The sequence below is a fragment of the Pteronotus mesoamericanus genome, unplaced genomic scaffold (genome assembly GCF_021234165.1).
Source record: "Pteronotus mesoamericanus isolate MK-2021 breed Mesoamerican mustached bat unplaced genomic scaffold, CSHL_Meso_final scaffold_118, whole genome shotgun sequence".
Classification (NCBI taxonomy): Eukaryota; Metazoa; Chordata; class Mammalia; order Chiroptera; family Mormoopidae; genus Pteronotus; species Pteronotus mesoamericanus.
In genome coordinates, this window is record NW_026555301.1 from 11622189 (window position 1) to 11744532 (window position 122344).

Genomic DNA, 122344 nt, shown 5'->3' on the forward strand with positions numbered 1-122344 from the left:
GAGCGCTCCTCCTGAGGGTCAGTAGCATCAGAGAACCCAGTAACCCCACCCCCAGGTGGGATTCCACTCCACCCTGTGCTGTCTAAGGTGCCTGCTGAGTGCAGAGTGGCAGCCACAGATAATAGATCCCTGGATAAAGGGGGTGCAGAGTGGTCTGGACACACTTGAGGAGAGACTGGGGACAGAGGCTTTGGAGAGAGAACTGAAAGAGTAGCCGGCGGGATCCCAGTGCTGACTCCTCCCCCATACAGCAGCAGCCACCTTGCTTAGGCAGAGACCACTCCGCTGAGTCGCAGCAGCGTGAGAGGACCCAATAATATCACCCCCAGGACTGACTCAGCCCTACTCGGTGGTGTCTAAGCTGGCCTGCTGAGTGCAGAGTGACTAGATTAACAGCTGAAGGAGACAGCCACAGACAGTGGATTCCTGGAAGTCTCAAACAGACTGCCTAAGATCAGACAGGGACAATATCTGACATTATCAGAGGCAGACCCAGAAAGTAAAAACAGCAGTCTCCTACCATAGAAGTACACAAAACAAAGTCAGGAAAACAAGACAGATCAATTTAAGAAGCAGAGCAAAAAAGAAGAGTCTCATAAATAATGGGAAGACAAAGAAATACCCACCACTTGAAGGGAAAAGAGGAATCCCCAGAAAGAGAACTAAATGAAATAGAGGCAAGTAAACCATCAGATACTGAGTCCCAAATAACGGTTCTAGGGAAGCTCAATGAGCTCAGAGAGAATTACAAAAAACTACAGAGAAACTACAGGAACTTACTGCAAACTACATTAGCATGAAAAAGGACATAGAAACTATCACTAAGAGACAAGAGGAAATGAAGAATACAATTTCTGAATTGAAGAACACAGTGGAAGGAATCAAAAGCAGGCTAGATGAAGCCGAGGATCGAATCAGCGAGCTGGAGGACAAGGTAGGAAAAAGCTCCCAGAAAGAGCAAGAAAATGAAGAAAGACTAAAAAAGAATGAAGAAGTGTTTAGGGAAATGCAGGACAATCTGAAACGTAATAATATCCATATCATAGGGATACCAGAAAAGGAAGAGGATGAGGAAGAGAACCCGTTTGAGAAAGTAATGATAGAAAACTTCCCTAACTGGAGGAGAGAAAAAGTCACACAAGTTCAGGAAGCACAGAGGGTCCCATTCAAGAGGAACCCAATGAAGTTCACTCCAAGACACATCATAATTAAAATGGTATATATCAAAGACAAAGAGAGAATCCTAAAGACAGCAAGGGAGAAAGAGGAAGTAACACACAAGGAAGCCCCGATATGGCTAGCAGCTAACTTCTCAACAGAAACACTACAAGCCAGCAGGGGATGACAAGAAGTATTTCAAGTTATGAAAAGCAAAGGCCAGCAATGAATACTTCTCTATCTGGCAAGACTCTCAATTAAAATGGAAGGTGAAATGAGGAATTTCCCAGACAAAAGAAAGCTAAAAGAATACACCTCCACCAAACTAGCACTGCAAATTATGCTAAAGGGACTGCTTTAAGAAGATGAAGAAAAGAGTGAGAGAGAGAGGAACACAGGTACAAAGGGGAGAAAATGAATAAGTATCTATCAATAATAACTTTAAATGTAAATGGATTAAATATTGCAATCAGGAGACAAGGTAACGGAATGGATTAGAAAACATGACCTACCCATATGGTGCCTACAAGAGACCCATCTCAGAACAAAGGACCTACACAGACTGAATGTAAAGGGATGGAAAAAAATATTCCATGCAAATGGACAAGAAAAAAAGCCGGGGTTGCAACACTTACATCAGACAAAGTAGATTTCAAAACAAAGGCCATAGAAAGAAACACAGAAGGACACTTCATAATACTCAAGGGAAGAATCCATCTAGAAGACATAAACATTGTAAACTTATATGCTCCCAACATAAGAGCACCCAAATATAGAAGGAAAATCTTGGAGGATTTCAAGAAAGATATAGACAGCAACATACTGATAGTAGGGGATTTTAACACCCCACTGTCAAAAATGGATAGATCTTCCAAACAAAACATCAACAAGGATATTGTGGAACTGAACAACGCATGAGGTCAAATGGATTTAACTGATACATATACAACCTTTCATCCCAAAGAAGCAAAATACACATTCTTTTCAAATGCACATGGAACATTTTTAAAGATAGACTACATGATAGGACACAAAACAAGCCTCATAAACTTGAGAAAATTGAAATCATATCAAGCATGTTCTCAGACCACAAGGCCTTGAATCTAGAAACCAACCTAAAGGAAAAAACAAAAATATTCAAACTCTTGGAGACTGAATAGCATGCTATTAAACAATGAATGGGTCAACAATAAGATCAAAGAAGAAATCAAAAAGTTTTTGGAAAGAAATGAAAATGAACACAAAACAGTCCAAAACCTATGGGATACAGTGAATGAAGTCCTGAAAGGGAAGTTCATAGCAATACAGGCCTACCTAAAAAAGATAGAAACATTTCAAATAAACAACCTAACCCTACATCTACAAAAACTGGAGAAACAACAACAAACAAAGCCCAGAGTAGAAGGGAGGAAATAATCAAGATCAGAGCAGAATTGAAAGACATAGAGTCTAAAAGAACAATCAAAAGATCAACAAACCCAGGAGCTGGTTCTTTGGAAAGATAAACAAAATCAACAAGCCTTTAAGCAGAGTCATCAAAAAAAAAAAATAATAAGGTGAGGACCCAAATAAATAATATCAGAAATGAAAGAGGAGAAATAACAAATGATACCACATAAATTCAAAGGATTTTAAGAAATTACTATGGACAATTTTATGCCAAGAAATTTGAAAACCTGGATGAAATGGACAAATTTCTAGAAAAATATAAACTTCCAACAGTGAATGAAGAAGAAGCAGAAAGCCTGAATAGATCAATAACAGCTGGTGAAATTGAAGCAGTAATCAAAAAACTCCCAGCACACAAAAGCCCAGGACCAGACAGTTTCACAGGAAAATTTTACAGAACATTTAAGGAAGAGCTAACACCTGTCTTCCTGAGACTATTGCAAAAAATTGAAGAAGAAGGAAGACTCCCAAACTCTTTATGAGGCCAGCATCATCCTAATCCCAAAACCAGATAAAGACCCTACAAAGAAAGAAAACTACAGGACAATATCGGTGATGAACGTAGAGGCTAAAATCCTCAACAAAATATTGGCAAACCTCATCCAGCAATATATTAAAAGGATCATCTACCATGATCAAGTGGGATTCATTCCAGTGATGCAAGGATGGTTCAATATTTGCAAATCAATAAATGCAATACATCACATAAACAAATGAAAAGACAAGAATCACGTGATCATATCAATAGATGCAGAAAAAGCATTTGATAAGGTACAACACCCATTTATCATAAAAACATTCAGCAAAGTGGAAGCAGAGGGAGCATATCTCAACATAATAAAAGCCATATACGATAAACCCAAAGCCAAAATCATACTCAAGGGGTAAAAACTAAAATCTTTCCTAGTAATATCAGAAACAAGACAAGGTTGTCCGCTTTCACCACTTCTATTCAACATAATACTGGAAGTCCTAGCCACAGTGATCAGACAAGAAAAAGAAATAAAAGGCATCTAAATTGGAAAGGAGGAAGTAAAACTGTCATTGTTTGCAGATTACATCATGGTGTACATAGAAAACCCTATAGACTCCACCAAAAAACTACTCAACCTAATAAGTGAATTTGGGAAAACAGTGGGATATGAAATCAATATTAAGAAATCAAAGGCATTTTTGTACACCAATAATGGAATATCAGAAATCAGGAAAAAAATACCCTTTGCTATAGCAACAGGAAAAATTAACTACCTAGGAATAAACTTAACCAAGGAGGTAAAACACCTTTACTCAGAAAACTTCACAACACTGAAGAAAGAAATGAAGTAAGACACAAATAAATGGAAGCATATATCGTGTTCATGGTATGGAAGCATTAGCATCATGAAAATGTCCATACTATTCAAGTCAATTTATAGATTCAATGCAATCCCTATTAAAATACCAATGATGTATTTCACAGATATAGAACAAACACTCCAAAAATTTATATGGAACCATAAATGGCCCTGAATAGCTGCAGTAATTTGGAGAAAGAAGAACAAAGTAGGAGGGACCACAATACCTGACATCAAACTATATGTATGACATAGCCACTGTAATCAAAATAGTCTGGTATTGACATAAGAACAGACACATTGATTGATGGAACAGAATAGAGAGCCTAGAAATAAACGCATGTCTCTATGGTCAATTAATATTTGCCAAAGGGGCAGGAGAATAAAATGGAGTAAAAATAGCCTCTTCAACAAATCATGTTGGGAGAGCTGAACAGTTACATGCAAAAAAAATGAAATTTGACTGCCAACTTACACAATACACAAAAATAAACTCAAGATGGATAAAAGATTAAAATATAAGTTGTGACATCATGCACCATGAAAGTCCTAGAGGAGAACATAGTCAGGAAACTCTCAGATATTCCACGCAGCAAGATTTTCACCAATAAGTCCCCTAGAGCAAGGCACATAAAGGAAAGAAAAAGCAAATGGGATTTCATCAAAATATGGAGCTTCTGCATGGCTAAAGAAAACATCAGCAAAATGAAAACAGAACCAACTGTATGGGAAAATATATCTGCCAATGAAACCTCGGACAAGGGTTTGATCTCCAAAAACTATAAAGAACTCACATGACTCCACTCCAGGAAGACAAACAATCCAATTAAAAAAAGGATAAAGGACCAAAACAGACACTTATCCAAGGAGGACATACACAGGGCCCAGAGACATATGAAAGGATGCTCAGCATCACTAGCCATTTGAGAAATACAAATTAAAACCACAAGGAGATACCACTTCACACCAGTCAGAATGGCCATCATTAATAAATCAACAAACAACAAGTGCTGGTGAGGTTGTGGAGAAAAGGGGACCCTAGTACATTGTTGGTGAGAATGCAGACTGGTGGAGCCACTGTGGAAACAGTTTGTAATTTCCTCAAAAATCTAAAAATGGAACTGCCATTTGACCCAGTGATTCCACTGCTGGGATTATACCCTAAGAATGCTCCAACAGCTTTTCAAAAGAACCTATGCCCCCCAATGTTCATAGCAGCACAATTTACTATAGCCAAGTGCTAGAAGCAACCTAAGTGCCCATCAATAAATGAGTTGATCAAAAAACTATGGTACAGTTACACAATGGAATACTATGCAGCAGAAAGGAAGAAAGAGCTACTATCCTTCGAGACAGCATGGATGGAATTGGAGAGCATTATGCTAAATTAAATAAGCCAGGCGGTGAAAGACATACCATATGACCTCACCTCTAAGTGGAACTTAATGAACAAAACAAACAAGCAAGAAAAATATAACTTGCAAAATTGAAAGAAAAAAACAAACAGAGTAACGAGAGGGAAGGAGGAAAGGGGGTAACAGGGAAAAGAAGGGTAAGGGTCAAATCAAGGACATGTATAAAGGACCTATGGACAAAGCCAAGGTAGGGGAGGATTGAGTGTGGGAGAAGGGGATGGGTGGGGCAGGGGAAAGTGGTGGCGGGAAAATGGAGAAAAATGTATTTGAATAATAAAGAAATAATTTAAAAAATAAACCTATATAATTTATAACTTTATTAACCAATATCACCCCAATAAATTTAATGTTTACAAAAAGCAGAAAGAAAAACCAGATGAGATGTCTACAGGATGAAGTGAATTGAGGTGAATGTATAGACATTGCATCGTAACATTAAGCTGCTATTGACTTGTGACGGTAATAACAAGTACTTTATGGCTTCTCTTTGGCACAAATGGCCAGCATTATCCTCTTGTGCTTAGGGGCATTATTAAGTAAAATAAAGGTTACTTGAACACAAGCACTGCAATACCTCAATAGTTGATCAGATAACTGAGGGGGCTACTCAGTGACTAACAGATGGGGAGCACATACAGTGTAAAGATGAGTCTTTTCCAAGAAGGGACGGAGTCAGACTCTTGTGATTTCATCATACCACTCAGAGTGGCATGTAATTTAAAACTTATGAATTGTTTATTTCTGAAACTTTCCATTTCATATTTTTAAACCATGGTTGATAATGGGTAACTGAAACTACAGAAAGTGAAACCAGGAATAAGGGGGAGACTATGGTAGTTCTTCTAAGGTAGGCACTGTTTAGTCTTAAAAAAAAAAAGATTTTGGAAGATGGTGGCATAGGTAAATATGGTTTGCCTCCTTGTACAACCACATCAAAATTACAACCTAACTATAGAACAAACATCACTCAGAACCATCATTAATCGAGTTGACAAAAAGTCTGACAACTATGGACTTAAAGTAACTGCATCCATCCAGGCTGGTAGCAGGGACGGAAAAGCAGAAACGCTGCCCCACATCCACAGGTGGTGGATAAAAATTCAGGAGGGATATCTTAAGAGCCAGGATTCCCAGCCCCACACCAGAACCACCAGCCCAGAGTTCCAGTACTAGGAAGATAAGTCCCCATAACTTCCTGCTATAAAAACCAGAAGGTATTGAGTCAGTGCAGGAAACTTCTGGAGTTCCAAGCCATTCCTCTTAAAGAACCCACACACAAACTTATTCAGACTCACTCTGAGCTCCAGCACTGGGGTAACAGCTTGAAAGGAATCAGTGGCATACAGGATGGAACTGAAGTGTCTGGCAACAAGGCAAGAAGACAGCTTTTTCCCAGAGAGAAAGGCTGGCAGAGGCCATTGTCCCTTTTCTGAACCGTCTCCCTGCAGATGGGTGCCATATCTGAGACTCCATCATCTTGGCTGACACTGACTGCCCAGGCCTAGAAATCCCCTGAGACTCCGTTACACCCAACTTACAGGCCCATTGAAGCTGTTAACAGTAACATTTTTATATGAATGGCTGGTCTTGGCTCATATTTCAAAACTTTCTAAGTCCTCTCAAACAAGCAAGAGGCAGCCTCAGTGAGCCCCCAGCACCCGTACCAGTTGCTACGTAGCCCCAGGCCCAGCATTAGCAGCAGCCAGCCTAGGTTCACAACTTGGCTTCACTTGAATCTCCAAGTTCAGCACAAGTAACAGCCATCTCAGATTGCTTTATAGCTCAGGTAGGGTGGCCCTGGGCAAAACACAGGTAAAGACTGACCTTGGCCTGTACCACCCAGGAAACCCCAGAGCCTGCACTCCCAGGGGACAGCTACAGACCATGTTGAAGTGCCACCACCATGCCCCTGTACAGCTGATCCTTCACAGAGGGCAAAGGTTGGTGGTCAGGGGTCCTAGCCAGTCCTTGCAACTGACTGGCCTGGGTAAATCCCTGCCATTGACCTGTCAACAGCAATCAAGGCTCAACTACAAGAGGAGAGAGTACTCAGCACACATGAAGGGTGCACTTCAAGTACCTAGCTTGGGTGATAGGAGAGGCCATGCCACTGGACTTCAGAGGACACCTACTACATTAGGGCACACAACCAAGACACAGAGTCATAGCAGCTCTATGTAATACATAGAAACAATACACAGAATACACATAGAATACACAGGGTGGCTGCCAAAATAAGGAGACAAAGAAACATGGCCCAAATGAAAGAACAGGTCAACACTCCAGAAAAAGAAATAAACAAAATGAAGACAAGCAACATACGACATGCAGAGTTTGAAACATTGGTTATAAGGATCCTCAAGGGATTCAGTGAAGACCTCAACAGCATAAAAAAGATCCAGTGAGAAATGAAGGTTACACTAACTGAAATAAAGAACAATTTTTAGGGGGAAAATAGTGGCGTGGTTGAAGCTGAGAATCAAATCAATTATTTGGAATATAAGGAAGCAAAAAACAACCAATGAGAACAACAAGAAGAAAAAAGAATGAAAAAAAACAAGGATAGTAGAAGGAGCCTCTGGGACAACTTCAAGCATTCCAACATTCACATTGTAGTGGTGTCTGAAGAAATGAAAGAGCAAGATTAGAAATCTATTTGAAAAAATAAGGAAAGAAAACTTTCCTAATTTGGTGAAGGAAATAGACATACAAATCCAGAAACAGAGAGTCCCAAAAAAGATGGTCACAAAGAGATCCACACAAAGACACATCCTAATCAAAATGTCAAGGTTAATGACCAAAAGACAATCTTAAAAGCAGCAAGAGAAAAGCACTTAGTTACCTACTTGGGAGTTCCCATAAACCTGTCAGTTGATATCTCAAAATAAACTTTGCAGGATAGAAGGGATTGGCAAGAAATATTCAAAGTCGTGAAAAGCAGAAACCTACAACCTAGATCACACTACCCAGCAAAGCTATCATTTAGAATCGAAGGGCAGATAAAAACTAAAGGAGTTCATCATCACCAAACCATTACTCCTTAATGGTTTCTTAATTAATTACTCTTTAATTACTCCTTAAAAGGACCTATTTAAGAAAAAGATCTAAATCTAAAAAGCAAACTAAGCAAACAAGCAGAACGGAGACAGAATTACGGATACGGAGACCATTTTGATAGTTGCTAGATGGGAAGGGGTGTGGGAGAATGGGTGAAGAAGTGAGGGGATTAAGGAGCACAAATAAGTAGTTACAGAATAGCCATGGGGGTCTAAAGTACAGTATAGGAAATGGAGTAGCCAAAGAACTCATACAAATTACCCATAAACATGAACAATGGTGTGGGGATTGACTGAGGGAGTCGGGGGGGGGCCTGGGTGGAGGGGGGAAATGGTGGGAAAATTGGGACAACTGTAATAGCATAATCAACAAAATATAATTTAAAAAGAGATTTCTTCTAAGAAATTAGCATCCAAATAGATAGACTGGCTCATGTGTCATTGATGGCACCTCCGGTAAGAGTAGTCATATTGGACCATATACTGAGCTCAATGTAGTTCAATTAATATTTGTGGCTTGACTGATCCTGCAGCTGCCTAAAGATGGAGGTGACTCACTAAGTTTTTAAAGTACCCATTTTGCATCACTCTATCTTGTCCATACATAAAATGTAAGAACTAGTAGGGCCCTTAGCACTAATTTAGTCAAGCCCTGGGAGGTGAGAGAATTGAGATCAGGGAGGTCAAGCTGGTGGTGGAAAAGGAATTAGAATCTGGTTCTCATGCATCTAGCACTCTGTCCACTGTATCTCCGATATTCTTCCCCAGCCTGTTGTGTTGGAGCTCATTGTACCTGTGTTATATCCATCAGCATTACCGGTAATTGAGGGCAGACACTGTGTGCTCTTAAATGTGCCCTTGGAGAAAGAATACTTACGGTGTTTGATGGAGCAGCCAATAGCGTGTTTTACATATCACAGCTGGCTATAGAAAATTCTTCCCAGGGTTCAAGACATTCTCAAACAGCCCCCTTCCAGCCAAGGTCCCGCAATGGACTCTTCTCTCTGCTCACTGCATGCAGCCACCTTAAGCTTAGAATGTGTTTGTGCATCACTCCCTTACATCCTATAGTTTATGTGCTCCTCTTCTTTCAGGTGAATATTTGTTACCTTGGTATTAGGTAAAAGAAAATGAGATTCAGACACCCTCATTGACTAGCCCAAGGCCATGTAGTCAGTGAGGGGCAAAGCTGGGGTTTCAGTGATAGCGTGTGGCCCCCAGCCTAGTGTTCCATGTTCAAATCACAACTGGTTAAAATATAAAACTGGGTAAATGTCCCTATTTAATGAGAATGTATAAAACTTGACCACTGTTTTGGAAGCCCATGAACACAGTCTGTTTGTTTGCTCTGGCACTAATTTTAATTTAATAATTTTGGAAAGGGCATTTCCGGCAGGGGTCAAACTGGGTGTGTAGGGAATTTAAAAAGTTTATATTTCTGGAGCATGAAACGGGGGATCAGGCAGCAGTGAGAGTGGAAGCTAGAGAGGGACCACAGCTTCTACACCATGAAGAACTTGAATTTTATCCTTTAAGTAGCAGATGAGAAATGAGGATTTTAAGCAAGGAGTAATATGGAAATATTTGCACTTCACAGAGATCATTTGGGGGGGCCATGAGGATGATGGATCGAAGATGCCAGGACCAGAAACAGAAAGACCAGTTGGCAGGCTACCCTTCAGCATAATGAGAGATGGGAGAGGTAGAGGTGGGAGGAAAGGAACACGTGGCCCCAAGGCCCAAAGCAGAGAGCCCATGAGAAAGGCTAATTTATTTGCACTGTCTCCTAATGTTATAATGCAAAATGTGGCATTGTTCTATGGTTTAATTTTTCTTTTTTTCCCCCCAATAGCATTGACTTTTATTCATTCATGTTAAGTCACCTGAAATAATATCTGTTGCACTTTTTAAAGTATATTTTATTGATTATGCTGTTACAGTTGTCCCATTTTTTCTCCCCTTTATTCTCCTCTGCCCTGCAACTCTCCATCCCACCAGTATCCCTCCCTCCTTAGTTCATGTCCATGGGTCGTACATATAAGTTCTTTGATTTCTCCATTTCCTATACTATTCTTAACCTCTCCCTGTCTGTTTTGTACCTACCATTTATGCTTCTTATTCCCTGTACCTTTCCCCCCATTCTCCTCCCTCTTGAACCCAGCTGATAACCCACCATGTGATCTCCATTTCTGTGATTCCGTTTCTGTTCTAGCTGTTTGCTTAGTTTGTTTTTGTTTTTGTTTTTTTAGGTTCAGTTGTTGATAGTTGTTTGTTGTCATTTTACAGTTCATAGTTTTGATCTTCTTTTTCTTAGATAAGTCCCTTTAACATTTCATATAATAAGGGCCTGGTGACGATGAACTCCTTTAACTTTACTTTATCTGCCCTCTATTATAAATGATAGCTTTGCTTGATAGAACAGTCTCGGTTGTAGGTCCTTGCTTTTCATCATTTTGAAGACTTCTTGCCAGCCCCTTCTTCCTTGCAGTCTGTTTTAGGAAATCAGCTGACAGTCTTATGGGAACTCCTTTGTAGGTAACTGTCCCCTTTTCTCTTGCTGCTTTTAAGATTCTGCCCTTATCTTTAATCTTAGGTAATGTAATTTTGATGTCCCTTGATGTATGTTCCCTTGGATCCAACTTCTTTGGAACTCTCTGAGCTTCTTGGACTTCCTGGAAGTCTATTTCCTTTGCCAGATTGGGGAAGTTCTCTTTCATTATTTTTTCAGACAGATGAGATCGAGCACGTTCAGTGGAGTATGGCCGTAGACGATTTTTTTCAAATAAATTTTCAATTTCTTGTTCTTCCTCTTTTCCTTCTGGCACCCCTATGATTCAGCTGTTGGGATATTTAAAGTTGTACCAGAAGTTCCTAAGCCCCTCCTCATTTTTTTGAATTCTTGTTTCTTCATTCTATTCTGGTTGAATGTTTATTTATCCCTTTTGCTCCAAATCGTTGATTTGAGTCTTGGCATCCTTCCCTTTACTGTTGGTTCCCTGTGTATTTTTCTTTATTTCACTTTGCATAGTCTTCACTTTTTCCCTCTATTTTGTGACCATACTCAATTATTTCTGTGAGTATCCTGATTACAGTGTTTTGAACTGTGCATCTGATCGGTTGGCTATATGTTTATCGTTTAGTTGTATTTTTTCTGGAGCTTTGATCTGTTTTTTCATTTGGGCCATATTTCTTTGTCTCAGCATGCCTGTTATGTTGTAAGGGGCAGAACTTTAGGTTCTGCGGGGCAACCCTTGCGCTGCATTGTGATGCTGTATTTGGGGGAGAGGTCCAGGAAGGAACAATGTCGCTTGCTTGGCTCTCAGCCTGCTTTCAGTCACTTCCCCTGCTCCCCACAAGTTAATTGGGCCTGTCTAGTGCTGATTCCTGGGTGGGTGGGTTTGTGTACATTCTGGGACTCTGTGGGTCTCTCCAACCACCTCTCCTGTCAGACTGGGAGTTTCTCCTGTCTTTGCAACCCCCACAGGTTTTCCCCACTACTGTGCTGGAACCCTGGGTCACGCAGTCTGTCTCACTGCCCAGTTGTTGTTCCTGGTTTATCCACACATGACTGTGGTACTGCCCGATCCACCAGCCACCACCTACCCCACCTGGTCCACCTGATGCCACCTTGCCCCATGTCCTCTCCACCTCAGTGTAGACGAAGGTTTCTTCAACTCCTTGGTTGTTGGACTTCCATACAGTTCAATTTTCTGGAAGATCTGGTTGTTTTTTGTTTTAAAATTGGTGGTTGTCCTCTTTTTCGGTTGTGCAAAGAGGCAAAGTGTATCTACCTATGTCTCCATTTTGGCCAGATGTCCTATCTGTTGCATTTAAATGCTCATTAATGTAAATGGCTGTACAAGTCCATTTCAATGGGTACTCAATATCCCACATCGTTAAAAGTGACTTCAACACAGCCTCATGACACTCCCACACCAAAACAGTACTTTATTTTGTAAATTTAAACGTGTTATTTCTCCCATATTATGGATTTTTTAGCTGTTAAGTGTACAAGGTAAAGAAAAATTTAATTAGATGGGGGTTGCACCTGGAAAATAAGTTTTCTAAACTCCATACACGTTTCAAAACTGCTGGACCCCAAGTGCGTCTATGAACTCCAGGGTTGCTGGTATCATGGGCAGAATTTTAAAGCTACACTATCCAAATAACTTACTAATTCTGCATAAGTCAGGTCAATCAATGTGTCAACCTTTAACAGACTGGGCACTTTGAACTGAACACGGCAAAATATTCAGTCTTTTGAACTTTACGGCATCATTTGATGTTAATCAATGAAGCAAGTCCCAACAGTATATAAAAAAACAGCTTTGCACTTACAAAAGATTGTTTCCCATACTGATTAATCCAGGCATCTAACTCATTGGTTTATGCAAATCTATTGAAGAAAAATAAATCAATTACTAGCAGATATATTAGTTCATCACTCATCCATTGACAAACTGCATCGTTTATTCAGTGCTATATTAAACAGTGTATTGGAAGATAGACTGATTAATAGCTTCAAGCCTCCTAACAATTTAAATGAAAATTACAAAATGTCTGAGACCCTATTTTGGAATACAAAGGTGTTTGACTTCCAATTTCCCTTCTCTGTAGAACAAGAATAGGTCATTCCTTTACTGACATGCATAAAATACATCATATTTCTTGTTCTGCTGATGCTATAAATTCAATACCAGTTTTCCAGCCACCTCAGTAACGAGCATAAAATGTATCATGTAACCTCAGACCTCTAACCGTGGGAGGCTTAAACAAGAATAGATGCTGCTACAACAATGCTGCTTCCTTTGATGCGAAGATTGAGCATCTGTCTCTCTCCGCGTCAGATGATTTCTTCAGCATGTTAGAGCAGTGAGGAATGGTTTTAATGCCATAACCAACTACGGGTAATAACACTGGCCACATAATACACATGCTCTATTTTTTTTTTTAAATTCTGAATCTTGGGCAACTGTTCTCTTATAACTACTTTACAGTTTCTAAAAATAATTATTGTCCAAAGCTGGAAGAACTTACGTCTTCTCAGATGAGCATATGAATGAACAGAGGGAGGTAAACAAAAAATAAAATTAAAAAAGATGAGGCCTGATAGGGGAGCAGCTGGCTAAGAAAATCAAAAAAGGAACAGTAATTTAAAGTTTATGCTAGCTATAATGCAGGTTATTCTGACTTAAAGGTAGTATCACAAGGCATACTTTTGAGTCCATCCCTGAGATGTTCTGTTGTACTTCTCTCTGTCTGTTTTATAGATCTGTGCAACCTCTAGTACTAGGGGGTCATCTTTGTTTGGATTACATAGCAGTGAAAAAAATGGATAAAAGAACTTTATAAATAGTTAAAGCAGGAGACCACTGTGATCTTAGAATATTGAGACAAATGCTGCCATTACTATTGATATTTGGATGATAAATTCTTGTAAATGCAATCTTAAGTAGTTTTAATGGGGGAGTCAGTGGGAAAATTAATTGTGAAAAAGAATACACCCTTGATATTGGCTGTCATTAGGTGCCAGACCTGGCTTGCCAATGAAACATATCATACCCAACTGGGCCTATAGAACACTGTGCTGGAAGGTCATGGGCCAAATCACTAAATTCCTTATTAATCTGTTTCAGTGCCATAGTCTGTGCTTTGCATCTGGCTCCTCCCTATCTCGGTGTGTGCTCAAAGGTCCAGCTTACACTATTGATTATCCCAGCAGCAGGGAAGGATCGTCTCTTTGTCTCACACTGGCTTTGCCAGACATGAGTGCTAAGAGGCCAGGGCCTCCCTCAGGCTGAGGCTCTGGCCTCCTCCCCACAAAGCAGCTGGTGCTTTCATGGCCCTATGGGGCTCACACACATGACATGGCCACAGATCTGGTTTAATTTTTTTTTTAAATTTAAGACATAATGAACACATGACAAAATGCATAGGTGTTAGCGTTCAGCCTGGTAAGTTTTGACAACTGTATAACCTGTGTGACCATCAGGTAACTCCAGGTGCAGACACTGTGAGGAGTGAGCAGCAGTTAAAACATTTTTTCCTGCCAGTCATCTAAGACACATAGCCTTGGAATAATACCAGCATTATAGCCTTCTGATTTATTTATTTTCTCCAATCTTCTAGATGACCCAGGAGAAAATATGAAGGGGGAGGGACAGGAACAAACATCAGTTGAGAACCAGAGTAAAGTGCATGCCCGGTGGTGACAGCATCAGGGCACAGAAATTTCCCCATAACATAGCCTCACAACCAAACCATGAGGCAGGAATGATTGAAAAGTTATATTCAGAGGCTGTGTGTGTTCTTAGACAAAGCAAATGAAGGAGGCTCCTGGCAACCAAGAGTGAGCAGCTAGAGGTCAAGTACAATGGACATGTCTTAGAAACTCCCTGTTTGGTGTTCAACCGTTAGAGCTCCTAGAAAGGCCCTCTAAAACAGTGATGGAGCAGTGTTCATCACATCCCTATAGCATAGAGATCAGGATGGCCGAGGTCAGCAATGGCCACCATGCAGCTTGTGCAAGGAACAAGCCAAGGAGGGATTGAGGGACAGACGATGCTTCCACAAGATGTGAAAGGTCCTAGGACTCCCTGCATTAGGGTCTTTAGGTCCAAAGCTGCAGAGACACTGTGTCTCCTGGCTGCACCTGCTGTTGAGACCTGTACTCAGACAATTATAAGACACTGAAGAAAAAAATTGAAGAAGATACAAATAAGTGGAAGCATATACATGTTCATGGATAGGAAGAATTAATGTCATTAAAATGTCCCTACAACCCAAAGCAATCTGTAGATTCAACACAATCCCTACCAAGGTTACAATGACGTATTTCACAGAACTAAAACAAATATATCAAAAATTTATGTGGAACCACAAAAGGCCCACATAGCTATAGCCATCCTCAGAAAGAAGAACAGATTTCGAGGAACACCACACTACTTAATATCAAACTATATTATAAGGTCATAGTAATCAAAACAACATGGTACTGGCATAAAAACAGACACATAGATCAAAGGAACAAAATAGAGAGCCCAGAAATAAAGCCACAACTTTATAGTCAATTAATATTTGACAGACAAAGCGAGCACATATAATGAACTAAAGATAGTTTATTCAATAAATAGTGTTGGGAAAATTGGACAGATATGTACAGAAAATTGAAACTAGACCACTTTATTACACCACAGAGAAGAATAAATTCAAAATGGATCAAAGACTTAAATGTTAGATCTGAAACAATAAAAATCCTAGAAGAAAACATAGGCAGTAAAATCTTGGACAATGCTTGTAGTAATAATTAATTGGATATATCTGCCATGAGAGGGAAACAAAAGAAAAAAAATAAATAAATGGGACTACATCAAACTAAAAAGTTTTTGCACAGAAAAAGGAAATCATCGACAAAATAAAAGGACAACCCACAGAATGGGAGAACATATTTGCCAATACACATGACAAGGGGTTAATATCCAAAATTTATAAAGTAATTACAAAACTCAACATGAAAAAAAAATTAAAAAATGGGCAAAGGACCTGAAGAGACACTTCTCCAAAGAGGACATACAGATGGCCAATACACATATGAAAAGACACTCAATGTCACTACTCATCAGAGAAATGCAAATTACAAGTGCAATGAGATACCATCTCACAACTATCAGAATAGCTATCATCAATAAATCAGAAAACAAGTACTGATGAGGATGTGGAGAAAGGGGAACCATTCTGCATGTTGGTGGGAATGCAGATTGGTGCAGCCACTGTGGAAAGCAGTATGGAGTTAAATCAAAAAATTAAAAATGGGTCTGCCTTTCAATCCAGCAATCCCAAAGAAAGAAAGGAAGGAAGGGAGGGAGGGAGGGAGGGAGGGAGGGAGGAAGGAAGGAAGGAAGGAAGGAAGGAAGGAAGGAAGGAAGGAAGGAAGGAAGGAAGGAAGGAAGAGAAAGAAAGAGAAAGGAAAGAGAGGAACTTCAAGAGTAGATGTTTAAAGCCTGAAAGTTGTAGGCAGAAGGTGACTAAATGTTTTCTGAAAGGCCTGTTTTTTCTGACATTCCTATGAGATTGTTCAGTTGCCTGGTCATCTTCACTGGAGTTATACCAGAGTGCTCAGAGTTTTTGTTTCATTTTTTTTTGTCTTGATGACAGATTTGCTATATTTAAAATGTCATAGAACAAATAGAACTGTAAGTTATGCTGCTTCGTACTTTTTTGAGCTTGTTCTATGTTCTTTCTTGACAGTTCTGATATGTTTCTGCTATTAAAAAATTGGTTTTGGACTGAGAAAATGAGAACAGTTGTTAGAGCTCACTGGGCACCTACCGGAAGGGCAATAACCCAAGTACCCAAAGGCTGGAGGTGGAGGGGCCCCAAAGAAGGCAGACCTGGAAAGAATTTCGCACAATTTTGTGGTGGGTTTCTGTGGTCGATGATATCTTTTTAGTACGATGGCAGCAAATTGGACTTTATTTGTGATGACAGTTATTCAGAAGTTTGGGTACCTTGCAAGGAAATTCTACAAAGTGTTAGTGATATATTGGAGAATCCTCATAATGCATTGTCAAGTTAAAAAAATGGCATTTTGGCCTGATCTAGTTTCATGAGAAAAAGTACATAAATTTGTTTAGAGAAAAGAAGACTAGCAGAACATTTTATTACTTAGGATTCAGGGCTATACAAAACAGAGACTAAAATTTCTCAAGATAAAAATAGAGATTTGTTTCAGAGAAACACCTACACAAGGATACAGGAACCATCAGGATTGATGATTATTCTGGAATCAAGACAGGTCTGGAGGCCTAGCAAGTAGGAGGAGCCTACCTACTGAGGGTTCCCTCTGTCATTGTGATGCACCAGCTTCCTCATACTACCCCCTCTGTCTTCTCTCTGTCACAGCTGCTACTTAGATTTTCTGCCCCTTCACAACTTCGACTTGCACAGGACCCATCAGGGCTGTGCTGTTCCTCCTAATGTGATTCTTTCAGCAAAGTCCCCACTGCTGGCCACCAGTCAGCAACTTCTAGTTCTAATACCTAGTAGACAATATCCATGGCCTGTCTTGTGTGCATCCAGCCTCATTATTAGCCCAGCTGATTAAAATTAGGCTGCTTTGGCATTCCTGTGCCCCATGATCCAACTAGCAAGGTGTCATGGGTTACTGTGACTTAGTCCCTCAGTGCTGTGGCCAGCAGGGCAATTTAAGGTGTAATCAACCTGAGTAACACACACATGGTCAATAAAGTGTTAACCTAACTAAAATGAGAATGATAAAGTATGTGGTTCCACACTGGTGATGTGGCACCACCCTGGAGCACAGCCATAGGTGACAAGCTCCAGATGGTGGAGGTGCCTGCTCACATCTGGCAAAACCTGCAATGACGCCGCTTCCACTGCTGTCTCTCCACTTCAAGTTTGGGCTTGAAACATGCAGAGAAGAACCCCAGGCCTGACCTGCCAGGCCTGTCTGCTCAGTACTCTTGCTTCCCAGCATAAAAATCTTAATTTAAAAGTGATTCAATGATGGGTTGTTATTTTTTTTTGAAGTTTTATGAACCCATTATTATCAGGAAAATTGGGCATTAAATGAAAAATAACTCTCTCTTTTCCCCTACTTTCAGTGAATATTTATTTTTCTTTTTATCTAGATACAAAAGAGGGAAAAAGAATGGCAGAGTCTTTGACAAAAAGACATGGATGTTTGGTGACCGGAGGACAGAGTGCCTGAGTGACAGCCCCTCATGTCACTGACAAGCACCTCTCTCCAGTGACAGGGGAAGGTAGCTGCTGTTTAATTCCATCTCCATAATTACCGAACTCCTGTACCTCTCAAATTTCAATAAAAATTCCTAATCAGTAAGAGACTATGTTCTTTTGAGAGGGCAGATTCACTTCTGAAGTGTAAGCAGCCTAGAATCCTGCCACCATCCAAGGAATCACTTGAGAGTTTGTGCTCTGGATCCTTCTGGGACAAACTCTTTATTTTGAGTTCTGGTCTTGTGCAAAAAGATCCCTCAGAGGAAACCTGGTGTGTCTCTTCAGAACAATTTACAAAAGATGAGACTTGTAAACACTCTGATAGACAAGGCTCACTTTTGTAAATTAACAATTACCTTAAAATGATTATACTCTCATGTTCCTCTTCCTCACCCAGGGAGCACTGGGTCCTGCCAAATGGACTAAGTTCTTTATAAAACTGCTAATAGCAAGGAAATTCCATGTCAAGAATGTAAAGAGGCCCCATTATTGGTACAGGAGGAAAAGGGGAGGTAGAAAGCTGTGGAAGGCAATAGTTTCAAAGATTACAAATGCAACCAACAGATGAGACTGTTGGTTAATGTGTTTTAAGTGATCCTATATGCATTCTTCTTAAAGGTCTTTTGTGTGGAATTTTAAAATCAAAGTTTAGAGTTTCTTTCTTTCTTTCTTTTTTTTAACTAGGGAGTGAGCAAATGCAGTCCCACGCTACCACAAATTATGCAGTCAGGTTTCCCACATTTGTGGAAATCGCAGGGGCCAGCACATCCGGAATGCAATGGATAAGCCTCGCTCTGGGAAAACTGCCTTCATGATTATGGTATTTTCCCTGCCAGGTAAGTATAAGGTTTGGAGTTTCTTGCTGGTGATTTTGATTGGCGCTGGTTAGTTTAAGGAAGTGGAATGCAGCTGTCTCAATAAATGTTATGAATTGAATTTATACTCTTGAACTCTATAATGACAAAAAGGTAAATTCCATGGTAGTACAAGCCAGTACAATAAAAAATGATTATTTATTTATTTTGTTTTTTAAAAAGATTTTATATATTTATTTTTTAGAGAGGGGAAGGGGAAGAAAGAGGAAGAGAAACATCAATGTGCAGTTGTCTCTAGTTCGTTCCCTACTGGGGACCTGGCATGCAACCCAGGCATGTGCCTTGACTGGGAATCGAACCAGTGACCCTTTGGTTTGCAGGCCAGTGCTCAATCCACTGAGCCACACCAGCCATGGCTAAATTGATTTTTAAAAAAGTATTTCTGTTCATGTCTTTTTAAAATTTAAATTTTAAATTAAAATTTTAGTTATTTGTTTGTATTTGTTTTTGAAAAGTAATGCATTCTCACAGCTCACAATTCAAAGATAAAAAAGGATATAGAGTGGAAGTCTACTTGCTATCTTCTCTCTCAGCCTCTGGGTTCCCCTCTCTGGAGGCAACCAGTGTTTTCATTTTCTTGTGAATCTTCCCAGATATTTTGTTTGTACACAAGCAAATATGTACATGACTTTGTCTCTGTTTTAAACAAATTATAGATGATTATACATAGTTGTACACCTTATTTTCTTCTGTTAATAATACATCTTATATAAGGACTCCTGGTCAAATGGGAAGGGGGGTAGACACACTTTGTCTCTTTGCACAAGAAAGCAATACAACTAAATCTCAAAACAAATCACTCTCAGAACTGTCAGAAAATCAAATTGTATGGAAATATGACAACCAAGGATTTAAAGAAGCCACATTCATCCAGATGGGCAGGAGGGGTGGAGACACAGGGAGAGGGCAGAGAGATGAGATGTCGTGTGGCATAGAGCAATGTTGGTGGAATGAGTACAGGCAGTGGATAAAATTTGGGAGGGATATCTTGAGAGTGAACAATCCCAGCTTCAGGCCAGACCACACAGCTCAAGGTCCCAGCATCAGGAAGATAAATCCTCAACTTCTGGCTGTAAAAACCAGTGAGGGTTGGAGCAGCAGCCTAAACAGCTGGATTTTCAGGAAATTTAGCTTAAAGGGACCTCAGAGTCATAAAACGTACATAAACTCCCTACTCTGGGATTCAACACCAAGGCAACAGCTGGTCTGGTGCCTATCACTTATGGAGAGTGGGTGAAGTGACTGGAAATGGGGCGAGTCTCAGGTAAATCCCCAGACCCAGGCAGTGCCGCAGTACCCTCTCAAAGCCCTTCCCCAACACAGAGCCACAGAAAGGTGAAGCAGGCTGCCCCTCCTTGACGATTACCTAAGGCTCCACCTCACACAATTTACAGGTGCCTTTTACAGGGGAGTCAGGGCAGCTCTACCTAATACACAGAAACGAACGCAGGGAGGCTGCCAAATTGAGGAGACAAAGAAATATGGCCCAAATGAAAGAACAGAACAAAACCCGAGAAAAACGAAATGAAGATAGCCAACCTATCAGATGCATCAAAACACTGGTGATCAGGGTGCTCAAAGAGCTCATTGAGTACAGCAACAGCATAAAGGAAGAAATGAAGGTGACACTAAGTGAAATAAAGAAAAATCTATAGGGAACCAACAGTGAAGGGAAGAAAGCTGGGATTCAAATCAATGATTTGGAACATGAGGATAAAATAAGATTTCAACCAGAACAAAAAATAAATAAACAAGAATTAAAAAGAAACAGGGATAGTATAAGAAGACTCTGGGACATCTCCAGACATGTGAACATCCAAATCATAGAGGTGCCAGAAGGAGAAGAAGAAGAGCATCAAATTGAAAACTTATTTGAAAAAATAATGAAAGAAAACTTCCCTAATTAGGCAAAGGAAATAAACATACAAGTCCAGGGAGCACAGAGAGTTCCAAACAAGTTGGACCCAAGGAGAACCACACCAAGACACATCATAATTAAAATGCCTAAAGTTAAAGATGAGGAAAGAATCTTAAAAGCAGCAAGAGAAATAAGAGAGTTACCTACAAAGGAGTACCCATAAAACTATCAGCTGATTTCTCAAAAGACACTTTGCAGGCAAGAAGGAACTGGCAAAAAGTATTCAAAGTGATGAAAAGCAAGGACCTACAATGAAGATGACTCTATCCAGCAAAGCTATCATTTAGAATGGAAGGGCAGAAAAAGTGCTTCCCAGACAAGGTAAAGCTAAAGGAATTCATCATCACCAATCCCTTATTATATGAAATGTTGAAGGGATTTATTTAAGAAAAAGATCAAAACTATGAACAGTAAAATGACAACAAACTCGCAACTATCAACAACTGAGTCTACAAAAACAAACAAAAACAAACTAAGCAAACAAGCAGAACAGGAAGAGAATCATAGTTATGGAAATCATTTGGAGGGTTATCAGCTGGGCCAGGGAAGGGGGAGATTGGGCAAAAAGGTGCAGGGATTAAAATGCATATTGGTAGACACAAAATAGACAAGGAGGCATTAAGAAATAATACAGGAAATGGAGAAGCCAAAGAACCAATATGCACCACCCGTGGGCATGAACTAAGGGGGTGAGGATTGCTGGAAGGAAGGGAGATACTGGGAAGAAGGGGCAACTCTAATAAATAATAAAATATACTTAAAAAATTATATCTTAAGAGGTCATCATTCTTCATAGTATTGCATTATAAGGATGTACCATAATTCATCAGCTACTACTGTTGGACACGTAGGTCCAGAATTTTACATTACAAACAATGCTGAGTGGATGCCCTTGTATCACATGTGTGAGTTCTATCTTAGGATAAACTCCTAGACATGCAATAGCTGGATCAATGCCTATGTGTCAAATGGATCCCTCCCCTCTAAAGATGTTGTGAAAAATTGCATTCCCATAAATGATGTATGACTGGCTCCCCACAACCTCTTCAATATTAAGTGTTGTATGGCTTTTAAACACTGTTACAAAAAATGATATAAATGGAGCCACTTTAAAATGGAGTCAGAGCTGGTATCCTAGAACTATATTGCATACATTTGGAATGTTAAAACTGGGCAAAATAAACTTTGGACTGGCCCTAACACAACACTATTCCACATTACGCTATGCAAAGATAGCAAAAAAGCAGATACTATGAGTAATAGGCTCAAAATTAAAAACATTAATACATTTTTGTTTTAGGTACTCCCTGCGTTCGTTTCTGTGTATTACACTTCTCTGTCTGTCAAGAGAGGGGTGACACTTTCCTCTAGTGGAGAAGGCCCCAAGTCCTTCTCTTGAAGTGGCTTTTATTGAGAATATGTGCAGGGGTGTACAACAAAGCTCATCAATCAATGTCAAAAGGTTATATTTACAGAAAACAGAGATCATGGATAATAACTGAAGGAACACAAGAGATTTTCCTCAGGTCAGGGTCTGTGAATAAAGTAAATTTCCTTCCCAGTGTGAGCTGGTTATCACAGCTTTTGAGGGAAGAACAAAGCATGCTTCAAGGAACTTACTTCTAGGCCTGATTTCTCCCCAGGAACCACTTGATCCAGTTTAGGGCTGTACCTGCCTTTAGTATTGTTTGAAGCCTGAGCCAGGTGGGTGAGGCAGAGCTGCCAAGAGATAAGGAGACTTCTTTCAGATAGAATGACGACTCTGGCCACATCAAAGCCGGGGGATGAGGGTCTTTTGTCCTTTATCCGTGTCCCCCAAGTTCTTCCCTGATGCTCATGTGGCTGTGTCTATCTTAGGCTGCCCCTGCCATCTTGGGGTCTTTCCTGTCATTGACTAACCAGCTATCTTCCGGGGCCAAGCAGGGTGATGTGAGGGAGGCAGGGCGGACAGCTTTTGTCTCCTCAGTGGCCTGTTTTCCCATGGCCTCCTTGCTTAGCTCCAGCCTTGGGGCCCTTTTGCCTATTGGCGAGGCTACAGTTCCTGAAACCAGGCGGGACGTTTCTCAACATTGAACAGTCCATCTATATACTTTCAACTATTTTTTTAAAATCAAGTCGTTTTTCTTTTACTTACCAAAAAATCCTCCCATTTTATCATATCTTTTGTTTATGATGTCTTTTAAAAAATTTTCCAAATTCAAATTTTGGCTTTGTAGTAAAATGTTTCAATCTTCACTGGCTTTAAAATTTTTAAATTGTAATTAGAAAGACCTCCTTCCCCTACACTAAGATTAAACATTAACTCTACTGGAAGAAATTTGTAGCTTAAATTTTTTTGTATTTAAATATTTGATTGATGTGGGATTGCTTTGGTATAAAATGTGAGGTATTAATCTAGTTTTTTCTTTTTTAGATGGTTAATACTATGGACTGAATATTTGTGTTCTCCCCGAAGTCCGTATGTTGAGGCCCTAATCCTCAATTTGATAATCTTTGGAGAAAGAACCTTTGGGAGGTAATTGGGTTTATATGAGGTCATGTGAGTAGAGTTCCCATGAAACTGCTAAGAGAAACCAAACCCATACACTAAAAGGGTTGTGTGTTTGATTCCTGGTCAGGGAACATACCTAGGTTAAGGGTTTGATCCCCAGTTGGGGCATGTGCGGGAGGGAACCGATGGATGTTTCTCACGTTGATGTTTCTCTCTCTCTCTGTCTTCCTCTCTCTAAAATCAATAAACATATCCTTGGGTAAGGATTAAAAAAAAGGACAGAAAACCTCTTCCTCTGTGTGTACATACAAAGCAAAGACCATATGAGCACTTAATCAGGAAGAGGGCCCTCGCCAAAAACTTGGCCATACTGACATCCTGATCTCAGACTTTCCAACCTCTAGAACTGTTAGAAAATAACTTTGTTGTTTGTGCCATCCAATCTATGGTATTTGCTATAGCAGCCCAAACTGACTAAGACAATCAGTTATCCAATTGCTTCCACATTTAACAATTCCTCACTGGCATGTAAGACCACCTTATACTTCACATTTTATGCATTTGGAACAATTTTTGGACTTACTTGTACCATAGTTATGTCTGTTAATATGTCAGAACCACACTGTTTTAATTACTGTATCACTTATAATGTGTTAATATCAAAAACTTGATTTTAAATGTACTAATAAAATTTAGTGCTGGTGTACCAGAAATAATTTTACAGAAAGATCAAGCATTTAACTGGAAGGTAGTTGGGGTAACTCCCTAAATCAGAGGTATTAAATTGGGAAGGGCTGTAAGTATGTCAACTCTAGAAAAATCCATTGGTAGAACTTCTCTCCAGAGTGGTGTCATTAATGTGACTGGGTTTCTGGGTCACTATCAACTTGTAAATTCTTGAGCTAGAGGTAGGCTGTCCTCCCTTAGGTCATATGTCTTGACTGCAGGAACAATCGGTCAGCTGTGACTGGAATGCCTCATGATTATGAGAAAGAAGAGGCCACTGAGTGGTCATAGTGAGAAAGAAGTTACCCCAGTTAATGTCTACTACAAATTTGAGCTCTTAACACTATCCTTCTTTGAATCCTCAACCTTACTAATATATACATCTTTATATTGAAAAGTAAGTGTTCACACCTCTATCCCCAATAATTTGCAGCCTGGAAAAAAATGCCAGATAAAAAATGATATGAAATGCTGATAAAACATAACCAATCTTTTAAAAAAATGTACAGCTAAATTTATGAAAATTAAGGCAGTTCTCCAGATCAAAAAATAAAAACATGATGCTGAAGCTAAGTCAGATTGGCACAGTTGTTACTCCTGTCCTGGGGGTGTTAGCTGACTCAGTAAGAAAACCTTTATGGGCAAGAGGAGAGAGGATGAGGTATAGGCCCACACAAGGTAAGATTATAGGTGAGAGGCTCTCCCCGCTGGCCCTGCTCTGCCCAGGAAGCTGAGGCCTTTTCAAGTCTTCAAAAATTATGGACTGGAAAAAATTCTCCCTCTGACAAGGGAGAACAAAGGACAAAAATACCACTGTCTATGTTGTTCTGGGCTCTGGAGGGGGCAAATGTCTCCTGAGAGTTCATGGTCATGAGCAAACGTTCATGCTGCTGTGTAGTTTCAAATGTCTTCTACTGATGTATATACTTAACTCCTATAAACCAAGAAATTCACATCAAGGGTTTCTGGGTTAGTAATCCCCTGGAGTAGCTATAGATGCAAATAAAAATCTTCCTGGAGAGTACATATCCACAATCCAGGCTTCTTAGGAATGGCACAAAGTCATGCTGAACACAAGCTTACGCTCCAAAAGTGTAAAACATGCAAAATAGACCACCATTAGTGAGGTGGGCATAAAAGTTTAACCACAGAAATTTTAAACACATCAGAATGCTACTCTGGAAAAATCTTTAGCTAGAGAAAGAACTCAAAGTTGAATCACTAGTCAGTCCAAGTCATCTTGAGAAAAAGCAAATTCTAAAAGTTTTATGATCTTTGGCCCTGGCCCAGTGGTTGGAGTGTCATCTCATATACCAAAAGATGGCGAGTTTGATCCCCTGCTGGGACGTGTACAGGAGGCAACTGATTGATGTTTCTCTCACATTGATGCTTCTCTCTCTTCTCCCTATCTCTCTAAAATCAATAAGCATCTCCTCATGTGAGGAACATGAAAAGATTCAAGATTCCATCAGGTTCAAAGTTCTTGAGAGTTTCTCCTAAAGACATTTCCATATTTGAGGATTTCATCAAAGAGTACCTAAAGGAAAAGACAAAAAATATCTTAATATCCAGAGATATGCAAAGTCCAATTTTCTTATTAACCTCAGTGGGATGTGCAGACTTTTCTGAAAACTTGGGAAGAAGTAGGTAATGTGTATAATTTGGACCTGAAGGACCTGGGTTATGAGGCTACTTGTTGAGAACACTTTTTTCTTGACCCCGATGTTTCCTTCCTGGATAGAAAATAATTCAGTGTACCGCCAGGCTTTTCTCTGCCCTATATATTTATTACCACTATCCCCTCCCCTCATCCCCTGGGTGGGGGATAGAGTTACAACCTGATTGGCAAACTTGGGAAGAAGACTGGGCATACTTTTCCTCTTGGTAGCCAGTTATCCATAAAGAATACATATTTTGTCCTCCAGAGACAGGCCTTGCATTAGGCCATGTGTGGGAGTTTTTTGTTGTTGTTGTGGTTGTTGTTTTTTGTTTTTTTGGTTTTTTGGTTTTTTTTGGTGTGGAGGCATGGCTGGCTAAATCTTGGCTCAAGTCTTGTTATCTAATCTGGCCTGTTTTCAATTGGTGTCATCGGTTCTCTGGTATCCATTTTTACTGAGGTCAAAAGAAATCAGTTAACTTAATAGAAACCTGTTTTTCAACCTTGGAATGATTTGGAGGATCTAAAATAATGAAGGCTAAGCTGAGACCCGTGTGAGTGAGTCAATGAAAGGGGTGAGGGGAGGGTGCAGAGGGAAGTGTCCCAGGCTGATGAAACAGCATTTACAGGGGGACCGATGCAGCTCATTGGGGGACTGCAACCGGACTGTGAAACAAAGAGGTCTTAGGCAGGCCTGGCAGGCTCGGCAGGACCAGATGGTGGGGCCCTAACAGGTCTGCTGAGGAGGTGCAGAAGTACAACATGATGTGCTATCATTCATTCATCCATAAAACAGTTTGTGCCTGCCATTTTAGGATGCTGAGGAACTGTGTTTAAGGCAATGATAAACAGGAAAAACAGGGTTCCTACCTTTATGCTAGTAGAGAAGAGATGATAAATAAGTAACCGATAAACACTTTTGGAAACTTACCTGCTGTTAAACAAATAAAACAGGGGAATAGAATTGGGGTAATGATGAAGGAACGGGCTGCTATTTTAGAAATGTCAATGGAAATATTTGAGCTGAGACCTGAACAAGAACAAGAAACCAAAATCTGCATAAGAAAGACATAGCAAAGGAAACAACTCATGCAAAAGTCAAGGGTGGAATGAACTGAGTGCCGCAAGGGCACAGTAAGGGGACTGGAGGGAGCGAGAGAGAGAATGCCGTGGCGGCCCCGGCTGATGAAACTGGGAATAAAATGGTCAATGCCACACGCCCAGAGTGCATCATTTTATACCTCATTATTTTCTTTAAATCTAGTAACATCTGACCTAAGCCCCATCCCATCCAATGTCTGCCATGAGAGTCTCTGTCACCTATAGTCTCTGTCACCTATCTTGCTTGGGTCTCACATAATTCTAGAGGCAAGTCTGGGAGGTCTTTGACGATAAGGACTGAGCTGAGTTGCTAATATTCATAATTTGAAACCTCTAGGAAAAGGCAACTGCAGGCTCAGGAACCAGGGCTTGTTGTGAGCTGCCAAGCAAGAGACTTCTAGCCTCTTATAAGGCATGTTGAGGCTGGTGCAGTCTGTAGGTCACAGGCACTGTCCTCTGCCCCCTGCCAAATCCCCTAGGACGAGGGAGACTATCAGAAAACAAAAGGCAGACTGTGTTGCTCCTACTTCCTACTGGGTAACTCAAATCCTCTGAGGCAAAGGAGCAAAAAGGCCTTGCTATTTGCTCAAACTGAAAGTGGGGTTGGGCAGTAATTGCCTGCATGCGTATTTTAGAACAGTCCCACTTTGCTGCAGCATGGAGTACAGAAATTAGGAGGGTTGGAAACACAATTTTCCCCTTAAAGTTCAGTGGAGACTATGTCTAATTTCAGTGGCTACCAGTCTCTGGGGAGTCTCTGAGCCCATGACTGCACTTATCCAGCTTCTGAGTCACAGTACTAGTGTGGGAGGGCAGAAATCTTTTTTCTCTTTGCTTCTGCTCTGAGAATTCTCATGTCAAAAGAATTATTGCTGACTCCATCCTTGCAGCACAGACTTCAAAGTAAAAGAATGTGAAATAAATTAATTTTTTATTGGTTAGGAAAAATCTAAAAGGCCCGAGTCATAACTCCTAATGCTCACAGCTAAAGGCATGTCTGCTGGCTTAGGAAACTAAAACACGCTGGGTGTGGGGCAGCCTGATGTGGCCAGTGCACCTGAGCTGGCAGCTGTCTGGTTCCTGCTGACTTTTCAAGCTTAGAGATAGTCCCTATCAATTCTGCATCTCCAGGTTAACCCTCTCTGCCTCTCAGGTAGGTCCACATGACAAACTGCCATGGACAGCTTCAGAAAAAAAAAAACAATAACAAAAAAACCCTTTCTAATCAAATGTACTCTTTCTTGGAACTATTTCTACATCCCCAAATTTGTCAGATCTGTCATTCCCTTAAGTCAATCAAGCTAGTAAGCTGCCATTTTTAATTTTCTGCTCTCTAGATCCCCATCTATTAGGCTGTCAAAATATAGATTCTGTAAAATAACGCTGATTTTTACCATGAGTGTACAGCCTATAGAACTCAATTCTAGTAATACCATCCTGCGAGAATTACTACAGGAGGGACGAGTTATTTTCCTACCCTGATCTTTCTGTAATTCTGTCCAATCATCAGATCGTTCTTGTGAGGCTGCTTGGCATCACAAGATCCTTGAAGCAAGGAGAATAGTTAATTATTTCATTTCAAAGCTTCCCCCATATTGGAATAAAACATATTTTGAAAAAGCAGAGAACTGTTATAGATCACTTTGTTTCAACAGAATCTGTAGGGGAATCGGGAGAGAAGGGAACATGCTTTTACCGATCCTTTAAATATTAACTTTAGCTCTGGCTGGTGTGACGCAGTGGATTGAGTGCTGGCCTCCAAGCCAAAAGGCCGCTGGTTCAATCCCCGATCAGGAGAAATGCCTGGGTTGTGGGCCAGGTCCCCCGTTTGGGGTGTGCAACTGGTCAATGAGAGGAAACAGATCAATGTATCTCTCCAACTTTGCTGTTTCCCTCCCTCTCTGTCTCCCTCACTTCCCCTTTCTCTAAAAGTAAATTAAAAAATCTTAAAAAAAAACTAACCCAGTAACTTAACTAGACAGGAATGTCAAACCTATTTTGATGTTCTATGCTAAAGTTACCAAAAACATAACACACTCATTTCTTTTGTTACAGTTGTCCCCATTTTCCCATTACTCTCCCCCACCCCACCCACTGCCAACCTCCCACATTCAATCCTCCCCTCACCCTAGTTCTTTTCCATGGGTCCCTTATACATGTTCCTTGACAACCCTTCACCTTCTTTGCCCTGTTATCCCCCTACCCCGCTACTCTCGTTACTGTAAGTATGTTCTTTATTTCCATGTCTCTGGTTCTATTTGCTTGCTTGTTTTGTTGAGTAGGTTCCACTTATAGGTGAGATCATACAGTATTTGTCTTTCACCCCCTGGCTTATTTCACTTAGCATAATGCTCTCCAGTTCCATCTATGCTGTTGAAAAAGGTAGGAGTTCTTCTTTCTTTCTTCTCCATAGTATTCCATTGTATAAGTGTACCACAGTCTTTTGATCCACTCATTTACTGACGGACACTTAGGCTGTTTCCAACTCTTGGCTATTGTAAATTGTGCTGCTATGAACATTAAGGTACATAGATTCTTTTGAATTGGTTAAAATACCAATGACATTTCATAGAGATAGAACAAATATTTGAAAAATTCATATGGAACCCAAAATGACCCTGAAAAACTGCAGTAAACAAGAACAAAGTAGGAGGGATCACAGTACCTGACATCAAACTATATTACAAAGCCACTGTAATCAAAACAGCATGGTACTGGCATAAGAACAGACACATAAATCAATGTAACAGAATAGAAAGCCCAGAAATAAAACTGTATCTCTATGGTTAATTAATATTCGACAAAGGGAGAAGCATATAATGGAATAAAAATATCCTCTTCAACAAATAATGTTGGAAGAAGTGGACAGCTACATGCAAAAAAAATGAAACTCGAGGTCCTGGCTGGTGTGGCTTAGTTGGACTGAGGGCCAGCCTGTGAACCAAAGGGTTGCTGGTTCGATTCCCAGTCAGGGCACATGCCTGGGTTGTGGGCCAGGTCCCAAGTAGGGGTGCTCAAGAGGCAACCACACACTGGTGTTTTTCTCCCTCTCTTTTTCCCTTCCTTCCCCTCTCTAAAAATAAATAAATAAAATCTTTAAAAAAAAGAATGAAACTTGACCACCAACATACTCCATGCAAAAAAATAAACTCAAGACGGATAGAAGACTTAAATATAAATTGCACAACACCATAAAAGTCCTAGAGAACACAAGCAGGAAAATCTCAGATAATCCACACAGCAATATTTTCACTGATATGTCCCCTAGAGCAAGGCACATAAAGGAAAGAATAAACAAACGGGACGTCATCAAAATAAGAAGCTTCTGCATGGCTAAAGACAACATCAGCAAAATTAAAGGGGAACCAACCACATGGGAAAATATATTTGCCAATGATACCTCAGACAAGGGTTTGATCTCCAAAATCGATAAAGAACCCACACGACTACACACAGGAAGAGAAACAATCCAATTAAAAAAAGGGCAAAGGATCATTTCGATTTTTTATTAAAATACTTTTTTGTTTACAGGGACAACCAAAGAAAAAATACATAATTTTATATGTTATAGATCATGTAAAATATAACAAACACAGGCTCATGGGAATGCATAATAGATTTAAAAATATTCAAAGAAGATTCCATAAAAACAAACTTTAAATATGTTTATTTATATATTTACCTCATTTTTCAGAAGTTTCTTTTCTCCATTTTAATGCTACTGTGATTTATAAATAATTGTTCAAATATTCTAACATCTATTCAATTTTGTTTTTCTGAAACCTTAGAAATCATATTTCTAAATGAAGAATGCTCTTTATAGCATTCTATATAAACAAAGACATTTTATTAGAGTTACTACTTGATTTGGTGCCACTGTAGTTTCAGTGATAATTAGATATTATTGGGAGGACTGGAGGGGAGAGAAAAAACTGCTAGCGAGGACATGTTTTACTATAGGAAAGAACTTTTTATGTACTGTTCTTTACAATACTTACTGATGTAAAATTTAGTGCTTTTTTAATCTAGTTATAAAAAAGGTAAGAACCTAACTTTTGATTAAACAATTTTTTTTTTTTTAAACCAGACCTTCTATGTAGAAGTGAATTGCGGTTAGCATGGTAATAAAAGGTCTAAATTTTAGCGGAGCTACCAGCATCCCAAATGTTATACTTTTATTTTGAAAATATATTTATAGTCAAAATCTGAAATGGAATCTTTCAGGTGAACTCCATCTTTCAACACCTTCATAACCCAGTAAAATTAAGCATTACATTTATGGATAATTTCCAGTGGAAGAAAGAGAAGTAAGAAAAATCAGTTAAAACATAATATGGTTCAAGAAATTATCCTCCCAATGTAGGGGGAAGAAAATATATTACATTTTAAAATTTAATAATGAAGACCAAAAAAAGACAATAAATGTAGTTTTAAAAAATTTGTTGTTGTATTTAAGGAAACATTAAGCATGTTGCCAATACACACAAATATTCCTCTATTCATAGGTAATTATAACATTACTTTGAAAAACCACAAAGTCGAAATGAACCAGCTGGCTACAGATTTCTTTAAAACTTATATTCAAGAAAACCTTCACCTTCATTGGTATTAATGAATAACAGGAGCTATAATGTTTTCAAGGCACTTTTAAACAGAGGCATTCTAGGTAAAAGTTAAGAAAAGGTTATCCCAATGTTTTCCTATTAAAAAAATACATCCATAAGCTAAATTTCAACTTTAGAAAAAACTAAAGTACCTTGAGTATTCATTAGATTTATCTGAAAGAGCAGAAAAGGTGTTAAGGCTTCAAACTTTATGATAGTTAATCATAATATTACATATGATCTTGTAACTACTGTTCAGATAATGAATACAAAGTGTCTAAGAGCATTATCTATTTTTATGTACTAAACATACAAAGAAGTATTCCTAAAAAGTTACATGTAATTCAAATGTGTCCTGTTTGACAAGTTAATAATTTTATAAAGTTAGGAGTCTGTAATATAAATGTTTAGATGCTTGAGGATTTTAATTTTATTACTATGAAGGGCACATAGTATCTAAGCTTATTTTTATTGAAATATTATATAAAAAGCTGACAAATACTCTGTAGTGTATTTGAAGTTAACATCTTGAAAAAAGTTTTTTTTTGTTTGTTTCATAATCTTAACCTAATACTGTATGACTACACTTGTTTAATAAGAACATCTAATGTAGATATAGACCTAAAAGAAAGATTACAAAATAACAAAATAATTAATGTAAATATTTTTAAGTTTGTTTCCCATTAGAATTCCCAGCATTTTCAACCTTCCCAGTCCGTACCCGTAAATTCTCTTCTTTAGCCTCTCCGGCATCACTCATGCAGCGCAGAACACGGCTGTGCGCGCTGAGGCTGAGTGGGCTCTATCTTCGCTTGAGCACAGCTTCACTTTACAGCTTCACCATTTCTGTATAAGGGACAAACTGTTTCCTTGCTGTCTACATGGAGTCTGACCTAACAGTAGTTTGCCATTCCTAGTGCTCTTTAAGCTGGTACCTTAAGTCAGAGAAATGCTTTAACTTCCTAACTATTTATGATAGCAGTATATTTAACACAGTCTCATAGGAATGCCCTGAAATTCTTGATGCAGACTCTTCATTATTATCTGTATCAGCACTCTGGGCAGGGGGATAGAAGAGAAGAGGCAACTTTTCCTAAAGTATGCGTATTATAGGATGGATTCTACTAATTTTAAACTGTAAAACGTAATAAGCACTTACTTTCTAAAATCAACATTAAAAGGTTTGAAATTAAGCTTTTTATGATGATTTTAATGAGTCTGCAGGGTAATATATTTGGGTATCTACCCTATTTATAAAACAGATAAACAATATAAGGCACAGTGGAGAATGGTATACAACTATAAAAACTCAAGTGTCCTAGGAGTAGTACATGAAGAAATCATAATTTATGTTAGCATGCTCTAACAATTCCAAAACAAAAGGCTTTGGGGATGTTACGAAAAATGACATCAGGCTTTATGTTAGAAACCTCAGGACTTTCAGGGTATTCTTTGTGCAATTGCTTCTCATATAACCAAAGCTGTACGTGTATATAGAGGAAAGGGCTTATTGCTAGTGGACAGTAAAATCACTATGACCAGTTATCATAATTTATCACACTGCTGGATTTGACAAACTTTAAAAGTAACTCAGTCCAAATTCTTTACATCTTCTTACCTGCTGGCACTCTGATTCAACCAGCAGACCTCAGTGGATAGCTTTTCATACCTTTCTTTTGACTCAATTGCTCTGGTTTCTATTTCTTTGCCTTCTTTAAAACATGCAATTCATACATTTGACAGTTTTACTACCATAGTCAATACATTCTGGACCAATACATTCGCAGCAGGCATTATGGAACCATCGGTATTTGGATGCCCCCATGGACTCACAGGATATTTTACACTGATGTATGGACATGCAGTCATCGAAATAAACCACAGTACACATGTGTTCTGAAAAATAAAAAATTAAGATTTCAAAGCAAGTAATAAGAAAAGTATGAAATATTTTAGTACTTAGCTGAATATTATTAACAGTTATTTTATCTTAGTCCTCTTATTGCTAGTCTGCACAGAACAACAGATGAAGTATAGGGAAAAAGATCACATTTGTTAAGTAGAGAAGGAAGCCAGAGTCTCCCACTCCAGCTAAAAAATGCAAAGGGCTTACTCAGTCTCTTACAGATTTCAGACTTTGATCAGAAAATCAGACTGGGCTTAACAACATTTGTCATGTGTCAGAGTTGTGCTTTTTAAACTGGGCATTTCTGATAAGATGTCCTATGAAGAGAGAATTTTCCAGCTAAAAGAAGTTTGAAAAATACTATTCTGAAGTTATTTAGAGAATTTACAATATAATAAAATAAACTTAAGTAATTCAAATGATGCTAAATGTCTAGCAATCTTGGCACAACTCAACATTAGCTATTAGGAAATACTCATTATTATTAATAACAATTTCTAGTCCTGATTTCCAAGCAACCACATTTGATTGTTTCAATTTTAATTTCTCCTGGTGGTTAACCCCATATGACTACCAAGCTAGGAGAATACGGTACCTGAAATAAAGGACAATAAAAACCATTAATAGAGAGTATATGATTAAAGGCTAAGCTATTTTACAGAACCATTTATAGAACTGATAATCACCAGGGGTCTGACTAGTAAGGGAAAGCTTAGTGGAAAAAATTTTGACTTGTTTTAGGAAGAATTAAAAGCAAAACTACCAGGTAAGAAAATACAAAATGTCACAAGGAGACAGGTATAGTGTGCACAGGAATGGAGCAGAGGCAAGCGTGACTGCAGAGAATGGTTGGCATCAGAAGACACTAGAAACATCACTGGGTATAGAAGATGGGATCTGGTTAAAGAGGAAAACTGAGGAGGCTAGCAGAGCACTACACCAGGCAGACCACCGCGGTTAACAGTGAACAGGACATGGGGAGCATTTAAATCTCCAAGTGACTGGTACCTATCAAACTTACTTCATTATTTATTTAACTATAGTATTTATTAAACATCTATTAAGGAATAGGGACTCAAAGAACTAAGGAACTGAAGGAACTAAGTAGAAAATGGCAGAAATGTAAGTTAGCAGACAACAAATCAAACTGTGAATGTGGGAGGAGTAGGAAGTGGCTACCTCTGCCTGGGGGAAGGGACTCCTCGGGAAGGTGTTACGGAGGAGAACCTTTAGTTATGTCTTGAAGGATAGTTTCTTTTCCAGGAATTACCTTCCTAATTATAAATTCATGAATTTAAATAATTTTTGAGAAAATTTTGTGAATTATTATTTAATATCTATCATCTTGATTATTTACATCACAGGGAAAATGGTAGCAAGACACATTCTATTCACTTATGATGTTTTCCAAGATTTAGAATTTGTCTTATAAAGTACTTCAACTTAAAAGGAAGTAAGAATTCTTACTTTGAATATGATTAACAACAGCTATTTTGCTTTTTCTATTGATGGCCAAAGTTCATACTATTTTAGATAGGTGGGATCGAAATGGAGATGACAACAAAAAGCCAATTTTTAAAAAAGCCCAAATTATACTGTTTACGCATTTCTCTCATATTTTATTTTTATTATTTTTTAAATTTTATTTTATTTTTTCAAATACATTTGTCTCTGCCTTCCCCCCACCACTTTCCCTTGTCCCCTCCCTCCTTCCCTCCCTCAGCTGCTTCCCCTTAGGTTTTGTCCATGAGTCCTTGCTATATGTTCCCTGACTTTCCCCTTCCCTTCCTTTTCCCCGCCCCCCCTTCCCTCCTTCCCTCTTGTCTCTGTTGATTCTTTTCCTTTCACTGTTGCTAGTCTTATTTTGCTTGCATCTTTGTATTGTACCTTAGGTTCCACTTATAGGTGAGATCATACGATATTTGTCTTTCGCCACCTGGCTTATTTCGCTTAGCATAATGCTCTCCAGTTCCATTCAGGCTGTTGCGAAGTTTAGTAGTTCTTTTTTTCTTTCTGCTGCGTAGTATTCCATTGTGTATATGTACCATTACTTTTTGATCCAATCATCTACTGATGGGCATTTAGGTTGCTTCCAACACTTGGCTATTGTAAATTGTGCTGCTATGAACATTGCGGTGCATAGGTTCTTCTGTATTGGCGTTTTGGTATTCTTAGGGTATAGTCCCAGCAGGGGAATCACTGGATCAAAAGGCAGTTCCATTTTCAGCTTTTTGAGGAAATTCCACACTTGCTTTCCACAGTGGCTGCACCAGTCTGCATTCCCACCAACAGTGGACTAGGGTTCCCTTTTCTCCACAGCCTCGCCAGTACCTGCTGTTTGTTGATCCGTTCATAATGGCCATTCTGACCGGTGTGAGGTGGCATCTCATTGTGGTTTTGATCTGCATTTCTCTGATGGCTAGTGATGCCGAGCATCCTTTCAAATGTCCCTGGGCCCTCTGTATCTTGTCCTTGGAAAAGCATCTGCCCAGGTCCTTTGCCCATTTTTTGTTTGGATCGTTTGTCTTCTTGGAGTGGAGTCGAGTGAGTTCTTTATGTATCTTGGAGATCAAACCTCTACCTGATGTATGAAAATATATTTGCTATCATTAGCGAATATATTTTCCCATAGGATTGGCTGCCTTTTCATTTTGCTGATGTTTTCTTTAGCCGTGCAGAAGCTTCATATTTTGATGAGGTCCCACTTGTTTATTCTTTCCTTTACGTCCCTTGCTTTAGGAGACATATCAGTGAAAAAATTGCAGCGTGGTATACCTGAGAGTTTCCTGCCAATGTTCTTCTCGAGGACTTTGATGGTGTTCCGACTTATATTTAAGTCTTTTATCCATCTTGAGTTTGTTTTTGTGTATGGTGTCAGCTGATGATCCAATTTCAATTTTTTGCATGTAGCGGTCCAGCTCTCCCAACACCATTTGTTGAAGAGGCTATTATTGCTCCATTTTATGCTTCTGCCCCCCCCCCTGTCAAATATTAGATGTCCTTATAGACCTGGGCTTATTTCTGGGCTTTCTATTCTGTTCCACTGGTCGATGGGTCTGTTCTTGTGCCAGTACCAGATTGTTTTGAGTATAGTGGCTTTGTAGTAGAGTTTGATGCCCGGTATTGTGATTCCTCCTACTTTGTGTTTCTTTCTCAAAATTGCCGTAGCTATTCGGGGTTGTTTATGGTTCGATATAAATTTTTGAAATGTCTGTTCTATTTCTGTGAAATACATCATTGGTATCTTAATAGGGATTGTGTTGAATCTATAAGTTGCTTTGGGTAGTATGGACATTTTGAAGATATTAATTCTTCCAATCCATGAGCACGGTATATGCTTCCATTTATTTGTGTCTTCCTGAATTTCTTTTTTCAATGTTGTATAGTTTTCTGTGTACAAGTCTTTTACCTCTTTGGTTAAATTTATGCTTAGGTACTTTATTTATCTTCATGCTATATCGAATGGTATTTTTTTCCTGATTTCTTCTTCTTCTATTTCATTGTTGGTGTACAAAAACGCCTTTGATTTCTGAATGTTGACTTTGTATCCTGCTGTTTTGCCAAATTCACTTATTAGGCTGAGGAGTTTTTTGGTAGAGTCTACAGAGTTCTCTATGTACACTATCAGGTCATCTGCAAACAATGATAGCTTTACTTCCTCCTTTCCTATTTGGATGCCTTTTATCTCTTTCTCTTGTCTGACTGCTGTGGCTAGGACTTCCAATACGATGTTGAAAAGAAGCGGTGAGAGCGGACATCCTTGTCGTGTTCCCGAACTTAGTGGGAAAGCCTTCAGTTTTTGTCCATTGAGTATGATATTGGCTGTAGATTTTTCATATATAGCCTTTATTACATTGAGGAATGCCCCATTTATTCCCATTTCGCTTAGAGTTTTGATCATAAATGGGTGCTGTACCTTATCGAATGCTTTTTCTGCATCTATTGAGATGATCATGTGGTTTTTGTCTTTTCTTCTATTTATGTGATGTATCACGTTTACTGATTTGCGTATATTAAACCATCCCTGCATGCCTGGGATGAATCCCACTTGATCGTGGTGGATAATCTTTTGAATGTATTGCTGGATGCGGTTTGCCAATATTTTGTTGAAGATTTTACCATCTATGTTCATCAGCGAAATTGGCCTGTAGTTTTCTTTCTTTGTAGGGTCTTTATCTGGTTTTGGGATCAGGGTGATGCTGGCCTCATAGAAAGAGTCTGGGAGTCTTCCCTCCTCTTGGATTTTTTGGAATAGTCTGAGAAGGAGAGGAGTTAGCTCCTCCTTAAATGTTTTGTAAAATTCTCCTGTGAAACTGTCCGGCCCTGGGCTTTTGTGTGCCAGGACTTTCTTGATGACTGCTTCAATTTCCCCAGCTGTTATCGGTCTGTTCATGCTTTCTGTTTCTTCCTCCTTCAGTGTTGGAAGATTATACTTTTCTAAAAATTTGTCCATTTCATCAAGATTTTCAAATTTCTTGGCATATAATTGTTCACAGTAGTTTCTGACGATCCTTTGTATTTCTGTGGTATCAGTTGTTATTTCTCCTCTTTCATTTCTGATATTATTAATTTGGATCCTCTCCCTTTTTTCTCTTGATGAGTCTGCTAAAGGCTTGTCAATTTTATCTTTTCAAAGAACCAGCTTCTGGATTGGTTTATCCTCTGAACTGTTCTTTTCGTCTCTATGTCGTTCAGTTCTGCTCTAATCTTGACTATTTCCTTCCTTCTACTTGCTCTGGGATTTATTTGTTGTTGTTTCTCCAGTTCTTGACGTTGTGGTGTTAGGTCTTTCATTTGAAATGTCTCTATCTTTTTTAAGTAACCCTGTATTGCTATGAACTTCCCTCTCAGGACCGCCTTTGCTGTGTCCCATAGGTTTTGGACTGTTGTATGTTCATTTTCATTTGTTTCCAGAAATTGTTTGATTTCTTCTCTTATCTCATTATTGACCCATTCATTGTTTAATAGTGTACTGTTCAGTCTCCATGAGTTTGCAAGTTTTTGAAGTTTCTCTTTGAGGTTGATTTCCAGTTTCAAGGCCTTGTGGTCTGAGAAAAAGTTTGGTGTTATTTCAATTTTCCTGAATTTGCTGAGGCTTGCTTTGTGTCCTATCATGTGGTCTATCTCTGAAAAACTGCCATGAGCATTTAAAAAGAATGTGTATTTTTCTTCTTTGGGATGTAAGGTTCTATATATGTCAGTTAAGTCTCTTTCATTCAGTGTGTCATTCAGCGCCACGATATTTTTATTAATGTTTTGTTTGGAAGATCTGTCCATTTTTGACAGTGGGATGTTGAAATCCTCTACTATCAGTGTGTTGCTGTCTATATCTTTTATGAAGTCATCCAACAATTTCCTTATAAACTTGGGGGCTCCTATATTGGGAGCATATAAGTTTACAATGTTGATGTCTTCTTGATAGATTCTTCCTTTAAGTATTATAAAGTGCCCCTCTGGGTCTCTTTTTATGGCCTCTGTTTTGAAGTCTACTTTGTCTGATATAAGAATTGCTACCCCTGCATTTTTTCTCTTGCCCATTTGCTTGGAATATATTTTTTACATCCCTTTACTTTCAATCTGTGTAGGTTCTTGCTCTGAGGTGGGTCTCTTGTAGGCAGCATATGTGTGGGTCATGTTTTCTTATCCATTCAGCTAACCTGTGTCTTTTGATTGGGGCATTTAGTCCACTTACATTGAGAGATATACTGATAGAAAGTTATTCATCTTTTCTCTTTGTACCTGTGTTCTTCTCTCTCTCATTCTTTTCCTTCATTTGCTTAAACCCGTCCCCTTAGCATATCTTGGCGTGCTGGTTTGGTAGAGATGTATCCTTTTCGCCTGCTCTTGTCTGGGAAACTCCTTATTTCCCCTTCTATTTTAATTGAGAGCCTTGCTGGGTAGAGCAGCCTTGGCTGTAGGCCCTTGCTTTTCATGACTTGGAATATTTCTTGCCATTCCCTTCTGGCTTGTAGTGTTTCTGTTGAGAAGTGAGCTCCTAGCCTTATCAGGGCCCCCTTGTATGTTACTTTCTCCTTCTCCCTTGCTGTCTTGAGGATTCTTTCTTTGTCTTTGATAGTTGCCATTTTAATGATGATGTGTCTTGGAGTGGACCTCCTTGGGTCCCTCTTGAGTGGGGTCCTCTGTGCCTCCTGGATCCATAAGAGCCTTTCTCTCCTCAAATTAGGGAAATTTTCCATCATTACTTTTTCGAGGAGGTTCTCTATCTCTTGCTCCTCCTCTTCTCCTTCTGGTATCCCTATTATACGGATAGTATTGCATTTCAGGTTGTCCTGCATTTCCCTCAATGCCTCTTCATTCTTTGTGAGTCTTTTTTCCATTTCTTGTTCTTTCTGGGAGTTTCTTTCTTCCTTATCCTCCATCTCACGGATTCGATCCTTGGCTTCATCCAGCCTGCTTTGGATTCCTTCTACTGTGTTATTCAATTCAGAAATGGTATTCTTCATATCCTCTTGTGTCTTCTTGCTAGCTTCTATGTCCTTTTCCAGGCTGATATAGTTTGCTGTAAGATCCTGATAGTTTTTCTGCAGTTTCTCAGTTACCTTTGAGCTGGTTGAGCTCATCGAGCTTCCTTAGAACCATTGTTTTGAATTCAGTATCTGATAGTTCCCTTGTCTCTATTTCATTTAGCTCTCTCTGTGGGGAGTCCCCTTTTCCACTCATTTGGGGAGAACTTCTTTTTCTTCCCAATTTGTGAGAGTCTGTTAAGTATTTTTGTCCTGTCCTTTTCTTTCTGGGCCTGCCTCTGATGACATCAGTTGTTGACCCTATATGACCTTGGTTTGTTTGTTTGAGCCTTCCAGGAGTCTACTGTCTGTGTCTGACTCCTGCTTGGGGCAGCTCTGTGACCCCTTCGGTCAGGGCTGGGCTATTTTTGGGGATCTCTCTGCACTGTCTCCCCGGCTCCTTGAGCGCGCTCCCGGTGCGCCAGGATCCCCTGCCTGCCTGGGCTCGCATGTGCTTGCCCCAGACCAGGGGGCTTATTCACAGCCTCGCGTACTCATCTGGCCCCCCTGGCCAGCAAGCGCCACGGCACTGGTCAGTTTAGGGTCTTCTATTGTGTTTTCTCCCCACTTTTGGCTCTTTGGGTGCATTGCTTGCCGTCGCCAAATGGGGACTACGGAAATGGGAGGAAGTCAGCTCCAGGACTCTCCGGTTAATCCTGTCTCCGGTCTCTCCTCCAGGGACTCTGGGCAGCTCTGTGACCCCTTCGACTGGGATCTACTAATTTTGTGGGCCGCTCCGCAATCGCGTGTGGGTCAATTTACGCCTTCCCTTGCCGCTCTGTGCACTCCCTCGCAGGTTATGGGTGCCAATCTGTGGGACGCCTTGCCGGCCGGTGCAAGCGTTCATCAGCCCGTGCAGGTCACACACACACTCGCCAACCCTCACCGGTCACTCGGTGCAAGTGTGCGCGCCTGCACTGGCTGTTTTTGGTGTGTCTATGTGTGCTTTTCAGCTTTTGGCTCTTTGGGGGTGTGGCCTCTTCCCGCGCAATGGAGACTACGGCAAGGAGAAGGAGTCGGGACTCCCTGGTTCCTCCTCCCCTTCTTTCCCCAACGCCTCCGTTTCCAGACTCTCCTCAGGGGGTGTCTGGGCAGTTCTGTGACCTCTTCGGCCAAGGATCCACCACCTGTGTGGTCTGCGTTTCAATCGCAGGTAGTCTGGTTCCTGCGCGCCCCACTTCTGCCTCTTCGAGGGTGCGCCTTTCCAGCCCACAATGGAGACTACAGAACAGGGAGGGAGTAGGGATTCCCGAGTTCGTCCTCCCGTTCTTTCCCCAACACCTCCGTCTCCAGTCTCTCCTCAAGGTTCTCCCAGCCAGTCTGCACTCAGTCTCTCAGCTCCCATGCACAAGCTGTGTGCGGAGCGCACAAGAGGCAGGTTAATTGATTCCCTTATGCCTGAGCGAGATGGTAGCTGCAGAGAGGGAGATGCGTTATCACCCGGGCTCCACCGGCCGCTGTGTCAGTTCTCTTTACAAAGTTTTCCTCACCAGTCTTTTCCCAGGCACCAGCCCACTCTGCCGCTGCCTCTACCCAGAGATCAAGGAGGGTGGCTGCCACTGCAATTTTTGCGTTGGCCCTTTAAATGTCTCTCTGCATCCCCAACCACCTGTCTCTGGCAGAGAGCGCCCCTAAGCTTTTCAGGGTTGCGTTTTGTCTATTTTCTTGGTTTTAGCTGCTGTAGTTTAGGGGTCCCTGTTTATGACTCAGACCCCGTTCTTCTTGGAGGGAGCTAACTGGCTGTTTCAATGTCCCTCTGGTGCTAGTGCCCATGGGCACCCAGCTCACCCTTTCGAGCCTCCACTGCACTTCTCACCCATTGGGATGTGTGAGAGTCGAAACTGTCTGTCTGTGGCTCCAAGGCTCCTCTCCCACTATTGTTCCATTGTTTTCCAGGTGACTGCTCCACTATTTAGTCGCAATTCCAGTTTGGTCTTGGGAGGAGGTCAACGTGGCTCCCATTCACTTTCCCGCCATCTTCTCTCCTCTCTCTCTCATATTTTAATAACCGTAATTTTTATAATTGCCTTACTCTTCCACAGTAAAACTGTATAGAGCCTTTTATTTAAAAAAATCAGACTTTCAAAGTTACATGTCTTTTATATTCCAAAATTACAGTATGACCTATCCTCACTAATAAATGCTCTCTAACAGGTTTCTCAAAGTTGTATATGTTCTTCTCTCATTTGGTTTCCCTTCTGACCAACAGTACTCATTTGCCGGGAACTGAGTGCAGTTAGTTTATACCAGGAAATTAGACGTCTGTAATACTGACTTGCTTATAAGGAAATTTAGCTAATAACCTGGCATCATTTGTGATACCACAGGTATTTTAAAAACCCGAATTCCAAGGATACTTTGAATGATACCTGATGGTGAGCAGTACTAATGCTATATTATGTACGCAGTACTGTTGCTATCTTATGAAAAGAATAATTAAAGTCTAACACAAATATTGGGACCATATATCTATCTTCCAGTATAGCTTTTATCACTGAGAATATGAAGGAGTTGTGACAACATGCTTGACATGCCTCCTTATCTACTCAGGGATTTGGGGTTATTCTAGAATTTACTTAAGGCTATACAAACTCAAAACAAAAAACCTGCCCTTAAGAAGATCAACATAATATAGGTTTCAGAGACCACAAAGAATGGGAGGGGGCAGGATAGAAAAAGTCCATTTTTGGCAATTACCTTTGTCACTGGAATAAGGTGCATGAACATTATTGCTGGGAACAGACACATTTTGGTGGTGTGGTTGGCTTACAGTCTCCAAAAATGAAACCAGATTCTCATGATGTGAAAGTTCTTCTGCAACAGGGAAGGAAACGATGTTCCAGTTCAACTGAGTGTCTCCTTCTGTGAGTGCCCGGAAGAGAGATGGGATTGGCTCATGAAGCTCCTCCACCGTACTCTTTGAAGTTGGAGGTGTGTCACTATAATTTCGAGGATTACACATACCTGGGGATTGGAGGAGCAAAGAGAGTAAGTTTATTTTTCTCACTAATTGTAATGCCGTAAGCTATTGTTAATTACTGCCCTCTAATCAACACTCCAGCATATTAAAATTATGTGACATCTAGCATTATATCTATTTCTCTAGCTTTTTCTTTCTCCTAGTGGGCCTAGAAGTGATGACACCTCAGTAGCATCAAGCACACTGAGCACCCATATTTTGTACCTCAGCTCCATTAAGAGGAACGAGAGCTCCTTGGAGAAAAGAGTGATTCTACGGACCAATTGGGAAAAGTACAAAATCACCCTTTATATGCCAGAAAGTAAAGAATGATGGGACATGTTGAGAAAACACAGGAGCCAAACTGAAGGGGATCCCCCGCTGGCCAAATTGATAATTTAACACTAAAATAAATGACAGAAATGGATTACCACCTTGTGAATAAAATAGAAATTGGTAAGTCCTTTTATTATAAATTAATGAATTAGTACATGGAGGAGAATGGAAAAGCTCTTCCTTTTACTAGAGTGCCAACTGATAAATGTAGAAGAAATGAAGGAAATAGAAAATCACCATTTGGCACCCATGATAGAGGTGTGTGATTTAGATGAAAGTTGTCAATGGATGCTAGGGCTAATGGGTGAGGTTTGATGAGTAACATATTGATGTACTCCTGGAAAACCCTCTACAAAATACTAATGTGAAAAAGTTTGGCAGACACCAGAGTGACCACAAGATCAAGGTTAACACTGCCAGTGATGTACTGCATAGATTCATTTCAGTGATGTTGTTGCCAAGAATGTATGGCTTAAGTATGATCATCAATCAACATGAGGTGGATCAAAATTGAGTGTCATCCTACATAAAGTAAGGCTTGTAGTTATTAAACTGTCAAGGGAAAGACTAAGAGACTGTTTCAGATTGAACGAGCCTGAACAGACAGGGTAACTAAATTGAAAGGATCCTAGACCAGAAAGAAACAAGAGATACTGTTGAGTTGGCAAAATACAAATCGGGTTTGTGGATTGGGTGGCAATGCTGTTGGCTTTCTGATTTGGAGGGCTATATGCTCCTTACGTAGGAGAATGTCCTTGTTGTTGGAAAATCCAGACTGGGGTATTTAGTAGTGATGGGACATCACCTGTAAAGCCTGCCTTCTGAATGTTCAAAAGAGTCTACGGCCATACCACTCTGAACACGCCTGATCTTGTCCAAATGTTCAAAACAGATGAATGATTACGGGGGCGGGGGGGCGGTGTGCCCATACATGTGTGAGTGTGTGAGTGAGTGTGTGTGTGTGCAGGGAAAGGGAAAGAGCCTGGGTTACTGAGCAATGGAACAAATTCATTAATGTTAAGAACGGGGGAATCGGGGTGAGAGGATAAGGGGGTCTTTTTACCCTTCTGGCAAATTTTCTCCACATTTGAAATTATTTCAAAATGAATTCTTTTAAAATACATTTTTAAAAGGAGAAAATGGCAGAAAAGAATTAGAGATACTGACCACAGAAAACTTTTTCAGGGAGTTTAAAAAGGAGCTATAAAAAGAAGAGCTGAGAAAATGTTTAATTAGCCCCAGCTTTTGAGTTGTCTTAGCTGCCACTATGTAGGGAAAAGAACTACCCCAAAGAAACATGCTCAAAATGTAGACTTGTGAGCTAATTAAATGATTATTATGGTTTTAAACCACTATGTTTTGGGGTAGGTTGTTTAATAGCAGTAACAACTGCAACAGAGTTCTCTGGATTCCCTTTTGTGAATATTATACTTTTAAAAAATTGATCCGAGAGAGAGAGAGAGGAGATGTGAGCGAGAAACAATGACTGGTTGCCTCCCATATGCGCCCCAACCAGGGACTGAACTTGCAACCTAGGTATGTGCCCTGAGCAGGGACTGAACCCACGACCTAGGTATGAGCCCTGACTAGGAATCAAACCTATAACCTTTTGGTGTATGGGATGATGTCCCAACCAACTAAGCCACTTGGCCACGGCAAGAACATTATACTTTTAAAGGCTAAATAATTCTTTTATTTTACTTTTTAAAAAAAGATTTTATTTATTTATTTTTAGAGAGAGGCAAAGGGAAAAAGAGAGGGAGGGAAAAAGAGAGGGAGGGAAACATTGATGTGCGAGACAAACGTAGATTGGTTGCCTCTTGGACACCCCCAACTGGGGACCTGACCTGCAACTCAGGCACAGGACCCACCTGGCAATTGAACCAGTGACCCTCCGGTTCACAGGCCCGTGCTCAATCCATTGAGCCACACCAGCCAGGGCTAAACTATACTTTTAAAGGCTACTGAGTATAAGGTGAAGTTTTTCTTCTTTTTCAAGGTTAAAAGTTTGAAAAATTAGATGAAATTTATGAATTCCTCTATTTTATAAATTTAGGGAGACAGAAAAACCATCTCATGTGTTTTCCACAATTTTTTATTTTAAGGAACATGACCAGAGCTGAGAATAACAAGGTTGTCCATGATCTTTGTAAAATCTTTCAATATAGCTGAACTTTTATGATTTAGATTGCATGATGAAGTCATGGATTAAATGATCAAATATGACTCCTTTGTTCACAAAAGAGGAAACAGGCCCAGATAAGTGAAATGATCTGTCCAATGTTATATAATCTAGGATTAGAGCCAAGATTATGATTCAGTCTGATTTCATGTCTACTTCTCTAATAATAATTCTAATAATACTTAGAATATTTGTTTATACAAATGTGCATAATATATTCTTCTATCAGATTCTATAATGAATGAAAATTAGTAAACAGAGATGAAAAACTAAACAACTGAGTTCAACAGTTCAAAAAGCTAAAAGAAACTCCAGAACTCATTACAGGAAATTTCATTAAAAATCTCTTTTGGAGTTCTGTACATTTAATAACCTTAGGTAAAAAACATTTCTAATTTAAATCTCAACACACTTCATTAAAACCAGTAAGCATGAAGTAAATGCTTGCTAGACAATATTTTTCTATAGAACCATTAAAAAGTATTCATCTATCTTCTGTGCTTAATTAGCATTATAGTCAAAGAAATAATCACAAAAGGCTCTTTCTAGGCAATGCTGATTTTGACACTTCATTTCCTGCCTGAAGCACTCTTCTAATTGTGTATTCTTTCAAGCTTGGTAAACTATGAAATCTTCCAATGATGTGGGGGGCTGTCCTGTTGAGGGGAGGAGTAGCCTTTTGAAATTTATGTAAATTCTTTAGCTGTCCATATTCATTATGTACAACAGATTAATTTCTGTGGACAGTTACTAACCACCCACAGTTTAAGTCAGTTAATAAAACCTTTCTGGGAAGCATCTCATATTGTCTTGAAGTTTGTCATTGTTGGAGAGCTTTTCTTTAGTTGGGTACACAGTTCATTTTTCGAGCTCTCCTTTCTCTTCGTGATCATTTTCTTAAGATAGCGTGGTACTATAACGGGGTGCTGAGCTAGAGGTCTCCAAAACCCCCATTAACCTGGTTTCTGGGAAGGGGAAGCAGAGGAGGGCCATTGAAGAGTTATCTGTACATCTAAAGAACTTGGCCAGTGTTTTAGTAATGCTAATAGCTGTGTGTGCCTCCTGTGCCCTCACCCTGGGAGCCAGGGAGATGGGTGTGACTCTAACTGGTGATGCAGCTGGGATGCAGTCCCCCAGCTACAGTGCCTGCTGGAGAAAGGCTTGGAGGAGGTTGTCCTACAGGTTCTCCTATGTCAGGGGTCATGCCTACCCAGACTAACAATGGCGGCCAAGGAAGGCAGAAGAGACCAGAGTACTGGCAGGTGTAACCCTTTGTGGGAGGAACTAGAGACAGGGTTTTGGAGGAAGATCCACCCAGGGTTTAAACCCAAGTGCGGGGCAGCTATGCTGTCTTGGCAGTGTGGTTTGAAAGGATGCAGAAGGACCCCATCAGCACACCATGAGGAGGGCCAGGCATAGTTTTGGATTAAGAGCAGGAGTGGAGCCTAGCCTAGCAGAGACGACTGGGAGAAGCTGGAATGTTGAAATAGGAATCTGCCTAGCTAAGCTACAGACTTCTATTTCTTTTCCTGAGAGATTATACCTCTGACTGGCCTGGTCTTGCCAGGGGAGGCAGGACTGTGTGTGATTGTGGGTGTTTCTTTTGTTTTTAAGGGAGTGGGATTTAATGGCAGAATTCCACCATTGTTCTAAATGTCTAACTTTAGAATAAGTAGTTCCTTTCCATTTTATAGAACTCTTGACTATGGGGAGATCATGGTTTTATTGGTGGTGGACAGCAGAACCCAGAGTGGTTCTATTTCACTTTGTGGCACTACATCAAAATTTAAATACTAATTATACTAAAAAATTTCAAAGTTTGTTACTTTGTGGCATTCTCTCACTACATCAAAATTTAAATACTAATTATACTAAACATTTTAAAGAAACTGATTCTGTACATGACAGGGAAGCCAAAAATCAGGAACCAAGTGGCAACAATTGAAAAGGAAACCATTTCAAATCCTTTCAGCGCATACAATTCTGATACTATTCTTTCACAAAGCCAGAATTCACTATCATGCTTTTGATCTACAAATACTAAACACAAATAATTTTTCTGTTTATGTTTAATTATTTTGTTTATGTTTATGTTTAATTCTTTTATGTTTATGTTTAATTCTTTTGTATATATGACCTGCTGTCATCATACATTTGAAAACCAAGAATATGTTAAAGTATTAAATAGAATTTACTCAATGAAACCATATTTTAGTGTAGAAATTAAGACTAAGGGGTGAAAGTTACTATTTTCTCAAATGAATGTGCATGGTTAAACAACAAATAGTCCACAAGATCTTATAATGAAAAGCAACATTCCTTTTCACTCCTCCCAACACCCTGCCCCAATTCCACTCCCCACACACAGCCACTTTAAAATAAATAAAATCTTTAAAAAATATAAATGAAAGTCTGTTTGTAAGTTTCTCTGGTGGTTACCTTTACAAGAATTTAAATAAAAAGAACTGATTTACAAGTAGCAGTAAAAACATCTTTATATATTAGGAAAAAAATGAAGACTAAGTTCATTTATACTAACCCTCTCACCTATATTTCTAATATCTAATAACTGTATTACTCTAATATTATAAATTGTTTCCTTTATAATTTTAAATAAACTTCTAATTTTTATTCCACTCCTCTTAATTCTCACAGCAGATAAAGATTGTGGCATCTTTCCAACTTCCTTCCCTCATCATCCACTTCTCCTAACTTTTACATCGACAAACTTGATAACTACATTCTGTTGCCTATACACAATGAAATCTTATTGTCTTACTATATGGTAATTCTAAAAGTTGAAACCAGTGAATAGCAGTTACCTAATATGACACTGTGAATATTGTTTCCTACAGAACGGATATATGATAGAATTTCCCTGTCCAATGTCATTACCAGGGGAAAATGTTTCTAATTTCAATATAAAATGAACTTTTCCTTGAACATCACAAAATATTGAAAACCATACTGCATTTCATACAGCATTGAAGATGAGGTCTTCTTGCCCAAAAATATTAAACCTGGATTAAACTTTTACAATTAGCTTCAAATTACTAGAAACACAGAGGGATAGAGGGGCAAGTTAAATGATATCTCAAGGAAGCAGTCAAATCCTTAATGTGAGATGTTCTGTAGAAAAACTGATACTGTTTCTTCAACATATCAAATTACATGAAAAAAGAGCGGGTTAAAGGAAGAATAAAAGACACAAAAACCAGATACAATACAAGGACCTTATTTGGACCAACTTTAATAAATCAACTATAAAAACACATTTTGGAGATATCTAGAAAAACATGATCATAAACTGAATGTTAGATTATGCCAAGAAACTATTGTTAATTTTGTTACATGTTAATAATGGCATTATGTTTAAAAAAGTAAATGTCTGCCCTGGCCGGGTGGCTCAGTTGATTGGAGTCCACCCTGTACACCAAGAGCCTGCTGGTTCAATTCTTGGATGGGGCACATACAGGAGGCAACTAATGGATGTTTCTTTCTCACATGGATGTTTTTCGTCCTCCCCCTTCCTCTCTCTCTAAAATCAACTTAAAAAAAAATATCCTCAGGTCATGATTTTAGAAGAAGTAAATATTTTCTTTAGAGATTGATATTAAAGAATGTAGGGGTAAAAGTATATTTACTATCTGTAATTTGCTTTTAAGTACTTCTGCACAGACAAGGGAAAACAAGGGGATGGATGAAACAACTGTGGCATATCCTTAATAATTACTGAATCCAGTGATGGGTGTATATGAATTCATTATGCTATTCTCTCCACTTCTTTGTATATGTGAAAATTTTCCCAATAGCAAGTCAACTGCCATATTTAATTCCATATTTATAGACTAATATTTCTTGGAAATTTTTTTCTTGTGGACCACAGACAAGCTTATAGCAGATCTTGAAAACTCACTCTCTTTCTTAGTTAGGGGCTTGATATCCTATGGAACATATTTTCTTCTCAGAGATCTCACTTACTGTTTAGTCAGACTAGTTGTCTCCTAGGTCTATTATTTATATTTTTATTTTTCTATATATTATGTTGTTTTGTCATCTTGGAAAAACCTTTGTGCATGGGGCAAGGTTGCTTCTCCTGGGGTCAGACAATTCTTGGAGCTAGGAAAGGGCTCATTTGGTAGCAAACTAATTAATCCAGACCCATACCTCTTCTATCAGACCATACACCCCAGAAGGTAATATTCTTCTGCCTTAATTATCCCAAGACCAGATACAAGGCAACTAGAAACCACCCCTACAGGCCCAAAGCCCATGGGAATTATTCAAACTAGCCAGTTCTAAACTGTTTGCCCTTCCGGCCTCATTTTTCCTGTAGAAACCCCATTGAAGGCTTCGGCCTAGATTTTCCTCTTGCTCCTATCTTCTGCTACTTAACCAAAACCTGGTCCTTCCCTGTGACCCTGTGACAGCAAATACTTAAGGCTCTGCGCTTTACAATGTAACAGGAGTGCAGAGAGAAAGAAATATGGCCCAAATGAAAGAACAGATCAAAGCTCCAAAAACAGAACTAAGCAATGAACACACAGCCAATCTATCAGGTGCACAGTTCAAAACACTGGTAATCAGGATGCTCACAGGAATGGCTGAATATGGTCGCAAAATGGAGGAAAAAGTGAAGGCTATGAAAAATGAAATGAAGAAAAATATACAGGGAACCAATAGTGAAGGGAAGGACCAGGACTGAAATCAATGATTGGGAGCAAAAGGAAGAGATGGACATTCAACCAGAACAGAATGAAGAAACAGGGATTCAAAAAAGTGAGGAGAGGCTTAGGAACCTCTGGGACAACTTTAAACTTTCCAACATCTGAATCATAGGGGTGCCAGAAGGAGAAGAGAAAGAGCAAGAAATTGAAATTTTGTTTGAAAAAATAATGGAGAACTTCCCCAATCTGGCAAAGGAAATAGACTTCCAGGAGATCCAGGATGCCAGAGAATCCCAAAGAAGTTGAACCCAAGGAACAACACATCAATGTACATCATAATTTCATTACCTAAGATTAAAGATAAGGACAGAATCTTAAAAGCTGCAGGAGAAAATGATACAGTCACCTACAAAGGAGTTCCAATAAAACTATCAGCTGATTTCTCAAAAGAAACCTTGCAGGCAAGAAGGGGCTGGCAAGAAGTATTCAAAGTCATGAAAAGGCAAAAAGTATTCAAAGTCATGAAAGGCAAGGACCTACATCCAAGATTACTTTATCCAGCAAAGCTATTATTTAGAATGGAAGGGCAGATAAAGTGCTTCCCAGATAGGGTCAAGTTAAAGGGGTTCATCATCACCAAGCCCTTATTATTGTGAAATGTTAAAGGGATTTATCTAAGAAAAAGAAGATCAAACTCACAACTCTCAACAACTGAACCAAAAAAAAAAGAAAAAAGAAAAAAAGAACAAAAACTAAGCAAACAACTAGAACAGGAAGAGAATCACAAGAAATGGAGATCAGAGGGGAGCAGGCAGGGGGAGAATGGGGAAAAAGGTACAGGGAATAAGAAGCATCAATAGTAGGTACAAAATAGACAGGGGGAGGTTAAGAATTGTATAGAAAATGGAGAAGCCAAAGAACTTATATGTACGACCCATGGATGTGAACTAAGGGTCGGGGGGCAATGCTGGTGGAGGGGAGGGTGCAAGGCAGAGGGAAATAAAGGGGAGAAAAAAATGGGGGCAACTATAATAACATAATCAATAACATATATATTAAAAAAGAAATAAAATATGATGGTGAGAAGTACACTTTGAGTTCTTGCTATCTAAAAATGTTTTCATTTTACACATTCTTGATCAATAACTTGTTAGGTCAGAGTAATTTTCCCACTGACCACTTAATACACTGGCCCGGCAACACTGGTAAGAAAGAAGTCTGATGGCAGAGATTCTTTTTTTCCTTCACATCACATATCTACGCAGTCACCATGTTTTACAGTTTTTTATCACCTTATTATTTCTCCTTTCCATTTCTACTGTTTTTACCTTAGTTTAGGACCTGTTTTTTTAAATTTATTTTTCAATTACAATTCACATTCAATAATATTCTGTATCAGTTTCAGATGTACAGCATAATGGTTAAACTATAGTGTACTTTACAGAGTGGCCCCCAATATTTCAAGTATTTTCAAGTACCAACCTGGCCTCATACATAGTTATTATGATATTATTGACTATATTGACTATGCTGTAATTTACATCTCTGTGACTCTTCTGTAACTACCAGTTTGTACGTCTTATTCCCGTCTCCTTTTTTACTCCATCCCCCAACCCCTCTCTTCATCTATCAACTATCAGTCTGTTTTCTGTATCTGAGTGTTTCTATTTTGTTTTTTTAGATTCCACATATAAGTGAAATCATATGGTCTTTGTCTTTCTCTGTCTGACTTATTTCATTTAACATAATACCCCCTAGGTCCATGCATGCTGTCATAAAAGGTAAGATTTCAGTCTTTTTTTAATAGGTGAGTAGTATTCCACTGTGTAAATGTACCACAATTCTTTTATCCACTCATCTGTTGATGGGTACTGGGGTTGCTTCCATTTCTTGGCCACTGTAAATAACCCTGTAATGAACATGGGGGGTGCATATATTTTTTTGAATTAGTGTTTTGGGTTTCTTTGGCTATATTCCCAGAAGTGGAATTGCTGGGTCGTAAGGCAATTCCATTTTTAATTATTTAAGGAACTTCGACACTGTTTTCCACAGTGGCTGCTCGAATCAGCATTCCCACCAACAGTGTACTAGGATTTGGTCCCCTTTCCTCCACATCCTCGCCAGCACATGTGGTTTGTAATTTATTGATGACAGCCATTCTGACAGGTGTGATGTGGTATGTCACCGTGGTTTTGATTTGCATTTCTCTGATGATTACTGATGTTGAACAATTTTTCATTCTGTTACTGGCCATCTGTATGTCTTCCTGGGAGAAGTGTCTATTCAGGTTTTCTGCCCACTTTTTAATTGGGTTGTTTGGTTTTTTTAGTGTTGTCTGAGTTCTTTAAAAATTTTAGATATTAATCCCTCACGGCAATTTGATTCTTATTCTTTGCACATGAACTCTGAGGTTCTTTCTGAAATCATTTAGAATATTTTTTAGCAAGGCAATTGTAAAATTTTGTGAGGATATGACTAGACTCTGTAGTCTAGTAGTCTTTGTAGACTCCTGGTTTTTCTCTTGGCTTTGGATAATTTTCTTCCTTTTTTTTCCTTTGATAATTTCTTTCCTCCTTTTTTATTCTTTTCTGGAATATCTATTTTTTTCTGTTATATTTTACATCTATCTGTTTGCTCTATATGCTATGACATTCCAAAGTTATTTTTAGCCCCTCTTGATCATTTTTCCAACCAAAATTTAAATTTACAAATGCATTCTTGCTGTTTTTCATAATATAGGTAAAATATTTTCTCAAATTTCTCTAAAATATAACAGTTTTCTTAAAGATTTATTTCCTAGAGATTTCCTCCATGACTTTTTACTTTGTTTTTTCTTTCTAGGTACTGTGTTTTCCTTGCATGACTGGGGACACCTCCCTCCCCTGCAATACCGGAATAAGGAGCCCTTCACTCAGGTACTAACAACACACAAATGGGGTTCTAGTTCTTTCCAGCTAATTCCTTCAATTCCTCTAGATAGAATCTCTCCATTCCCCCATCCCCCAGATTAATTGGGAACTTTTCCTGAAGACTGAGGGAGGTGGTACGGTAACAAGTCATGCAGCTATTATATAGACAGGCCTTCAAATCATCTTGCTATTTTCAGATCTATTTCTTACTCCTACACCCCAAAAAAGGCAAGGATGAGCATGAAGACACTTTGGGGTTTAGTTGGAAAGGCCACTCCTAATCCTACCATAACCGCCCCCTTTTTTGCAAATTATTTTGGTGTTTCTTCTAACCTGTTTACTAAATAGCAAGCTTCTCCAGCTTTCTTTTTAGATATTTCTCCGATTATAACTCTTCCCTTTCTTTCTCTTTGTTGTTAGAGTTTACTTCCAGTTGTATTCCTTTATTTCATTTTACTGAAGTCTGAAGTGCAAGGAAGAAAATGTATGAACTTAAACTACGTTGAACCAGAAGTCAGTTACTTTAAGAAGTTGGAAAACGTAATGAATTCCTCTCCACCCCCCAATCTTTTTCCCCCAGATTCTTGTATCAGACGACTTCCTACAGGATGTCTCCACCTGAAAACCTTATACGCCCCTCCAAGTCAACTATCCCAATCATCTTCCGCAGCACACACAGGCGTTTTAACTGCATTCTATATCTTGGTTCCAAAGTGTCATCATGTCTGGTCAAGTTTAACCTTCTAATTATTTTTCAAATGAAGCCACATTTCTTCATCTCTGCTCCCCAGGCAAATTTTCATAAAGTATTGACCACACCGAGAAATACTATACTGTATTTTGGTGGATTTTAAACTGTATCTTTCATCAACTCCAGCTACTTTAAAATACATGTTACTGAATTTTACCATCTCTTATCCCTCCTTTTGGCTATTATTTTTGTGGGTTCAGTCACTTCCCCCTCACTTACTAATAACTTCAATACCTGGACCATTTCATTCCCATCACTATACCCACTGTCATTCTTGACAAAATCAATATTTACAGTGAAGATCCACTCTGGCCTTTGTTCCTTGACCTCTTTAGTGATAACGATTTTAAAATCTACCCCACTTCAGTCCCCCAACTCATATGTCAATTATTAATTCCCTTCTTTTCTCATATCCTACATACAATTCAAACCAAACTTGGACAATTTACCTCCAAAATATTTCCGAATATGAGTTGCACCATTCTACTGCTATCATAATCCTAGTCTAACATATCATCATGTTTTAAATTGAACTACTGCAACTGCCTAACTGATCCCCATCTCGTCTTTTCATATCCTGAAGTCCACCTTCCACATAGTAGCCAGAATTACCATTTAAATATGTAATTCAAGTTATCACCACTATCCAATGGGTTTCCATTACACTTAGGATACAATCCAAACTCCTTCCCATGGCCTCCAAGACCTGGTCCTTGCCGACCTCTCTCATTTATCTCTCCATTCCCCTTATTTACTAACATCTGGCCGCACTGATCTTTCCATGCTTCAAACCTGGACCATCAGCCATTGTATTTAAAACACTAATATTCTGATATTAAGTGGTTTGCATCAATTTCTTCTTGTTGTTTGCTAAAGTTACTAAATTCTAGAGCTTGTTGAGATAAACTCTTGCTAATTCTTCAAAAAGTTAGAACTTCCCAGTGCTGACAAAAGAAACAAAAACTCTTTAACATGTGTGATTCACATGTGTTTTTTCTAAGTGAAAAAAAAAAAAGACCAAATGTTATTAAAGGATACCTATGATCTAAGTAACAATAATATTACTGTAAAGGTATCTTGGAGTTCATTATACTTCTTATACCACAAAAAGTGTGAAAAATATGAACTCCTTTACTGGAAGGTATGAGAAACCTTTAGGGAGAGGGACTGGGGGCACAAGAAAAGGAGACATTTCATTATATATACCTTCCTGTATTATGTGAATTTACTGTATATAATAATTTGTTTTTAAATTATACTTTAAAATATATGTGTTAATAGTAGTAGATACTGCAGATACTTTTCTATATTTTTCTAAAATTCAACACAATACTCTCACCTAAATAGCCTACTTAGATGTGCAAAATTATTAGTTTTCTTTAAAATATTGAATATATTAATACCCTAGATACTTAAAAAAAAAAAGAATCCATTTGAATAGCAGTTTCTAAAGTATAGTCTATGAACTCATTGGAGTCTCCAAGATTGTTATAGGGGATCTTACAAAGAGTCAAAATAATTTTCATAAGATTTTTTTTGTTGTTTTACAGTTCTAACATTTGCACTGATGGTTTAAAAGCAATGATGGGTAAAATACTTGGTGCCTTAGCTCAATTCAAGGCAGTGCCACCAAACTGTTACTAGTAGTCATTGTCTTCTTCTTCACCACCAAATACCATTTTTAAAAATGGGGGGACCAGTTTCACCTAAGAAAATGCTTAATGAAGCATTAACAATCATTAGTTGCATTACAGGCGGACTGTGGAACACACGACTTTTTAGTATCTGTGTGATGGGCTGGGAAGTATGCAGAAAAAACCTGCTAAATACTTAAGTACAATGCTTGTACCAAAGAAATCATTTACTGAGTTGTAAGCTGAACTAGCCACTTTTTCCTTAGAACAGTATTTTTACTTAAAATAGCTACCAAACTATTACTATGAAGAGTTATTTATCTGATAGACATTTTATTGAAAATTAATGAAGTGAGCATGTTACTTCAAGGATGCGCCTCAGTATTTGTTACTGATAATAAAATGTAAGTTTTCAAGCAAAAATTATAATTTTGGAAAACATATCAGCCACCATGACTTGACAGTTTCCTAATACTTAAGTACTCTTCTGATGAGATGAGTGGTAAAGTTAATTAATGTGACTTTTGGGATATTATATAATGAATGTGTCAATATTTGGAAGATTTGCATAATTCAGAGAAATCATAATTTCCAATGACCAATGCATGATGTTATAAAATTATGCATGGGTGAAAGTTATTCCAAAGTTCAGGACAATCCAAGGGATTCTGATATAGCAGAGTTCTGAAGAGTTTCAGAATCTGCTTCTATATTCTACTTTGCAACTCACATTTAAGAAATTACCATTTGTCCAGTGTGGGTGCAGTATCAAAGAAGAATATTCATACTATCTGAAAGGCTATTAAAAATTCTCTTGTCTTTCTAATTACTAAACAGCTATGTGAGGCTGGAATTTCTCTGTATACTTCAAACACAGCAACAGATCACTAAAGATTGAATTTTTCAGGTCTTGAGATTAAAAGAAAAGTTTGAAAATATCTGCATTAGAAGAGACTGTAGCCGTTGTAGCTAGATCCCTAAAGTAACGTACCCTACAATTATCCAGAAAAGGCAGAGGGATGCAGAGCATGCAATCAAACAGACGTCATTTTAAGAGTGGTATTAAGAGTAGGCAGATAAATACAGGAGATAAATCAGAACTTCCAGGGGGTACATATAGTTTTTAAAGGAACTAAATTAATACTATTGTTTTTTTTCTGGAAAAAGAACGATTCCTATTGTTTTTAAACTACATATTAATCAAAAAAAGAAAGAAGGAAGGGAGGGAGGGAGGGAGGAAGGGAGAGCAAAAAGGAAAGAAGGGAGGTAGAAAGGTAGGAAGGAAGGAAGGAAGAAAGAAAGGAAGGAAGGAAGGAAGGAAGGAAGGAAGGAAGGAAGGAAGGAAGGAAGGATTGATTTGGCTGCTGCTATGTAAAAGAGTGAAGCAAAGAGGAAAACACTAAGACAAATAAATAATGCCTGAAACTGAGAAATGAGAACATGCCATTATCTAGAGCAGTTTTCCTTAATATTTTAAAACCCATGCTCTCTTTCCATAAACATAAAAAATCTTACTACCATCTATCCTCTCGTGAGTTGCCACAGTTATACAATGCCGCTAAATGCAGACTCAATGTTAATGCCAAGTACTGTAGGAGAGAGGCAGTTTTTATGAAGGATCTTAACAATGTAGTCTAAGTATGCAGTTCTCAGATGGTCTGGCTAAATCCAAAGAGAAAAAATTTAGAATTCACAGAATACAGCTTTGTCCCCAATCCCAATTATCTTTATATAGATCATGCATCATCAGTTGTAAATATCTATTTATTAAATCCAATATCATTTACTAGCTTAAGAGTGATAATTGTAACGACTACAAATGAAAGCTACTGTGTTGTACAATTTTAAAATGACACCATCTTCACCTTAATCTTCACAAGAAGCTGAGTAATATATGACATATATCATAGAAGAAGCCATAAAATGTAATGGGTCACAGAGCATGAATTGGAAAGCCAGTCTACCTGGCTTGAATCCTAGCTTTCCTCCAGTTTAGCTGCCTGACCTTAGGGAGATCATTTAAACTTTCTGGTTTCAGTTTCTTCGGAAAACAGATGAGGAATAATAACACCCTTCCATACCTTAGGTTTGTTAAAAGTATTAAATGAATTAACATATGAAAAGTGTTTGAAACATAAAAGATGTTATGTAAGCATTAGTATTATTTTCACAAAATATTCCTTGACTAGATTAATCTAATTTGGAAATTATTACACTGAGGTTTTAAAGAACTGAAAATTGTTTCACTACACAAAATTCTGTAGTGAGTCACAGAGTATACATGGAATGCACGACCTAAGAGGTTATGATTAATTTCTCCTTTTCTTAAAGGTTTTATTTATTTATTTTTAGAGAGAAGAGAAGGGAAGGAGAAAGAGGGAGAGAAACATCAATGTGTGGTTGCTTCTCAAGCACCCTCACCTGGTGACCTGGCCCGCAACCCAGGTGTGTGACTTGACTGGGAATCGAACTGGCGACCCTTTGGTTTGCAGGCCAGCACTCAATCCACTGAGCCACACCAGCCAAGGCTGATCTAAGAAGATATTCTTTTTTGTCAAGAGATCTTCAAAGAAGCCTCAAGATACAAATGCCTACAATTAATTCATTCAACAGTAGAGTCTCATCTGATTTCCTACTTTTATAGTACCACTACTACCGCATTGACAGACAAAACTTCATTTCTTTGTTTTGACAATGATGAATCTTTATTGAAAGACATAAGGGACATAGATATTAGAAAGTGATACCCTGCTTATGTGTAGAAAAATTCAATATTAAAACTATCTCAGCTTTCCACAAATTTACCTGTACATTTAGTGCACTTCCAATAAAAATCCTTAGAAAGTTTCCTTCAAATAAATGTCTTTATTTTGACAATAAGATACTTGGATAGATATTTCTTTCATATAGGTCATATTGTCCATGCTATTTTCCCCTCTAATCTATTTTTAATAGACTTTGTAATAACAGTTTTACAGAAAAATTAAAACGATAATACAGTTCTCCTACACCCCCTCACCTAGGTTCCCCTATTATTAACATCTTATATAGTATGGTACACTTGTTACAATTAATGAACCATCATTATTATTATTAACTAAATCTCTATAGTATATACCTACTGTCCTTTTCCAGGATCCCATACAGGATGCCACAGTGCATTTAGTCATCATGTCTCTTTAGGCTCCTCTTGGCCGTTGCAATTTCTCAAGCTTCCTAGTTTTGGATGACGTTGACAGTTTTGAGTAGTACTGGTCAGGTATTTTGTAGGCTACCCCGCTTTCAGAATCTGTCTGTTTTTCTCATTATGAGATATGCGTTATTGGGAGGAAGACCACAGAAGTGAAGTGATGTTTTCATCATACCACATAAGGGGTACATTCTATCAACAAGATTTATGACTGCTGATATTGACTTTGAACACCTGGCCAAAATAGTATATGTCAGATTTCTTCATTGCAAAGTTACTCTTTTTTCCCCCTTTCCATACTGTACCCTTTGAAGGGAGCCCTGGCTAGTGTGGCTCAGTGGATTGAGTGCCAGCCTATGAACCAAAGGATCGCTGGTTTGATTCCCAGTCAGAGCACATGCCTGGGTTGGGGGTCAGATCCCCAGGAGAGGGCACTCAAAAGGCAACCACACACTGATGTTTTTCTCCTTCTTTCTCCCACCCTTCTGCTCTCTTTAAAAAAAATAATAATAAGGAAGCCACTATGAGCAACCCATACTTAAGGAGTATGGAGATGGAGTTCTGCTTCCCCTCCTTGAGGATAGAGTATCTACAAAAATTATTTCTAATTCTGCATGGGAGATTTGTCTCTTCTCCTCTACAAATTAATTCACTTAATCACTTATATGTATATGGACTCGTGAATATTCTGTACTCTGCGTTATAATCTAATACTACTTTATTTTGTTTTTTAATTTTCCCAGCTTTGGCCACTGGGAGCTCTTTCAGTCAGCTCCTGTGTAAATCTCTCTCTCACACACACATCCCCCCCCCCCCCAATATGAGTAATTTTTGTTTCTTATCAATATACCAGTTTTAAAAGTAAACTCTGAATAAGCAATGTGACCAGTCTTCAGAGTCCTTAGTACTTCTTGGGTTACAATTATAAACATCTGAACCCAATGAAACATCTTTAGGAAGATAAAACCCACTACAACCACCATCAATAAAAAAGCATATATCCTTTGGCATATCAATGTGGCACGTACATTCAATCAAATGTAACACTTAGAATGGCTGAATCTGGGGGAGACCATAATGTATCTAAATAATCTACAAAGTTTTCTTAAAGGAAGAGCAGTATTTTAAAAGCAAAAGGAGGAAAAACTGTATTTGGCATTATGTATTAAAAAATAAACATTACCACACCAGTAGTTTAGTTGAACTTGTAGCACATATTTTTTCTTTAACATTATAAAGTAACAATGTGTTGGTGTGAAGAAAAACTGAAATCTATTCTCTATGGGAGCCAATGAATATACCTGGATCTGATCTGGGATACAAGCGGCAGAGTCGTAACAAAAACCCTGGATGTCCCAAAAGGAAGATGTCAAGACCCAGTCAAGTTAGTACTAGAACTGTAGCCATGGACTGAAAGTCAGAATTCAAGGAATTTGCAAGGCAAATAAAGGAACAGGTTTACAGAAGAAACATTTGATCACCCAGGTGGCAGAGCCTACCAAAGGTTCGGGGTTGTGTCCCAAGTATAAGTGCAAAGCTATCTGATCTTGTTTTCCTGGGGTTTGTAGGTACTGCCCCAAACCTGACAACTCCCACTTTCTTCGGCTTTTTTCATAAGCCCCTTTTATTCACTCACCAGGGTAAGGTCTGGGATCTGCAAGGGGTGTGGCGAAATGGGTTAACAAGGTGTTGCTGTTAAGCAGGTTTTCAGCAAGCTTCCCAGCCTAGTCTTGGAGCCTTATATTTCCTTTAGTACTGGAAGTGACCTTAATCTCAGGAAAGATCTAGTATTTCCACAGTAACATTATTCAAACAGTGCACCACTGAATTTTAGTGTTCCATAAGATAGTGTTCCAAGATGAAAAAGTTGATGGTTGCTATGTTTCTTCTTCATTGGTGTAAGTTATTCATTTTTTCTTACAATTTAACTTCTGCCATTAATTCATTATATAAATGAACATTAAACATGGGTCAAGTTTATTTCTTAAATTAGTGCATTATTAAATCATGCATCATTTCATGTTTTTCTAAAATGCATTTAAGTCACTGTGTGGTACTACGTTATTCCATTTATATGACATTATAGAACAGATAAAATTAACCTAAGGAGTTAAAATCAGAATAGACATAAACCAAAAATTAAAAAACATAAACTATAAAGCAGGCAAATAAATAATAGAAGTCAAAACAGAAAACCATTTCAGTTTAGGATAGATTTAGTTTAAGTAGACCAAACTGCTGTTCTGACTCATGGCTCCTTTTACAAGATCAGACCTAACTGTTATTGTTGCACATTATCCTAAAGTCCAGTCTAATGCTAAACACAAAATTTAAAAAAAATGAGCATTTCAGTTACACAATAACTTGTGTCCAGTGGTCTGTTTCCGTACTGTAGAGCAGAAAATCTCAGGAAAAAAAACAGTTTTAAAAAAATGAAGTCAGCCTCTGCCCAAGATGGAGGTGTAGGTAGATATGCTTTGCTTCATTGCACAACCAAAAGGGTAACAACACATTTAAAAACAAAAAACAACTAGAACTGCCAGAAAATTGAACTGTATGGAAGTCTAACAACCAAGGAGTTAAAGAAGAAACATTCATCCACACTGGTAGGAGGGGCAGAGATGGGCAGCTCAGAGGTGGAGGGGACATGGGGCAAGGCACCAGCTGGTGGACCAGGAGGGGGAGGTCATGGCTGGGGGACCAGGCAGTGCCACATTCATGTGTGGATAAACCAGGAAGAACAACTGGGGAGTGAGAAAGGCCGTACAATTCAGGGTTTCAGCATGGGGGAATAAAGCCTCAAAACCTCTGGCTATAAAAATCTGTGAGGGTTGCAGCTGCAGAAGAGACTGCCAGTCTCACAAGAGAGTCTGTTTAGGGGCCCACGGGGTCCTAGAACAAGCCCATCCATCTGGGAATCAGCATCAGAAATGTGCAACTAACTTGTGGGTAGCGGGGGAAGTGACTGAAAGTGCGGTAAGAGCCAATCAAGTGGAATTATTCCATCTCTGACCTCTCCCCCGCATATACCACCACAATGCAGTGAAGTGGGTTGCTCTGCACTGGCAAATACCTAAGGCTCTGCCCCTTACAATGTAACAAGTGTGTCAAAATGATAAAATATGGCCCAAATGAAAGAACAGATCAAAACTTCCAAAAAAAAAAAAAAAAAAGAACTAAGCAATGAGGAGATAGCCAACCTATCAGATGCAGAGTTCATAACACTAGTAATCAGGATGCTCACAGAAATGGCTGAGTACAGATGCAAAATAAAGGAATAAGTGAAGGCCATACACAGTGAAATAAAGAAAAATATACAGGGACACAACAGTAAAGGGAAGGAAACTGGGACTCAAATCAATGATTTGGAGCAGAGGAAGAAATAAACATTCAACTGGAAGAGAATGGAGAAATAAGATTTGAAAAAAATGAGGAGAGGTTTGGGAACCTCTGGGACAACTTTAAATGTTCCAACATCCGAATCATAGGGGTGCCAGAAGAAGAAGGAGAGTAAGAAATTGAAAACTTATTTGAAAAAATAATGGGAAAACTTCCCCAACCTGGTGAAGGAAATAAACATGCAACTCTAGGAAGCCCAGAGAGTCCCAAAAAAGTTGAACCCAAGGAACAACACACCAAGACACATCATAATTAAATTACCCAAGATTAAAGATAAGGACGGAATCTTAAAAGCTGCAAGAGAAAATGATACAGTCACCTACATAGGAGTTCCCATAAGACTATCAGCTGATTTCTCAAAAGAAACCTTGCAGGCAAGAAGTATCCAAAGTCATAAAAGACAAGGCCCTATATCCAAGATTACTCTACCCAGCAAAGCTATCATTTAGAATGGAAGGGCAGATAAAGTGCTTCCCAGATAAGGTCAAGTTAAAGGAGTTCATTATCACCAAGCCCTTATTATTATGAAATGTTAAAGGGACTTATCTAGGAAAAAGAAGATCAGAAACTATTAACAGTAAAATGACAACAAACTCACAACTATCAACAACTGCACCTAAAAAACAAAAACAAAGACAAACTAGGTAAACAACTAGAACAAGAAGAGAATCACAGAAATGGAGATCACATGTTGGGTTATCAGTGGGGAGGGGGAGGAGGGAGAATGGGGAAAAAAGTACAGGGAATAAGAAGCATAATTGGTAGGTACAAAATAGATGGGGGAGGTTTATAGGAAATGGAGACACCAAAGAACTTACATGCACAACCCATGGACATGTACAAAGCAGGGGAATGCTGGAGGGGGGATGCAAGGTGCAGGGGGATAAAGGGAGAAAAAAAATGGGACAACTGTAATAGCATAATCAATAAAATATACTTGAGAAAATAAAGTCAGTGTTCTTTTTGTTTACTATATTAATAATTTTTTTGATTATCAGTTTCCAAGAACTAAGCCTGGTTGGGAAGTACTTTATAAAGGACACATACATACCCACAGGGAGGAAAAAGAATCCTCTTACTGACCCTAGTATGTGTGTATGTATATTTGAAATCAATACACTCCAGTAGAAGAATTGGGGAAAGGGCTGTAGCCCTAATACATATTAAAACAGCATGTTATTGCCCTGGCTGGGTGGCTCAGTTGTTTGGAGCTTTGTTCCACACGCCAAAATGCTGCAGGTTCAATTTCCAGTCAGGGCAAATATCTAGGTTGTGGGTTCCATCCTGGGTTGGAGTGCATAAGGAAGGCAATGGATCCCTGTTGAGCTCACTCTCTTTCTGTCTCCCTCTCTCTCTAAAATCAATAAACATATCCTTGGGTGAGGGTTTAAAAAATGCTCCTATGTGTTCAATAATAAGTAAATAAATAATAAAAGTATGCTATTAATGCATGGATCGACACAGAGACGAATTGAATAACCAGATATAAAGCAAAGTGCATATGATAAAGGTGTGGTGTATCACGTGTCGGGGAAAAATAGGCTTTTGAATAAATCATTTTAGGACTTTATAAATAATATTTAAATAAATGGTGGCAGTTGTTTGAAAAATAAAAAATTGGATACAGAGTTTACACATAAACTAGAATAAATTTCAAAGGTATTAGAGAGCTATAAGTAAAACAAACAAATCCATACAAGTACTATCTAGGGGTGAAGGAGACAATGATTCAAAATCTATTAAGTAATAAAAGAAAACACCAATAAAGTTGAGTACATCAAATAAAAAACTTTCCAGGATCAAAAAAACAAAGCAAGGTTAAAATACAAATGATTAACTGAGAAAAATATGTAATTAATAATACAGATATTGGGGTTATATCCCTAATACATATTTTTAAACTTCTAAATAATGAATAAAACAATAATCCAGTAGAAAAATGGACAAGATATGACCAAACAATTCCCAAAAAAGTAAATATAAATAGTAGTCCTTAAACCTACAAATGGAGTCATAGTCTCACTAGTAGCAAGAGAAATGAAAATTAAAACTGCCATTTCTAACCTATTAGATTAACAAACCCCCAAAGTTTGGTAATAACAAGTTTGGCAACGTAATTTCTTGGTAATGTTGCTGGGATGAGGCACTCTGATACACTGTATTGGTGGGAATGCAAAATGACACAACTCTTCTGAAGGAGAATTTGACAATATCTACATATATTACACAGAACTATCTACACAAGATTTTTCGTTATAGTATTATTTGTAATAGTAAAAGACTGGAAATAGAGTCGATGCGCAGGAGCCGGGCGAACTCCTGAACCACCTGGGCGATGAACGCCGGGCCATTGTCACTACCAATGATTGGTCCTGGGAGAAGGTTCTCTTCTACAATGTGACTTTGCCACTCCAATCTCAGAAGGTAGAAGCTAATTCCCCTCCTGTTAAAGGTCAGGTGCTATCATATTGTTCATCCAAATAGACCGAAGGGGTCACAGAGCTGCTCCAAGCAGGAGTCAGACACAGGCATTAGACTCCTGAAAGACTCAAACAAACAACCCAAAGCTGTATAGGGTCAACAACTGACATCATCGGAGGCAAGCCCAGAAAGAAAAGTAAAGGACAAAAATACTTAACAGACTCTCACAAAAATGGGAAGAAAAAGAAGTTCTCCCCAAATGAGTGGAAAAGGGGACTCCCCACAGAGAGCGCTAAATGAAATAGAGGCAAGGGAATTATCAGATATGGAATTCAAACAATGGTTCTAAGGAAGCTCAATGAGCTCAGCCAGCTCAAAGAGAACTATGAGAAACTGCAGAGAAACTATCAGGATCTCACAGCAAACTATATCACCCTGGAAAAGGACATAGAAACTATCAAGAAGACACAAGAGGATATGAAGAATACCATTTCTGAATTGAAGAACACAGTAGAAGGAATCCAAAGCAGGCTGGATGAAGCTGAGGATCGAATCAGTGAGATGGAGGACAAGGTAGAAAAAAGTTCCCAGAAAGAGCAAGAAATGGAAAAACGACTCAAAAAGAATGAAGAAGCATTTAGGGAAATGCAGGACAACCTGAAACGCAATAATATCCGTATAATAGGGATACGAGAAGGAGAAGAGGAGCAAGGAATAGAGAACCTCCTCGAAAAAGTAATGATGGAAAATTTCCCTAATTTGAGGAGAGAAAGGCTCTAATAGATCCAGGAGGCACAGAGGACCGCACTCAAGAGGGACCCAAGGAGGTCCACTCCAAGACACATCATCATTAAAATGGCAAATGTCAAAGACAAAGAGAGAATCCTGAAGGCAGCAAGGGAGAAGGAGAAAGTAACATACAAGGGGGCCCCGATACGCCTAGCAGCCGACTTCTCAACAGAAACACTACAAGCCAGAAGGGAATGGCAACAAATATTCCAAGCCATGAAAAGCAAGGGCCTACAGCCAAGGCTGCTCTACCCAGCAAGGCTCTCCATTAAAATAGAAGGAGAAATAAGGAGTTTCCCAGACAAAAGAAAGCTAAAGGAATACATCTCTACCAAACCAGCACTCCAAGAAATGCTAAGGGGACTGGTTTAGGCAGATGAAGGAAAAGAATGAGACAGAGAGGAACACAAGTACAAACAGAAAAGATGAGTAAGTTTCTATCAGTAATATCTCTCAATGTGAATGGACTCAATGCCCCAATCAAAAGACACAGGGTAGCTGAATGGATAAGAAAAGATGACCCACACATATGCTGCCTACAAGAGACCCACCTCAGAGCAAGAGACCTACACAGATTGAAAGTAAAGGGATGGAAAATAATATTCCAAGCAAATGGACATGAGAAAAAGCCTGGCGTTGCCATACTTGTATCAGACAAAGTAGATTTCAAAGCAAAGGCCATAAAGAGAGACCCAGAGGGGCACTTTATCATACTTAAAGGAAGAATCTATCAAGAAGACATCAACATTGTAAACTTATATGCTCCCAATAGAGGAGCCCCCAAGTTTATAAGGAAATTGTTGGATGACTTCAAAAAAGATATAGACAGCAACACACTGATAGTAGGGGATTTCAACATCCCACTGTCAAAAATGGACAGATCTTCCAAACAAAACATTAATAAACATATCGTGGCGCTGAATGACACACTGAATCAAAGAGACTTAACTGACATATATAGAACCTTACATCCCAAAGAAGAAAAATACACATTCTTTTCAAATGCTCATGGCAGTTTTTCAGAGATAGACCACATGATAGGACACAAAGCAAGCCTCAGCAAATTCAGGAAAATTGAAATAACACCAAACTTTTTCTCGGACCACAAGGCCTTGAAACTGGAAATCAACCTCAAAGAGAAACTTCAAAAACTTGCAAACTCATGGAGACTGAACAGTACACTATTAAACAATGAATGGGTCAATAATGAGATAAGAGAAGAAATCAAACAATTTCTGGAAACAAATGAAAATGAACATACAACAGTCCAAAACCTATGGGACACAGCAAAGGCGGTCCTGAGAGAGAAGTTCATAGCAATACAGGCTTACCTTAAAAAGATAGAAACATTTCAAATAAAAGACCTAACACTACAACTTCAAGAACTGGAGAAACAACAACAAATAAATCCCAGAGCAAGTAGAAGGAAGGAAATAGTCAAGATTAGAGCAGAACTCAATGACATAGAGACAAAAAGAACAATTCAGAGGATCAACCAATCCAGAAGCTGGTTCTTTGAAAAGATTAAGAAAATTGACAAGCCATTAAGCAGACTCATCAAGACAAAAAGGGAGAGGACCCAAACTAATAATATCAGAAATGAAAGTGGAGAAAAAACAACTGATACCACAGAAATACAAATGATCATCAGAAACTATTATGAACAATTATATGCCAAGAAACTTGAAAATCTTGATGAAATGGACAAATTTTTAGAAAAGTATAATCTTCCAACACTGAAGGAGGAAGAAACAGAAAGCATGAACAGACCGGTAACAGCTGGGAAAATTGAAGCAGTCATCAAGAAACTCCCAGCACACAAAAGCCCAGGGCCAGACGGTTTCCCAGGAGAATTTTACAAAACATTTAAGGAAGAGCTAACCCCTGTCCTTCTCAGACTATTCCAAAAAATCCAAGAGGAGGGAAGACTCCCAGACTCTTTCTATGAGGCCAGCATCACCCTGATCCCAAAACCAGATAAAGACCCTACAAAGAAAGAAAACTACAGGCCAATTTCGCTGATGAACATAGATGCTAAAATCCTCAACAAAATATTGGCAAACCGCATCCAGCAATACATTCAAAAGATTATCCACCACGATCAAGTGGGATTCATTCCAGGGATGCAGGGATGGTTCAACATACGCAAATCAGTAAACGTGATACAGCACATCAATAAAAGCCAAGACAAAAACCACATGATCATCTCGATAGATGCAGAAAAAGCATTTGACAAGGTACAGCACCCATTTATGATCAAAACACTCAGCAAAAAGGGAATAAATGGGGCATTCCTCAACGTAATAAAGGCCATATATGAAAAACCTACAGCTAACATCATACTCAACGGGCAAAAACTGAAAGCTTTCCCACTAAGATCGGGAACACGACAAGGATGTCCGCTCTCACCGCTTCTTTTCAACATCGTATTGGAAGTCCTAGCCACAGCGGTCAGACAAGAGAAAGAGATAAAAGGCATCCAAATAGGAAAGGAGGAAGTAAAACTATCATTGTTTGCAGATGACATGATAGTGTACATAGAGAACCCTGTAGACTCTACCAAAAAACTCCTCAGCCTAATAAGTGAATTTGGCAAAACAGCAGGATACAAAGTCAACATTCAGAAATCAAAGGCGTTTTTGTACACCAGCAATGCAATAGAAGAAGAAGAAATCAGAAAAAATATACCATTCGATATAGCACGAAAAAAGATAAAGTACCTAGGGATAAATTTAACCAAAGACACAAAAGACCTGTATGCAGAAAACTATACAACATTGAAAAAAGAAATTAAGGAAGACACAAATAAATGGAAGCATATACCGTGCTCATGGATTGGAAGAATTAATATCTTCAAAATGTCCATACTACCCAAAGCAATTTATAGATTCAACGCAATCCCTATTAAGATACCAATGACATTTTTCACAGAAATAGAACAGACATTTCAAAAATTTATATGGAACCATAAACAACCCCGAATAGCTGCAGCAATTTTGAGAAAGAAACACAAAGTAGGAGGGATCACAATACCAGACATCAAACTCTACTACAAAGCCACCATACTGAAAACAATCTTGTACTGGCACAAGAACAGACCCACAGACCAGTGGAACAGAATAGAAAGCCCAGAAATAAGCCCAGGTCTCTATGGACATCTAATATTCGGCAAAGGGGGCAGAAGCATAAAATGGAGCAATAACAGCCTCTTCAACAAATGGTGTTGGGAGAGCTGGACGGCTACATGCAAAAAATTGAAATTGGATCATCAGCTGACACCATACACAAAAATAAACTCAAGATGGATAAAAGACTTAAATATAAGTCGCAACACCATCAAAGTCCTAGAGGAGAACATTGGCAGGAAACTCTCAGATATCCCACGCAGCAATTTTTTCAGTGATATGTCTCCTAAAGCAAGGGACATAAAGGAAAGAATAAACAAGTGGGACCTCATCAAAATAAGAAGTTTCTGCACGGCAAAAGAAAACACCAGCAAAATGAAAAGGGAGCCAACCGTATGGGAAAATATATTTGCTAATGATACATCAGGTAGAGGTTTGATCTCCAAGATACATAAAGAACTCACTCGAATCTACTCCAAGAAGACAAACGATCCAATCAAAAAATGGGCAAAGGACCTGGGCAGATGCTTTTCTAAGGAGGAGATACAGAGGGCCCAGAGGCATTTGAAAGGATGCTCAGCATCACTAGCCATCAGAGAAATGCAGATCAAAACCACCATGAGTTACCACCTCACACCGGTCAGAATGGCCATCATAAACAGATCCACAAACAACAGGTGCTGGCGAGGCTGTGGAGAAAAGGGAACCCTAGTACACTGTTGGTGGGAATGCAGACTGGTGCAGCCACTATGGAAAGCAGTGTGGAATTTCCTCAAAAAGCTGAAAATGGAACTGCCTTTTGATCCAGCGATTCCCCTGCTGGGACTATACCCTGAGAACACCAAAACGCCAATACAAAAGAACCTATGCACCCCAATGCTCATAGCTGCACAATTTACAATAGCCAAGTCTTGGAAGCAACCTAAATGCCCATTAGTAGATGATTGGATCAAAAAATTATGGTACATATACACAATGGAGTACTACGCAGCAGAAAGAAAAAAAGAAGTACTAAATTTTGCAACAGCATGGATGGAACTGGAGAGCATCATGCTAAGCGAAATAAGCCAGGGGGCGAAAGACAAATACCATATGATCTCACCTATAAGCGGAACCTAACCAACAATGCAAAGATGCAAGGAAAATATGACCAGCAACACTGAAAGGAAAAGAAATCAACAGAGACAAGAGAGAAGGGGGGGCAGGGAAGGGGAAGGGAAGGGGAAAGTCAAGGAACATAAAGCAAGGACTCATGGACAAAACCAAAGGGGAAAAGCGGAGGGAGGGAAGGTGGGAGGGGGCAAGGGAAAGGGTTGGGGAGGCAGAGACAAATGTATTTAAAAAGTAAATTTCAAAAAAAAAAAAATTAATAAATAAATAAATAAAAAAGAAAAAAGACTGGAAATAACCCAAATGTTCACCTAAGGACTAATGAGTACACAAAGTGTTACAGCCAACAACAGGGTCCAATATGTAACTACTAATTTAAAAAAAAAAAAGATAGTAATACGGAAGAAATTCCAAGACATTCAAGGGGGAAAAAAAAAGAAAAAAGAAGCATGTCATTTAAGGCTGCTGTCTCCTTGTTGATTTTCTGCCTGGAAGTCTATCCACTGAAGTCAGTGGGGTGTTAAATTCCCCTACTCTGACTGTATTTCTCTCGATTTCTCCCTTTATGTCCATCAAGAGTTGCTTCACATGTTTAAGTGCTCCTGTGTTGGGTGCAAAAATGTTTACTAGGGTTGTTATAACCTCTTGTTGGACTGTTCCCTTTATCATTATGTAGTGTCCTTCTTTGTCTCTTACTATAGCCTTGGTTTTAAAGTCCATGTTGTCGGATATAAGTACTGCTATCCCACTTTTTTTCCCTTTCCATTTACATGGAATATCTTTTCCTATCCCTTTACTTTTAGTCTCTGTATTTTTTTATCTAACATGTGTCTCTTGGAGGTAGCATATATATGGGTCTTGTTTTCTTATCCATTTAGCTATCCTGTGTCTTTGGTTGGACCATTTAAGCCATTTACATTTAAGGTGATTACTGACAGATATGTAATTAGTGCCATTTTATTTTCAGAGTATTTTCCTCCTTTTTCCCCTCCTGCTCCCCCTCCTCCTCTCCCTCCAAGCAAGCCCTTTAACATTTGTTGCACTGCTGGTTTGGTTTTAACAAACTCCTTTAGCTTTTTCTTGTCTGGGAAGCTCCTTATTTCTTCTTCAATTTTAAATGATAGCCTTGATAGGCAAAGTAGCCTTCATCGTGGGTCCTTGATTTTCATAACCTTGAATATTTCACACCACTCCCTTCTGGCCTGAAATGTTTCTGTCGAGTAATGAGATAACAGTCTAATTGGTGCTTCCTTGTATGCAACTACCTGTTTTTCTCTTGCAGCTTTTAGGATTCTCTCCTTGTCATTAAGCCTTGTCATTTTAATTATTATGAGTCTTGGTGTAGCTCTCTTTAGGCCCAACTTGTTTGGGACTCTCTGAGCTTCCTGTACTTGTGTGTCTTTTTCCTTCACCATATTAGGGAAGGTTTAGGTCATTATTTCTTCAAATAGGTTCTTGATCCCTTGCTCCCTCTCTTTTCCTTCTGGTATTCCCATGATGTGGATATTGTTATGCTGCATGTTGTCCAAAATGTTTCTTAAACTCTCCTCATTTTCTAAAGTTCTTTTTTCCTTTTTGCTGCTTGGTTTCAGTGTTTATTTTCTACCCTGCTTTGATCCTCTGCTTCATCTAACCTACTGTTTATTCCTTCCAATATACTGTTTATTTCAGATATTGCATTCTTTATTCCTGACTGGTCCTTTTTTATGGTTTCTGCCTTTTTTTACGCTGTTGAGTATCCTTATAATCATTACTGTAAACTATCTGACCAATCACTTGGCTTCATTTCATCTAGTTCTTCTGGACAATTCTTTCATTCTTTCATTTGGGGTCTGTTTCTTTGTCTTCCTATTTTGGCTGCCTCTTTGTGTTTGTTTCTATGTATCAGGTAGATGTGCAGGACTCTGGTGCAGGCCTAAGTCAAACTCTGCTTGTGATGGCCCTGGACAATCTGTTTGGAGCTATCAGCAATCTGGAGCTTGTGGTTCCCTCCTCTGGGCCTGTATTGTGTGCAGAATCAACCAGGCTGCACACCAAGCTGGCTTTTACCAGCCCCAGGCTTGGGGGAGGGTAGCTAAAGTCTCAGAGCTCCCAGAGATCCTCCTCTGCCTGCAGGCTTTTTTTTTTAGGTTTAAAGAGTGAGTATCTGCTACCTGTACTGCTCAGCAGCAGGGCTTCAGTATCACAGGGTGGTACAGAGTAATTCCTGTGGGTGGGGCTACTGTTTCCCTTCAGGCTGATTCCACTTAGAGGGGACTGCTCTGCCTGAGAAAGACAGTCTCTGCAGTATGGTGAATGACTCAGCACAGGGATCCGGGCAGCTGTTCCTTCAGTTCTCTCCCCAGAGCCACCAGCCCCAGACTCTCCTCTCACATCTCTAGTCCATTCTGCCCTCCCTCTGCCAGAGCCCAAGGTAAGTGGCTGCAAATGAAATGTTGTGCATTAGCCCTTTAGGAAGCTCTCTCCATCTCCAATCATCTCTCTGTGGCAGACAGACACCCTGCTGCTCTTCACAGCCACGTGTCATTTGGGTTCCTTTTCTGGTTCTGGTGCTATAGGCTGGGGAACCCAGCTTGAGTTTTTAGACCCCACACTTCATAGGAGGAACCCCCCAGCCATTGAAATATCCCTCTGGAACTTCAGGTGCTGCTCATAGGAGCTCACTCAGTCCTCTCATACCTCCTGTGTACTCCCTATCAGTCATGGTGTGGTGATGTGGCTTCTTTGATCTATGCATGGTTATAAGGCTTCTCTCCAGATAGTGTTCAGTTAGTTACTGTAGATGATTTTTCTATAATTTAGTTGTAATTCCAGTTTGGTCCTGGAAGTTAGTGTAGCTTCCACTTACTCCTCCGTCATCATTGACGATAGCAATGATGGGTGAAGTCATCAGGTAAAAGACTGGTGGGGAGGCCCTGACCAGTGTGGCTCAGTTTGCCAGGCACTGTTCCCGCAAAACAAAAAGTTACCAGTTTGAATCCCCATCAGGGCATACATCTGGGTTGAGGGTTTGGGGTGCGTATGATAGGTAACTGAAAGGTTTCTCTCTCACATCGATGTTTTTCTTACTTTTTTTCTCCTTCTCTTCCCCTCTCTCTAAAAACAAATTAAAAAAATAAACTCTTTTTTAAAAAGATTGGTGGGGAACTTATTACCAAGGGATCAGATTTTTACCATCTGAACCCATGATCAATCCTAGCATCACCAAAAGTAGGGCAAGTAGATATTATTATTGTGTACACTATACCACTATATCCCATTTCCCCAACATTGAACCTGAATCTAATCAGTCTTTAGCTCTAACTTCCAGTCTTTATGAAATAGAGAAAATAAAGTAATAAGTTAAATAACCACAGGAAGCAATCATCCAAATCCAGAATGTAATATATATTATCCATCATAACTTACTAGTTTCTTCAACAAGTCAATGGAATTTTAAAAGGTGGTGAGGGGAAGAGGAATTGTTTTAGAATAAAACTTAAGAAACATAATGACCAAATTCAGTAAGTAGACGTTGTGGGAATCTTAATTTGACTCAAATAACTATAAATAACATTTAGTCGATTAGGGCAATCTGAATATGGACTGGGTATTAAATATTAAGGAAGTATTGTAATTATTTTAGGTGTGGTAATGACATTGTACTATGTAAGAAAATTTACTCTCTTGCTGTTGTTGAGTTGCATAACTTAGGGACTTTGGAGGTGTAGTGAAATTATTTGTAACACTCCAACAAAAAAGGGGAGGAAGAAGCTAGACAAACAGATGAATGTATGAACAAGTGGGGCTACTGAAGATGGGGAGCGTGTACAGAGCCGTTCATTGAACTCTCTATTTTGTGTGTATTTGGCAAAGTAAAAACAAAACAAAGTGGAAAAAAAAACCCCAAAACTTCTATGAAGGTCAGCATTGATGGCATCTGGCACCTGACAGTGTGACTAACAGAGCAGTTAAAATGGTGGACACTGTGATTTCACAATTCTAACATATACATTGATTAGAACACATATGCAAGACTTGAAGATGTCACTATGTCACTAATAAGGTACACTATGAGAACTACTAGAGCAGAAAACTGGCTGCTGTGACTTACAATGGAGTTGATAATAAGAAGAATAAAGGGCAGCTTACTAAGAACCCTCCAGCACAAACAGATGAAGACAGAGGGGAGCATGTAGCTAAGATGAGGAAGATGGAGATGGAGCAGGTGTGTGTGATGAAGGTCAAAGAAAAAGTTCAGAAACTGAAGGACTCTGAAGCTGAGCTCCAATGGTGTCACGATCAAATAAAAAAGAATTTGGAAGCACAGAACAAAGAATTAGAGGAAAAACATCAACAGTTTGAAGATGTGAAGGCAAACTGGAAAGCCCAACAACGTATTTCAGAACAACAGAACTCTCCAAGAACCTTGGAAAAGAAAAAAGGGAAGATCTTTTAACCCTCTACTGACCACCAATTACATATTAGTTGCCAATATGCCAGCTTGGGTATCAGTGTTTGTTGGATCCATTTTACCAGTTTGCACCAGTTGAAGCTCTGGCTAGTGTGGCTCAGTGGACTGAGTGCTGGCCTGTGAACCCAAAGGTCATTGGTTTGATTCCCAATTTGCACCAGTTTTATCCTTAATGATGGATTTAACAGCATGACAAAAATTATTATTTTTTGTTCTTGATGGAGACTGAGATGCCTTGAATTGTCTAGGGTGTTGTGTACTTATAAACTAACAGTTCTAGGGACCTTCCCTATATATTTTTTTCTTTTATTAAACAATTGTCTTCAACTTAATGCAAGAAAACATTTTACTCATACTTGTATAATCATGTACTGGTGGTTTAACTGTTTACAGAATATTCCAAAATGACAGAACTCTGAAAGGTTTTCACTGAAGATAAATTGCTCTAATATGATACAAACTATGCTTCTCAAAGGTAATTATAATACAAATGTTCCATCCAATACAGAGTATACAATAATGTAATTTAGTCTAACACAGGTGATCTTATTTTTTGACACTTCCATTGTGTAAAAATACACATGGAAAAAAGAACGTATATGCCTACCATGCTCCTAGAGCTTTTTTATAACAGCCTTTTTTGTTTGTTTCTTTTTTGTTTTGGATTCTTTAAATATATATTACTCTCATTTAGTGCCCTCTTTAGTCAGACTGTCATTACTGTTCATTTTTGTAATAGTATTTAATTTAGGTATTTTCTGTATATTGGCTCTGCTAAAAAGGACACAGCTTCTACAGGAAACTCTCCTTCAAATCTTTTTTTCACACTTTATGGTAAGTAGCAGGGGGAAAATGCATTTATAGATCATTTCTAGGCAAAATTATGGGATCAATGACCAACCTATTTCTATCTATGTGTAGTCTCTTTATTTTACTAGAAAGGGGAATCATGGCCTCTTGAAAAGAAAAAAAATGTCACCATTCTTCTTTCAATTGTAGTCATATATTGCATCTCTATCTATTTTTGCTTGTATTGTAAAAAATTCAGATAATAATCAATGTTGTGATGTTAAAAAAAAAACAAAAAATAATAAACAAAAACAACCAAAAAAACCCAACACTTGTAGATACAGATCTAGGTTCCAAAAGCCATAGGACATTAGGGATGAAAATGAGCTATAGTGGTTACTCTTACCTTAAGAGAAAATCAGAAAAAAAGAAACTAATTTTCTTATACAAGGCAGCTAGAGTAGAAAGCCTACTTGACAACACATGAACTAAAAGTCCAAAGAGTGAGACAGGAAGGGAGCTTCAGGAAGGGAAAGCTGAACTCTAATTTGGGTCCTCTCAGAGGTCTGGGCACCACCCATGAAAAGTATTGGGAGCATTTCACCTTAGAAGGGGGGAGTGGTCACAGGTTTACAAAGGACATAAAAAAAAGCCTACTGTGAAAGAGAACTGCCTACAAGGAAAATAGTATTGCTGTACAAAAAACCCTGAAATATTTATATTTTGTCCTAGAAAGTAAAAAGATTGAGTTTAAAATGAAAGAGAAAGTGACATTATAAACTCACTGGAAGTTTAAGACTGGTATTAAATCCTCAGACGTAAATAATTCTTAAAATGGGAACTAGCCCAGAAAAACACAAGTTGCTTCTAAAATTGCAGAGATACGAGCATGTATAATTAACCTTTCTCAGTAGAATTACAGACTTCCTTTCCTAGAAGCAGCAGCTAAATGGCACTGTTACCATCGTGCAATGGTTAAAACAGACAGACAGACACACACACACACACACACACACTGACACACATTTTTGGCAATGCGATAAGTGCACTTGTGTATATGCATCCATGTTAAATTAAATACTTGTATACACACATTAGGAGTTAATATGTTTACTTTCATTGTACATATTAAATTAACTTACATTTAATGATGTGAAATAATTCAAAGCTTCTTTTAGTTGGCCTGATATAATAAAAAAATTATAGCCATCAAGAGCATAGAATAAACTGTTCATCTTGCGGGAATAACACATTAAGAATTCATTTTTTTGACAGTCATAAAATATTTGTATGTGCTGGAGCACCTTCTATGTGCTAGACACTACACTACCTACTAGGAATACCAAGATGAATCTAAGAGAACACAGGATAAAACACTTCTGTCCCAGTTCTCTCAAAATTCACTACAAAACAAAGAAGAAAAACAAGTTGAAACACCAACTCCACCTTGGAAGAACCAAAGAGCTAAATACAACTGACTCAGCAGTCTCCTCCCAGGCAGATGTAACCACAGAACTCAGGGAAGACTTAGGAGGGGGAGACATCTGGTATTGCAGAGGCAAGCTTATTTTAAGGATGGTTATGCCTCCACGTCTTTGTTTTTCTTCTCCCACAACTACAGCAGATGAGAAGGCTATTCTTTAGAGAAATTAAACCAAAGAGGCCCTGGACTAGAAATACCAAAAGTTTTAGAGAGTGACGATGAGAATGAGAAAAAAGGAGAGTAAATGACAGTGTGCTGACATCACCCCTAGGAATCCCAGAACATCTGCAGCCAGCCAAATTACACCTCAGGCAAGAAACTCAAAGATTCTTCTCTGAGAAAGCTATAGAACCCCAAAGGGAGAGATCTATAGATAGTGAGCTAGAGGACTCCTCAATGAAAAAGTCAGTTCGTCCTACAATCATCTGAGAATGAGGCAAAATAGATTCCATGCTCTGCCTACAAACACAGAGCTTCTAGACAGCATTAGAGTGACTATTACATATAAATAGATGGCCCAGGATCACCAGACATTTGAGGAAATGGAAACAACGCAAAGAGTAGAAGGAAAAACAATAACAACCAAATTCTGTAATTATCAGTCCCAGGAAGAAAAACATATGTAACACAATAACAGTATTGGCAGGGTAGGAAGGGAGTTGTATGGAGGATGCATGGAGACTTTACTTGGGGTGGTGAACACACAGTACAATGTACAGATGATGTGTTGTGGAATTGTGCACCTGAAACCTATGTAATTTTGTTAACCAGTGTCACCCCAATAAATTCAACAAAAAGGGGAAAAAAAAGAACAGTATGTTTCCCCAAAGGAACAATCACAGAAGGGCTCTTGGAAATTAAAAATGAAAAGGCAAAATTTTAAACAGTAATGCAAAGCCTGGGAGATAAGGAAATCTCAGTACATATAATCCAACACACACACACAAAAAAGATAATCCAGATACTAGGATTATTCATGTATGGTAAACAAAGGCAATCTGGCTTCCTCACCCAGGTGTCTGGGGAACTACGGTAAATACTGTTCTCATAGCCTTGAGACTGGCCCGGTAAGTACACCCATAACCTCAAGTGGGCTCTGCAAGTTCAAAATCTCAACCTGTATTGTCTCCCTGCCAACTTTGTCTGTCTTCAGTACTTAAGAGGGTAGGGGCTTCCCACTAGCACACAGGCAAGAGAGGGGACAGGTGATATGCAGTGTAGTACATGGAGACATGCAGCTTGCAGCATGCATGGATCGTCTACCCTTGAATAAAGGCATGTCAAGCATCTCCATGGCTCTGCAACTTTTATTCCATCTGCCCAAGTCTCAAGTGAATCTACCTGGCCTAGACAGGCTGCAACACAATTCATTTAATAAATCAGTGTTTACTATGCTGTACATCAAACTTGGATGCCGGGATTCGGCAAGATGGCAGAAGAGTTCATGGAAGTCACACTGACCTCCTCCCAGGACCAATCTGGAATTACAACTAAATTTTGGAGAAATTCACCAGGAATAAACAACTAAACAATAGCAAGAGAGAAGCCTTATAACCTCAGACAGACAGGAAAACCAGCTTCAGCACAACCTAACTGGTAGGGAATGCGGTGGAGACTGGAGAAGGCTGGCTGGGTGCCCACAAGCGGCAGCACCACAGGGATAATTAAGTAGCCAGTTGGATCCCCCTGAGACATGTGAGGTCTAAACCCTAAGCTGCAATATCCAGCCTAGAGCACCACAGCCCAAAAAGTACACAGATGACAACCAGCAGGAAAAAGCAGCAGAGTTGCTCTCTGCCAGAGATGGATGGATGGAGATGCAAACAGCCGTTTAAAGGGCCAACGCATAAATTTTCACTTGCAGCCACTTACCTTGGGTTCCTGCAAAGGCGAGGGGCAAAAAGAACTACAGACACCTAAGGAGAACACTGAGAGAGTAGCCACCAGGATCCTGGTGCTGAGTCATCCCTTATACAGCAGCAGCTATCATGCTCAGGCAGACCAGACCAATGTTCTCTGAGCAGCATCACTTTGAGGGGAAATAATAGCCCCTCCCTGGGAGCTATTCTCTGGGAGGAGAGATTCTGCCCCACCCTGTGGTATCTAAGCCTGACCGCTGAGTGCAGAGTGACTAGATTAACAACTGAAGGAGTCAGCCACAGACAGTAGAGTTCTGGTAACCTCCAACAGGCCCCATAAGGTCAGACAGGGTCACCATCTGACCCTAATTAGAGGCAGATCCAAAAGAAAAAAAAAATTGCACCTGCACAATGGCATACAAGACATGGTAGGAGAGTGGCCCTTGGTCAACCAGATAGAGGGAGAACCCACCAAAGAACAACCCAACAACAATCAAAACCCAATTAGATGTAGAAAGCCAACATAAACAGCATAAAGGGCATCCCAAGAGCATCAAGTTCAGGAGATCGAGGAAACTGCAACACTGAATCTCACTGGTCTCCTACCATAAAAGACCACACCAAAAAGTCAGCGATAAAAACAGATCATTTTATGAATCAGAAGGAAACAAGAAGAGTCTCACAAATACTGAGAAGACAAAGAAACAACACTCAACCAAAAGGAAAGGAGGGATCTTCAGAAAGAGTACTAAATGAAACAGAGGCAAGATCACTATCAGATTTTGAGTTCAAAACAATGGTTATTAGGAAGCTCAATGAGCTCAGTGAGAATTACCAAAAACTAAAGGTTAGCTATGAGGAACTTATTCCAAACTATATTAGCATGAACAAGGAACAGAAACAATCAACAAGAGCCAAGAGGAAATGAAGAATACAATTTCTGAATTGAAACAGTAGGAATCAAAAGCAAGCTAGATGAAGTAGAGGATCAAAACAGCAAGCTGGAGGACAAGGTAGAAAAAAGCTCCCAGAAAGAACAAGAAAAGGAAAAAAAGACAAAAAGAATGAAGAGGGGTTAAAGGAACTGCAGGACACCATGAAACATTAATAATATCCATATATTAGGGATATCAGAAGGAGAAGAAGAGGACCAAGGGACAGAGAACCTGTTTGAAAAAGTAATGATGGAAAACTTCCCTAATTTGAGGAGAGAAAAAGTCACACAAATCAAGAAGCACAAAGGGTCCCAATCAAGAAGAACCCAAAGAGGCCCACTCCAAGACACATCATAGTTAAAAGGGAAAAATTCAAAGACAAAAAGGGATTCCTAAAGGCAGCAAGGGAGAAACAGGAAGTAAAATACAAGGGAGCCCCACTAAGGTTAGCAGTTGACTTCTCAACAGAAAAACTACAAGCCAGAGGGGAATGGCAAGAATATTCCAAGTTAATGAAAAGCAAAGGCCTAAAACCAAGACTGTTCTACCCAGCAAGGCTCTCAATTAAAATGGAAGGCAAAATAAGGAGTTTTCCAGACAAAAGAAGCCTAAAAAGATAAATCTACACCAAACTAGTATTGCAAGATATGATAAAGGGACTGCTTTAAGCAGATGAAGAAAAAGAGTGAGAGAGAGAGGAACACAGGTACAAAGGGGAAAAATGAATAGGTACCTATCAATAATAACCTTAAATGTAAATGGATTAAAAGCTCTAATCAAAAGACATAGGGTAGCTGAATGGGTAAGAAAACATGACCTGCACACATGAAGCCTACAAAAGACCCACCTCAGAACAAAAAACCTACACAGACTCAAAGTAAAGGGCTGGAAAAAAATATTCCAAGCAAATGGACAGGAAAAAAAAAACTGGGGTAGCAATACTTACATCAGACAAAATAGATTTCAAAAGAAAGTCAATAAAAAGGAGGACACTTCAAAATACTCAAGGGGAGACTCCATCAAGAGACTATAAATATTGCAAACATATATGCACCCAACATAGGAGCACCCAAATATATAAAGAAAAATCTTGGAGGACTCCAAGAAAGATAGAGAGAGCAACACACTGAGAGTAGGGGATTTTTAACACCACACTGCCAACAATGGACAGATCTTCCAAACAAAATACCAACAAGCATATTGTGGAACTGAATGGACTTAACTGATACATACAGAACCTTTCATCCCAAAAAAGCAAAATACATGTTCTTTTCAAATGCACATGGAACATTTTCAAAGACAGACCACATGATAGGACACAAAACAAGCCTCAACATTCAGAAAAATTCAGGAAAATTGAAATCATACCAAGCATTTATTTTCTTGGACCACAAGGGCTTGAAACTAGAAACCAAACTCAAGGGGAAAACTCAAAAACATTCCAACTCATGGAGACTGAATAGTGTGCTATTAAACAATGAATGGGTTCATAATGAAATCAAGGAAGAAATAAAAAAGGTTCTGGAAACAAATGAAAATGAACACACAACAGTCCAAAACCTATGGGATACAGCAAAGGCAGTCCTTAGAGGGAAATTCATAGCAATTCAGGCCTACCTCAAAAAGGAACATTTCAAATAAACAACCTAATGGTTCTACATCTACAAGAACTGGGGGAAAAATAACAAACAAAGCCCAGAGAGAGTAGAAGGAAGGAAATATTCAAGATCAGAACAGAACTGAATGACATAGAAATTAAAAGAACAACTCAACGGATCAATAAATCCAGGAGCTGATTCTTTGAAAAGAAACAAAATCTATAAGCCTTTAAGCAGACTCATCACAAAAAAATAGGAGAGGACCCAAATAAATAAAATCAGAAATGAAAGAAAAAAGATTATAACTAATACTACAGAAATATAAAGGATTATAAGAAATTACTACAAACAATCACATGCCAAATTTAAAAACATGGGTGAAATGGACAAATATATAAAAAAACATAATCTTCCCAAACTGAGTCAAGAAGCAGCAGAGGGTCTGAATAGACCAATAACAGCTGGTGACAATGAAGCAGTAATCAAAAAACTCCTAACACACAAAAGCCCTGGACCAACGGTTTCACAGGAAAATTTTACAAAACATTTAAGAGCTGACTCCAAAAAATCCGAGAAGAGGGAAGACTCCCAAACTGTTTTTATGAAGCCAGCATCATCCTAATCCCAAAACCAGATAGGGACACAAGAAAGAAAGAAAACTACTGGCCAATACTGCTGATGAACACAGACATTAAAATCCTCAACAAAATTATTCGCAAATCTCATCCAGCAATACATTACAAAGATCATACACCATGATCAAGTAGAATTCATCCAAGGGATGCAAGGATGGTACAATATTTGCAAATCGATGAACATACGTCACATAAACAAAAGGAAAGACAAGAATCACATCATCATATCAACAGATGTGGAATAAGCATTTGATAAGGTACAGCACCCATATATCATAAAAACACTCAGCAAAGTGGGAGCAGAGGGAGCATATCTCAGCATAATAAAAGTCATACACGATAAACCTACAGCCAAAATCATACTCAACGGGCAAAAACTAAAAGCTTTCCCAGTAAGATCAGGAACAATACAAGGTTGTCCACTTTCACCACTTCTATTCAACATAATACTGGAAGTCCTAGCCACAGTGATTAGACAAGAAAAAAGAAATAAAAGGCATCTAAATTGGAAAGGAGGAAGTAAAACTGTCATTGTTTGCAGATGACATCAAAATGTACATAGAAAACCCTATAGACTCCACCAAAAACTACTCGACTTAATAAGTTAATTTGACAAAACAGTGGGATACAAAGTCAATATTCAGGAATCAAAGGCAATTTTGTATATCAACAACAAAATACCAGAAAGTGAAATCAGGGGGAAAAATCCATTTGCTATAGAAACAAGAAAAATAAAATACCTAGGAATAAACTTAACCAAGGAGGTAAAACATCTATTCTTAGAAAAATACACAATGCTGAAGAAGTTAAGACACAAATAAATGGAAGCAAATACCATATTCATTGACTGGAAAAATTAACATCGTCAAAATGTCCAAACTACCCAAAGCAATTTATAGATTCAATGCAATCCCTATTAAAACACCAATGACATATTTCACAGATATAGAACAAACATTTCAAAAGTTTATCTGGAACCTTAAACAACCCGGAATAGCTACAGCAGTTTTGAGAAAGAAGAACAAAGTAGGAGGGATCATAATACCTGATATCAAACTATGTTACAAGGCCACTATAATCAAAAGTCTGGTACTGGCATAAGAACTGACATATACATCAACAGAACAGAGAGCCCAGAAATAAACACATGTCTTAATGGTCAATTAATATTCGACAAAGAGGGCAGAAGCATAAAATGGAGTAAAAATAGCCTCTTCAACAAATCGTGTTGGGAGAACTGGACAGCTACGTGCAAAAAAATGAAACGCAACCACCAACTTACTCCATACACAAAAATAAACTCAAGATGGATAAAAGACTTAAATATAAGTTGCAACACCATAAAAGTCCTAGAGGAGAAGACAGGAGGGATAATCTCAGATATTCCACATAGCAATATTTTCACGCACATGTCCCCTAGAGCAAGGGACACAAAGGAAAGAATAAACAAATGGGACTTCATCAAAATAAGAAGCTTCTGCATGGCTAAAGAAAACTTCAGCAAAATGAAAAGGGAACCGACTGTATGGGAAAATATATCTGCCAATGATACCTCGGACAAGGGTTTGATCTCCAAAATCAATAAAGAACTCATAGGTCTCCACTCCAGGAAGACAAACAATCCAATTAAAAAATGGGCAAAGGAGATTAACAGCTGAAGGAGATGGCCACAGACAGTAGATTCCTGGAAGTCTCGAACAGACTGCCTAAAGTCAGACAGGGACAATCTCTGACATCATCAGAGGCAGATCCACAAAGTAAAACCAGCAGTCTCCTATCATAGAAGTTCACACCACAAAGTCAGGAAATCAAGACAGATCAACTTAAGAAGCAGAAGCAAAAGAGAAGAGTCTCACAAATAATGGGAAGACAAATAAATACCGTCCACTTGAAAGGAAAGGCGGAATCCCCACAAAGAGAACTAAATGAAATAGAGGCAAGTAAACTATCAGACACTGAGTTCCAAACAACGGTTCTATGGAAGCTCAATGAGTTCAGTGAGCTCAGAGAGAATTAGAAAAAACTACAGGGAAACTATGAGGAACTTACTGCAAACTATAGCAGCATGAAAAAGGACACAGAAACTATCAACAACAGGCAAGAGGAAACGAAGAATACAATTTCTGAATTGAAGACCACAGCAAAAGAAATCAAAAGCAGGCTAGATAAAGCCGAGGATCGAATCAGCAAGCTAGAGGACAAGGTAGAAAAAAGCTCCCAAAAAGAGCAAGAAAATGAAAAAAGACTCAAAAAGAATCAAGAAGTGTTTAGAGAAATGCAGGACAACCTGAAACGTAATAATATCCGTATACTAGGGATACCAGAAGGAGAAGAGGATGAGGAAGGGATAGAGAACCTGTTTGAAAAGGTAATGATGGAAAACTTCCCTAACTGGAGGAGAGAAAAAGTCACGCAAGTTCAGGAGGCAGAGAGGGTCCCATTCACGAGGAACCCAATGAGGCCCACTCCAAGACACATCATAATTAAAATGCCAAATATCAAAGACAAACAGAGAATCCTAAAGCAAGCAAGGGAGAAAGAGGTAGTAACATATAAAGGAGCTCAAATATGGCTAGCATCTGGCTTCTCAACAGAAACACTGCAAGCCAGAAGGCAAGGGCAAGAAATACACCACGTAATGAAAAGCAAAGGCCTGCAACCAAGACTGCTCTACCCAGCAAGGCTCTCAATAAAAACGGAGGGTGAAAAAAGGAGTTCCCAGACAAAAGAAGGCTGAAAGAACATACCTCCACCAAACCAGCATTGCAAAATATGCTAAAGGCACTGCTTTAAGATGAAGAAAAAGTTTCTATAAATACCCAATTCCTTTCAGAGTTGTCAATACTTGATATTACCAATATTTTTAATACTCATTAATCTGATTGTGACAATGATGTTATTTTAATTGTTCCTTTACTATTTGTTGAAACTAAACCTGTTTTAGTATATTTCTTGCCTATTTATAATATTTTTTTTAAAAAGCTTTAAATGACTTTGGTATTCATTATCCATTTATTGATTAAAGGTTTGTAGAACTTTTTCCCTAAAAAAAAACAAACAAACCCCAAAGAACCTATTAACCATGTTTTAGATGTGTTGCAAATACTTCACTATTCTATTCCTTGTCCTTTAACTATTTTTATAAGTATATTACTATATAGTTAAATGTTTAATATAGTCATATTGTCAATGTTTATAGCTTCTGGGTTTGAATATTTTACTTCAGGTCATGAAAAATATTAGTTCTATTTTCTTCTAAAACCTTAGATTCTACATATTGATTTTTAACTCACCTGAATATTTCTTGTATAATGTGTGAAATAAGGCTCTATATTTGTTTTATTTCAAGTAACAGTGGTCCATGCACTTTATTTGTTGAATAAGCCTTACTTTACCCACTGAATTTTGAAGTATCAACTTAATCATATATTATATTGTTAGACAGATATATACATTTGTCTCTAGAATGCTCATTATATTTCATTAATCTACCTGATTATTTCTGTGCTGGTGTCATGTTGGTTTAATCTGCTGAGACTTTATAATGGTTTTAAATTTTTTAAATATTTTATAATTAACTTTGACATTTAAAAAAATAAATAAAATCAATCTGCATTTAAGAAAGAAAGAGAGAGAGAGGGAACTCCTACGTTTTGTGACAACATGAATGGAACTGGAGAATATTATGCTAAGTGAAATAAGCTAGTTGATGAGAGACAAATACCATATCACCTCACCTATAAGTGGATTCTATTCAACAAAATAAACTAATGAACAAAATAAACCACAGGCATGGAAACATGGAGCAGACTGAAAGTGACCAGAGGGGATGGGGAAAGAGGACAATGGTGGAAAGAGGGGAAGGAACTAGACAAAAAACATGTCTGAATGACCCATGGACATGGACAAACTGACTGTGGGAGCGGGGATGGGAGTGGGATGGGTGGAGGGGGGTAAAGGGGGAAAAAACTGAGACAACTGTAATAGAATAAACATGATTTATAAATTTTAAAAAAAGTTAAAATAATAAAATAAAATAAATTTAAAAAAAAAAGGAAGGCGAAATAAGGAGTTTCCCAGACAAAAGAAGGCTAAAAGAATACACCGCCACCAAACCAGCACTGCAAAATATGCTAAAGGGACTGCTTTAAGATGAATAAAAGGAGTCTATGAATACCCAGTTCCTTTCACAGATGCCAATACTTGATATTACCAATATTTTTTAATACATATTAATCTGTGACAATGATGTACTTTAATTGTTCCTTTATTATCTGTTGAAACTAAACCTGTTTTTGTATATTTCTTGCCCATTTCTATTATTTGTAAAAAGTTTTAAATGACTTTTTGGTATTCTTTATCCATTTTTTTGATTAAATGTTTGTAGATTTTTTTCCCTAAAACAAACAAAGAAACAAACGATTAACCCTTTTTTAGATGTGTGGCAAATACTTTCCTATCCTATTACCTGTCCTTTAACCTTTTTATATGTATATTACTGTACAGTCTTAAATGTTTAATACAGTCATATTGTCAATATTTTACTTTGTAGCTTCTGGGTTTGAATATGTTACTTCAGGGTAAGAAAAATATTAGTTTGTATTTTCTCCTAAAACTCCTTATATTTTACATATTGATTTTTAACTCACCTGAATATTTTTTGTATAATGTGTGAAATAAGGCTCTATATTTGTTTTATTTCAAGTAATAGTGCTCCATGCACCTTATTTGTTGAATAAGCCTTAAAAAAAAAAAGGGCAAAGGACCTGAACAAACCCTTCTGCAAGGAAGACATACACAGCGCCCAGAGACATATGAAAGGATGCTCTCAGCATCACTAGCCATCAGAGAAATGCAAATTAAAACCACAAGGAGATACCATTTCACACCAGTCAGAATGGCCATCATTAATAAATCAACAAACAAGTGCTGGTGAGGTTGCGGAGAAAAGGGAACCCTAGTACACTTTTGGTGGGAATGCAGACTGGTACAGCCACTGTGGAAAACAGCTTGGAATTTCCTCAAAAAGCTAAAAATGGAACTGCCTTTTGACACAGCGATTCCACTGTTGGGTTCTACCCTAAGAATCCAGAAACACCAATTCAAAAGAATCTATGCACCCCAATGTTCACAGCAGCACACTTTACAGTAGCCAAGTGCTGGAAGCAACCTAAGTGCCAATCAGTAAATGAGTGGATAAAAAAATTATGGTATATTTACACAATGGGATACTATGCAGCAAAAAGAAAGAGTGAGGTGCTACTTTTGCAACATTACAGATGGAACTGGAGAGCATTATGATACATAAAATAAGCCAGACAGTGAAAGACAAATACCGTATGATCTCACCTTTAAGTGGAACCTAATCAACAAAAAAACAAGCGAGCAAAATAGAAGCAGAGACATGGAAATGAACAAACTGACAGTAACCAGGGGGGTGGGGAATAATGGGGGAAAGAAGGGAAAGGGTTGTCAAGGGACATATATAAAGGATCCATGGACAAAATCAAAGGAGGGTAGGACTGAAGGTTGAGGTGGGGTGGGTATGGTGGGGGAAAGTGGTGGCAGGAAATTGAAGACAACTGTACTTGAACAACAATAAAAAAATTATATTAAAAAAGATCTCCAAACCAACATGCAATACTAATTTATTCAATGGATTGTTAAAGTAATTACTGATTTAACTAGAAGCAGTGATAAAACTATATTGGAAAGATAAAAAGTTAAGAGAGCTAAATCATCATCTATCATAAGAGGTTAACAAATAGTTTCTAACATCAAAGAATCACGAGAATAACATAAGGACATTATTTAGAATTATGGGAGTAACACAATACCAAAGAGATATGAAAGTGGTTGTTTCTGGCACAGCATCAAAGGATTCGGAAGAAGAGATATTAACAGGATTGTTTTAGCACTATGGTTATGTATCACTTTGATAAAAATAGAGATTAAGTTCAAAAGATCAATAGGATACCATCCCTGTTTTTAAGAAGTTTATACTCTGCTAGAGGAGACATGCAAAACAATTGTAGTAGCATGTACTACATGTTGTAACAGAAGCAATGTGTATAGTATAGAGGTTACTATCTCTGTCAAGTGAGGAAGGTTTTTGAGGCAAGGAGACACTTGATCTTCAGTTTTAAGGGTGAAAAAGAATTAACTGGTCAGAGAGAGGATGATGAATGTTTCACCCAGCAATAGTCCATGTAAGTTTTCTTTCTAAAAAGCAACTGAGAGTATTCTATAAACACACTTTTGCAACTTGCAGTAATTTTTTACTTAATACATTATGGAGACTTTCCTCAGAAAGCCCTTAAAAACAGCTTTTAGCTTCTCAAGGATCTTTTACTGAAGTCTCATATAAAGGAAGTTAATCTATTTTTTAATATGCTAAGTACCCATTTTTTATTCACAACTATAATGCATGCCTTATAAAAAATTAAATATAAATTTTTAAAAAATCTATTTGTTCCTCCTCTCAAGCTTCCCAAAGATAAGCACTTTTAATGTCCTCCTAGACTATTTTCTATAAAAATATTAATATATATTAACAGGGTGGGGCAAAAGTAGGTTTACAGTTCATGTGGAAAATAATACAACTAATAAATAATAATAGAATCAACTCCGTTTTGCATACTCACAACTGCAAACCTACTTTTGCCCCACCCTATATGTAAATACCACCTAATAAAAGCAAATGTAATATAAAATAAAGCTTTATATACCTATTATATCTTATGCACACACTAGTCTATATACACAAAGAATAGATTTATATATATATATATATATATATATATATATTTTTTTTTTTTTAATCCTCACCAGAGGATATGTTTATTGATTTTAGAGAGATGGGAGGAAGGGAGGGCAAAAGGAAGAAAAAGAGAAATATCGATCAGTACCTTCCGGTATGCACCCTGACTGGGGGATCGAACAAACAATCTAGGTTTGTGCCCTAACCAGGAATTGAACCCATAATATTTTGGTGTAGAGGATGACACTCCAAACATCTGAGCCTCCCAGCCAGGGCACATTTATATTCTTTAAAGTCTGTTATAGTCAAGGACTTTGTGATAAGAAGCACTAAGAATGTTTACTGCATGTCATCTTACCAACACAATCACAGCACTCATCCCAAAGGGTCCCAAGACACAGCATACACTCCTTGCAGCAGGAACAATTTCCTTCTCCAGGTCGGCACTGGCAGAGCTCCTAGAAATAAGGCAAATGTTCAAACTTAAAATTCAAAATAACTATATTTAAAATTGTTAATTTTTTGCAGTAAAAACTATATTTGCATTTATAATAATTTACTCATTAATTTTTTATTAAAGGTCATTAACTATTATAGGAACATAAATACCCACAATGTCAAATAGATCTGCATTTTCTTTTGGACACATTCAATGAACACATTTTGGATGCTTTTACCTTATTTTGAAACATTTATGAAAACATTTCACTTTATAACTAGTAACTTTACCCCCATGCACTACCTCAAAAAATAATTTAATACAAGCACAAAACCTGCTTTTTAGCTATTAGATTCATTGTTTAAATTAATCTAAATGAATAGCCAACTTGAAGTGGGAGCTAAGGTCTCCCAGTGTACAGTGTGAACAAATGCATCTTATAAAAACTGTTATTTTGCCCTGGCCAGATTGCTCAGTTGGTTGGAGTGTCATCCCATGCACCAAAAGTTTGCAAGTTTGATCCCCAGTCAGGGCACAAACCTAGGTTGCAGTTTCAATCCCTGATAGCGGTGCATACAGGAGGCAACCGGTCAATGTTTTTTTCACATCGATGTTTGTCTTTCTGTCTCTCCACTCCCCCTTCCTCTCTCAAGATCACTCTATATCTAAGGGGTCTGGAAATAGACTGTGTCTCTTAATCAAAGGAACTGCAAAGTTACATTGACAAGAGAGTGAACATAGTGAGGGGAAATAATTGCTGTCTTCTTTGTAAATAGTCTATCATACCATGCATACTGTTTTAGTATGCTGTATAACAATAAAAATAGCAGTTTTTTTACTATTTTTTAAGTCCTCACCTGAGACTATGTTTACTGATTTTAGGGAGAGAGGGAGGTAGGGAGAGAGAGGGGAGGAGAGAGAGACAGAGAGAGGTGACATTAAATCTGTTCTGAGTCTAGCCCTCAAAGAGTAATGAATGCTTCTACTCTTTCTCCTTGAACTTTGCCCAGCTGTCACATGTAGTAGCTGCCATGTGTAGCCTGGGAGAAGGCCAGGCTGGCAAATTGGTTGACCTGAATCCATCCTAGCTCATCTAGCCTCTAACCAAACACCAGCTGACCAAGAGACACAGGAATGGGCCCAGAAAAACCACCTTGCTGATACAGGTCCAAATTTCCAACCCACAGAAATAAGAACTAAATAAATAGTTACTGTTTTAAGCCACTAAACTCTGAGGTGGTTTGTTACTTAATGAAAACTAATTAACACAACTTGCTTCACAAATGAAAATTCAAGGTAATTGTGTTACCCCTTAACACCAGACAGCCACTCCTACACAGGCCCAACTTAAAGGGAAATTCTGTAGCCGCCATTGCCTATTTGGCTTTCCCTGGGTTATGAGACGTTAAACATAGCACATAATATTTACCCCTATTAAATTCATCTTATTACATTTCTAAACTACTAGAGTCACTTCATCATTATAATATGACCTATTTTTTGCCACTGATATTTAATCACTCTGATAATAAACACTGATATGTCATTCCTAATTTTTTCTTCTCCAAAAGTCCTTTAGCCATTACACAGCATTTTGAAGAATGAACACTTGTGCTATTTTCCAACTATTTCATTAGTTTGATGTCAATGTGTATCTGTAGAGTCAGGTTGTTTTTCTTCTAATGCAGACTGTAGGTAACTCCTAGGCCTGTCAGAAAGAGAGGGACTAAAAGGGCAGACACTTCCTGAGTACAGATGCTTCATCATAACACTGGTGATACTTGATTCAGACATGCTCAAATTTACTTGGAAATCTACTGCAGGAAAACAGTCACCAAAGGTATACTTTGTGATTTCTTTCTCCATGAAAACCTGTTTTTCCTGTCTTTAGAATGAAAGAACATTTCCTGAGTACACATTTTTTAAAAAACACCATCAGAGTTAAGGATATTGATTCTTTTTGGTTTTTAGTTTTAGAAAGGTTGCCATTTAGTCACAAGAAATAAAGCTTCTTTTAAATTTTGATATACATTTACATAGAAATAAATATCCCTTTACTATCTTAGTTGCTTATATTTATATTATTTAGCTCAGGAAAAACAAATTAGAAAAGCAACAAATTTATTCAAGAATACGCTTATCCTTTTCCCCGTCTATCACAGCTTCCACATGGTAGCCTATTAAATGAATTACTGTATATAATGCTAAATAATTTTAAAATAAATGTCAATTTAATGGATTCCATTAGAGAAACTGAGTTTTTATTCATTTTGCCTTTTATTGTCTGATATTTGTGAGGTGTTTTAAATTAGAACGAAAGGGTAAGTGATATCCTAAGATCACCGCTAACTAATGGAAGATCAAAACTATGACTATTTAAAAATATTTCATCCAGCCCTCAAGAATCAATCTATTTCACACCCTCTTAATAAATGCCTGTACTTTTACATGTCAGTGCAACAGAACAATGCACCACAGTAATATACTTACTGATTATAATATACTGGTAAAATACAAAGTGAGAGGCTATAGAAAGCTGAAACATGAGGGAAATGACTTAAAGATAAACTTCATTACTATCCTATTGAAAAAACTCCTAACACTGGATGAATGCCAAGTAACAATATGCTGTTTTTTATTTCCACTTAACCACAGAAAAGATTGAAAAATCTTTGTCCTAATAAAAAACAAATTTAATCACATAAATTAAGAAATTTTACATAGTAATTAAGCCTCAGGACATATGAAAATAGTATCTCTACTCTTCATAACTCATGTCAATAAGGAAAATTAGACCCTCACATCAACCTTTTAGTCCACATTTGTGCCTTTTCAATTTTCAAAAATATTGGGTTGGCCACAAAGTTCATTTAGTTTTTTTTCATACAATGGTTCTAGTAGTTTTTAGTTGTCTTTAACTTCATTCAAAACAATTTTGTTAGACTGTATTGTGACAGTTGTCATATCAGTGTGCATTTAAAAAAATAGCTTACCAAAATTGGTGAATTTTGTGCAGCCATTTTAATATTGAAGATGAAAGGAGATATGCAACACTCTCGGTGTATTATGCTTTATTATTTCAAGTAAAGTAAAACACAAATGAAATGCATAAAAAAGATTTGTGCAGTGTATGGAGAAGGTTCTGTGGCTGATCAAATATGTCAAAAGTGGCTTGTTAAGTTTTTTGGTACTACTGATATTTTGGGCAAATAATTCTTTGTTGGGGAGATGTCTTATGATTGAAAGATGTTTAGCAGCAACTCTGGCCTCTGTCCCCTAGAAGGCAATAGCAGGAGATAGCTGACATACTCAAAATATCCAAATCAATAAAGTTATTGGTGAAAATGAAAAATGTCTTTTAAAGGAAAAACTAAATGGACTTTTTGGCCACCCCAACACACTTAACTCCTCATTTTTCAGGAGAAAATTCCACACAAATTTAGTATATGGCATTTAGGATCTCAAAAACCTAACTGCAAATTAAGAGAACAAAAATATCCCTGGCCACTGTGGCTCAGTTGTTTGGAACACCTCCCCTAGACCAAAGGGTTGCAGGTTTGATTCCTGATCTGAGAAGGTAACCGATCCATATTTCCTTCTCGCATTGATGTTTCTCTCTCTCTCTCTCTCTCTCTCTCTCTGAAAAACAATGAAAAATGTCCTCTTGTGTAATTTAAAAAAAATTTTAAAAAGATTTTAAAATTTTAAGATTTTAAAAAAGGAGCAAAAATATATGGTAATCATTTGCTTTATGACAACTGTTAAGTCAAGACATAAATAAAAACAATGAATTTCCATGTGTAAATTATTATGAATAACAGCTACGTGTAGCTCATCAATTCATCTTTTTTATTCAATTTACATGTCCTTTAAAATCACAGTATTGAATAATATTTGGTCATAAACATACTTGGAAATGCATACTTTAATTTTTTGACAGCAAGCAAAATGTGGTTAGGATGAATATTTCTAAGAATAAAAATACATTCCTAAAGTGCTTTGAATCTAAGTATACAAAAGAAAACAAAGCAACTCAAAATGTAACTCTATGATGAATCAAGGATCGTAGAAAAAATTACTCCATTTGAAAGTGTTAAGCAGAATCTTTTCTTGAGGACACTTAAAAAGAAATCTTTAAGATTAGTTGTTTTAGTTATGAGGTTACAAATGAATCTTCAGTAATCAGGAAGAGGGTAGAGTAAAACTAATGCCTTTAAAAATTTCATATATGTATTTGAACTATAAAAGACTTTGAAAAATATTTACTAGAGTACAAGGAAAAACATCCAAATTTTTCCCATTTTGGTAAATTCCTATGCATTTCTAACAAAATGATGACTGCATACTCTCCTGCACTATAAGCAACTCCCTATTGTAAAAATCTGTCAACATAGTTTAATAGCTGCCTAATAGTATATTCTATGTATTAAAATTTAGAAATAGGCCTTAAGTTCCTCACTATTCCACAACTTGTCCAAATTCTCATTCTTTATTACTAATTTCAAAAACTTTTATCTTCCACCTTACTATTATTTCAAAGTTTCCACTTATGAAACAGAAAATATGGTTGAGATACAGAATTTCCTGTTTGGAAAAACTTGGCTATTTATATTTTACCATCCTTACTATGACTAAACGTCAACACTGCTCAGTTGAATGGAATCATGTGATCACAACCAAACACAACGTTCACAGAAGTCCAAAAAAGACTAAGTCAGTGATTCCATTTATTTACTGTGCCACCTCCCCAAAGTTCCTACGGGAGTTTTATTCATCACTAACAGGCACTGTGCTGAGTGTTTTATATGCATTATCTAGAATCTCATAGAGCCTTAATAAGGTAGTTATTATTTCATTTTGAAGTAAGTTTAGGAAATTTGTACATCATTCAATTAGTAAGTGGCTAAGGTTTGACCCCAGTTTTGGTTTGATATGCCTGCTTTTTAAACACTAGAATAAGATATAGAAAACTTATTCCTTATTAATTTAGCATTTCAATAATTATAGTTATTACTCTTAGAGAGAACAAGTCCACAATTAAAGTTAGATAATCCTTTAGGTTGTTTAATTAAAGGCATTATATCTTTCACTGTTAGTACCTGAACAATTAGAACTGCTCTTGCTCAAGTTTAATCACTGTTTGTAAAGGTAAAATAAGTATCATTGGCCAAGAGCTGCAAAACCAGTGAGTTGGAATTTAATAGTTAATTCTTCTGTTGCTTTAGTCAGTAATGACCTTATCATCTGCTTCCCTAGTCTGCAAATCTCAGAGAAAGTGTGGGTGTTACTCATGGTACAGATTAAAAGGCTGAGAAGGAGCGGGTTACTTACTCGTCATCAGGTATTCTGACTCAAGGCTGTTCCTACTACCACTACCCTTACATGTGAGAGCCAGACTAATAATGAAGTAAGACACCTGTTCTCAGTGTAAAGGACTATCCTAGAATTCCTTAAACTTTGGTAATCACATTGTTCAATAATTTTATGATGGAAAAAATAAAAATTCTATACTAAGTGGAAAACAGAAATTTATACATTTGGGCTATCTCATATTGACTAACACGGATATCTAGAGAGAACTTGACAAGTTCCTTAAAAAGCTTATATACAATGAAAATCTAGCACGGTGAAAAGTTTTGAGGAAGAATCTAATTAGTTAAAATGTATTTTACTACATATATAGTGAGGAAAACCTTGAATATGACATAGAATTTCAAATTTATAAATGCCAGAAGACAGAGGTTTTACATAATTATTCAATCAACTTTAACAAAAAATTGTATTCTCTATACAACTAAGATTCTGATGAGATCTTAATCCTCTATGCAAAATAAATGGTGAGTATCATTCATGTAAAACTAAGACCAGAGTTTGAGAGTAAAAATTTATTTTATGAACTTCCAAATTTCCAGGCTAGAAATGGAAACTAATAACTGAAGGAAGAATCTAATATATATTCTGATATTCAGTTACTGATAAATATTTCCATTCTCTAACTATTGCCAAGCTCTGAGAGATTTGAAAGCACTGCTGTAAAAACAGGAAAAACATTATTACCGAGAACACCATAGTCTACTAGACAGCAAATGACTGGAGCTTACAGGATCTGGATTCAAGCTGTAGCCCATAAGCTGCAGCATATAACACTGAGTCTCAGTTTGTCAGTCATAAAAATGGGGTGGTAATATTGGGTTTACGCTTATAGACTTTGGCATCCAAGTGAGATAATGGCTATCAAAATGTTTTGGTGACTTGGCAATCCCTCTCACAGATAAGAATAAAACATGTCCACATAAAGATCCATATGTGAAGGTATATATCAACTTTATTCAGCATCACCCAAAACTGGAAACAACCCAATGTTCATCAGCTAGAAAATAGATAAATAAATTGTGGTACAGCCACACGATAGATTATTACTCAGTAATACAAAGGAAAGAACTACCTGCTATATGCAATAACATGGATGAATGTCAAAAGTATTATACTAGATGATAGAAACCAAAGACTACCTTCTATACAATTCTGTTTACATGATAATCTAAAAAAGGTGAAACTATAGGGACAAAAATCAAATCAGTGGTACCCAGGCACTAAGGCTGTGGAGGGGGCTAATGTTGACTAAAAGGGAGCAAAAGGGAACTTTTAAGTGAGATGAAAATATTCCCTATTTTGACTGTGGTTGCTACATAAACATATGTTTGTTAAAAATCATAGAATTAATACCAAAAAATAACAAATTGTACGTAATTATACCTCAATAAATATGACAAAAAAATACATTGTGAGATCAGGGAATATCTTATTTCGCCTTTGAAAGATCAGTGTACACAGTGTACAACGGTACACTGTGTTCCATAAATTTATTATTTTAATAAACCAGAATAGAAAAATGTAAAGCACTATACAAATGCAAGCTGGTATTAAAGGAAGCAATACAGAAGACAGTTCTTCTAACCCTGAGAATATATTCCTCTATTTTATTTTTAAGCTAAAACTAAATTTCTCAAAACTAACAAATACTTTTTCTTTTTTATGATGAAGCATAAAACAATGCTAGTCAAAAATGCGGAATACACCATGACTGGTGTAGCTCAGTTGGCTGTGTGCGTCATCCTGCAAAGCAAAAGGTCGCAGGTTCAATTCTCCATCAGGGCACATGCCCAGGGTGTAGGTTTCGTCCCCAGTTGGGGCATATACACAAGGCAACCAATCGATACCTCTCTCTCACTAGATTTTCCTTTACCTCTTTCTCCCTCCCTTCCCCTCTCTCTAAAAAATAAATAAATAAAACTTCATTAAAAATGCAGAGCACGAAAGTTGGATATATAATATAGTTGTTAAAAATCACCTTAACATAGAATAAAAACCTAGAAAGGGCTCTACCAAAATACTAAGAGTAGTCTGTGTTTGTAAATAGGACTCTGAATGATTTACTTTCCTTTTTCTACTTCTATGTATTCTGTGAATTTTTTAATATGAAATATTTTTATAATGGCAAATAAACATTTAATTTATTTGGGTAGCTAACTTAAGATCCAGTTTAATATTTATACAATTATTAAAAAATATCAAAACACAAACTGAGGTTCTTAAATATTAAGTTAAGCAAACTCTAAGTAATTATATCTTTTTAATTGACTTTATTGGGGTCATATTGGTTCACAAAACCATAAAGGTTTAACATGTACAACTCAACAAGACACCATCTGCACACTGCATTCCTGTGCCTATCGCCCTTATAATATCTTTATCTAAAAAAAAAAAAAAAAAAGCCAGAAAGGACTCACGGATGTGGACACCACAGTGTGATGATTGCTTTGGGGGAGGAGGGTTTACAGGGACTAAATGGCTAATTAAGCTAAGTAAGTAAATGCATATTGCATAACACCAGTAATCAACAAAGCATCAGATTGTACCTATGCTGATACTACTTGCACAACCTTTTCTTATATCGAATGGGTATTTAAAAACAAACATATAAAACAAAACATCCTTAAACAATTAGCCTTTTAAAAAAAAATAAGCATAATTACATTATGTTAGGTTACAACAAAATCTATTTTGACAAATACTCTTTAAGGAGGATATCAGACAAACTTTCAAACCTGGAAAAAAATATCTTAGTGAACTTTATTATCATGCTTTCCTTTATAAATTCCAACTGATTGGTAAACTTCTGATCTGAAAATATCAACTTAAGTGAAACACTTAAGAAGAGTAGTGTTCTCTTTTGGCTAAATAAATCAGCATACAAGTTCATATACATACATGAACTACCAAAATATGTCAAATGTCAATCACTTCTTACATAAACCTAGTAATAAAATTTTAATCCTATTTACTTTAAAAGTTCCTCCAATGAATTTCTTTAAAAGAATACTGCTAGAGTAAGGTGGGCATAGATAAAGATGAGACTGCACTGGCCATTCGTCAATCACTGTTGAACCTGACTAATAGGTTAATGGGGGGTTATTTTATTATTTATTCTTTCTATTTTATATTTGAAATTTTCTCCCTATTTTATATTTTAAAATTTCCATGTTTCCCCATGAAATCTCATTTTTGTTTTAATATAATAATTTATAAGTGAAACAGCCAGTGAAAATAAATTTTCGTATTTGCTTACAAATATTAGCAGCTATTTTAACTGCAATAAACATTTGAAGGGAAACAATGACTTATTCTTCTGTTAAATTGCATCAGGCCTAACTCATTATTTTTGGACATTAATTTCAAAGATTTTCATGAGGTGTTAACTGAAGCAAAACAGGACAAAAATGAGTTAAAGAGCCACAACTTTTTAAGAGCAGCGAAGTAGCATGAAGAGAAAAATAAGGTAATGTTTGTAAGAGGAAAGAGGAAACACTGTATATTGTAAACCAAAATATTAGTAGTATTAGTAACAAATCAAAATAATTATAGCAAGAAGCTAATGTAGAATTTAATAAGCACTGATTAAGGAAAAAGAGAAAATTAATATTTTTTTTAGTTTACTGTGACTAAGTCCTTAAGTTATGTGAACTATTCACATTTTTAACTCAAGACAAAATATACTTTTAAAAATTAGAAACTCTTTTAATAAGAAACTACTGTGAAATCCCAACTTATTTCAGAAAATCCACGATCTGATTAGTAAATTAATTTTTAGAATAAAAAAACAGAATGTCAATTTAGTACCTAAAAGTGCTAAATATTCAGGTAACTTTTAAAGTGCTAAAATCAATGATCTCTGAACCTAAATTTGAGTATCTTCATAAAATATAATGTTTATATATCCTAAATATGACCATAAGTATTAGCCAAAAGTACTCACAAGTCAATAAGGGTTTTTTAAGTTCATAATACAAAATGGGTCTTGAGATTTCTGGGGTAAAAGCATACTATTGATCCAAATTTTAAGTGTTCTTTTCACACAGCAAAAGAAAAATACTAGAAAGATCTTGTTAAAAGCAAAATCTTATATTACCATTTTTCCCCTTAAATAGGACAGCTAAACCACTCATTACATGAGCAAGGAAATACACCAAGATGACCATTTTACTTTCTTGATGTTTAAAGTTAGATTTCTTTCCCGTCAGGAGCACAAAATAAATATTTATATAGGAACCGCCCTTATTTGTAGCAACTTGAAGGAGTGGCAGAAATGACTGTGCTGTTTTGTGGCCATGCTGGTAAAAAATATTTACATAATTATGAGCTTTCAGGGAAATATTTTTTTATATTTAGTTATTTCAAGAGTTGCAGAGAGCTCAATATAAACAAATGTTCTAACTTATCCTCACAGTACATCATTTCAACACTATAGATGCTCTTCAAACCAAACCAAAATAACAAAAAGAAAATCTAAGTTCCCTCTAAGAGGAAAGTAGTATCTTTTTTTAAACTTTTATAGCATTGCCTTTCTTAAAGTATTTCTCTCCAACATTCAATTCTGTACATGCTCTTCTTCTGTAAGTTTATGAAAAAAGCTATTATTGTCACCTAAAATGTCAATGTGTCTTGTACTTTGTTGAATGTGAAAGCAGAATTTTAATAACTTACTATGTGCAATAGAAGGCAAAAGCCTCAGCAATTCTTAACATTTCAGAGCATCAAACACTTTGAGAACCTCCTGAAAGGTATGGACTTTTTTCCTTTTTTATATTGTACATATGCAATTTTGATAATTATTTTATGGATGCCTTTACCCATTCCAAGGGCCCCACTTAACAATTCCTGGCACGTAAAACACCAACAGCCAATTTGTTCTTCAACTGAAGAAAACAGAAATAAAAGAGGGCATTAAAGTTCAAGTTTCGATCAGACTAGTTAGGCTATCCTCCACACTAGAGCAAAAAGATAAGAACCAGGGATCTACTGTCCGTCCACCCAACCACTCCAACCAAAGTAAGAAAACCAGCCAATCAAAACAAACAAACCAAAAACTTCCCTTCAGGTAAATGATCAGCCTCAGAGCAGAGATACATTGCAGCATCAAGAGCTTCCCAGCTCCTCAAGTGAAACCCTCCAGTCTGTGTATGTCAGCTCTGTCCGCGTACACAGTCACACAACCATGCTTTCTATAATGGGGAACTAAGTAATACTAACACTATACATTTGAGGAAGGCCTGTCACATGAGAGACATAAACTAAAGAAAAAATAGTCTTGAAAGAAAGACATATCCAGGTAACAGGATAAGTATCCTCAGAACTATGTGAGAAAATAGTGCATTCAAAAACAAGTGAGAGTGTTAGCATAAAAAATTAACAAGCAGAAAATAGTGGTCCTAAAAATTTAAAGTTATTGCTAAAATTTAAAAATTCAATGCAAAGAGTTCAAAGGTAAAGTCAAGGAAATCTCCCAGAAAGCATAAGAAGATAAAAACAGATTTAAGTTCTCCATTACTATACAGAAGCAAAGAACAATCTGAAAATGAAATTAAGAAAACAATTCTAATACCAAAAATGATAAAATACTTATTAGTAAATTTAACAAAAGAAGTATAAGACCTATACACTGAAAACTACAGAATACTTTTGAAAAAAATTAGACCTAAATAAAAGAAAAGATATTTCATGGCTGTGAATCAGCAGAATTTCATACTTTGAAGATATCAATACTTCCCAACTTGATTTGGTTCAATGCAATCCCAACCAAAATCTTAGCTGGCAATATCAAAGGCACATCCCATGAAAGAAAAAACAAATAAGTTGAACTTCATCGAAATTAAAAACTTCTGTTCTACAAAAGACAATTAAGAGTTATGAAGACAGCCACAGACTAAGAGAAAATAAGCCAGGCGGTAAAAGACAAATACCGTATGATCTCACCGATAATTGGAACCTAATCAACAAAACAGACAAGCACGCAAAATATAACTAGAGATATTGAAATAAAGAACAAAATGACAGTAACCAGAGGGGAGGTGAAAGGAGGATAATAGGGGAAAGAAGGAGAAGAGTTGTCATGGACCATGTATAAAGGACGCATGGACAAAGTCAAAGCGGGTAAGGATTGAGGTTGGGAGGTTGGGGTGGGTGGGGCAGGGGGAAGTGGTGGCAGGAAAATGGAGACAACTGTTCTTGAAAATCAATTTAAAAAATGCAAAAAAAATTTAAATAAATAAAAATATAAAATAAAGAAAATAAAATTGATAAAGAAATAAAGAGCTTCCCAGACAGGAAAAAGCTAAAGGAGTTTGTTAACACCAAACCAGCACTGCAACAAATGTTAAAGGGCTTGTTTAGAGGGGGAGCAGGAGGAGAAAAAGGAGGAAAATATTCTGAAAATAAAATGGCACTAATTACATATCTATCAATAATCACTTTAAATGTAAATGGCTTAAATGCCCCAACCAAAGACACAGGATAGTGGAATGGATAAGAAAACAAGACCCATAAATATGCTACCTCCAAGAGACACATCCTAGGTTGAAAAATACAGAGACTAAAAGTAAAGGGATAGAAAAAGATATTTCATGCAAATGGAAAAGAAAGAAAAGGTAGGGTAGCAGTACTTACACTGACAAAACACACTTTAAAACCAGGGCTATAATAAGAGACAAAGAACGACACTACATAATGATAAAGGGAACAATCCAACAAGAGGATGTAACCCTAGAAAACATTTTTGCACCCAACACAGGAGCACCTAAACATGTGAAGCAACTCTTGATGGACACACAGGAAGAGATCGAGAGAAATACAGTCAGAGCAGGGGACTTTTAACACCCCACTGACTTCAGTGGATAGACTTCCAGGCAGAAAATCAACAGAGACAGTGGCCTTAAACGACACACTAGATCAAATGGATTTAATGGATATCTTCAGAGCATTTCACCCTAAAGCAGCAGATTATACATTCTTTTCAGGTGTACATGGAACATTTTCAAGGACAAACCACATATTAGGACACAAAACAAGTCTCAATAAATTTAAGGACTGAAATCATACCAACCATCTTCTCTGACCACAATGCTATGAAAGTAGAAATCAATCACAAGAAGAACACTGAAAAACACACAAAGACATGGAAGCTAAACAGCATGTTACTGAACAATGAATGGGTCAACAATAAGATCAAGGAAGTAACCAAAAAATATCTTCAAACAAATGAAAATGAGGATACAACAATCCAAAATATGTGGGGCACTGGAAAAGCCATCCTATGAAGGAAATTCATAGCATTACAGGCCTATCTCAGAAAACAAGAAAAAGCTCAAACAATCTAGCTTTACACTTAAAGGAACTTAAAAAAAAACAACAAAAAACAAAAAACAAACAAAGCCCAAAGTGACTAGAAGGAAGGAAATAATAAAGATCAGAGGAGAAATAAATGAAATAGAGTCTAAAATAATGATACAAAAATATCAATGAATCCAAGAGTTGGTTCTTTGAAAACATAAACAAGATTGGCAAACCTTTAACCAGACTCATCAAGGAAAAAAGAGAGAGAACCCAAAAATATATAATCAGAAATGAAAGAGGAGAAATAACAATTGACACCAAAGTAATCAAAGGCTTATAAGAAAAAATAAGAACACCTATATACCAAGAAACTTGACAACCTGAACAAAATAGATAAATTCCTAGAAACATACAATCTTCCAAAACTAAATCAGGAAGAAACAGAATCTGAATAGAGAGATTACACCTAATGAAACTGAAGCAGCAACCAAAATTCTCAAAAAACAAAAGCCCTGGATGAAATGGCTTCACATCTGAATTTTACCAAACATTCCGAGGAGAACTAACACCGCTCCTTCTCAAACTATTTCATAAAATTCAAGAGGAGGGAAGGCTCCCAATGTCATTTTATGAGGCCAGTATTATTCTAATTCCAAGATATCCAGATAAAGATACTACAAAGAAAGAAAATTATAGGCCAATATCCCTGATGAACATAAACACTAAAACCTCCAACAAAATATTAGCAAACCCACTGCCATCATCACACTCAATGGGCAAAAACTACAAACATTCCCCTTAAGGTCAGGAACAAGACAGGGATGTCTGCTTTCACCTCTTATTCAAAATAGTATTAGAAGTCTTAGGCACAGAAATCAAATAGAAGAAATAAAAGGCATCCAAATTGGAAAGAGAGAAGTAAAACTATCTTTATCTGTAGATGACATGATAATGTACATAGAGGACCCCAAAGATTCCACCAAGAAACTACTAGAACTGATAAATGAATTCAGCAAAGTAGCAGAAGACAAAATTAATATCCAGAAATCAGTTGCATGTTTATATGCCAATAATGAACTAACATAAATGGAAATTAAGAAAACAATTTCATTCTCAATTGCTTCAAAAAGAATAAAATACCTAGAAATAAACCTAACCAAGGATGTAAAAGACCTGTACATGGAAAATTATAAGACACTAAAGAATAAAATTGAAGAAGATACAGATAAGCGGAAGCAGATACCATGTTCATGGGCAGGAAGAATTAACATCAGGAAAATGTCCATACTACCCAAAGCCATCTATGGAGTCAATGCAATTCCTATCAAGATTCCAATGACACACTTCACAGAACTAGAAGAAATATTTTTAAAATTTATATGGAACCACAAAAGGTCCCAAAAAGCAACAGCAATCCTGAGAAAGAAGAACGATGTTGGAGGACTCATGCTACCTAACATCAAACTATACTATAAGGCTATAATAATCAAAATAGCATGGCATTCGCATAAAAACAGACACATAACATCAATGGAAAATAATATCCCAGAAATAAAACCACACCTTTAGAGTCAATTAATATTCAGCAGAGGAAGCAAGCACATACTATGGGCTAAAGATAGTTTAATAAATGGTGTTTGGAAAACTGGACAGATACATACAGAAAAATTAAACTAGACCACCTTCTTACAGCACACACAAGAATAATTTCAAAATGGATCAAAGATTTAAATGTTAGACCCAAAACCATAAAAATCCTAGAAGAAAACATAGGCAGCAAAATCTTGGACATTGTTCATAGCAACTTTTTACCAGACACACTGCCAGAGAAGCAAGGGAAACAAAAGAAAAAATAAATGGGACTATATCAAACTAAAAAATTTCTGCACAACAAAGGAAATCATCAACAAAATAAAAAGACAACCCACAGAATGGGAGCACATATTTGCTGACACAGCTGATAAGGGGTTAATATCCAAAATTTATAAAGAACTTACAAAACTCAACACCAAAAAAGCAAACCCAATTAAAAAATGGGCAAAGGACCTGAAGAGACACTTCTCCAAAGATGGCCAATAGACCATATGAAAAGATGCTCAATGTCACTACTGATCAGAGAAATGCAAATTACAACTGCAAGGAGATACCACCTCACACCTGTCAGAATGACTATCATCAATAAATCAACAAACAACAAATCAACAAAGTGCTGGCGAGGATGTGGAGAAAGGGGAACCCTTTTGCACTGTTGGTGGGAATGCAGATTGGTGCAGCCACTGTGGAAAGCAATATGGAGATACCTCAAAAAATTAAAAATGGATCTGTCTTTTGACCCAGTGATCCCACTTCTGGGAATTTATCTGAATGAACCCAAAACACTAAGTCGAAAGAACATAAACACCCCTGTGTTCACTCTAGTGTTATTAACGATTGCTATGAGGTGGAAGCAGCCCAAGTAGATGAGTGTATTAAATAACTACGGGACATTGACGCAATGGAATATTACTTGGCTATAAAAAAGACAATTTTATCCTTTGCAACAGCATGGATGGACCTGGAGAACATTATGCTAAGTGAATTAAGCTAGGCAGAAAAAGAAAGATATCATATGATTTCACTCACGTGTGGAATCTAATGAACAAACTGAACTAACAAAGAAAATGGTGACAGACTCACAAATGGAGAGCAGGATGACAGCCTGTTGGGAAGAAAGATGAGGGGCTGGAGGGACTGAACAAAAAGGATAAAGGAGTCAAGGACAGGAACAAGAGTCTGGTGATTGCTGGGGGGAGAGGCGATATAAGGGGACTAAATGGTAATGGTAAAAATACATTAAAAATTAAATAAAAAATAAAACAAAAAAGTTTAAAATTCAAAACACTGTATGTTTGCAACTAATGTAAACTGTGGGCGTCAGTTAATACTAGTGTCGATATCTGTTTATCAATTGCAACAAATGTACCAACTGATGCAGGATGTTAATAATAGAGGGAACAGTTGAGTGTGTGTAGGGGAAAGAACATGGACTTTTTCTGCAAGTTCTGCTCAATTTTTCTGTCAACCTAAATAAAACTACAGCAATAAGTAAAATCTATTATTGAAAAAAAAAAATCTTAGCTGGCTTTAATTGGAGAAATTGATTAGATGATCCTAAAATTCATATGATAATGCAAGGGACCCAAAATAGTCAAAACAATCTTGTTAAAGAACAAAATTGGAAAACTCATACTTCCTGATTTCAAAACATACCACAAAGCTACAACAATCAAGACAATGCAGTACTGGTATAAAGACAAACATACAGATCAATGGAATAAAACTCAATAGCCAGAAATAAATTCTAACATCAAAAATCAAATTATTTTCAACAAGGGTGCCAAGATAATTCAATGGGGGAAAAAATAGATTTTTAACAAATGGTGCTGGGACAACTAGATATGTACATACAAAAGAATAAAGTTGGAAGCCTACCTAACACTATACACAAAAATCAATTCAAAATAAATAAAAGTGCTCAAACTATAAAAGTCTTAGAAGAAAATATGCAAGTTGATCTTTGTGACTTTCCATTACTCAATGGTTTCTTAGCTACACCATCAAATGCATCACTGGCCATTAAAAAAAAGATAAATTGGTTTTACATTTTTTTAATATTATATAATTAACTTTGACATTTAAAAAAATAAATAAAATCAATCTGCATTTAAGAAAGAGAGATGGAACTCCTACCTTTTGTGACAACATGGATGGAACTGGAGAATATTAAGCTAAGTGAAATAAGCCAGTTGATGAGAGACAAATACCACATGATCTCACCTATAAGTAGACTCTACTCAACAAAATAAACTAACGAACAAAATAAACCACAGGCACAGAAACATGGAAGAGACTGAAAGTGACCAGAGGGGTGGGGGAAAGAGGACAATGGTGGAAAGAAGGGGAAGGGACTAAACAAAGAACATGTATGAATGACCCATGGACATGGACAACAGAGTGGGAATTGACTGTGGGAGTGGGGGTGGGGGTGGGATGGGTGGAGGGGGGTAAAGGGGGAAAAACGGAGACAACTGTAATAGAATAAACATGATTTATAAATTTAAAAAAAAATAAAAAGTGGGGGGGAAAGATAAATTAGGCTAAATCAACTTTTGTTTTGCAAATGATATCAGCAAGAAACTAAAAAGACAACCCACAGAATGAGAGAAATTACTCTTGCAAGTCATATATCTAATAAGGGACTTGTACCCAGAATATATAAAGAACTCCTACAACTCAACAATAGACAAATAGGCCACCTTAAATATGGACATAGGGTCTGAAAAGAGACTTCTCCAAAGAAGATACACAAATGGCCAATAAGCAAATGAAAAGATGCTCAACATCATCAGTCATTAGAGAAATGCCAATGAAAAATACTTCATAACCACTAAGATGGCTATAATAAAAAGGATAATAACAAGTGATGATGGGAATGAAGAGAAAGTGTGACCCTTAGAGACTGGAGGTGGGAATGCATGCAATGCTTTCAAAAAATACTTTAGCAGTTCCTCAAAATGTTAAACAAAGAAAATATGACCCAGAAATTTCACTCCTAGGTATACACCCAAAAGAAATAAAAAGATATAAAAACTTATACACAAATATTCACAGTAGCACTATTTACCATAGCCAAATAGTAAAAACAATCCAAATACCCATTGACTGATGAATGGATAATTAAATGTGGTCTATATACATGCAGTGGAAAATTATTTGACCATAAAAGAATGAAGTATCAATATATACTATAACATGCATGAATCTTGAAAACATGCTCAAGAACGGAAACCAGACGTAAAAGACAACATAGTATATGATTCCATTCATATTAAATGCACAGAATAGGCATATAAAGATGCAGAAAGTAGATTAGTGGTTGCCTAGGGGTGAGAAGGAAGAGATGGGGAATGACTGCTAATGGAAATGTGGTTTCTTTTTAGGGTGACAGAAATGTTCTAAAATTAAATTGTGGCAATGGTTGCATAACTGTGAATACACTAATAATCACTGAATTGTACATTTAAATCTGTGACATGTATGGCATTAGATATTTCAATAAAGCTATTTTTAAAAAATCTAAGACACAGAGCATCCATCATAGACTCACACTAATCAGAGTTCCAATAAGGAAGACATTTTATATATAATATATATTCATATATATTTATAAATATAAACAATATATTTTATATTTGCAAATATATTCATATATTATTTTATATTATACATATATAGGTATACTTATATGTTACTTATATATTATGTGTTATATATAAATATATATATAAAAAAATACAGGGAGTATTCTAGTACTCAGCTCAAAATAAAATTACTCCTCTCAGAAAGATTCAGCCCTGACTCAGGCTCAGTGTGGCTCAGTTAGTCGGACATTATCCTGCAAAGCAAAAAGTTGCTGGTTTGATTTCTAGTCAGGACACAGGCCTGGACTGCAGGTTTGGTCCCTGATCAGCATGTACAAGAGGCAGCCCATCCATGTTTCTCTCTCACATTGATGCTTCTCTCCTCTTTCTTTCTCCCTCCATTCCCCTTTCTCTAAAAAATAAATAAAACCTTTTGAAAAAAATTCACAGGTGGCCAACACAATGGCCACAAAGAAGACCCACACCAGGTTTGTCCCCACTCCAGGTGTGGTCGTGTGCAATCCACGGTCCTGACACGTATAGGAGGCAATCGACTGATGCATCCAAGTTTCTCTCTCTTCCTTCTTCTCTCTCTAACACCAATGAAACAGGCCCTGCCTGGTGTAGCTCAGTGGATTGAGTGCCAGCCAGTGAACCAAAGGGTCGCCACTGGTTCGATTCCCAGTCAGGGCACATGCGTGGGTTGTGATCCAGGTCAGGTCCCCAGTAGGGGGTGCGCGAGATGCAACCACACATTGATGTTTCCCTTTCTTTCTCCCCTCTTCCCCTCTGTCTAAAATAAATAAATAAAATCTTAAAAAAATAAAACAAAATAAAAACAATGAAACAATATGTCCTCAGGTGAGAATAAAACAAACAAAAAACTCACACCAAGGATAAGGAGATAAAACTAAAAGTTTCCAGAGAGAAAAAAGAAAGAAACTAACAAAGTCACCTACAGAGAGAAAAAAAGCAGATTGTCATCAGACTACTCACCAGCAATATGGAATGCCAGTAATATGAAGACATTTGAGAAATGTCTTCAAAATTCCCAAGTAAAAGATTTTAACATAGATTCCATATTCAGGCAAATCACCAACATATAAGATGAAATAGAAAACATTTTCAAGATATGCAGGACCCAGAAAGTTATATTCTGTCTACTGATAAATAAATAAATAATTTTAAAAGGAAAGAGTAGGGCTACTAATATTCTCCTCTTAGCTCAAAAATCAAGAGATAATGGTTCTGGTTAATAAAACAAAGCAGAAAGGTTTAACTTATATTGCATAAACTAACAAGGTAGATGAGAAAAACTAAAAAGAGTGAAACAAGTATGGATGGATGGGGGTGTGGTAAATGAGATGTGTCCTAATACAGTAGAAAAGCAGTTTTAGATATATAATATCTAGAATTGATAAATTAAGAAATAGTAATATAAGCATATAATTAGCCATATGGCTAAAAATCAGTAAAAGAAATAAAAATGGAAGCCGTTATTAAATTAAAAGTGGTTCTACCTGGGTAACAGAATGAGGAGTAGGAAGAATTAGTCAAGGGATTTTTCATTATGTATCCGTTTAACAATTTCACTTTTTAAAGAGATCTTCATTACTCTAGTTTACAAAAATAGCAGAAAATAGTTTTCTTTCTTTCTTTATAAATGCATAGAACTAAAGGAAACTTTGAGATCACCCAGCCAACAAATTCATTTTACAGTTAAGGTGTGGAAGATTGTATTTTCCAAAGATGGCCATACAACTATAGCATATAAACATGATCGCTTTACAGTATGACACCCATGCTCTTCCATCAGAGTTGGGGCCTGTGTTCCCACTTAAATCCAGGTTGGCCTATAACTGGTGAAAGTAACACCATAACCTCTAAGGTAAAGCCATGAAAGGCAATACAGCTTCCCCCAGCTCTCTTCACGAGACCTGTATGTTGGAAGCCCTGAACAAACCTGTAAGAAATCTGGCTAGTCTCAAGCCAGCAAGCTGCAGAGGTCAAAGAGACTATTGACAGAGGAGAGAGGGGTGGGAGAGAGAGGGGACAAAGAGAGGGAGAGAGGGCAAAGACGGGGGCAGTGGGTGGAGAGAGTATTTCTAGCCCAGGTATTAAAACTTATCAGTGAGCCTTCAGATTCGTGAAATCCAATAGAGCAGCCACTAGTCAGTCACACATAGCTGCTATTTAAATTTAAGTTAATGAAATTAAATATAATTTTAAAATGTTTTTCAATAACACTAGTCATAGTTTAAGTACTCAGTAGGCACATGTGGCCAGTTCCTACTTACACTGAATAGGGCAGATGCAGACCATTTCTATCACAGAGGAAAGAACTGGTTCACAGCATGGCTTCAAATACTTCCAGCCTCCAGCCTTCACGCTGCCCCAGCTAATGCTGTGTAGTGCAAATTCATGGGCAAAATAAATGCTATTGTTTTCAGCCACTGATATTTTGGGGTAGTTTGTTATACAGCCATAGTAAGAGCAATACAAGGAAAGTGAAGCTCAGAATGCGAAATAATCTGCTAGAGTTCTAGGTTCCAGAAAACCGTCAAATTGTGGAACTAATCAGATTTCTTTTCAATGTCCAATAAACATTTGTGAATAAACAAACAAGAAAATTCTCAATACTCAAGACCTCCATTTAAAAAAAATTAATCTTTATTGTATTTTTTCCATTATCATTTAGTTCCCTTATACCCCTCTTCCCCCAGCAATCACCACCTGTTGTCCATATCCATGAGTCCTTTTAAGCCCTCTATATTTTTAACTTCAAATGATATGCCACAATGCACTGGAAGAGTTGTCTCTCTTGCTCCAGCAAAAAATTTGATGATTCCTGGCTTTCAAAGAACAGGAATCTGACAACTATTAGCACCTGTGAATTAGTGGTTAAAAGAAAAGGCATAGCTTCTTTCCAATGAGTTTACTAAGAATTGCCATTTTACAGGTGAAACTTCACTTGATTGCTTTTCACATTTATATAGTACTCTTTACTTTATAAAGTATTTTGCATTACAAATTTTTAAAATAAAAAGCAAACAAAAAACTTTGAGAATGTTTATCAATATTAACCAAAAGCTTTCTTATTTAAATACTCCCATATCAAGCAAAGTATTTTAATTATTTTTCCAAATACACTTCTCACAACCATTTTCCCCCCCACTATTCCCCCCCCCACCATCTTCCCCCCACCATTTTCCCCTGCCTCCCTCCCACCCCCCTCAATCCTTCCCCACCTTGCTTTGTCCATGAGTTCTTGCTATATGTTCCTTGACTTTCCCCTTTCCTTCTTCCCTCTTATCTCTGTTGGTTTCTTTACCTTTCAGTGTTGCTGGTCTTATTTTCCTTGCGTCTTTGTCTTGTTGGTTAGGTTCCACTTACAGGTGAGATCATATGGTATTTGTCTTTCGCCACCTGGCTTATTTTGCTTAGCATAATATTCTCTAGTTCCATCCATGCTGTCGAGAAGTGTAGTAGTTCTTTTTATCTTTCTGCTGCGTAGTATTCCATTGTGTAAATGTACCATTATTTTTTGATCCAATCATCTACTGATGGGCATTTAGGCTGCTTCCAACACTTGGCTATTGTAATTGTGCTGCTATGAACATTGGGGTGCATAGGTTCTTCTGAATTGGCGTTTTGGGATTCTTAGGGTATAGTTCCAGCAGGGGAATCACTGGATCAAAAGGCAGTTCCATTTTCAGTTTTTGAGGAAATTCCACACTGCTTTCCACAACGGCTACATCAGTTGCATTCCTACCAACAGTGTACTAATGTTCCCTTTTCTCCACAGCCTCACCAGCACCAGCTGTTTGTTGATCTGTTTATGATGGCCATTCTGACCAGTGTGAGGTGGTACCTCATTGTGGTTTTGATCTGCATTTCTCTGATGGCTAGTGATGCTGAGCATCCTTTCAAATGTCTCTAGGCCCTCTGTATCTCTTCCTTGTAAAAGCGTCTGCCCAGGTCCTTTGCCCATTTTTTGATTGGATCGTTTGTCTACTTGGAGTGGATTTGAGTGAGTTCTTTATATATCTTGGGAGATTAAACCTCTATATGATGTATCATTACCAAATATATTTTCCCATAGGATTGGCTGCCTTTTCATTTTGCTGATGTTTTCTTTAGCCGTGCAGAAGCTTCTTATTTTGATGAGGTCCCACTTGTTTATTCGTTCCTTTATGTCCCTTGCATTAGGAGACATATCAGTGAAAAAATTGCAGCGTGGGATATCTGAGAGTTCCCTGCCAATGTTCTCTGCTAGGACTTTTATGGTGTTGCGACTTATATTTAAGTCTTTTATCCATCTTGAGTTTATTTTTGTGTATGGTGTCAGCTGATGATCCAATATCAATTTTTTGCATGTAGCTGTCCAGCTCTCCCAGCAGCATTTGTTGAAGAGGCTATTATTGCTCCACTTCATGCTTCTGCCCCTTTTGTCAAATATTAGTTGCCCACATAGACCTGGGCTTATTTCTGAGCTTTCTATTCGGTTCCACTGGTCTATGGGTCCGTTCTTCTGCCAGTACCAGATTGTTTTGAATATAGTGGCTTCGTAATATAATTTGATATCCGGTATTGTGATCCCTCTTACTTTGTTTTTCTTTCTCAAAATTGCTGCAGCTATTCAAGGTCATTTATGGTTCCATATAAATTTTTGAAATGTCTGTTCTATTTCTGTGAAATATGTCATTGGTATCTTAATAGGGATTGCATTGAATCTATAAATTGCTTTGGGTAGTATGGACATTTTTATGATATTAATTCTTCCAATCCATGAGTATGGTATATGCTTCCATTTATTTGTGTCTTCCTTAATTTCTTTTTTCAATGTTGTATAGTTTCCTGCGTGCAGGTCTTTTACCTCTTTGGTTAAATTTATTTCTAAGTACTTTATTTTTCTTGTTGCTATATCGAATGGTATTTTTTTCTGATTTCTTCTTCTATTTCATTGCTGGTGTACAAAAATGCCTTTGATTTCTGAATATTTACTTTGTATCCTGCTGTTTTGCCAAATTCACTTATTAGGTTGAGTAGTTTTTTGGTGGAGTCTACAGGGTTTTCTAGGTACACTATTATGTCATCTGCAAACAATGATAGTTTTACTCCCTCCTTTCCTATTTGGATGCCTTTTATTTCTTTTTCTTGTCTGACTGCTGTGACTCTAGGACTTCCAATACGATGTTGAAAAGAAGCGGTGAAAGCGGACATCCTTGTCGTGTTCCCGATCTTAGTGGGAAAGCTTTTAGTTTTTGCCCATTGAGTATGATGTTGGCTGTAGGTTTTTCAATAAATGGCCTTTAATATGTTGAGGACTGCCCCATTTACTCCCATTGCTAAGTGTTTTGATGATAAATAGGTGCTGTACCTTATCGAATGCTTTTTCTGCATCTATCGAGATGATCATGTGGTTTTTGTCTTTCGTATTGTTTATGTAATGTATTACATTGACTGACTTGCGTATATTGAACCATCCCTGCATCCCTGGGATGAATCCCACTTGATCGTGGTGGATAATCTTTTCAATGTATTGCTGGATGCGGTTTGCCAATATTTTGTTGAGGATTTTAGCGTCTATGTTCATCAGCGAGGTGGGCCTGTAGTTTTCTTCCTCTGTAGGGTGTTTATCTGGTTTTGGAATTAGGGTGATACTGGCCTTATAAAAAGAGTTGGGAGTCTTCCCTGCTCTTGGATTTTTTGGAATAGTCTGAGAAGGACAGGGGTTAGCTCTTCCTTAAATGTTTTGTAAAATTCTCCTATGAAACCGTCTGACCCAGGGCTTTTGTGTGCTGGGAGTTTCTTGATGACTGCTTCAATTTCCCCAGCTGTTATGGGTCTGTTCAAGCTTTCTGTTTCTTCCTCCTTCAGTGTTGGAAGATTATACTTTTCTAGAAATTTGTTCATTTCATCAAGGTTTTCAAATTTCTTGGCATATAATTGTTCATAGTAGTTTCTGACAATCCTTTGTATTTCTGTGGTATCAGTTGTTATTTCTCCTCTTCCATTTCTGATATTATTTATTTGGGTCCTCTCCCTTTTTTTCTTGATGAGTCTGCTCAAAGGCTTGTCGATTTTATTTATCTTTTCAAAGAATCAAAGAACCAGCTCCTGAATTGGTTGGTCCTTTGAATTGTTCTTCTCGTCTCTATGTCATTCAGTTCTGCTCTAACCTTAATTATTTCCTTCTTTCTACTTGCTCTGGGATTTATTTGTTGTTGTTTCTCCAGTTCTTGACGTTGTAGTGTTAGGTCTTTCATTTGAAATGTTTCTATCTTTTTTAGGTACGCCTGTATTGCTATGAACTTCCCTCTCAGGACCGCCTTTGCTGTGTCCCATAGGTTTTGGACTGTTTTCTGTTCATTTTCATTTGGTTCCAGAAATTTTTTGATTTCTTCTCTTTTCTCATTATTGACCCATTCATTGTTTAATAGTGTACTGTTCAGTCTCCATGACTTTGCAAGTTTTTGAGGTCTCTCTTTGAGGTTGATTTCCAGTTCCAAGCCCTCATGGTCCGAGAAAAAGCTTCGTATTATTTCAATATTCCTGAATTTGCTGAGGCTTGCTTTGTGTCCTATCATGTGGTCTATGTTGGAAAAATTTCCATGCACATTTGAAAAGAATGTGTATTTTGCTTCCTTGGGATGTAAGGTTCTATATATGTCAGTTAAGTCCATTTGATTCAGTGCATCATTCATGCTGATGTTTTGCTTGATGTTTTCTTGATATCCTTGTTGATGTTGTGTTTGGAAGATCTGTCCATTTTTGGCAGTGAGGTGTTAAAATCCCCTACTATCAGTGTGTTGCTGATTATATATTTTTTGAAGTCGTCCAAGATTTTCCTTATATATTTGGGTATTCCTACATTGGGTGCATGTAAGTTTACAACATTGATGTCTTCTTGATAGATTCTTCTTTTAAGTATTATAAGGTGCCCCTCTGGGACTCTTTTTATGGCCTTTGTTTTGAAATCTATTTTGTCTGATATAAGAATTGCTACCCCTGCTTTCTTCTCTTGCCCATTTGCTTGGAATATTTTTTTCCATCCCTTTACTTTCAATCTGTATAGGTCTTTTGCTCTGAGGTGGGTGTCTTGTAGGCAGCATATGTGCAGGTCATGTTTTCTTATCTGTTCAGCTATCCTGTGTCTTTTGATTGGAGCATTTAGTCCATTTACATTGAGAGTTATTACTGATAGAAACTTATTCATTCTTTCTTTGTACCCGTGTTTTTCTTTCTCACTCTTTTCCTTCATCTTCTTAAACCAGTCCCTTTAGCATATCTTGTAGTGCTGGTTTGGTGGAGATGTATTCATTTAGCCTTCTGTTGTCTAGGAAACTCCTTATTTCTCTTATTTTAATTGAGAGCCTTGCTGGGTAGAGCAGCCTTGGTTGTAGGCCTTTGCTTTTCATTACCTGGAATATTTGTTGCCATTCCCTTCTGGCTTGTAGTGTTTCTGTTGTGAAGTCAGCTCCTAGCCATATCGGGGCTCCCTTGTATGTTACTACCTGTTTCTCCCTTGCTGCCTTTATGTTTCTTTGTCTTTGATATTTGCCATTTTAATAATGATGTGTCTTGGAGTGGGCCTCATTGGGTTCCTCTGGAATGGGGCCCTCTGTGCTTCCTGGACCCGTGAGACCTTTTCTTTCCTCTAATTGGGGAAGTTTTCCATCATTACTTTTTCAAAGAGGTTCTCTATCCGTTGCTCCTCTTCTTCTCCTTCTGGTATCCCTACTATGTGGATATTATTGTGTTTCAGGTTGTCCTGCATTTCCCTAAATGCCTCTTCATTCTTTTTGAGTCTTTTTCCTTCTCTTGCTCTTTCTGGGAGTTTTTTCCTACCTTATCCTCCATCTCACTGATTCAATCCTTGGCTTCATCTAGCCTGCTTTCGATTCCTTCTACTGTGTTCTTCAATTCAGAAATGGTATTCTTCATATCCTCTTGTGTCTTCTTGATAGTTTTTATGTCCTTTTCCAGGTTGATATATTTTGTTGTAAGATCTTGATAGTTTCTCTGCAGTTTCTCAGTTCTCTTTGAGCTGGCTGAGTTCACTGAGCTTCCTTAGAGCCACTGTTTTGAATTCAATATCTGGTAGTTCACTTGCCTCTATTTCATTTTGCTTTCTCTGTGGGGATTCCTCCTTTCGCCTTATTTGGGGGGAACTTCTTTTTTTTCCCAGTTTTGTGAGAGTCTTTTTTTTTTTTTTCTTTTTTCTTCTGCTTCAATTGATCCATCTAGATTTCCTGACTTTGTGGATTAAACTTCTATGGTAGTAGGCAGGTCTTTTATTTATTTATTTTTCTTTACTTTTCTTTCTGGGTCTGCAACTGATGGTGTCAGTTGTTGACCCCATCTGACCTTAGGCCGTTTGTTTGAGCCTTCCAGGAATCTACTGTCTGTGTCTATCTCCTGTGATTGTCAATCTGGTCACTTTGTCCTCATCTGTCAGGCTTACACAACACAGGGCAGAGTAGTGCCTCCTGATGGCGGGACTATTGTGCCCTTATAGGCTGCTGTCACTTAGGGCAGTAGTCCACCTGAGCAAGATGTAGATCGTGGACTGGGGAAGAGTCAGCACCAGGACTCCCCAATGCCTCTGTCTCCAGTCTCTCCTCGAGGGTCTCTGGGCAGCTCTGTGACTCCTTCGGCCAGGGATCCACTATTTCTGCAGACCACGGTGGAATCGTGCTCCTTCCAGCTCGCGCGCCCGTTTCTGCCTCTTTGGGGGCATGGTCTGCCTGCGCAAAATGGGGATTACGGAATGGCGAGGGAGTCTGCTCCGGGAATCTCAGATAATCCTCAAGTTCTTTTTCCCCAACCCCTCCGTCTCCAGTCTCTCCTCAAGGCTCTCTATGCAGCTCTGTGTGTCCCCTTTGGCCAGGGATCCCTCTATTGCTTCCAGCCAGTCTGCACTCAGCCCCCAGCCCCCATGCGCACAAGCTGTATGCGAAACGTGCAAAAGGCAGATTAATTGACTCACTTATGCCTGAGCGAGATGGTAGCTGCAGAGTGGGAGGTGAGTTATCACCGGGGCTCTGCTGGCCACCGTCTCAATTCTCTTCACAAAGTTTTCCTTACCAATCCTTCCTCAGGCACCAGCCCACTATACTGCCGCCTCTACCCAGAGATCAAGGAGGGCGGCTGCCACTGCAAATTTTTGCATTGGCCCTTTAAATGTCTCTTTGCATCTCCAGCCACCTGTCTCTGGCAGAGAGCACCCCTAAGCTTTTTGGTGTTGCGTTTTGTCTGTGTGTTTTCCTGGTTTCAGCTGCCATAGTCTAGGGATCCCCGTTTATGATTCAGACCCTGTTCTTCTTAGAGGGATCCAACTGGCTGGTTCAATGTCCCTCTGGTGCTGGCACCCATGGGCACCCAGTCCACCCTCTTGAGCCTCCACCCCACTTCTCACCCGTTCAGATGTGTGAAAGTTGATTCCCCTGTCTGTCTGCAGCTCCAAGACTCCTCTCCATCGTCCCATTGTTTTCCAGGTGATTTCTCCACTATTTAGTCGCAATTCCAGTTTGGTCTTGGGAGGAGGTCCAGGTGACTCCCATTCACTCCTCCACCATCTTTTTCAAGTATTTTAAATAAAATCTTATTTTTCATTATTTGAACTGATGGGAATTATGGACTTGCAGAGTCAAGAAATAATTTGGAATTGAAGTGAATTTCCACCTAAAAATGAACTTGATAGTGAGACTTTATTTCTATTTATGAATAATGAAGTTATATTGAAATAACCTGGGAAGGGGCACAGACTCCCCATCTCACCACAGCACAAAACTGAAATTTATATAGATCACAAAATCTTCAGCCAACATAAGCCTAAGTAGACATGCCATATCAAAACGTCCATGTGTAAAATTAGGTGATATTAAAGAATTACTGGTAATTTTTAAATTACTAATAGCTATGTGTTAACGAGTTCTTATCTTTAAGAGACAGCTATTAGAATCATGGTAGTAAATAGTAACAGGATTGCTTGAAATTTAAACAGAGCTGGGGTGGTCAGTGTAGGGGAATACACAAAAAACAAGGGTAACCATGAGTTAATAACTGCAGTTAACTACTATTCACTGTACCCTCATCTCTTCTGTTTGTGCTTGAAAATGTTCCGAGTAAAAAGTTAAACACCAACCATTCCACCAATTAGCATCTCTAGTTAAATGTTTTGGCTTGAAATGCAAAGAGTAACCAGAATTGAGGTGGTGGCAAACTGCACCTACATAAAGACTAGGTTTCCTGAAATTTTAACTATTACTGAGAAGAACCAAAATGTCAGAATTAAGCACAAAATGCCTCTGATCTATAAAAATCATTATTACTACTAGTACATACACACAATTGCTGTTACGCAGAATTACAGCAAGAGGTAGCTCACTCACACTTAACATAGAATTCTAGTATGTGTGGTTCCTGAATTTCTTAGCCAGCAGCCAATAACCAGAAGGGATGCTAATAAATACAGACACACAAAGAGCACAATACTGCTCATGGCTTAACAGGATGGTAAAAGAGAACAGCTATATAAGACATGAAGTTCACCACTAATGAACACAACTTGATGAAAAGTAATAACCAGTATGCTTAGTAGAAAGGCCACAGGCTTTGGAGTCAAACACAGACTACATTCTGCAGTCACTTACTAACTACATGAACCTAGCCAAATTACTTAACCTTACTTTTCTCTTCAAAAAATTAGTGGTAGGTACATCACTAGGCTTGCCTTGATTACAAAAAAGATAATTATCAAGTATGAGGTCTGCCCGGAAAAAGTCCAGCCATTGTTAATATAACGAGAATGGTTTACGTGGCATTGATGTAACCTGGCAGCCAAGGAGAGTGGACTGGAATGCTCATGTATAAACAATGATGACTTCACTGTACTAGTCAGTGGGGGCAGTAGACGCCATTAAGTGAACATGTGCACTACACAGCCGTCACATTCAAAACAACTGAGCGAGTAGAACAATGAATCTGCATCGAATTTTGCATTAAGCTTGAACATCCTCCTATGGAAACTACTTGGATGATTCAGAAGGCCACAGTACTGGCTGGTGCGGCTCACTGTCTCAAACATCAGTCTGCAAACTCGAAGGTTGCTGGTTCGATTCCTAGTCAAGGCACATGCCTGGGTTGTGGGCCAGGTACCCAGTTGGAGGTGTGAAAGAGGCAACCAGTCCATGCTTCTCTTGCACATCAATGTTCTCTTTCTCCCTCCCTCCACTCTCTCTAAAAATAAATAAATAAAATCATTAAAAGAAAGAAAGAGAGCCACAATTATGCGCAACTGGTGATTGGCAGCTTCGTCAAAACAACATGCCCACTCATGTATTAGGTCTCGTGCAGACTTTTTTGGCGAAACATCAAGTTACCCAGGTGACTCAGCCCCTCTACAGCCCAGATTTGGCACCCTCTGACTTCTAGCTTTTCCCAAAACTAAAACCACCTTTGAAAGAGAAGGGATTTCAGACTATCAATAAGATTCAGGAAAATACGATGGGACAGCTGATGGTGAATGGGAGAACTGTGTGAAGTCTCAAGATGCCCACTTGGAAAGGGACTGAGGCACTACTGTCCTATGTACAATGTTTCTTGTATCTTGTATCTTCTTCAATAAATGTCTCTATTTTTCATTACATGTCTGGCTACCTTCTGGACAGACCTTGTACCTGAGAAGCCAATTTTCCAATCCCAGATGACAACTTTCTGCAACTCTGTGAGAAACCATGAGCCAAAACCACCCACCTCAACTGCTCAAAGATTCCCAACCCTAAGAACCTGCATAAAATAATAAATGTCTACTGAATTAAATTGCTACATTTGGGGGTAACTTCTTACATATAATAGACAACTAATACATTACATGTAGGGTACAATTTTTCTACTATTTGACTAAATTTTTTGCTAAATATGGTTATTGAGTCTCTTTGCTATGTAAACTAGATTATAAAAGAGAAACCCTTTAATTCATCTGAACAGAGTGCTTATCATATTGTAATGCATGTTTATAAAGCTGTTATTTTCAATACTGAACTTCTTGTATTTGACTTTGTGTGCAAGAGAACTATGGATGCAAAAGTCCAGACCACTGTGTTATGGTTCAGAACCTCAGGCCCTCACCTAATATGCTGTATTATACACACACACACACACACACACACACACACACGTGCGTGTGTACACTCTCTATAGGGTCTGGCACAAATGGCCCTTTTTTTATTACAAAATCTTTTATTACAAAATTATAAGCATGTGTAATTCTGTAACATAACAATATTGTCTTCAAGCATATCACATGACATTTTAGATGAAATGTTCAAATTAAAACTATAAATTATTACACCTATATTATTACCCTACCAACCACACTCAAGCAGGCATTACTTCTGCCAGACCCTATATATCTGTATATATGTGCTCTATATCTGCTCTACAATATATTTTAATATTAATAAAAAGTACTCTTTGTCCTACCTGAATAAGACATTTGCTCACATCGCTAGCACAGAGTGCTTTGTTACAACTCAGTGATACAGGAATCCATGTCAGGAACACTATGAAGGCTAGGGTAAGCATAACAACAGAATGTGACTTCATGTTTCTTCAAAGACAATCAGTAACTCCCAGGATGCTAAAAAAACAAACAAACAAACAAACAATGAACCTTTAATTCAAAGGTAGGCACTAGGGTAAAAACAAATACAAAAATGAAAAACAACACAAACCAAAAATCATTGTCAGAAGATTTTTGAGTGACAATTTAAAGGTCACTCAAAGAAATATCAAACATGAAAAAAAAAAAGGCCCCTACAGTTTTACACAGTAATGTTTTGTTGGCTATCTTCAAAGATCTAGAATACTAACATTTCTGAGACTACCTAGAAATGGTGACTGTGAAAATTAAAGTGACTATACATATATGTATGTATATCTATGTCATCAGTAACATACGGGTACATCAAACAAATGACTAGTTTCAAAACTGCACTGCTACTATTCACCCTTAGTTTTAGACCCATTGTTCAATTATATGCCTATATAAAAAACATTAATATTGTATTATAATTTAACAATCTTTTAACTCCTAGAATTAAAACAAATTTTTAAAGTGGAAACTATTCTAGTAATGATGACTTTCTCAGTGTGTCCTAACATAATTAGAATAAAGCAGCTCAAAAAGAAGCTGACAGTCATTCCTTCAATAACTTAGCAAATAAAACAGTATAGTAAATTATTAACTGCATTGTGAACTCTATTAAAATATGAAGCTCTTCTCTTGATTCTATACCATGGGTACCATAGAGTCTTCAAAGTTAGTAAAACGATATTACAGTTTAAAAAGAAAAAGACTGGCACAAATTCTAACAGTGGTTAAACAACTCCTACCCCCAGATAGACAATGAAAATAAATGACTACTGATATAAGGTTAAAAAGTGCGTTTATGAGGCCTTTATAATTACTGTAAACTATTATACTATTACGAAGTACAATAAAGTAAAAACAATAGGTGAAAAGAATAAAGGGCTTTGTACCCCGTGTGACTCAATTTTGGAATGAGAAAGCCCTGGTGACTGCTACTGAGACCGTTAGTAACCCAATTATCTAATTTATTTAACAACACGTTGCCAAGTCGACTGATTTTTGGAGCCACCAGTACATATCTGTGGAGGCCAAGGAAAAGTATTTAAAAACTAACTTTTCCAGGACTAGTTTTCATCTTACAACTACCAAGGAGGGGATTCCCCTCCCTCCCCCAATGTCTTATCGTACTCCCAAAATCTTACTGGGAAAATATTCAATAAACCGGGGTTTGTACTAAGCAGGCAGCATAATTATTTCAGGGGCTTTTTGGTTATTTTCTCGGTTAAAAACAATACCCCATCAAAACTGTTTTCACACACCGTGACCACTTCCTCAGGCTCTGGCGACCTGTGTGTAATCCCTGAAGGAGACGGCAGCCTTTGTGCCGCTGTACCGAGCCCCTGCTGCCCGGGGAGGAGGCAGAGGCAACGGCGGCTCTTCACCCCGAGCTCACCAACGCGCGGCTGAGCAGGACAAGGCCACGAATGCCCGGCATTAGCGATACAGGAGAGGGTGCTGCAGAGGCGCCGCTGGCTCGTGACGCCAGAGCCGCCCCAGCCTGGGTGCCCACGCCCAGCACCCGCCAAAGGCCGTACCCCGACTTTGTCCTCCGCGTAGGCGGGGCTGAGACTGCGTGCGAGCAGCTCCGTCTCTCCCGGCTCCCGAGTAGCCCGCCCCAGCCACGGCCTCCAGAGGCCCGAGCCCTGGACCCAGACCCTCCCGGCCGCAGAGCTAGCCCCGGCCCGCTTCCGCTCACCGTGCGCCGCGGCACCGCTACGCGGCCTGGCCCAAGTTCCCCAGAGGGACTGTCCAGTCCGGTCGCGCCGCGGGGCTGTGCGAGGGAGGCAGGCCGCGCCTCCGCGCAGTCCCTCCGCGCAGCGCCAGCGAGCTTCGGCCAACTTAAAGAGACAAGCCCGCCCGCTCGCAGCCTTCCTTGCCCGTGCACCCGCCCCCGCCCTCGCCCCCGCCCTCGGCTCACCACGCATCCCGCTCCCTCCGCCCTCCCTCAGCTCCCCGCCGCCGCCGTAGCAGCTCCCGCCAGCAGGCGTCTCTTACACCGGAGGAGCTCCGGTCTACGATTGTCTCCGCCTGCGGCCCCGCCGGGCCCATGGCTCCGCCCCTAGCCCCAGCCCCCGGGGCCGCAGGATGGCCCCGCCCTCAGGAGCACACCCATCTTGGTGCGAACGCGCTATTTCTGTGGGCTGTCTTGCTTTCCCCTGTCTCGGGCTCCGGCAGACCGTACCGTCAGGCCAATTCTCTGCGTTAATCTTCTGCTAGTCATGGAACTGAGAATATGACGTTCAGGAGCGCCTCGAATCCTCTCAACAACTCTGTAAGGCATCTGTTATATGCCTTCTTATAGATAGGGATGCAATACTGAGGCACTCAGTGGTCGAGTAGCCTAACCCAGTAGAGCTGACGCCTGAACCCGACGTCGGAGACAATATTTGTTAAAGTACAGGTTTCTGAGACCTGCATCAGACCGACTGAATAAGGATTCCCAAGGGTAGAGCCTTTTTTCAGCAATTTACTAAAATTTGCTGCGCCTTTGGATATAAAAGACAGGATGCACAGTAGGAGCTGGCCCAGAAACAGCCTACAGGCCTGTGTACAGGGTGGACAGACAGCTAGACAAATGGCTACAGCGCACCACCCCAAGCCTCTGCAGGACAGGGCTGTCGGGCATGCAGGAAGCCAGCACTCATTTCAGCCTATATTAAAAAAAAATTAATGCATTCCACCAATAGGTAGCATTTGGATAAAAGCAGTGGAGCACTGCACTCAGTTCCTTCCCACTACCCTGGAAACTTGCTATTTAAAAAGACTCCCAAATGATTAGGTTGGAGCCCATTGGGCTAAATGATCTGCAAGGTATTTTCCCCTTGGAAATGGTGACCTAGTGCTAAAGTCTTAAGCTAGTAGCAGTCTTAAATGCCTTATATTCCCTTTGTTGATTTAAAGAAAACAAAGAATGGAAAGAGTTGATTAGCTGAGGAGGTGGATTGCATTATTGATGTTAGTACATTTTTGTACAGTAAGTAAGTATACATTTTAAAAACCATCCCTGAAAACTGTCCTAAAGAAATAATATTGCACACAAATTAACTTTAAGGATCTTATTCGAGGTATCACTTACTGGTTGAATGAATTATGACACTCTAGTGCAATGGACTGAATAAGCTATTTAAAAATAATATTGTAGAGGTCCTCAAATTTTTTGGTTTCAGCACCCGTTCATGCTTTCAAAAATTACTGAGGGCTCCAACAAGGTTTTGTTTATGTGTGCTACATCTATCAAAACTTTTGAAGTTACAACTGAGAGATTTAAAAAATATTTATTCGTTATTTAAGATAGATTCCATTATGTGCTAACATGAATAACATTTTATGAAAAATAAGTATATATTCTAAAACAAAAACAGAAGAGTGTCATTGTTTTACATTTTTTTGTTGTTTTCTTTAATGTCAAATTTAATAGTGTCCAGCAGAAGTAATACCTGC

At 38.1% G+C, this 122344-nt stretch overlaps 1 protein-coding gene, 1 non-coding gene and 1 pseudogene across 5 annotated transcripts; all 3 read right to left on the minus strand.

Annotated features, from left to right (window-relative positions):
* Nucleotides 1-13615: 13615 nt before the first annotated feature.
* Nucleotides 13616-14054, minus strand: LOC129081764 (ubiquitin-conjugating enzyme E2 D3-like; annotated as a pseudogene).
* Nucleotides 14055-18851: 4797 nt separating this feature from the next.
* LOC129081837 (U1 spliceosomal RNA) lies at nucleotides 18852-19015 on the minus strand. The gene has a single exon (XR_008530352.1). It is a non-coding gene; the product is annotated as a U1 spliceosomal RNA (small nuclear RNA).
* Nucleotides 19016-30471: 11456 nt separating this feature from the next.
* On the minus strand, nucleotides 30472-120889 carry TWSG1 (twisted gastrulation BMP signaling modulator 1). Of its 4 annotated transcripts, none has more exons than XM_054587362.1 (5): nucleotides 120822-120889; nucleotides 118735-118891; nucleotides 88316-88415; nucleotides 42671-42937; nucleotides 30472-33439 (listed from the first exon to the last, which is right to left on the minus strand). In XM_054587362.1, exons 2-5 carry the CDS (start codon nucleotides 118855-118857, stop codon nucleotides 33258-33260), a joined length of 672 nt encoding a protein of 223 aa, XP_054443337.1. In that variant the 5' UTR covers nucleotides 118858-118891; nucleotides 120822-120889; the 3' UTR covers nucleotides 30472-33257. The 4 variants fall into 4 exon arrangements, with proteins under 4 accessions (XP_054443337.1, XP_054443335.1, XP_054443338.1 ...); XM_054587360.1 differs by lacking the exon at nucleotides 120822-120889 and adding an exon at nucleotides 120600-120756; XM_054587363.1 differs by lacking the exon at nucleotides 120822-120889 and adding an exon at nucleotides 120439-120508.
* Between the last annotated feature and the right edge of the window lie 1455 nt (nucleotides 120890-122344).

Bases quoted from the DNA above. Each gene is read 5' to 3' on its own strand.
- TWSG1 (XM_054587362.1), bottom strand. From the start codon at position 118,857: ATGAAGTCACATTCTGTTGTTATGCTTACCCTAGCCTTCATAGTGTTC. The intron at 88,416-118,734 runs GTAGGACAAAGA...CCTTATTTCTAG, and splicing joins TGAGCAAATGTCTTATTCAG to GAGCTCTGCCAGTGCCGACC. The intron at 42,938-88,315 runs GTAAGATGACAT...TCCAATCCCCAG, and splicing joins TGAGTGCTGTGATTGTGTTG to GTATGTGTAATCCTCGAAAT.